Source organism: Coregonus clupeaformis, chromosome 31, assembly GCF_020615455.1.
Source record: "Coregonus clupeaformis isolate EN_2021a chromosome 31, ASM2061545v1, whole genome shotgun sequence".
In the NCBI taxonomy this organism is placed as follows: Eukaryota; Metazoa; Chordata; class Actinopteri; order Salmoniformes; family Salmonidae; genus Coregonus; species Coregonus clupeaformis.
Genome location: NC_059222.1, coordinates 17,243,516 through 17,387,694, shown reverse-complemented (window position 1 = coordinate 17,387,694; position 144,179 = coordinate 17,243,516). Strand labels below are relative to the sequence as shown.

Below are 144,179 nucleotides of genomic sequence, written 5' to 3'. Positions count from 1 at the left end.
CCAATGTTTTCCTTTCCTGCCTGTGTTTGGTTCAAGGATAAATACAAACTATGAAGTGGCTTGTTCTCATCAAACTGTTTTTGGCCCACTTCCTAAATTGTATGCCTGGCTATGTCATCCTGAAGTACTCAACCCAAAGACGTCTTTTCTAGACGTTGAAAACAGTTTTATTTTTGGTTCTGAACGAAAGCTGAAAAGTTGTCTTTACGGACATTGAAAATACGTTTTTTCCGGACGTTGAAAATACGTTTTTTGTCATTGTCTCTATGGACGAATTTCAACCGTACATTAATTCACTTGTATATACACATGTCAATGAAGGAAACATTATATCACTTTTTTATATTTTTTATTACAATTAAAATAGAAAAATGGAACCAACTGAACATTGCAGTGTTTAACATTTATTGTAGCTCCCACCTGTCACATGTAAACTTTTACAAAAGCTTTAAACTGGCAGTGATCATGTTCACAGTTTTCTGACAACAGGAAAAAACAATAGAACACTTCAACTACAATAACATTCTCAGTAATGGTTACATAAAGCATTTTCTTGCTTTGACTGTGATAGGTAGTTGCTTATCTACCTGATATTTGAGTCTGCTAAATGACCTGTGCAGTGCAGTGCTGTACAGTAGAGTAGAGTAGAGTAGAGTAGAGTTTAGTAAAGTACAATAGGGTACAAAAGGGTACAGTACAGTACAATACAGAACATTATATTGTACTCTACTCTATTGTGCTCTACTGTACTGTACTCTCCTGTGCTTTACTGTACTGTCCAAACTTGGACGAAATCTGAACCAATCATGAACTACTTTTGTGGGGTCAAATCAAGGCCGTTCCAGAACGGACTAAATCTGAACCAAACATAGACGTCTATATTTGGGCCAAATCAGGTCTGGATCGGAGGTCTGTGGACGTTGAAATCAATGTATTTTCAATGTCCATGGTTGTCAGCGTCAGACGGTGCTCACTGGGAATGGAGGACTAAAGTCAATGATGAATTAGAAACGTTCTTGTTGATGAAAATGCTGACATTTCCCTGAACATAAAAGACGATTAGTTACCGGAGTGTAACTCCAGTTCTATGAGTGGAGCGGAGCCCCATAGGGGAGCTCTGCTCCTAATGGTTTACCCTCTGCCCTAAGGCAGCAGCAGCTTGAGACAAAATTATGCACACACCTACAGCCAATAGGAGTACAGGTGTCCCTATAAGAGGGGGTGCCTCCCCTCAATCAGCCTCCCGAGATATTTTTCTTCAGTGAGACTAGAGAGGGTCGGCAGGGCCTTAAGTCCTATGGGGCTCCGCTCCACTCATAGAACTGGAGTTACACTCCGGTAACTAATCGTTCTATATCGTGGAGCTCCGCCCCATAGGGGAGCTCTGCTCCTAATGGTTTAAGGCGGAGCGTAGCGCTCCAAAATGTACTCCCTGCCGAGCCTAACACTTCCCATCGAAACGAGAAAGTCAAGCCTAGCAATGGCTGCAACCGAGTCCCGCAGTACTGCAACTAAAAACCCCTACGGGCATCACAATATACCGCGTCATCGGTTAAAAACCCCGCCCCACCTAGTCCAATGGCAATGCCAATGACTAGTGGGCAGATCACCAGAATAGAATCCATACTAATCTGTACTAGCAGATAGATGTGCCTCAATATCCTGTGAAAACACTACCGACCACTAATGGAATGACATCAAGTGTCACTCTACATTATGAACGCGGTAGACCGCCTCACTCACTCAATGGAATCCCAGAGATTAGTGGGCAGGAACAAAAACATGAGTCATACTAACTGAACAAGCAGATAGATGACCTCATATTCTGTTAATCAACGCATGCCTCTACTGTACTGATCCTGTCAGTCAGGATTCATGTCACAAAATATGTTTTCTTATCCAAAGCGGACCTGATGGAAACCCAGTCCATAGTCCTGCTTTTCCCTCTCTTCCTAGCTCCAGATCTCCCTTCAGCTATGCTGAGTACAGACCGAGCCAAAGAGTTAGAAAACACATCTGTCAAAAACACGTCTTCCTAACCAAAGCGGACCTGATGGAAACCTGAGTCCACAGTCCTGCTTCTCCTCTCTTTCTTGCTCAAGATCTCCCTTCAGCCACGCTGAGTACAGATCGAGCCAGAGAATTAGAAGACATATCTAAGAGATAGAAACGGATAAATGGACACGGCGTCGACCAGGATGCTGCTCTACAGATATCCTCTACTCCTGTTCTTCTAAAAAGGGCAGTAGAAGCCGCTACTCCACGAGTGGAGTGAGCTCTGATACCCTGAGGCAATTGCCGCCCTGCTACCTCATAAGCTGTCTCAATGCCTTCACAAAGCCAGTGAGACAGCCTCTGTTTTGAAAGTGGTCTACCTAGTGCAGCCGCACCGTGACACACAAACAACTGAGGCGATGACCTAATCGCTGCTGTGCGCCGACGTAACACGCCAAAGCGCGTACCGGGCACAGGCGATGGAGCTTCTCCTCACTCCTCTCTCTATGAGGAGGAGGAGAAAAAGCCCACAGCTCCACGGTCTGTGACCTATATGAACTCTTAATAACCTTCGGCACAAATGCCGGGTTAGGACGTAACACTGCTCTGCTCAGGTCACCATTGATGGCCAGGCAGTCAGGTCTCGTCGAAAGAGCACACAAATCACTGACCCGCTTAGCTGTAGTCAAAGCGAGCAACAGTGCTGTCTTGATAGACAGCATCTTGAGGGGTATTTGATTCAATGGCTCGAACGGCGACTTACATAGCGCCGAGTACCAAAGCCAAATCCCACTGAGGAAGCGTGACTCTAGGTGTTGGCCTAAGTCGCGCGTTCCTAATAGGAAGCGTTTCACTAGAGGGTGACTAAAGACATTGTCTCTGCCAAAACCCTCATGACAAGCTGAAATCACTGCTGCAAACACTCTAATCGTGGCAGGCGATTTTTGCTTATCAAACATGAGCTGCAGAAAAGAGAGAATACTCTCCACCTGACAGCTCATGGGGTCCACACCTTGTGTGACACACCATCGTGAAAACACGTTCCATCTACTGGCATACATCTTAGAAGTGGAACTGGCACGTGAACCCTGTATGGTCCTGATCACTGCATCAGATAACCCACGGCGCTCTAGCCTGTCCCTCTCAGCAGCCAGGCCTTCAGTGGTTGGCCGATTATGGGCAATTTCCCTATCGTGCCAGCCGCCTGAGACAACGTCCCCGCCGATGTGGAATTGGCCAAGGTGGCGCAATCAACATCGGACTCATCTCCGCAAACCACAGAGCCCCCGGGCGATCGGGCGCTATCAGTATCACTGACAGCCCCCTGACCTCACCCTGGCTAGCAGTGGGAGAATGCAGGACAGCGGAGGGAATGCATACAGGAGAACTCTCGGCCACGGTTGGTGCGCAAGGCGTCCCTTCCCAGTGGCGGTTCGTCCTGTTCCCTCAGAGAGAACCACAGAGGACATTGCGCGCTCACGCGTGATGCGAATAGGTCCACCTCGGCTCTCCCGAATTGTTCCCAAATCTGGAGAACAATGTCTGGATGCAGACACCACTCGTCGTCTCGAGGACCCCCTCTTGACATGAGGTCTGCTCCTACGTTCAAGTAGCCCGGAATGTGTGCTGCTCTCAATGAGCGAAGGTGCTCGTGAGCCCACAGCCACAATTCCTCTGCCGCCCGATGGAGAGCAGGCGACCTGACTCCACCCTGGCGATTTATGTGGGCTACTGTGGTCCGGTTGTCTGACCAGACCAGCACATCGCGACCCCGAAGGGTAGACGCGTGGGTCAGAACCAGTCGAACCGTTTCCAACTCCAGGAGGTTGATGTGACGACCTGATTGAGGCCACACACCTCCTATCGCTTGTGTCTGACATGTCCCTCCCCATCCCGTCAGGGACGCATCCGTGAATACTGGGATGTGAGAGGACACCTTTCCTATCGGGACTCCGTGCGTGAGAACGCGCGAGTTTCTCCAATAGTTTAGGTCTGCACTGAGCGAGAGGGGAACCACCACCAACCGATGACGTTGACGCAATGGGTCTAGTCTTAGTTGGGCGAACCATCGCTGCGTCCTGCGCATGTGCAGGAGTCCCAGCGGAACCACAGAGTGGGCTGACGACATGAGACCCAAAAGTGACATGATCGACAGCGCCGTCACCGTGTGATTCGGACGACACTTCCTTAGGGCTAGCAACAAGGCTACCCCTTCGGGGGTCCGAGATTCGAGCCCTCATCCTCACAGTGTCTAGCTGTATCCCCAGGTAGACAATCTGATGAGTGGGCCAGGGCGCGCTCTTTTCCAATTCACAGCGAACCCCAGACTTGTGAGATGCATCACTGTCTGTGTTGTGTGAGTGATCGCCAGCTTTGCTGACGGGGCGAGAACCAGTAGGTCGTCCAGGTAGGCTAGTAGCCGTATTCCCTGACGACGCAACGGTTCCAATGCCGCCTCCACACACTTGGAAAATGTGCGAGGTGCCAGGGCGTACCCAAATGGCATCCTCGTGTATTCGTACGCCACCCCCTTGAAAGGCGAACCGCAGAAACTTCCTGTGACGCGGCTGAACCGGCACATGAAAGTATGCGTCCCTTTAGGTCTATGCTCGTACAAAAGTCCCCTCTCTGGACACATTCCAGCAGACGTTTTGTCGTTAGCATTCGGAAGGGCCGTTTGGTTATGCTCTCGTTGAGAATGCGTAAATCCAAAATCGGCCTCACTCCCCCGTCTTTTTGGGCACTAGGAAATAAGGCGAATATAGCCCTTTGTTCCTTTGCTCCCGGGAACTACTGTCACCGCCTCCTTCGCCAAAAGTTCCGTAATCTCTGTCATCAGAGCGGCCACTTTGTCTGGCGTTTTCATCACCGTCTCCACCACTCCCTGAACGGGGGTGGGGTCCGTGGAATTGGAGAGCATAACCCTTCTGCAACGTCTGTTCTAGCCAGCGTGAGAGGGTGCAGCTTCTTCGCCACTGCCAGCAATGCTGAGAAAGTGGCTGGGCGCGAAGCTGTGGTGCATCCAGTAGGAAGGACCTGTATTCCTCTATGGCCCTTACCGCCACTGTTCCCAACATTGAAGTGGTGGAACAGCCCAAGGTGGGCCTCCCGTGAAAGGGAGAGGAAATGCGTTCTGAGAAAGAAAGAGGAGTAGGGACGTCGGTTAAACCCGTAACCGTCGTATTCCTGCCCTCCTTGAACGCGATCGCGGGTCTGAATTGCACTGACCGAGGCCACAGCCTGCGGCAGGGCACCATCCCAGCAAGCGATTGCGCCATCTTAGGTGACTGCAATTCGCTATCAGAGCCCCTTCACTACAGTACTCCTAGAAGTCTGTAGTATGAGGTCTCTATGAGGTAAAACAAGGCGGCGCCTTGATACCTTCTTAACTTTCACCTTCTGTGTGTGTTCAACTCTGCACCCCTGGTGGGTTGATTCACGCTCAGTGTGGTGAGTACTGGCTCGTTCTGTCAGGGGAGCTGATACTTTGGTTATACCCATAACGCTAGTAATCCTGCCCTCCGTGAACGTAGCATGGGTCTGAATCGCATTAACCGAGACCTTGGTCTGCGATAATGTGCCGTCCCCAGATAGCTGCTGTGTTACAATGCCTGGGGGCGCCGATACTCTGGGCACCTTGGTGACCGCGGTAATCGGGCCCTCCGTGAACGCAGCATGGGTCTGGCTCGTACTAGTGGAGACCTTAGTCTGTACTAGTGCGCCATCCCCAAATAGCAGCTGCGTCCTCATGTCAGAATCTGACCGGGACTGCTGCCTTCTATGTAAAGCACTTCTTATACGTGAAGTGTGATGTGACGACCTGATTGAGGTCTTCTGGATACCTACTCTTAGTGCCTGTTCAGCAACGCACCCTCGGTGGGCTGAACGGCTCTTAGAGTGGTAAGGAAGAGAGGGTGAGATTTGAACGCTCTCGGACGTATTATGGAAAATAGGCTCTTTTTTGACAAAGTCAGGTGGAGCCAACTCTTTATTAAACACATCAACAAAAGCATTTACATCAGCACCCGTCCCTTCAACCGAAGGGTGGGGGGGAACAGTGGGCGCGTTCGACACCATCGATGCGTCCTCCATCCTCTCCCCGCGTCCCGTCACGTACGCCTCTCTTGCCTCCCTTGGAGGGCCAGGTCGGCGTCCTCGTCACCTCCCTCGCCGGCTGTAGTGGGGCTACCGTAGCTGCTGGGAGGGCCGAGCCCGCTCCCTTGCTGCTCGTGGCCGCCGGATGACGCCGATCACGCCGCCTCGTCGTAGATCCCGGTCTACTTAGAGGGGCGGAGGTAGATGGCCTTTGGGGAGGAGGGGGTCCGAGTTGTCCTGCCAACGGCAGGTGCCCGGCCAACTGCTTCTTCTCCTCCTCCAACTTCGAAAAACGCTCCCGTCGCCTCTTTGACTGCGACCCCAAAGAGGCCGCTGCCAGAGAGGGGGGCGTTCAAAGAGACGTCCTGTCTGCCTCTTTCATGGAAGTCAAAGACAACCAGAGGTGTCGTTCCCCGACCACCGAAGTGGCCATGGATCTCCCGCGCAGACTGCGGAAGCCTGTGTCAGGTGGAGTATGGCGCCAGAAATTCTGGACGCTCCTCCACCTCCTCCGGTGCCATCTCTGTCTTACCCGTGGTTAAACGGGACAGAGAGGCCACCAAGAGGGCAATGTTGTTAGCTGCTGCTACAGCTTGGGCTCCCAACCCAAAAGACTTCTCTAACAGCGACGCTGTGAGTCGGTCCTTCTGGGATGGCAACGTGGCCTTCTTGGAAGAGGGCCAAGGGCTCGAACCCGGTACGAGATACGCCGCCATGGCGCTCTCTAACCTGGGGATTCCCTGACCCTGAAGCCTTCCTTCCACTCTCGTGAATGGGAGATACGCTTTACAGGCGAACGCGCCGCTAAAGGTGCCTCCCACGAGCCTCCAACGTACCTAGCCAAAGAAGGCATGGCAGGAGCCACTGGCTCTGCCGCCTTCCTTGGCCTGGAATAAGGACCGCCCTCCATCATATCAACCTCCGGTGCGGAGGGAAGAGGGGGCAGCTCTATTGCCAGCCGTTGAGCAGCTCTCTCAATGAGACCCGGAAAATCCGCTCTCAGAGAGGCTGCAGCGAAAGAGAGAGCTTCTGATCTCTCAGAGCTCGTATCCCCTTTGCTATAGGGACTACAAGCCCTTTCGCTCTCCAAAGGAAAGGGGGGCTTGAAAGTATGAGGGACGGAGTCCGACTGTTCCATTGGAATGCCAGACCCTTCCTCAAAATCCCCATCTTCCCCCGAGTCTGCGCCGTCGGACGACGCCTCTGAAGCAGAGGCTAGTATCGACAACACATCCTCAAGGGGGATGTCCTCCCTGAAAAACGCCCAACGCTGCTTCCTCTCCTTTAAAGAAAGGAGGGCGCAGGAGGCGCAATTCGGGGGACTGCAGACGCCTTCCTTGGCATGCTGGGATCCCAAACACACTAAACATAAGTCGTGGTGGTCACCGGCCGCCATGGAAGTGCATCTGCACTGAGCTCTGAAAATAGCTTTTGGGGGTGGAAAATCTCCCGGTGTGCTCATTTAGACGACGTTGATGACTGGAATATCAACGGCGTTTTCATCCTGAGTCTTCGTGCCTCGTCTCTTCTTGGCTCTTCAGTCTAGTCATCCAGTCGCTGAAGAAAAAGGGAGGCTGATTGAGGGGAGGCACCCCCTCTTATAGGGACACCTGTACTCCTATTGGCTGTAGGTGTGTGCATAATTTTGTCTCAGGCTGCTGCTGCCTTAGGGCAGAGGGTAAACCATTAGGAGCAGAGCTCCCCTATGGGGCGGAGCTCCACGATATAGAACTGCCTCATTTTAACCCCATAATAAAAGAGTACATTAAGCTAAATTGAGATGTCCATTCTTCCCAATGGCTTCAATACCATTCAATGGCATTCTCTCACTGTCACGCCCTGGCTCTGGGGACTCTTTAATGTTGAGCCAGGGTGTTAGTTTCTAGGTTTAGTTTTCTAGGTTTATGTTCTAGATCGTGTGGATCTATGTTGGCCAGGGTGGTTCCCAATCAGAGGCAGCTGATTCTCGTTGTCTCTGATTGGGAACCATACTTAGGCAGCCTGTTTGGCACAGTTAATTGTGGGATCTTGTTCTTTATAGGTTTGTGTTTGTGAACCTTTAGACTTCACGTATCATTTTGTTGTTTTTGTGATTGTATTAAGTACTCATTAAAAGATGTACGCCTATCACGCTGCGCCTTGGTCCGGTTCCTGTAACGATCGTGACACTCACATATCTCTCTAAAATGAGTAATAGATCCTGTAAAGAAACTGCGCAAATAAAGTTGCCGTTACAAAGTTGTCGAAAAATAGGAGAGTGATGTACAGTGCCTTCAGAAAGTATTCACACCCCTTGACCTTTCCACATTTTGTTGTGTAACAGCCTGAATTTAAAATGGATTAAATTGAGATTTTGTGTCATTGGCCTACACTCAATACCCCATAATGTCAAAGTGGAATTATGTTTTTAGAATATTTTAGAAATGTATTAATAATGAAATGCTGGAATGTCTTGAGTTCAGGAGTAATAACTTGCATGGACTCTGTGTAATAATAGTCTTTAACCTGATTTTTGACTGACTACCTCATTTCTGTACCCTACACATACAGATCATTGTAAGGTTCCTCAGTTGAGCAGTGAATATCAAACTCAGATTCAACCACAAAGACCAGGGAGGTTTCTAATGCCTCGCAAAGAAGGGCACCTATTGGTAAAAAAGCAGACATTGAATATCCCTTTGAGCATGGTGAAGTTATTAATTACACTTTGGGTGGTGCGTCAATACGCCCAGTCACTACAAAGATACAGGCATCCTTCCTAACTCAGTTGCCGGAGAGGAAGGAAACCGCTCAGGGATTTCACCATGAGGCCAATGGTGACTTTAAAACAGTTACAGAGTTTAATGGCTGTGATAGGAGAAAACTGAGGATGGATCAACAACATTGTAGTTACTCCACAATACTAACCTAAATAACAGCGTGAAAGAAAGGAAGCCTGTACAGAATAAAAATATTCCAAAACATGCATTCTGTTTGCAATAAGGCACTAAAGTAAAACTGCAAAAAAGGTGGCAAAGAAATTACTTTTATGTCCTGAATACGAAGCGTTATGTTTGGGGCAAATCGAACACAACACATCACTGAGTACCACTTATCATATTTTCAAGCATGGTGGTGGCTGCATCATGTTTTGGGTATTCTTGTCATCTGCAAGGAATAGGGAGTTTTTAAAGATAAAAATAAATGGAATAGAGCTAAGCACAGGAAAAATCCTAGAGGAAAACCTGGTTCAGTCTGCTTTCCAACACAAACTGGGAGGCAAATTTACCTTTCAGCAGGACAATAACCTACACTGGAATTGCTTACCAAGACAACATTGAATGTTCCTGAGTGGCCTAGTTACAGTTTCAACTTAAATTGGCTTGAAAATCTATGGCAAGACTTGAAAATGGCTGTCTAGCAATTATCAACAACCAACTTGGTAGAGTTTGAAGAATAAAAATAAAAAATGTTGTGCAAATATTGTTCAATCCAGGTGTGCAAAGCTCTTAGAGACTTAACCAGAAAGACTCACAGCTGTAATCGATGCCAAAAGTGATTCTAACATGTATTGACCCAGGGGTGTGAATACTTATTTAACTGAAATATTTCTGTATTTAATTTGCAATAAATTAGCAAACATAAAAAAACATGTTTTCACTTTGTCATTATGGGATATTATGTGTAAATCAATTTAATCAATTTTGAATTCAGGCTGTAACACACCAAAATGTGTAATAGATAAAGGGGTATGACATTTTCTGCGGGCACTGTAGATAATGTCAGCGGTAGGATCAGGGGCACACAGATCAGACGATTGAGATGGTGTCCCTGAAGTGACGTGACGTCTCGCTGATCGTAACTTTATTTTTACATAATGTCTCCGCCATTGTTTCCTACGACCGAAAACAGCTTCTGGACATCAGAACAGCGATCACTATCCTCAATTTGGATGAACATTTATACTTCAACGAGTTGGCAGCTCTGGACGTTCTGCTTATTTTGGACCAGGCCCTAATCCCCGGGACTCAAAAGAGGAAGCAGGTGCGAAAGAAAGGCAGGTGAAGCAGCATCCTGACGAGACTACATCGTAGATCAAATAGACCGCCATTGCCCTCTGTTCTATTAGTGAATGTGCAGTCACTGGATGAGCTCCATTCGAGACTATCCTATCAACGGGACGTCGTGGCTGAACGAGGACATGGATATACATGTCGCTAGTTTTTCTATGCATCGTCAAGACCGGACGGCAGGGAGGAGGGGTGTGTCTCTTTGTTAACAACAACGCAATCTCTAATGTTAAGGAAGTCTCAAGTTTTTGCTTGCCCCTTGTTACAATACCTCATGATAATCTCATGATAAGCTACAGACCATACTATTTACCAAGAGAGTTTTCATCTATATTTTTCATAGCTGTTTATTTGCCACGACAAACCGATGCTGGCACTAAGACCACACTCAGTGAGCTGCATAGGGCCATAAGTAAACAAGAAAATGCACATTCAGTGGCGGCGTTTCTCGTGGCCAGTGATTTTAATGCAGGGAAATCTGTTTTACCTCTGTGGCAGAACAGGGGGTTTGGTCAAGACGTTTACACAGACCTCGTCCGGGATACCGTCTTCTGGGCTCCAGGGTTTTGCTGTAGCCTGTGGGGAACAAAACCGAGCTCCCTCCGTTATCTCTGGTACTGAGCATGACTATACGGGAGTAACCTCTCTTCCCCAGTCCCCACTCCCCTGTGCTGCCCTTCTGGCAGCTTTATGGGACTCGACCAGTTGGTGAGCAATCAGCCCCTTGATTACTCACCAACCACAATCAGCCCCAATTAGTCCTGGCCAGAGAGCCTGTCGAAACCTGGCACGTCCAGCAGAGGGAGCCATCGCCGTGTGATGTAGACTGTCTGTCACCAGGCCTCAACGAGTCTCCCCCTGGTGGCTAACCTGCGGTATGCCACACTGCCCCCCCATCCGCGTTCCCATGCTTCGCCCCTGACCTGTGCACAACAGAAAAACAGAAGCATTCAAGGGACAAGAACCACCTGGTGACCCGATCGATTGTGTCCCTTCCCCTGGCCATCCAGACCAGGGAGCATGGTCTGTGACCAGGGTGAAGTGGGTCCCCAACAGGTAATATTTGAGAGTGTCTAGCGCCCACTTCACTGCTAGACACTCTTTCTCGACAATCAAGTACTTTTTTTCTCTGGGTATCAGCTTTCGGCTTATGTACATGATGGGGTGCTCCTCCCCATCGTGTACCTGGGACAGGACGGCCCCTAGTCCTGTGTCACATGCGTCCGTCTGGACCAACATTGGTACCTGGAAATTGGGCATTGGTAAGGGGGGAGGCTGTAGCCGCAAAGTTGGGGATAAACCGGCTGTAGTATCCTGCCAGTCCCAGGAAGGACTTGACCTGTGTCTTGGTGCGTGGAACGGGCCAGTCACGTACCGCGTGGACCTTCCTCTCCTGGGGCTTGACGTTCTCCCGTCCGATCAAATACCCCAGGTACTCCACCTCCTCGAATGCTAGCTTGCATTTCTTGGGGTTCGCTATCAACCCGGGTTGCCTGAGCGAGTCCAGCACCGCCTGGAGGCGCATCAGGTGCTCTTCCCAACCTTGGCTGTGGATGATGATATCATCCAAATAGGCCGCTGCGTACTGTTGGTGGGGTCGGAGGACTCGGTCCATCAAGCGCTGGAACGTGGGCAGGGCTCCGTGGAGACCGAATGGGAGCACACGGTACTGATATGAGCCATCCGGTGTCGAAAACATGTCTTCTCCCGGGAGGAGGCTGTCAACAGTACCTGCCAATATCCTTTGGTCAGGTTGAGGGTGCTGATGTACCGGGCCTTTCCTAATCGGTTGATGAGCTCGTCCACCCTCGGCATGGGGTAGGCGTCGAACAAGCTGATGTCGTTCACACCCCGGAAGTCATTACAGAAGCGCAGGCTACCATACGGTTTGGGCACCAACACGATGGGGCTGCACCATGCGCTGTGGGACTCTTCGATGACCCCCATCCTCAGCATAGCCTCCACTTCCTGCTTCACGGCCTTCCTTCGGGCCTCTGGGATCCGGTATGTCCTCTTTCATACTGTTTCCCCGGGCCGGGTGCAGACGTGGTGTTCAATGAGGGTCGTGCGGCTCGGCTTCTCGGAGAACACCGCCGTGTTCCGATCAACATTAACACGGCCTAGGCTGTCCTCTCGTGCCACCTCTTCAATAGGTTCACGTGGTAAATCTGTTGGGGTTTCCGTCTCCCTTGCTGCCGTATGCGGTAATTGACGGGTCCCAGCTTCTCTATCGCCTCGTATGGCCCGTGCCATGTTGCCAGAAACTTACTTTCTGCCTGGAATTCTCGGGGCTGGGTTCCCTGATTGTAGACCTGGGCTTGGGCGCGTTGGGCCTTCTCCATATGTTCCCTTATCACTGGCCATATGGCTGTCATCCGCTCCCTCATCGTCTCCACATGTTCTACCACGCTGCGTAAGGGGGTCGGCTGGGCTTCCCACAACCCCTTGGGGAGGTCCAGTAGGCCGCTTGGCCTCCTCCCGTAGAGGAGTTCGAAAGGGGAAAACCCGGTGGATGACTGGGGCACTTCTCAGACCCAGAACATTAGGTGGGGTAGTAGCTGGTCCCAGTTCTTCCCGTCCTGCTCGATGACCTTCCGCAGCATTTGTTTGAGTGTTTTATTGAACCGCTCGACGAGTCCATCCGTCTGCAGGTGAAAGACGACGATCCGGATCTGCTTGATCTGCAGGAGAGCACACAAATCTTTTATTAGGCGGGACATGAACTCTGTACCTTGGTCGATCAGAATCTCAGTTTGTCACCAGGCCTCAGCGAGTCTCTCCCTTGTTGGCTAACCTGCAGTACGCCACACCTCATTTTTACCAACATGTCACCTGTGCAAATAGAGGTGACAAAACTCTAGATTACGTTTACTCCACACACAGAAACACATACAAGGCCCTCCCTCGCCCTCCCTTTGGCAAATCAGACCATAACTCTATCCTCCTGCTTCCTGCTTACAAGCAAAAACTCAAACAGGAAGTACCAGTGACGCGCTCAATATGTGAGTGGTCCAATGAACTGGATGCTAAGCTACAGGACTGTTTCGCTAGCACAGACTGGAATATGTTCTGGGATTCATCCTATTACAGTGAGGAGTTTACCACATCAGTCACATCAACGACGTTGTCCGCACAGTGACCGTACGTACATACCCCAACCAGAAGCCATGGATTACAGGAAACATCAGCATTGAGCTAAAGGCTAGAGCTGCCGATTTCAAGGAGCGGGACACTATTCCGGAAGCTCATAAGAAATCCCACTACGACTTCCGACGAGCCATCAAACAGGCAAATCGTCAATACAGGACTAAGCTCGAATCCTACTACGTCGGCTTTGATGCTCAACGGATTTTGACGCTCGACGGATGTGCCCAAGAACGCCAAGGTAACCTACCCCCAAGCCAAAAGACCACTAAACAAGACTGCTAAATAGCTAATCAAATGGCTACCCGGACTACCTGCATTTACCCTTTTTTGCACTAACTCTCTTGCACTGACTCTATGCACACACATACTGGACTCTACCCATACACTCACACATACTTACACTGACACTCCAACACACACATACTGGACTCTACCCATACACTCACACATACTTACACTGACACCCCAACACACACATACTGGACTCTACCCATACACTCACACATACTTACACTGACACCCCAACACACACATACTGGACTCTACCCATACACTCACACATACTTACACTGACACCCCAACACACACATACTGGACTCTACCCAACACTCACACATACTTACACTGACACCCCAACACACACATACTGGACTCTACCCATACACTCACACATACCTACACTGACACCCCAACACACACATACTGGACTCTACCCATACACTCACACATACTTACACTGACACCCCCAACACACACATACTGGACTCTACCCATACACTCACACATACTGGACTCTACCCATACACTCACACATACTTACACTGACACCCCAACACACACATACTGGACTCTACCCATACACTCACACATACTGGACTCTACCCATACACTCACACATACTTACACTGACACCCCAACACACACATACTGGACTCTACCCATACACTCACACATACTTACACTGACACCCCAACACACACATACTGGACTCTACCCATACACTCACACATACTTACACTGACACCCCAACACACACATACTGGACTCTACCCATACACTCACACATACTGGACTCTACCCATACACTCACACATACGTACACTGACACCCCAACACACACATACTGGACTCTACCCATACACTCACACATACTTACACTGACACCCCAACACACACATACTGGACTCTACCCATACACTCACACATACTTACACTGACACCCCAACACACACATACTGGACTCTACCCATACACTCACACATACTTACACTGACACCCCAACACACACATACTGGACTCTACACCATACACTCACACATACTTACACTGACACCCCAACACACACATACTGGACTCTACCCATACACTCACACATACTTACACTGACACCCCCCAACACACACATACTGGACTCTACCCATACACTCACACATACTTACACTGACACCCCAACACACACATACTGGACTCTACCCATACACTCACACATACTTACACTGACACCCCAACACACACATACTGGACTCTACCCATACACTCACACATACTTACACTGACACCCCAACACACACATACTGGACTCTACCCATACACTCACACATACTTACACTGACACCCCAACACACACATACTGGACTCTACCCATACACTCACACATACTTACACTGACACCCCAACACACACATACTGGACTCTACCCATACACTCACACATACTTACACTGACACCCCAACACACACATACTGGACTCTACCCATACACTCACACATACTTACACTGACACCCCAACACACACATACTGGACTCTACCCATACACTCACACATACTTACACTGACACCCCAACACACACATACTGGACTCTACCCATACACTCACACATACTTACACTGACACCCCAACACACACATACTGGACTCTACCCATACACTCACACATACTTACACTGACACCCCAACACACACATACTGGACTCTACCCATACACTCACACATACTGGACTCTACCCATACACTCACACATACTGGACTCTACCCATACACTCACACATACTTACACTGACACCCCAACACACACATACTGGACTCTACCCATACACTCACACATACTGGACTCTACCCATACACTCACACATACTGGACTCTACCCATACACTCACACATACTTACACTGACACCCCAACACACACATACTGGACTCTACCCATACACTCACACATACTGGACTCTACCCATACACTCACACATACTTACACTGACACCCCAACACACACACATACTGGACTCTACCCATACACTCACACATACTTACACTGACACCCCCAACACACACATACTGGACTCTACCCATACACTCACACATACTTACACTGACACCCCAACACACACATACTGGACTCTACCCATACACTCACACATACTTACACTGACACCCCAACACACACATACTGGACTCTACCCATACACTCACACATACTACACTGACACCCCAACACACACATACTGGACTCTACCCATACACTCACACATACTTACACTGACACCCCAACACACACATACTGGACTCTACCCATACACTCACACATACTTACACTGACACCCCAACACACACATACTGGACTCTACCCATACACTCACACATACTGGACTCTACCCATACACTCACACATACTTACACTGACACCCCAACACACACATACTGGACTCTACCCATACACTCACACATACTGGACTCTACCCATACACTCACACATACTTACACTGACACCCCAACACACACATACTGGACTCTACCCATACACTCACACATACTGGACTCTACCCATACACTCACACATACTTACACTGACACCCCAACACGTGGTCCTCTGTAGCTCAGCTGGTAGAGCACGGCGTTTGTAACGCCAAGGTAGTGGGTTCGATCCCCGGGACCACCCATACACAAAAATGTATGCACGCATGACTGTAAGTCGCTTTGGATAAAAGCGTCTGCTAAATGGCATATTATTATTATTATTATTAACACACACATGCACACACACGTGTTATTCCTCTTGTCACTATTTACATTTTTAGTAGATTTTTTATCTTTATCTTTAACTCTGCATTGTTGGAAAAGGACCCGTAAGTAAGCATTTCACTGTTAGTCTACACCTGTGTTTACGAAGCATGTGATTTGTTCAGGGGGTGATTTGATTTGATTTAAAAGAAGCAAACAAAATTACCTAGGTAAATAAAGTGGGATCATGAGATCTAGTTCCAGTCTGTCTGCCCCTGTCTGTCGAGGGCGGAAGAGGAAGTGCGTCATAACCCCAACTAAAATAATAGGGACAATAACAAAGGTGGGGTGGCAGGGGTGGGGGAGTGTGGCGGTGTTGGTAGGCCTTTAGCCAGCGGCACAACTGGAGGAAATCAATGGGAGGGACTCATGGTCTTCTGGACTTCTGGAAAGAGTTTGGATTGAGAACGTTTGATGTGTCATCTTGCCTCGGGTCAGATAGGGACAAAGGTGGTTCTTCGCAGACCTGTCCTATAAACTGTTCTATTCAAGAGATCCCTGATGCAAAATGTTGTACCTCACATAGCACAGACAGAACACAAACAGACTGTGGACTGACTGTCCTGATAAACTTCAGTCCGCCTAAACATTCACCAAAGATGTCCACTGATCTCTCTGACCTTTCTGCTCAGCTACCTCCACCGAGAGGGGAATTCACATTGTCACTTCACCTGGGGTCTAAAATAGACATTATTGAATGAATTAGTTCCTGGGCATCATACTAATCACATTTGCCAGATATCCTGCTTCCATCCTAGTTGAAGGATGCGGGTTGGGACAGGTTTTCCTCCTTTTATGGCTGTTTTGTGGTTATTGGCACCGAAGGCCTCTCTCACACAATCCCAGAGAGAGATAGAGAGAGAGAAATGATGAGAGAAAGAGAGAGAAACTCAGAGAGAGAGAGGGGGGGTTGATCGAGAGGAGGGAAGGATCGAGAGAGACAGCAGGGGACCCAGAGAGAGAGAGAGACAGCAGGGGACCCAGAGAGAGAGAGAGAGACAGCAGGGGACCCAGAGAGAGAGAGAGACAGCAGGGGACCCAGAGAGAGAGAGAGAGACAGCAGGGGACCCAGAGAGAGAGAGAGAGAGTGCAGGGCTGGAATGTTCCTTTAATTAACATGGCTGAAACGGCCCAATGTTCTGGAGCTGCTCTCTCCTCTCCTTTGGCATGCTTCAGTGCTGGCAGCCCTGAGGGGGCAGGAGTGAGCGCACTATCAAGAGGAGCTACCAAACCAGATGGGCCCGTCATCTCCCTCGCCCTAGGAACCCCACACTGATGATCAAATCAAATGTTATTTGTCACATGCGCCAAATACAACAGGTGAAATACATTACCGTGAAATGCTTACTTATGAGCCCTTAACCAACAATGCAGAGTTTTAAAAAAGTAAGTAAGAAGAATTTGCTCAACTAAAGGAAAAATAGTAACACAATAAAATAACAATCACAAGGCTGTACATTCTGGGTGGAATTTTTGTATTTTATTAGGTTCCCAATTAGCTGTTACGAAAGCAGCAGCTACTCTTCCTGGGGTCCACACAAAACATAAAACATGACATAATACAGAACATGAATAGACAAGAACAGCTCAAGGACAGAATGACATACATTTACAGCACACACATTCACACTCACCACATACGCTGCTGCTACTGTCTACTATCTATCCTGTTGCCTAGTCACTTTACCCCTACCTATATGTACAGTACATAGCTACCTCGTACCCCTGCACATCGACACAGTACTGGTACTCCCTGTATATAGCCATGTTATTTTCTACTTCCTATATACTGTATAGCCATGTTATCTTTACTCGTTATTTGTATTCGTTATTCACTGTGTATTTATTCCTCATGTCACTATTTCAATTTGTAATTTTTTGTAAAATATTATCTTTAACTCTGCATTGTTGGAAATGAACCCGTAAGTAAGCATTTCACTGTTAGTCTACGAAGCATGTGACAAATAAAATTAGATTTGGTTTGTGAGGAGAGGAGGCAAGACCTGGACCTACTCACTCAATCCCTGCATGGAGGGAGGGAGGGATAGAGGGAGGAAGGGAGGGATAGATGGATGGATGGTGCACTGGTTGTCTACGTGATAAAGAGTGAAGCAATAGAGTGTCATGACAGAGTATTTAGAAAATCTCCCCCAAATTGGTTCTGGTCCCAGAACCAAATGTAGTAGCTGGCCAGACCAGCACGCACACAAGACTTGGTTCTGGTTGCCGAGATTAATTCTGTACCAACCACACGCAGTGCAGAATGAGACATGATGTGGAAATGTTTTCAAAATGAGTTTCTAGATGTTTTGAAATGCTTTTGTCTCAAAGGAAACTTTAGGTGTCAGAAAGTTCATGTGACTGGGAGCAGTGTTGTTGTTATTCCCGAGGAGCGAACTCACGCTAACCCTGCCACAGCAGGTACTTGTCAGAGTTGACTGCGATGTGTGTTTGTCTAGGACAAAAGTAAGAACCACTGTATGAGAGTGGCACTTTTAATATGACTGAATTATATGGGATTTAAAAGCTGCAGATAAACCCGACTAAAGAAAACAGAAGACAGCTGGCTTGCAGGAAGCATAACTTACAGCAGAACAGGTGATATATATGAATATAGATATAAAAAGCTAGTTAATAGCCCATGTCAACTGTGAGGGAGTGTCTTTGGAATGTTCTTTCGCAGTTTTGTAAGACACTGCTCAAATATCAATGCATCTACATATCCATATAGAAGGGAGAGTGTTTTCATAAAGCACTGGATGACAGTCATTATGAAGTTCCTGTCTTTTGTGAATAGGAATTCCATTTTAGAATGTCGGCGGGTCCAATGGAAGATGTTGGCATTATAATGCATTAGGCATACAGTATCTCATAAGGCATTGTAAATGTGCTTATAATGCGTTATGAAGGCTATATAGGAAGTGTTGATATTTTACTCACAGACACACACACACATTTAATTTGCTCACACATGACACACACATTCATATTGACTCTATACACACACATCATATACGCTGCTGTTACTCTGTTTATCATATACCCTGATGCCTAGTCACCTTACCCCTATACATATCTACCTCTATCACCCCAGTATCCCTGCACATTGTAAATATAGTACTAGAACTGACCTGGGACAATAAAACAATGAAACTTGAAACATGTATCACATCACAAATGGCAGGTAAGATCAGTACGCTTTAATAAGATATCAGTGCAGAAATACATCTTCTTATTGGGTTAAGTTCCCCATACGGTAATAACAAAAATAACAATATAATTATGTCAATATGAATTCAATATAAATCATAGGATCATCTAAAAACAGTGGTTCCCAACCAGGGGTACTAGGACTCCTGTGGGTACTTGGCTTATCCACAGGGGTACTTGAGAAGAATCATGAGACCATAGGCTTACTGGTAAAATGCACATGAGGGGGTACTCCGGGCAGGGCAAAATTCAGTACAGTAAGTGAAAGAGTTTGGAAACCACTGATCTAAAATAACTATAAGACATCCAAAAATGTAATGGATAAAAGCAGAACATATCCCAAGGAAAAAACAACCCTCATTATATTTAGTAGCCTAGAATGCTGACATTGTCTTTAAAAAGGATGAAAACTGAGATTGTTCAATTATTCATATTTGTATGTTTACATTTTGGGCCCTTCAAGTGTCACAGTAGCTAAAGCTAGGACTGGTGGATAGCCTTCCTTCTGCAGTTACCATTTTGGGACTTCCCTTTAGCCTACTCTTCTCACATACAGGAGCACAATTTAGGCCAAATCCCATCTGTAGTTCCATCTGACATCCAAGCCTTGCCTCCTCTCTGTCAGGAACAGGAGTATGGCCTGCGAGGCAGAGAACTTCATCTTACTTTGGTTTTCTAATGCTTAGAATTCAAGTAATAACGAGACATGTAATCTCATAGAAGTTTAATATCACAAATGCAAAGCATGGGACTTTTGCTTGCTTTTACATGTTAAATACTGCATATCTGGATGTTTTAGACAGCGCATATAGGGACCAAAACCAGATACTTGTCAGCTAACGGAGTGGTCTGATCTAACGATCTGTCACACACAGAGAAACTGTCTTATGTACTTCTCATTGTTCCCACATAATAAATAAACACATACAATTATACATCCTAACATTTTATCCTTGTGTTTAATTTATCTGGGACGTGGGTAATTTAAGGAAACGTCCCACATTCCATTCACTTTGGCTCAACGAAAACAAGGAGCACATTTTCTCATGTCTTTGGAGGAACTCACAGTGTCGATATATTTCCATTAACAGTGGAAGCAATGTTTTGTCTTTGTTAGAATGTGCTAGGGTTGACAAGGTGGCTAAACTTGGCAAGGATGTTCCTAACATTTTACGTGGGAGGGAAAGAAAAAGAGAGAGAGAGAGAGAGAGAGAGAGATGAGCTGACTACTGAGTGAAGTAGCGTGTGAAGAGATCAGTGCATCAGTTGGCAAGCTGAGCAGGATGTATCTCTCTATCTGTCAGTCACAGTTCAGCACCACAATCCCTCTCTATCTGTCCCTCAGTTCTCCATCTCACTTCTATCTCTGTCTCTGTCTCATAGCTCTATCACCATCTGCATCTGTTTCAACAGGTTTCAACAGGTATCTGCCAGCCATTGCTCTGAGTCTATATTTAACTATTACGCCGTCCAACCCAGAAATAATCTTAGATTCAACAGTTTAATTTTGAGATTTGTGTATCGACAAAACATGTTCTACCAAGCTGTCAAGGGAAGTGCCTGAGTATTTGATATTGAAGATTGGTCTTTAAAGTTTTTAGTGTATCACCCTCACTGATATAACACCATCTACACCACATTACAGCCTCTTGTTCTTTAACAACCTAAACCCGCATTAAATCAACACAGTCCCAGACACATAGGTCGATGTGCTGAATCTGATTCTTCATCCTTCTAGAATTCTCTCATCTAGAACGTCTCTCTGTTTGTAATCACCACCAGGGGAGGTCTACACCGGACTTCTAATTACTTCTACTCAACATACTGGATCTGAATCTAGAGCTCTCCAAGCTAAACATCTGGATTTGTATAGGCTAGTGTAGTTTTATTGGACAATCTACTGTACGTCTACAGAGACAATCTGTGCATTTGAAGGGCATAACACTGGGCTGATTCAACATTGAGACAACCTTAAGGCAATGTTAAGGCACATTATGTCTGTTATGAATCACCTTTAAAGACAATCTCAGCAAGAAAAATAAACAATAACATCAAAATACAGTGTTAATGAAAATGGATCCAAGAAACACATAAAGTTGCCTCTACAAATGCAAGATATCTATAAAGCACCATCACCTGTGTAGATACTGTTGAAAGATATTACTTTTGTGTCAATTTAGTTTGTTTACAATATTCAAAATGCTACATGTCAAAAGTGGAACTTAGAAAATTGATATCTTCTATATTTTTTTCCTCTCCATTTTCTTTTTTCTTTAAAGCGCAACAACAGTACTGGCCTGCTAACAAATTCATTATACTTGAGCACTTAAAAACAAAACAAAACAGACACCAGCACTATGGAGTAACATCTAAAACAAAGGAATACAATCTGCATCTACTGGGTAGATAAAACAAAGTACCAAGGCACATCAACACTAAAACACTATTTTGACATTATAGTAGAAACTTTAGAGCTTCTGTCTTTAAATATATATGTGTGTACAAAGCTAAATTCAAACTTTAAAGTGGTCACCACACAAAGACAAATACCTAAAAAAGAGAAAGTAAAAGGAAGAAAGAGAAGGAATACAGAAAAAGAGTCTCAATGTCAATAGCGAGTTGCCATCTCTTAAACTAAGGGCTAGCCGACACCCACATAGCAGTTGTTTTGGCATGTCGGAGGTGGAACTGTGTTAGAGCTGTCAAATCCACAAGCGGCTGCCGGCATTATACCTAAGGAGGCCATTGGCTACACGGAGTTCAAACACTGGAATGTGAGATTTAATTTACACCTCGATTAGGCTAATAGAAATCCTAATTATTTAATTTAATGCTTCTCTATTTGAGTGTCATGTAATTTCTATATAGCCTACACTTATTCATTCTGAACTTGTAATGCGAGTGGGACGGGTGTGGCATCGTGACAATGACCACACGAGCAACCTCTCTGATTTGACAGCTGTAATGCAGTTAAACCTCCGACACGCCAAAACACCAGCTATGCGGGTGTCGGCTATCACCGGTTAATGCTTGATCTGATTGAATTTAGGCCACAGGTGGCTGGTGGCACCTTAATTGGGGAGGACGGGCTCATAGTAATGGCCGGAATGGAATAAATGGAATGGTATTGACACATCAAACACATGATTTTGATGTGTTTGATACCATTCCATTCACTTCATTCCAGTCATTATTATGAGCCATCCTCCCCTCACCAGCCTCCTGTGATCTAGGCCAAAGTCTCTCTGATTTTGATATGACTTCTAATGCCATTAAAAAGGCACCAAAAGTAGCACTATCCTCCCTATGTTGGGGCACGCTCTGATTTTACCAATCAACTTCATGGCCTGACAAGCACTGTAACTTTCCAGTAAGCTTACACTGAGGGAACAAGAGAAACATGCAAACAGACACCAGTAAAAGTGACTGAAGGAAGGTAGATGGTAAGGAATGGGAAAGGGTAGTAAAAAAAAAAAAAAAAACGTTTATATAAAAAAAAAAAATTGATAATATGCTTACATTCGGTGAAGTTTAATCTGTATTTCAGACTGTTTTGTTTGTTAGTGTGTCTGTGACAGCGTCGTATTGTCAGACAGACAGACAAAGGGGGAGAGATGGTGAAAGAGGAAAAGTATGACAGATTACACAATTGTGGGGGACAGAATAGAGCTTGAGAACACTGAAACAGATCAAATATTTTAACAGAAATAGACTAATAACTCAAATTGATACATGTATATAATTTATAGTGATAACGACAACAAAAATAGAACAGAAGCCACACGTTTTTCTAATGATACATAGGGGCAGTAGTGTGGATGGATGAGGAGGAGGCAGGGTATGTGTGGCTTTGACCATGAAACAGGTTTGTATGGGGCTTGGTATGGTAGGGTGGGTGGGGTGGGGTGTGGTGTGGTGTGGTGGAGTAGTACTATGTTAATGTGCCAGGACTTTGGGGCTGAGGCGTCAGTCAGTGTTGTAGAGAGGTGTTAGTCTAGGGTGTATTGGCTTAGACTATTGGAGGGTAAGGATGGGTAGAGGTGAGGTTGGTGAGGGCTATATCTAGGTAGGGTAAGGTAAAGTACGGGTGGGGGAGTAGGGGGTGTAGGGCTGGGTCTAGATAGCATGGTCCAGGGGAGGGTAGGGTAGGGTGGGGGAGTAGGGGGTGTAGGGCTGGGTCTAGATAGCATGGTCCAGGGGAGGGTAGGGTAGGGTGGGGGGAGTAGGGGGTGTAGGGGCTGGGTCTAGATAACATGGTCCAGGGGAGGGTAGGTTAGGGTGGGGGAGTAGGGGGGTGTAGGGCTGGGTCTAGGTAGCATGGTCCAGGGGAGGGTAGGGTAGGGTGGGGGGAGTAGGGGGGTGTAGGGCTGGGTCTAGATAGCATGGTCCAGGGGAGGGTAGGGTAGGGTGGGGGAGTAGGGGGTGTAGGGCTGGGTCTAGATAGCATGGTCCAGGGGAGGGTAGGGTAGGGTGGGGGAGTAGGGGGTGTAGGGCTGGGTCTAGGTAGCATGGTCCAGGGGAGGGTAGGGTAGGGTGGGGGAGTAGGGGGTGTAGGGCTGGGTCTAGGTAGCATGGTCCAGGGGAGGGTAGGGTAGGGTGGGGGGAGTAGGGGGTGTAGGGCTGGGTCTAGATAGCATGGTCCAGGGGAGGGTAGGGTAGGGTGGGGGGAGTAGGGGGTGTAGGGCTGGGTCTAGATAGCATGGTCCAGGGGAGGGTAGGGTAGGGTGGGGGAGTAGGGTGGTAGGGCTGGGTCTAGGTAGCATGGTCCAGGGGAGGGTAGGGTAGGGTGGGGGAGTAGGGGGTGTAGGGCTGGGTCTAGATAGCATGGTCCAGGGGAGGGTAGGGTAGGGTGGGGGAGTAGGGGGTGTAGGGCTGGGTCTAGGTAGCATGGTCCAGGGGAGGGTAGGGTAGGGTGGGGGAGTAGGGGGTGTAGGGCTGGGTCTAGATAGCATGGTCCAGGGGAGGGTAGGGTAGGGTGGGGGAGTAGGGGGTGTAGGGCTGGGTCTAGATAGCATGGTCCAGGGGAGGGTAGGGTAGGGTGGGGGAGTAGGGGGTGTAGGGCTGGGTCTAGATAGCATGGTCCAGGGGAGGGTAGGGTAGGGTGGGGGAGTAGGGGGTGTAGGGCTGGGTCTAGATAGCATGGTCCAGGGGAGGGTAGGGTAGGGTGGGGGAGTAGGGGGTGTAGGGCTGGGTCTAGGTAGCATGGTCCAGGGGAGGGTAGGGTAGGGTGGGGGAGTAGGGGGTGTAGGGCTGGGTCTAGATAGCATGGTCCAGGGGAGGGTAGGGTAGGGTGGGGGGAGTAGGGGGTGTAGGGCTGGGTCTAGGTAGCATGGTCCAGGGGAGGGTAGGGTAGGGTGGGGTGGGGGAGTAGAGGGTGTAGGGCTGGGTCTAGATAGCATGGTCCAGGGGAGGGTAGGGTAGGGTGGGGGAGTAGGGGGTGTAGGGCTGGGTCTAGATAGCATGGTCCAGGGGAGGGTAGGGTAGGGTGGGGGAGTAGGGGGTGTAGGGCTGGGTCTAGGTAGCATGGTCCAGGGGAGGGTAGGGTAGGGTGGGGGAGTAGGGGGTGTAGGGCTGGGTCTAGATAGCATGGTCCAGGGGAGGGTAGGGTAGGGTGGGGGAGTAGGGGGTGTAGGGCTGGGTCTAGATAGCATGGTCCAGGGCTCTCAGTAGGTCACTGCCCTGCAGCAGGTGCAGGTTGCCTTGGAGAGGGACATTGACCTCGCAGTCGTAGCGGGTGAGCTCTGGCAGACAATAGGTCTCAAAGGACGGGCCCAACAGCCGACTGGCAACCCCTACACACACAACAAACATGTAGACAGTCCGTTAGTAGGGAGGAAATGGCTTTGAGGCAACAGCCAATCAACCTTCATCTGAGGAGGACAGTTAATTGACTATGGTGCGAAGTCATGGAAAAGGACTGTGATTACAAAACAAAGGATATCATTTGTCCAAATCAATTGTGGGCCTGTCTAAAAATAGATTTGAACATGTTGTTTCATCATTGCCAAAATCCCCACGTGAACGTTAATGTATTTTCTTTGCCTGGTCACAACCTGGCCAACTGGTTGCTACTGGTTTGACCAGTCAATCTTTTTGAATGACAAACGACACATGGGAGTGGCATTAGAATGGAAATAAAAAAGCCAGACTTACCCTCTGTTTTGGGAGAGGGCAGCATACGGTATTCTCTGTAGTTGCACCACTGTTCGGGGAAGTGTTTTTGGGGTGCACCGTTTCCACATCCTGGATACTGGGACTTCCTGTGCCGCTGAAGGGGGCTGAGACATTGGTCAACATCCCCAGGTATGCACATACCTTTATCTGTAAAAGAAAGAGGAAGAGAGATATTAAGATTAGTTCAATATTGCTATATTTTCTCTACTATTCCTTTTAATATAAGTGATATTTGGTATTTTTGTCCAAAGTGGTCCACCATACGGTACCTGCCAGTGAGCTGGTGCTGAGAGATCTGTCCAGGACGCCACAGCTTTCATTCCTCATCCTCTTCCACATAATCTCTGATGGCGTACTGAGGGTGGCGTCACCCTGATAAACACAAAAACAGACACACATTACAGTCGACAACTTAGTCAAAACCAGTCTGTAGTTTCAGCATCTAATACAACTCTCATGGAATATTTAACAGTGAGCACACACAAATTGAATACACACACCATAGCCTACGGTCATAAAGCAGTGAGAGGGTAAACGTACCACTGCCATTTGTGTGAAGGAGCGCTTGAAGTTGTTGGCTATGGCGATTCTGGCAGGACTCATGTCTCTGTAGGCCTGGACAAAGTTCTCCATAGACCTGCAGAAGAGCATCACATTACTTAACCATCTCTGTACACAAACTCTAGCTCTAACAACCATCAGTACAGGAACTGAATTCAATCAGTAGGACAGACACACTGAAGGCCCTCTATAGTACCTCTGCTTGTGCATCCTGTTGACCGGCATGTTCTGACATGAGTGGCTTCCGCCCATGGCGTCCACCTGTTGTTGGTAGTGTAACGGGGGATCGGGGGGCCACTGCAGGTTCTGACGTCCACCCATGGAGGACAAAGGGGTGCTGGCTGGGGTGTGGTAGGGGGGGATCTGTGTGGGGCCTGTGTAGGGCAGAGTAGGCCTGGAGTCCATGGGGCTCATTTCGCTGTGGTTGGGGCCTCTCTTGTCTCCTGGGGCCCACTTGGCGGGCTGGTAGTGGGCAGACTGTGGGGATCCCAGGGGCTGGAAGAGGCTGGCGATGTTGCTGAAGCCGTTCTGTGTGGTGCGGTGGCCCAGTGGGTCAGCGGCCCCCTCGGGGCCTCCAGGGGTCTCTTCAGTAATGATGGGGTGGAGTTGGAAGTCCTCTCCATCCATGGGGATGTAGGGAGCCAGGGTCTCCAGGTCCAGATCACTCAGGGCCGACTGAGAGGGTCACATCAAATCAAATCAAACTTCTGAAGTGCATTAGGACATTGCAAATCAAAAAGTGTCCAAAATATAGTCAGACTAGAACGCAACCCTACCGCACACTTTGGCAAACATGACCAATTGTGTTAAAGGGCAACTCCACCACTTTTCAACCTTATTTTCATTATCTCCAGCACAATATCAGTGTCTACATATGTTAAAACGATGCATTTCTACGTTTTGTAGAAAAAATATAAAGTTAAAAAGTTAAAAACAAAAAGAACAGTGATTTTCGAACACTATGAGATTCGCGGTGACATGGGGAGAAAGAAAATACCCTCCCCCCTGTCACAGAGATTTTTTAGGACCTTATGTTATCTTTTTTATGTGGTGATGGAGATAATGCATATGAGGTTGAAAAGTGGCAGAATTACCCTTTAAATAAATGTCAATCTAGTATAATGTCTACCCTCCATCTCATGCACACTGGTTGAGTAGTGGGTCTGTGAAGTGCCAATGAGACTGACCTGGGTGCTGCCGGGGCTCTTGGGCCCCTCTGTGTCCAGAGCAAAGAGCTTCTCAGTCAGCTCTACCTTCAGGTCGCTCTCTCTCTCGCTATAGTAATCCCCTGGGCTGCTGGGCTGTACACATAGAGAGGAGGGAGAGAGAGACCAAAACAGAGAGAGAGAGTGAGAGGACATGACATGACAAAAGCTCCATTGAGGCCTGAGTAACTAGTGACCACTGCTTATTCCAACCATCCACCCCCTCCATTCTCACCACACTCTGCCCCCTGTACCAAACACCCAGGATCCGTGCCCACTCCATCACACATGCACACACACACACACACAAACAAACGCACACACACAAACAAGCGCACACATCGTGACAAACACACACACACATCGTGAAACACACACGCACGCGCATACACACGTAGGCTACACACACAAACACGAACACACACAAGCATACCAAAACACAATACATAAACCGTAAGTCACATTCATTTGCAGCGGAAGGAAAACTAGTAACAAAGGATTGTGGTAGCGGACGTGGTATTGGTGAATAAAATAGTAGATGACAGAAGAATGATAGAAGAATGAAAAAGGGACAGGGGACGACGGACACCAGGGACAGTAGTAGCTACATACCGTGGAACAACTGCTCAGGCTAGGGGGAGAGGTGCTGGGGGTGGCGCTGCCTGGTGTGGGGTTCGGGGGCACTGAGAAGGTGGCAGCCATGTGGTTGGACATGTCTCCTGCTGGGCAGGGCTTGTGGGCATCACTGCCCCAGCCCTGGGGGGCCGGAGGGGGCATGGGAGACATCTTGGGGTAGAGAGGAGGATGAGGCTCCTCAAACGGTGGCCTTCCTGTAGGACACAATCATATAAACAGTACATGGTTAGTTTTCCTGTTTTCATAGAACTTAGGCCATTACCTTAAATGAAAGATGGTGTAATCTCGTCTACCAGCCGGCTGTCTCTCTGTAGAACCGTCTGGTTTCACAGCGCCTCAGAATGGGACTTGACTGGAAGTCTATGACAGGAGCGGACGAAACAACCGCTGTTTGTAATTGTCTGATCCCTTAGTCCATCACCATCTAGCATAACCCATAGAACCTCCCTCCTACATTGTGGACTTAAAAGCGTGAGCAGCGCAAGTGATTTAAACAAGGAAGTGAGTTCGGAAAATCTGAAAGTATGCATCTTAGAAATAGTTTTCACATAGATGTACTTTATGCGCCAGCAATTGGAGCCTGGGGACGACTTTAGAGATGGCGTAACTATAAGTACATGCTTAACTTCTACCATATCCTGTGACATGTAGCATGGCTTTGGGGAGATGTATTGTAGTAATGGGATGATTTGGGTATGGTTAGGGGGAAATGGACAGTAGAATGGAAGATATTGATATGGTTAGGGAGACATCTAAAGTAGAATGGGAGATATTGGGGAGTTTTCTGACCAAAGTCAAGGGCGATGATGGCATCTCCAGGTGTGGGGGCCAGCTGAGCAAGGTCCTCTGGCTCCTCTTTGAGTTTGGTGAACAGGGTCTTGATGGGCTCCACGGCACCACTCTGTATGAAGAAGCTGTTCATGTGGTGGGGCTTGAACAGAGACTCAGTCTGGTCCATGGAGAAGATCATGGACTTGTTCTCCACGTCACTAAAAAAACACACAAAGAGACAGAGGGATACCTCAGGAATGTGTTATGTTACCGCCAGATTTTACGACTAAAATTAAACTACTGTCCTACTGTAATCTCACATTTGAACCAGCAGCCTTCCACAATCATTTCCTCCCCCCAATGTTGTACACTATGGGCCAGTTTCCTGAACACAGGTTAAGCCTAGTCCTGGACTAAAAACTACTTTCAATAGAGGATCTCTAGTGAACAAACATCTATTTCATCCAGGAGTAGGCTTAATAAGAGTCTGGGAAACTCAGATTAATGGGCCCTATGTTCTGTTTCTGCTTGTTGCTTGACCTGTGACCCTACCTGAGGACGTAGTTGACACAAACGATGCACTGCGGCTGGGAGTTCCGGCTGTTGTAGATGACTGTGCCCTGGGTCTCAACCCACACGTAGCCTCCATGTTTGGCCAGCATACGATACTGTCCACTCACTGCCTGACCTTTACTGCACACTGTACAGAGAGAGAGCAAGAGAGAGAGAGAGAGAGAGAGAGAGAGAGAGAAAGAGAGTCAGTATAAAACTAATAAAATTAGCTGGATGGAGGTAAAAAGAGGAGAGCAAATAGCAGAGTAAAGAGGATAGAGATTCAGGCCAGGGTAACACTAAGAAAGAGGGTGAAGAGGAGAGAGATTCAGGCCAGGGTAACACTAAGAAAGAGGGTGAAGAGGAGAGAGATTCAGGCCAGGGTAACACTAAGAAAGAGGGTGAAGAGGAGAGAGATTCAGGCCAGGGTAACACTAAGAAAGAGGGTGAAGAGGAGAGAGATTCAGGCCAGGGTAACACTAAGAAAGAGGGTGAAGAGGAGAGAAATGTAGGGGTGAGGAGAGAGAGATAGAGAGATAGAGAAGTATCAGTGGAAGGGGTGAGGAGAGATAGAGAGATAGAGCAGGGGAGAGGAGAGGAGGGGATGGCCTAGCTGCTGTCCTCAGTGTGGGTTGGCCCAGGCCCAGGACTGGCGTGGGAAAGGAGCAGGCCCGGGGTCGTAGGGTTCATCCTAGGGCAGGATTAGAGCGAGTAAATACAGACCAGAGCATTTGCTGCTCTATTGGCCAGTCACGTTGCCGCAGAGACCCGGCCCAGCCTGGCCGTCTGTGTCTCTGGGCCGGAAAGGGGGCCACATAGAGAGGCTATTCTCTGGAGGAGGAGGCTGGCTGCCCAGTTTATTCAGTCTGCTGGGGCTAAGCACACCACTGATAGATGGATGCGGTTTCATAGACTGCAACAAGGAGCTTGGAGCTCACTTGATGTGTTGAGAGTAGAGCTACCACTACTAGGACGTAAACAAACACACACAAACACAGAGGGGTATATACACACACACACACCCACCACCACCACCACACAAGCCCACAGAACTGTCCCTGCTCCAGGTAGATTTGCTTTCAGCGAACAACACAATCCAGACCCTGACTTGTTTTTCTCTATTTTTCCCCTCTCTCCTGTTACAGAGAGAGGCTTTTAATGATGTGTAAATGTCACTAGGGGACAGAAGCCATCCCACTGGAGGGCCTCATTACAGGGGCAATGTGGGACACCTGGTCCCCTGTCACCACAGACGCCCTGCGCTCCTCTTATCTCCCTCGTCACAGGTCAGCCCTAATGGGATTGAAGACATCTTAATACCGGCCCAGGTCCACAGAGCCTCACTAATGTAATAAGGCCTGTTTTGAATTATAGTCATAACTCACACATGCATCTGAAATGTAATTTGGCTGAGAGAGAGAGGGGCCTAGTGGGGTTTAGATGTGATGTGAGGGTGTTGTGTGTGAGGAGGGCTGTGGGTTGATCTCTGTGTTAGAGAAGCTGCTGGACGTCGACATGGATTGGGTTTCATCTCTGGGCTGGTAAAATCAATACATGTACAGTTGAAGTCGGAAGTTTACATACACCTTAGCCAAATACATTTAAACTCAGTTTTTCACAATTCCTGACATTTAATCCTAGTAAAAATTCCCTGTCTTAGGTCAGTTAGGATCACCACTTTATTTTAAGAATGTGAAATGTCAGAATAATAGTAGAGATAATTATTTATTTCAGCTTTTATTTCTTTCATCACATTCCCAGTGAGTCAGAAGTTTACATACACTCAATTAGTATTTGGTAGCATTGCCTTTAAATTGTTTAACTTGGGTCAAATGTTTCGGGTAGCCTTCCACAAGCTTCCCACAATAAGTTGGGTGAACTTTGGCCCATTCCTCCTGACAGAGCTGGTATAACTGAGTCAGGTTTGTAGGCCTCCTTGCTCGCACACGCTTTTTCAGTTCTGCCCACACATTTTCTATAGGATTGAGGTCAGGGCTTTGTGATGGCCACTCTAATACCTTGACTTTGTTGTCCTTAAGCCATTTTGCCACAACTTTGGAAGTATGCTTGGGGTCATTGTCCATTTGGAAGACCCATTTGCGACCAAGCTTTAACTTCCTGACTGATGTCTTGAGATGTTGCTTCAGTATATCCACATAATTTTCCTTCCTCATGATGCCATCTATTTTGTGAAGTGCACCAGTCCCTCCTGCAGCAAAGCACCCCCACAGCATGATGCTGCCACCCCTGTGCTTCATGGTTGGGATGGTGTTCTTCGGCTTGACCCCCTTTTTCCTCCAAACATAACGATGGTCATTATGGCCAAGCAGTTCTATTTTTGTTTCATCAGACCAGAAGACATTTCTCCAAAAAGTACGATCTTTGTCTCCATGTGTAGTTTGGCTTTTTAATGGCGGTTTTGGAGCAGTGGCTTCTTCCTTGCTGAGCGGCCTTTCAGGTTATGTCGATATAGGACTTGTTTTACTGTGGATATAGATACTTTTGTACCTGTTTCCTCCACCATCTTCACAAGGTCCTTTGCTGTTGTTCTGGGATCGATTTGCACTTTTCACACCAAAGTACGTTCATCTCTAGGAGACAGAACACATCTCCTTCCTGAGCGGTTTGACGGCTGTGTGGTCCCATGGTGTTTATACTTGCGTACTATTGTTTGTACAGATGAACGTGGTACCTTCAGGCGTTTGGAAATTGCTCCCAAGGATGAACCAGACTTGTGGAGGTCTTGGCTGATTTCTTTTGATTTTCCCATGATGTCAAGCAAAGAGGCCCTGAGTTTGAAGGTAGGCCTTGAAATACATCCACAGGTACACCTCCAATTGACTCAAATGATGTCAATTAGCCTATCAGAAGCTTCTAAAGCCATGACATCATTTTCTGTAATTTTCCAAGCTGTTTAAAGGCATAGTCAACTTAGTGTATGTAAACTTCTGACCCACTGGAATTGTAATACAGTGAATTATAAGTGAAATAATCTGTCTGTAAACAATTATTGGAAAAATTACTTGTGTCATGCACAAAGTAGATGTCCTAACTAACTTGCCAAAACTATAGTTTGTTAACAAGACATTTGTGGAGTGGTTGAAAAACAAGTTTTAATGACTCCAACCTAAGTATATGTAAATTTTCGACTTCAACTGTACACTAAACAGAGAAGGAGAAAAGGGCCAGAGGGAGGGTGAGGTGGACAGAAAGGAAGTGCACTGTTACTGTAAAGCCTTGTGTCTTGTTCCCTCCCACACCAGTGACATCGGAGAGCTTGGGAACCAGGCCGCAGCATCTAAGACTCGACCCTCCAGCCCAGTTCTCTAAGAACCAGTTCTGCTAGATTCTCTCTCTCTCTCTCTCTCTCTCTCTCTCTCTCTCTCTCTCTCTCTCTCTCTCTCTCTCTACACTCTCACCTCTCTCTCACTCTCTCACTCTCTCACTCTCTCCTCACTCTCTCACTCTCTCACTCTCTCACTCTCTCACTCTCTCACTCTCTCACTCTCTCACTCTCTCACTCTCTCACTCACTCACTCACTCACTCACTCTCACTCTCTCTCACTCTCTCTCACTCTCTCTCACTCTCTCTCACTCTCTCTCACTCTCTCTCACTCTCTCTCACTCTCTCTCACTCACTCTCACTCTCACTCTCACTCTCACTCTCACTCTCACTCTCACTCTCTCTCACTCTCACTCTCTCACTATTTTTTAGCAGGCTCACATGTTGTGGCTATTAGAGTCCCTATGTAGGAGTAATTCATTGAGTATGGGCCTAGGGCTAAGAGACTGCTTTTTCACAACAGAACAGGGGGTATAATGTGTGTGTGTGTGTATGCGTGCATGTGCACGTGTGTACGTGTGTGTTAATATGTGTGTGTGTGTGTGTGTGTTAATGTGTGTGTTGCTAGCTGAGGTTCATACAGAGCTTTACCATGGAGTGAAGAGGACATATAAGGTCATCAACAGGTGGATGAGACATTCCCCAACATTTCTAAATCTTTCTATCTGTTGTCAGGCTTTGAGTCAAGAGGAACAAGTCCCTTTGCCATCCCTGAGTTAAGGAGTCAGCACGCTTCAGTTCGGCTGGCGGCTAACCTAACGACTGTGCTCGCATACTCCCTTAATAAAAGGCCTTTGCTTGATAAACGAGAAAAAAGCGCAATAGTACTGTTTGTCGATTTTGAGAAGACGTAGCCAGTATACACTTCCTCAAAATAGTCAGAATTAATCTAAGATAAATCAAGAAATCGTTCATTAATTTTGACGTTTTTTTTGCAGAGGAGATCTTAGTCGCATAATTTTACATCTAACTAAGATGTTTGGTGCAGTATTTCTCTATAAAAAAATGTGCATGAAAACGAATCGTCTCACGTTGAATGGCGACAAAGACTTTATTTAAGAATCCCTACAGTTGACCAATTACGGCGAAGGGGCGTAGACTTCGGCTCCAGAACTTCGGCTGGCCTTGAAAAAAATAAGTGTGTGCCCAACAGCCGAAAAAACCCTTACCGAAGTCCAAAACTAACAAAAACATCACGAAATGTCATCATAATATATGCACAAACTCAAAATGTTTCAGCTGGGAAGCATGTGGATGCCTTTTCAGTGTAGTCAGTTTTAGTGTGGACACTCACGGTTCTGGTGGCTCTTGGTGACACTGTCAGAGTCCAGAGCGTGGTAGAACTCATAGACAGAGCGGCCCAGCAGATCTTCAGGACTGTAGCCCATCAGCTCAGTGACTCTGCAACACACAGAAATACAGCCACCCGTTAACACTGTTCTGTCTCTCTTTATCCTCCTCTATTTGTCTCTCTCTGCCTCTTGCACACATTCACACACACATGCACGCATACACAGTGTTGGAGAAACTACTCTGAAAATACAGTTATGCTACAGTAAAGCTACCCTTTACTTAACTAAAGTTACTTTGAAAAAGTAGTTATCTACATCACAACTACTTAGTGATAAATTATAATGTATTTTATCTGAAATGTCAGACTAAAAATTGCAAGAACAGATCACTCTGGAGTCAGATGTTAACAGAATGTGTAATTTAGCCTATTAAACACAAAAACAATGTTTAAGTGAGAATTAGGTATATCTGATGCCGAAAAAGAAAGAAAATGATTGCCTACTTTATTTTATTTTTGCAAATAAAGTAGTGTGTATTTCCAGTAGTTACCTACCGTATTTGAATTTAGTTCAACTACCATCAAGCTACTGCAAAATGTAGTTAAATTACTCACACACATATACATCACTGGAGGTTGGTGACACCTTAATTGGGGAGGACGGGCTCGTGGTAAGGGCTGGAGCAGAATAAGTTTGATGCCATTCCATTCACGCAGCTCCAGCCATTATTATGAGCCGTCCTCCCCCCAGCAGCCAGCTGATATACATTCACACACATCACGACTTCTGCTACTTGACTTGTACTATTGCTAATACTGCACAATTTAAACAGTTGCTCTCCAATTCCCCCTTCCCCGACACACGTATAAATATTTAACTTCTCACCCTCAAACACATTGAGAGCATCATGTGCAATTGATTAACCTCTGATTAAAATATATATTTAGTAAAGTCCCGAAAGAGCATGGCATATTTCTACTCTTACAGGCCTTTTGGCAGCAGATAAGACCTCCTTGATTTTGTGAAATAGGAGAGAAACCTTCTCTCTCTCTCCAGGCAGAGCTCTGGTGGAAAAACCCTCTCTTTCATACACAACTGAACTCTCACCTCTGACATAAAGTCTCTCTACTCTCTTGTGACCTGATCTGTTAAGCGCTAATTGTTATACCCATAATCCTTTTAATTTGAGCTGTCTGGGCCAAACGTGATGTTCTGTTCGAGCCAAACTGTCTCACTCTCTTTTTCTCACTCTCTATTTCCCATGTTCTACTGTCCTCTGTCTCCTCTACCACAGCAGGAGTAAGGATCCGATAAGTGGGGAATGGTCAATGTGCATGGGAATACTAGATCGTTATGGCCCATTGATTGCTGTGGGGCAGGGGACGTTCCATTCCATTAATATTTTGGGAAATGGAGTTTAAGCATTGGGAATTCTGATATCGGATTCCAAGAGCTCGATTGTGGAGGTTATAGGTCATCGACATGGTGGTTCCACCAAACTTCAGTATTTCCCTGTACTGTAGGAGAACTGTACCTCCTTGTCTAATCTAGTGGTTTTGAGTCACTGCACTCAGGTTACTTATCTACAAGGTCCTACAGCTTGGTAGAACATGGCGCTTGCAACGTCAGGATAGTGGGTTAGATTCCCGGGACCACCCATACGCAAAATGTATGCACAGATGACTGTAAGTTGATTTGGATAAAAGTGTCAGCTAAATGGCATATATTACAAGGCTTGTGGGGATTACACTGAGTGTACAAAACATTAGGAACACCTGCTCTTTCCATGACATAGACTGACCAGGTGAATCTAGGTGAAAGCTATGATCCCTTGTTGATGTCACCTGTTAAATCCACTTCAATCAGTGTAGATGAAGGGGAGGAGACAGGTTAAAGAAGGATTTTTAAGCCTCGAGACATGGATTGTGTATGTATGTATGCCATTCAGAGGGTGAATGGGCAATACAAAATATTTAAGTGCCTTTGAACGGGGTATGATAGTAGATGCCAGGCGCACAGGTTTGAGTGTGTCAAGACCAGCAACGCTGCTGGGTTTTTCACACTCAACAGTTTCCCGTGTGTATCAAGAATGGTCCACCACCCAAAGGACATCCAGCCAACTTGACACAACCGTGGGAAGCATTGGAGTCAACATGGGCCAGAATCCCTGTGGAATGCTTTCGACACCTTGTAGAGTCTGTTCTGAGGGCAAAAGGGGGTGCAACTCAATATTAGGAAGGTGTTCCTAATGTTTTGTACACTCAGTGTGTTAGACAAAGGCCCTCTCTTAGTGGTCCTGGGCTCTTGTCCTGTTGTTATGTAACCCCTGACAGCTGCACCCGGAGGGTTTGTGATGGAGGGAGGAGGGGGGAGGAGGAGGGAGGAGGAGGGAGGAAGGGGTAGGGGAGGGGTAGGGGGAGGGGGAGGAGGGATCTTTGAAGGCCTCTCTATTCTAAACCCATTTCACTAATCACTTCCTGTGGATGAGTCGCAACCAGAGGGGCGTCAGTCAGCCAGCCAGCCAACCAGTCAGCGAGACAGCTAGCCAGTCAGTCAGCCAGCCAGTCCGCCAGCCAGCCAGCCAGCCAGCCAGCCAACCAGTCAGCCAACCAGTCAGCCAAGCAGAAGCACAGATAAGTGTCCATCCTCACTGCCTCACACCCACACATAGGTTGTGTTGTTTATGTGATTGAGTGATTAGTGTTTTTATCTGAGTGATGTGGGTTTGGGTGTTAAGTACAGTAGAGCTCTAAACTCTCCCAATGATGCCTGCATAATCTTCAGACAGATGATGGGGGATTGGTTTGTGTTTTTACAGGTCAAGACTCTGAGAATCTGGGCTGTTAGTCAATCCCAATGAAAGCACCAATGCTGAAATGCATTTAGGTAACTGAGTAAGCAAAACAGCTGGTGGACCTCAATCATAGGTACTTATTATATGATGCAGACCCTGGATTAATACGTAGTTTCCATGTTGAAATAGGCACAATGATGATTGCAAACTTATGGGCCAAGTAGCCTCAATCATGAAGCTTTTCTCTTAGCCTTGCAGGTGCAACGGGTCAAAATATGCTGAGACCCAAGCAAGACGGAAAGTTTTGAATGTTGAAGTTCTTTCTCTTCTTTCCAGCCCTCCTCCTCGCCATCCAAAAGCAACTCGTGGCGTGCCAGGTGGGAGCACCGACCAGGACCACTAATGAGCATAATGACGTGCGCCAGGCATCATGGGCCCTCACCTCATTTGCGTAATTGGAGACGATTTGTGCAATGATTACATTTAACAAAATGCTAGAAAAGTAAAACGGGCCTCTTGTTCGCAGGAAGGTACCCACTGTTCTCAAAATGAATATTTTGTCTTTGCACGAGCGCTTGATCAGATTACTGCCGAACCTGACCGGTGTGGTTTCAAGCAGCGAGGAGGATGGAATGTTTTTCTCTGCCGATGAGACCAGTTTTGGCTCTAAGATGGCTGCTCTGTCCGTGACGCAGTTGGCCCAGAGGGAACAGCAGACACTCCTAAATGGGACATTGATCATCACAGCAACATGACGGTAGGACTTGGACTTGTCACAGGTGACATGCTGCCGTGGTTGGCGTGGTGATAGGCGCATAGCGCTCTCTTTGTGTGAAACGCCCTGAGAACATGTTGTGGGTAACCTCTGGCGCTTATTGACGAGGCAGTGCGAGAGGCGTATTTACATGTCATTCTTAATGGTTTTTCCTCTCTGGTCCTGCCAAATCAAACTCCTTCAGTCAGCAGATCATTATCACCAGCCTGTTTGCATGCTTGTGTGTGTTTGTGTATGTTTGCATAATTTGTCGTTCAGTGACAGCACTTGATTTTGAGTTTTACCAGTCACTGCAGCTGCTGCTTCTCTTGCCCAGCATCTACACTTGAAATGTGTGTGTATGTGTGAGTTTGTACTGTATGTATGAGAATGAAATGCGTACATACTTTATGTATGATTATGTATACGAGTCTGTGACTATATATATAGAGAGAGTGAGTGTATGCCTGTGTGTGAGTATGTGAGATGGTTTGTGTGTGTGTTCCCTGTTGTTATAGTACTGGAAGTGAACTTTGTGTCCCTGCTGGGAGTGTGTGTGAGTGTGTATCTGATAGTGTGTGAGTGAGTGTGTATCTGATAGTGTGTGAGTGTGTGTATCTGACAGTGTGTGAGTGTGTGTATCTGACAGTGTGTGAGTGTGTGTATCTGACAGTGTGTGAGTGTATGTATCTGACAGTGTGTGAGTGTGTGTATCTGACAGTGTGTGAGTGTATGTATCTGACAGTGTGTGTTACCTGTCGTCGCAGTAGGTGAACTTCATGTCCATACTGTGGCGACTCAGGAAAGTCTTGCTGTCCAGGGGCGTGTCAATGTTGGAGGGGTGGGGGATGGGTTCACACATCATCACCAGGCAGGTGAGAGGAGGCTCCTTGAACCCACACAGCACATGAGGGGCACAGCTGTTGTACACCTTCAGGTGGCCAGTGCAATGCAGAACCTAGGAAAGCAGATGAGACACACATATATCAATAATATTCTATACAAAAACGATTAGATGCAACATCTGATGTCACGCCTCAGGATATCATCTCAATTATACAGTACGGTCCTATTCTTAATAAACAACACAAAAAATGGTTTACAATAAAAAATAAACAACATGTGTTGTTCATGAGTAGTGATGGCAGTGATCTTGGCATCTTCTGTTAGTTCCATGTACTCACCTTCCAGCTAGCTGATTTCAGGTTGACAGTGCGTCCACGGTTTGTCACTGTGCACTTCATCCTCATGAAGAAGTCTCTCTCAGTGCTCAAGGCTTTTCCCTTCTTCCCAGTGCCTGTGAAGAAACATACACAGATAGATATTGAGGGTTAGCATTCAAGAATGTATCATTTTCACCTTAATTTTCCAATCACATGCTTGTGAGATTAAAGTTTTTGTGTGAGGTCAAGGTTTCGGTTTCTTTACACTCCTCTCTATACCACCAACGTGCACACAAGCACACACACAAAGGACTCTGTCCTGTGTTTCTAGAATATTCCCCTGCATACCTGGAGCAGAAACTTAGTCCAAAAGAGCTGATCGTGAAGGCTGTTAGTGGTGACATCATCACTACATTGTAGCACATTCGCCACAGTGTGGCTGCAGCCAAGCTGTTACACCACAAGGTCAGAGTTCAGCCCTGGGTGACGTTCCTCAGACACTGGCCGGTAGCCGTGGTGCAAGGCAGAGATTTGTGGATATAGCTGATAAGGACTGTTAAAGGGGGGCGCCATGAGGGGCGGTGGTGCCAGGGAAAGGCCTGGCATGGCTTGCAGTGCGTGTGGACACAACAGCAGCGCCCGCTCATCCACCAACCTTTCCACCCTTATCTGGCCCCCTGTAGCCCCCCCCCTCTGTCAACAGTCCCAGGAAGGGGCCCTAGGAGTCGGCCTACTAGGCCTCTGGTCTGATCACCATGGTGTGGCCCACCCCAGAGCGAGAGTAAATGGATTCAATAACAACAAAAACAGAACAGCCGAACACTGGAGAGATTAGAGGAGAACTGGGGAGAGAGACGCAGGGAAAGAGCCAGTGTGTCCAGAATATTATTTCTACCATCATTACAGTATTTTCTCTAGGCATAGCACACAAGCCATGGCCGAGATAGCTGTTATTTTAGTGTTATTACGTAATTATATAGCTGTTTATTGTCCAACAGCAAGTGTTCATAGGGTAGTGGAGTAGTGTTTATAGCCTGGAACCTGAAGTTATGTTAACTATTCATTGTGTGCAATTTTACAACTTCTTCTTAACACAATAGGCTACTATAGAGAACAGTGTGTGCGTGTGTGTGTCCACCCAGAGACAGTATGGCATTCCATCCTGCCTCTCTTCTTCTTCTCCTCCTCTCGTATTGACGCACATTGACTCTGTACCGGTACCCCCTGTATATAGCCTCCCTACTGCTATTTTATTTTACTGCTGCTCTTTAATTATTATAATCTATTTTTGACTTAAAAACCGCATTGTTGTTTAAGGGCTTGTAAGTAAGCATTTCATTGTAATGTCTACACCTCTTGTATTCGGCGCATGTGGCAAATACAATTTTATTTTATTTTATTTTATCAGTCTATGTCCCAGCACACATTCACCATGCACATGCACACTTTTCTATCTCTCTGTTGGCAAACTATAGATTCCATGTACTCTACACTATGTGCAGACATGTGGTCTCTGCATGTTTCCGTATGTTCACGTGTTAGTTAAACGACAGTTACGACACACTTGAACAGAGTGAACGCGTACCATTTTTCAGACTCAGGTTCTCGCGAATCTCGTCGTGGTCGCAGGGGTGGGTGAAGTCAAAGATGCTTTGTCCAGTCAACTCTACCTGTAGAGACACACATATGGTATCACGTCAGCAAGGGCACAGACAGTGACAACCCTTTGTTACATTGTGATAACACCACTTCAGCTGAGCCAAAGAGACTAGTAACACCTGCATTCAGCATTCAGTCACGGTAAAGAGGTTATGAAGACTCTTGCTCTCTGAGAGCATTGGTTATAAGAGAGACATGCAGTAAGTAATATAGTAGGTGAAACTGATAGTGTGAGAAGTGATTGAGGGTTGGCCTTCTGACCTACATAGCTAGGTAGTGCCAAACAAGCCTCTGACAGGGCTAACATTTCACACAGCTATGAGAGACATCACCAGCTACAGCCTGTCTCTGTCTGTCTGCCTTCCTGTCTGTGTCTGTCTGTCTGTCTGTCTGTCTGCCTTCCTGTCTGTCTGTGTCTTTCTGCTTGTCTGTTTGTCTGTCTGTGTCTTTCTGCTTGTCTGTCTGTCTGTCTGTCTGTCTGTCTGTCTGTCTTTCTGTCTGTCTTTCTGTCTGTCTTTCTGCCTGTCTTTCTGCCTGTCTTTCTGCCTGTCTGCCTGTCTGTCTGCCTGTCTCCAGGGAGAGAGTACTGGATGTATTGTACATAACAAACAACCAGATTATGTATGATTACATGTTTCAATCATGTAATGTTTCTGCTCACCTGTGTTAAGCCCATGAACTTGTTGATGTTTTCTGAGAGGAAGATCATGTCGCCGTCTGATGTAACCACGGTGACAAACCCCTCCAGTGACTTCAAATACATACTGTCCATCTGTCTGTCCTCCTCTGTCTCTGCACTGTTTGGGCAGCCTTTGGGAAAAACACACACGTCAGATGTGCAACATTATATAACTGTGTGTGTGTGTGTGTGTGTGTGTGCGGCACAAGTTTGTCTTGTGAATGGCGACAGCTAGTCTTACTGGGGTCCGACACATAACAGAAAATACATTACAGACAAAATACTTTATATGTTTAATGAGCTGAAATAAAAGATCCCTGAAATGTTCCATATGCACAAAAAGCTTATTACATTTACATTTTACATTTTAGTCATTTAGCAGACGCTCTTATCCAGAGCGACTTACAGGAACAATTAGGGTTAAGTGCCTTGCTCAAGGGCACATTTACGTCATTTAGCAGACGCTCTTATCCAGAGCGACTTACAAATTGGTGCATTCACCCTATAGCCAGTGGGATAACCACTTTACAATTTTTTTTTTATTTTTATTATTATTATTTTTTTTTGGGGGGGGGGGTAGAAGGATTACTTTATCCTATCCCAGGTATTCTTTAAAGAGGTGGGGTTTCAAATGTCTCCGGAAGGTGGTGAGTGACTCCGCTGTCCTGGCGTCGTGAGGGAGCTTGTTCCACCATTGGGGTGCCAGAGCAGCGAACAGTTTTGACTGGGCTGAGCGGGAACTATGCTTCCGCAGAGGAAGGGGAGCCAGCAGGCCAGAGGTGGATGAACGCAATGCCCTCGTTTAATTTTGTACACAAATTTGTTTACATCCCTGTTAGTGAGCATTTATCATTTGCCAAGATAATCCATCCACCTGACAGGTGTGGCATATCAAGAAGCTGATTAAACAGCATGATCATTACACAGGTGCACCTTGTGCTGGGGCCAATAAAAGGCCACTCTAAAATGTGCAGTTTTGTCACACAACACAAATCCACAGATGTCTCAAGTTTTGAGGGAGTGTGCAATTGGCATGCTGACTGCAGGAGTGTCAACCAGAGCTGTTGCCAGATAATTGAATGTTAATTTCTCTTCCATATGTCACGATCGTCTGAAGAAGCGGACCAATACGCCGCGCGTGGAGTGAACATGATGACTTTATTTAATAAAGCAACCACGAAAACAACAAATGACGATAGTGAAGTCCTCTGTAACACTGACAGAAACATGGAACAAAAACCCACAAACACACAGTGAAACACAACAGTTTAAATATGGCTCCCAATCAGAGATAACGAGCCGACAGCTGACACTCGTTACCTCCGATTGGGAGTCAATGACCAAACATAGAAACCAACCCAACAGAAAAGCAAACATAGAAATACACCCAACAGAAAAATAACAACCCTGGCTCAAAATAAAAGTCCATAGAGCCAGAGTGTCACAGTACCCCCTAAAGGTGCGAACTCCGGGCGCACCAGCATACAGTCTAGGGGAGGGTCTGGGTGGGCGTCTGTCCATGGTGGCGGCTCTGGCACTGGTCGTGGTCCCCACCCCACCATAGTCACTACCTGCTTACGTAGCCTCCTCCAACTGACCACCCCCCCAACTAAACCCCCACAGGATTAAGGGGCAGCACTGGACTAAGAGGCAGCACCGGACTCAGGGGCAGCACCGGACTAAGGGGCAGCACCGGGCTAAGGGGCAGTACCGGACTCAGGGGCAGCACCGGACTAAGGGGCAGCACCGGACTAAGGGGCAGCACCGGACTAAGGGGCAGCACCAGGATAAGGGACAGCACCAGGATAAGGGGCAGCACCAGGATAAGGGACAGCACCGGGCTAAGGGGCAGTACCGGACTAAATGGCGGATCCTGGCTGGCTGGCTCTGGCGGATCCTGGCTGGCTGGCGGATCCCGGCTGGACGGCTCTGGCGGATCCTGGCTGGCGGAAGGCTCTGGCTGATCCCTGTCTGGCGGAAGGCTCTGGCTGATCCTGTCTGGCGGAAGGCTCTGGCTGATCCTGTCTGGCGGACGGCTCTGGCTCCTGTCTGGCGGAAGGCTCTGGCTGATCCTGTCTGGCGGAAGGCTCTGGCTGATCCTGTCTGGCGGAAGGCTCTGGCTGATCCTGTCCGGCGGAGAGCTCTAGCGCTCCGGTCTGGCGGGCGGCTCTGAAGGCTCATGGCAGACGGGCGGCTTTGCAGGCTCAGTACAGACGGGCAGTTCAGACGGCGTTGGGCAGACGGACAGTTCAGACGGCGTTGGGCAGACGGGCAGTTCAGGCGCCCGTTGGGCAGACGGGCAGTTCAGACGGCGTTGGGCAGACGGACAGTTCAGGCGCCGTTGGGCAGACGGGCAGTTCAGACGGCGTTGGGCAGACGGACAGTTCAGGCCCGTTAGGCAGACGGCAGACTCTGGCCGTCTGAGGCGCACCGTAGGCCTGGTGCGTGGTGCCGGAACTGGAGGTACCGGGCTGAGGACACGCATCTCAGGGCTAGTGCGGGGAGAAGCAACAGGGCATGCTTGGCCCTGGGGGACGCACCGTAGGCCTGATGCGTGGTGCCGGAACTGGAGGTACCGGGCTGAGGACACGCATCTCAGGGCTAGTGCGGGAAGCAGCAACAGGGCATGCTTGGCCCTGGGGACGCACATAAGGCCTAGTGCGGAGAGCAGGAACAGGCCGGGCTGGGCTGGCGACGCGCACCGTCTCCCTGGTGCGGGTGGCGGAACAGGCCGGGCCGGGCTGGCGGCGCACCGTATCCCTGGTGCGTGGAGCAGGAACAGGCCGGGCTGGGCTGGCGACGCGCACCGTATCCCTGGTGCGGGTGGCCGGAACAGGCCGTGCCGGGCTGGCGAAGCGCACCGTATCCCTGGTGCGTGGAGCAGGAACAGGCCGGGCTGGGCTGGCGACGCGCACCGTATCCCTGGTGCGAGTGGCGGAACAGGCCGGGCCGGGCTGGCGGGCGCACCGTATCCCTGGTGCGGGTGGCGGAACAGGCCGGGCCGGGCTGGCGAGCGCACCGTATCCCTGGTGCGTGGAGCAGGAACAGGCCGGGCTGGGCTGGCGACGCGCACCGTATCCCTGGTGCGAGTGGCCGGAACAGGCCGGGCCGGCTGGCGAAGCGCACCGTATCCCTGGTGCGTGGAGTAGGAACAGGCCGGGCTGGGCTGGCGACGCGCACCGTATCCCTGGTGCGAGTGGCCGGAACAGGCCGGGCCGGGCTGGCGAAGCGCACCGTATCCCTGGTGCGTGGAGTAGGAACAGGCCGGGCTGAGCTGGCGACGCGCACCGTATCCCTGGTGCGAGTGGCCGGAACAGGCCGGGCCGGGCTGGCGGCGCACCCTATCCCTGGTGCGTGGAGCAGGAACAGGCCGGGCCGGGCTGGCGTAGCACACCGTGGACCTGGTGCTTGGAGTAGGAACAGACCGGTCCGTACCGGGAACACACACCACTGGCCTCAACCGAGGATCAGGAACGGGCCGGACCGGACTGGCAACACACATCAGTCTTTCACGCCGTGCCACAAACACTTCCCTCCCTCTACTGGCCAATGGCTCCCGTACTCCGTTAGCCTTCTCTCCTTTTTCTCCCTGTGGCAGCCTCCTGCTGCCCAGCCGCCAGCCATGTGCCCCCCAAAAATTTTTTTTGGGGTTGCCTCCCGTCCTTCCGACGATGGCCCTGCCGATGCCGTTGCTCCTCTCGCCGTCGCCTCTCCACCGTCTCGCTCCATGGTCGGCGATCCATACCATCCAGGATCTCCTCCCAAGTCCAGGACCCTTTACCGTCCAACAGTTCCTCCCATGTCCAGACCCTTTGCTCCTGGACGCGCTGCTTGGTCCTTTTGTGGTGGGTTTTTCTGTCACGAACGTCTGAGGAAGCGGACCAATACGCAGCGCGTTGAGTGAACATGATGACTTTATTTAATAAAGCAACCACGAAAACAACAAATTACGATAGTGAAGTCCTCTGTAACACTGACAGAAACATGGAACAAAAACCCACAAACACACAGTGAAACACAACAGTTTAAATATGGCTCCCAATCAGAGATAACGAGCCGACAGCTGACACTCGTTACCTCCGATTGGGAGTCAATGACCAAACATAGAAACCAACCCAACAGAAAAGCAAACATAGAAATACACCCAACAGAAAAATAACAACCCTGGCTCAAAATAAAAGTCCATAGAGCCAGAGTGTCACACCATAAGCCGCCTCCAACATCGTTTTAGAGAATTTGGCGGTACGTCCAACCGGCCTCACAACCACAGACCATGTGTATGGCGTCATGTGGGTGAGCGGTTTGCTGATGTCAACATTGTGAACAGAGTACCCAATGGTGGCAGTGGGGTTATGGTATGGGCAGGCATAAGATACGGACAACAAACACAATTGCATTTTATCGATAGAAATTTAAAGGCACAGAAATACAGTGATGAGATCCTGAGGCCCATTGTGAGGCCCATTTCTTTTAAGGTATCTGTGACCAACAGATGCATATCTGTATTCCCAGTCATGTGAAATCCATAGATTAGGGCCCAATGAATTTATTTCATTTGACTGATTTCCTCATATGAAATTGTTGCATGTTGCGTTTTTATTTTTGTTCAGTATATATACATTTAAAAACATTAACATGTAGTGTGTGTGTGTGCGTGTGTGTATCTATCAGTTACACATTCATGTCAGTACATACACACAAAAAGTAGGTCACATGGGGGAGAGGATTTGTGTCGTGAGGTGTTGCTTTATTTGTTTTTTGAAACCAGGTTTGCTGTTCACTTGCGCTATATGAGATGGAATGGAGTTCCATGCAATCATGGCTCTGTATAATACTGTACGTTTTCTTGAATTTGTTCTGTGTGTGTGTGTATGCACTCACGCACAAGTTTGTCTCCTTGTGCATGTGTGTGTGTGTGTGTGTGTGTGTGTGTGTGTGTGTGTTGTCAAGCTTGTTTTCCTTCTTGAAGCCCTGGCCAATGTCCAAAACAAACCAGAACAACTTCATCCTGCATCTCTGAACACTCCCAAATCCCCTGACCTTCCCTTGGTCGCTTCCCTCACACACACACGCAAACACACACGCAGACAAACACGTAAACATACACACAGACACACACGCAGACACACACACACACACAGACACACACACACACACACACACTTGAGAAAGGCTGTTGCTTTAACAGTGTCCGTCTTAAGGCACACACTAATGAGTTAGCCTTAACCTTGAGACAAACATTCCAAGCACACTGAAAGTCACTGTGTAACATACAATACATCCTGCCCAGTATTTGTATTTATTTATTTAACCCTTTTTTTACCAGGTAAATTGACTGAGAACACATTCTCATTTACAGCAACGACCTGGGGAATAGTTACAGGGGAGAGGAGAGGGGTTGAATGAGCCAATTGGAAGCTCAGTATCCAAGATGCTGTAGCTAAATCTAATGAAACCTACACAACCCCAAAAATACTCTGCAGTCTGCACCACGTTACTTGAAGCCAAGTGAGAAAATTGAGATAAAGTTAATCTGGCATGGGCTCAAAAGGGAGGCAGTAGAGCGACTACAGAGTCCCAGTGAACAAAACGTGGCTCCATGCTGGGGGGTCGGAAGCCTGCGATTCCTCCAGTGTGCTTCCCTTAGATAAGAGCTGTTCTCAAGGCCTACGGGGGGCCGAGGAGGCCTGGGCCTGGATTTTGGAGTTTGGCCCAGCCCAGAGAATGTGGCCCCAGGGGAGCAGCGACTTTCTCATGGGTCCTCGGCTGATGGGAGATTCAACTCTACAGGACCACCTTTGGCCTGAACACTTAGCAGTGATTTTTGCGTCTGTAGTTTTCTTCTCTACGATTTTGAGTAGAACGTTTGGGATTGTAATAACTCCCATTTGAGCTGAGACATGGTTAAATTAGGTAATATGAACAGTATGTTAACATCAAACTACTACAGGACTACAAAAGCTTCAACAAAAGCATAGATTATAAAACAGGTCACAGGATGCCATTTCTTGCATCATTTCCTGTAGTGTCTGTACTGTATCCTACTGATCTGAACTCAGAGGACTTTCCTGTTGAACGTTACATTTGACCCCATATCAGGAACACTACAGCTCAGCGCAAACGCAACAAATTGAACCGTTGTAGGGGATGGTGGTGGTGGGACAATGTCATGTCAGCTACATAGTTTAAAAGGCGGCCTGCTGCTGTTCTCAGATGGAATTAAACAAGCTTCACAGCAACCGTAAGATTAATTGAATCTTTATCCCTGTGAATAGCTGTAATTGACTCAATCAGTCAATCATTCATTCAGTGTCATAGTGGCTATCTGAGGGGCCAGTGTGTCAGTGTCCCAGAACCACATGAGCTGCTCTTATACACTGAGTATGCAAAACATGACATAGACTGACCAGGTGAATCCAGGTGAAAGCTATGATCCCTTATTGATGTCACCTGTTAAATCCACTTCAATCAGTGTAGATGAAGGGGAGGAGACAGGAGAAATAATGATTTTTAAGCCTTGAGACAATTGAGACATGGATTGTGTATGTGTGCCATGCAGAGGGTGAATGGGCAAGACAAAATATTTTAGTGCCTTTGAATGGGGTATGATAGTAGGTGCCAGGTGTCAAGAACTGCAACGCTGCAGGTTTTTCACGCTCAACAGTTTCCTGTGTGTATCAAGAATGGTCCACCACCTAAAGGATGTCCAGCCAACTTGATACAAGTCAACATAGGCCAGCATCCCCATGCCCCGACGAATTGAGGCTGTTCCGAGGGAAAAAGGGGGTGCAACTAAATATTAGGAAGGTGTTCTTAATGTTTGGTATACTTAGAGGTGTTTCTGCTGCTGCGGCATTGTGTGTGCGTGTGGCTGTTATACAACTGTTCTGTTTCAGAGAGGCCTAAAAAAGAATCTGCACGATTCTCCTTGGGAGTGACATGTGGTAGGTGTGTGTGTGTGTGTGTAGGTGTAGGGGGGTGTTGCATAGCGCCAAGGCAGGTCTGTGTTATGGCTGAGTAGAGAGAAGGAGCGCCAGCCTCACAGTGGCAGAGCCAGGTCTTCCTCTGAGCGCCTTCCAATCACTCCAGCCTGTTCTGAACCCATACATCCCATCTCCTTTTCCTATGCTCGATATCACTCACCTTCTCACTGGCCCTAAACTACCTATAGGTAGAACACTGCAAAAAGTGAAATCCAAGCAAGCCTAACTATCTTATATTGAGTGATAATTCACTTAAAATGTGTGTTTTTTGTTTGTTTGTTTTTTTACCAAGCTAAATTAGCTAATGTCATTGGCTGATAACGTTGCTTATTTAACCTTCAAAAAAGTCTTAATACAAGTTGTTTATCTTATTTCAAGATATTTTACCTTAATCGTCATATAAGATATTTAGGCTTTCATAGATTTCACTTGTTGCAGTGAAGTTGCACTGTTTGACCAGGAGAGATGGCAAAGAGACGCAGGAGATGACCAGGGTGCCATGGAAAGAACCAGAAACTATTGTAAATACTATAGATACATTTTGCATTTGGAGTTGCTTCAGTAGTGTTTTCATGCAATCAAGTCTGATGTCTCCTTATTCCAAAACACAGACATGGTGGAATGCCAGAACAATAAAGAGGTTCCTTTGTCTGTCTTCCGGAGATTCTAATTTTATAAAAGCACGGGAAGGAGGACAAGTGTAATGACCTCCCCCACCCTCCTTCCCAACACACATATCTCCCTCCCAATGCACACACATCCGCCCTGCATCCAAGAAACTTCCAGAGACATGCTTGCCAGATTCTTCTTTCCTCCATGTCTGTCCCCTCTCACCAAGGTTTTACATCATCTGTCCCAGTGCTGTTTCCTTTGTTTACTTCACTGTCACAATTATAGTAGAGGAGGAGGCAGATCAGTGATTCATAATCTTCATCCCATATATCAGTGACTAAATGGGACAATGATCTCCTTATAGTAACCAAGTGCGGCAATAATGATTCTACTATGACTAGATAACAACCCACCACCCAGTGGTTATATATTTGATAATCTTGTCAGACAGGTGACATAAGTATATCTTCATAAAACATATATATTTAGTAATAAGCATAAGCTTTATCAGGAGAAGGGTGATGAAAGCATATGTGTGTGTGCCTGCCTACGTGTGTATGTGTGTCTGTGCATGTGTGTGCGCCTGCTGTGCATGTGTGTTTGTTTGTGTGTGAATGCGTGCATGGTATAGCTCTGACCTGGGCCAACGACCTTGCGGGTGCGCAGGAAGCTGATGGCCAGTCTCATGATGGAGGCTTTGTCCAAGTGGGAGCTGACGCTGTGTGGTAGGGGCAGCTGATGGGCCAGCTCGTAAAACCCCTCTGTCTCCTTACTTCGACGACAGCGTGCAGCGTCACGAGACTTCTCCTTCCGCCGCTCCGAACTGTTCCTTGACAGGAAGAGAAGTCAGGTCAGGTGAGGAGGTCAATTGTCAGATGATCGAGAGGCTACAGGTAGAATGTTTAAATCAACCACGGTTGGGGTCCATTTACATTCCAGTCAATTCAGAAGGTAAACCAAATTCGAATTCCAAATGTTCCTCATTGAAAATCATAGAAGTGGATTTTAATTTTAATTTCAATGTACTTCCTGAATTGACTGGAATTTAAATGGAATTGACCCCAACCCTGAACCCAACTCTTAAATAATGTATTGTTTCTTTGTGTTCTTTCTCTCAGGACCAGCACCAATCCCCTGCATTGTATACAGTGAGTGGACAAACTGGCAAACCATATTGGATATACTCATTGTGCTCAGCAACAAAGAGACCCAAATCTCAAGAGAGTCTATGGCTCAACTTCTTTGAAAGATAAATAGAACTACACAGAGAATGATTTAGCACGCAAGTGTAGGGACTTACAATGGTAACAGACTGCAGATGCGATCATTGGGAATATTGATGCTTACCTGTTACTCACAATGCTGTGAGACAGAGTGAAACAGAGGCAGTGAGGGGAGAGAGAGAGAGAGAGAGAGAGAGAGAGAGAGAGAGAGAGAGAGATGGAGAGAGAGAGAGAGAGAGAGAGATAGAGAGAGAGGTAGAGAGAGAGAGTAGAGGGGTAGAGAGAGAGAGAGAGAGAGAGGTAGAGAGAGAGAGAGAGAGAGAGAGAGAGAGAGAGAGAGAGAGAGAGAGAGAGAGAGAGAGAGAGAGATGGAGAGAAAAAACGCTTGCGAAAGATGCACCCAATTGCTGAACCCACGTCCTCTGTCTCCGAAAGCAGGTCAGTGCCCAAGCCTTGTCACCACAAGCTTCTTAGCTTCTCAAACACACACATACACACACGTATAGAGACAACCGATTATTAAAGCCATTGTGCAAACCATAACCACAAACAAAGGGCTCTGAAGGAAAAAATCAAAGTTTTTCTAACATCCCAGCAAAGACATAACTCTCTTCTCACACACTCGTAGACGGGTGGGGTTGAGATATTTCTGAGAGGTTTTTGGGGAGCGGAGCAGAGAGCACAGACAGGCTCTTTAGCAGTCAGTCATATGATAGGATTAGTGTCTTACACCTAAATAGAGCTTAGACTGAGTCCAACTCTCAGAGCGGGGGGGGGGTGGTGAGAGTCAGAGTGCACAGCAAACTAAGAGAGCGACGGGGAATCCTGTGGTAGACCGACACAAAGGCATACAGAGTTGCAAAAACTGAGAGACACAGACAAAACATTTTGTGTGCTATAGGCTTTGCCTACATCAACATATTCCAACACAAAAACAGCTTAGGGATGGGGCTGGAGAAATGGAACCACTCTAAAATTAATAGACGGAGCTATGGATGTAGCAAACGCAGAAAAAAAAAAACATTTAAAGAAAGCTCCTTTGTACAAACTGTGTTTAAAAAACATAAACATACACAGAGTTAATATATCCCCATTCCAGTGAGCACAGGCGCAGTGCCAAGAAAATAATTACTGATATAATAGTACTGGAATGTACTTCCTCCATTTTTATAAACTGCTATAAACTCTAAGCCCTGACCCCTGACCTCTTCTGAATTCACAATAGAATTCAAAACTAGCTCAGAACCACATACTAGAATAGCAGTGTGTATTAAAGCACATCAAAAAGACTATGGAGAACCAAAGCCTTGGTGTAACCCTTTCCGAAAATCCGGTGTTTCTATGTCAAACAGTTTTGTTATATTTCAGTCTTCTGTGATGTATATAAAGTGTAATATTGGAATGTAAATTCAATGTAATAAATTTCAACTCTATATCTGACATGGTACAGGTGTCTTTTTTAAGCCCATAACCATTTGTGTGAGGAGTATACTTTTGTTTCAAAGTAGATTTGTTTAAGACTACCAAGGTAAACTCTGTGTGACCCAAATTTAGCCCACTGCAGTAAAAGGTTAAACAAGAAAAAGGGGTTGAGTCTGACAAAAGGAGAGGAGAGGAGAGGCTGCCAAAACAGCTACAATTACACTTAACCACAAAAGAAAGGATGAGGTAAGATGGGGTGGTTATACAAGATGGGGTGAAAGAACGGAGGGTTGAAGAAAGAGTAAAAGACTTGTAAGGGATGGTAATAGGGTGTAATGAGCTTTGTTTCCTTGGTGTGTTGTCTGCCCAGGGATGCGGTTTGCGGGCGGTTTTATTGGGGCATGGCACGTGGCACAAGGAGGGTGAACTCTGTGTGCCCTGTGCCCTGGCACACCACAGCTACTGTAGTCACATGCCACACACGCACGCACGCACACACACCCCCACAGTAAAATATAGTGTATGTTCAGTGGTGTGACTGTTAAAAGTCACAAGATAAGAGGACGAATAAACTGCCAAGGCAAACAATGAATAAAATAGCAAACTAGTTGAAAACTAAGCAAAGCAAAAGAATCCTTTACTTTGATATCAAGTTTTCTAAAATCAGTGTATTATTTATTTGGTTTTCACAGAGATTTATTTAGGTCTTGGCAAAGGTCCCAAAAAAATCATATCTTCAAGTTCTGACGGGACTTGGCAGGAACTCACTCGATAAGTGGCAAGACTGAGCTGAGGTGGACTTGAACTGAGAGTGGTGGCACCAATTCGTTGTTGTCCAGGCCTAGATCTTGTTCTGTTTCCTCCCTCAGTATTGGATAAACAGGACTGTGATGTTCTGAAGAGTTGGTGCTTGGGTCCACGCCAGGGTAAGGAGCTCAGACGTCCAAGTCGTTCCCCACAATAGGGTTCCATATTTGCCAACATTAAATGAAACAACACCCCACCACCTCCTTCCTCCCTCCTCCGTCTCTTGTCCTATTTGTACCAGAGAATAAATCGACATTAAGCTGGTTTCCACAGAGACCGCCTTGTACGGAACGGTGTCACAGAGGCCATGTTCTAAAAATGGGCCGTGGCAGGCAGACATTTTCCTTTCCTGTGTTGTATCCCATTGGCCAAAGGAAGATGGCGGAGCAGACTTCCCTCAGGCTCTGGAGGGATTCCGCAATAGCATACTGTTATCTTGCTACACACCATGTCCTACTATCTGTAATTTTAGCCCTCAAACAGACAAGGAATTGATTTATTGCAAAGTCATCATTGTCTTATCTATGGTTGGGAGCAAGAGTGATCAGTTAGGAATCTTGCCATGGCTATGCACTCTGACCTGTGTAGTGCAGTGGAGGCTGCTGAGGGGAGGACGGTTCATAATAATGGTTGGAACGGAGCTTCACCAATTCCGCTCCAGCCCGTCCTCCCCAATTAAGGTGCCACCAACCTCCTGTGGTGTAGTGAAGGGCTACTGAAGGTCAATATCTTATCAAGGTGTTTTTACACTGACCCTTGTCACGTTAAAGTATCCCAGAGGCCTGACCTCATTAACCCTGGTCATGTGATTTAGCCAGTGTCCACTCCTCACTGTCTGGCTAGTATCTCTCTCTGTGTGTGTGTGTGTGTGTGTGTGTGTGTGTGTGTGTGTGTGTGTGTGTGTGTGTGTGTGTATGTGTATGTGTGTGTGTGTGCTCACAGCTAGTGGTGCCCTTTTTGATAGTCTGCCCTATTGTACTGCTCAGTCCCAGTGGAAGATCCAGGATATGAAACAATGGAGTCCCAGCACTGTTCGGGCACTGAGCCTCCCAATGTACTCAGCGACCCCTCTCACTCACAACCAGGAGACAGTAGCCAATACAGATCCATCTGCCGAAAAGTTCAAACAGTCTAAACACCAATCATCAGACGACCCTTTAATCCAACTACATACCCAACAGCCCATGAAGTCTACAGTCTGAACCCAAGTTGGTCAATGCGTCAACCAAGTTCACAGTGAGCCCCGCTTCAACCCTGACATCCAGGGCTAAGCCAACTGGCCATTACTTACAATCCCCAAGAGTCTATCAGGTCTACAACAGGCTCGTGTTTCACTCTAGCTGTCAAGTGGCATAATTAACTCTTGTCAAAAGTGAGGCACACCTGCTCTAAAGGCTTGTTTAATGGTTATTTGGTTAAAAAAAGAAAAAGGGAGAGTTTTGACAGAGTGATCATCAGGCTTCAACGGTCTGGCCACCAAGTCTACAGGTAATCTACTACTAAACTGCCACTCTGCTAGAGGTGGTTGTTGTGTGTGAGAGAGAATGTGTGTGCTTGTGGACAAGAGAGAACGATAATGAACAGAGGGAACGAGAGAGAGAAAATAACGTGTACAGTATGCAGAGAGATTCAACAAGACAAGTGAGAAAGAGAGAACGGAAGAGAACAACAGAATTTCAACACTAACAGAAGAAAATAAACATCTAGATGAAGAGAGAGACTCAACAAGCTTGTTCAAGTTGAAACATGGAAACCGCTTGCTGAGGTTTCCTCATTCTTTGTCTCCTGAAATCCATCTGTATATCATAGTTATCTACAGAACACATCAGAAGCCCGGGGACTAGGCAGAGATTACAGGGCCTTAAAATGTATTTCTTTGGAGGTACCATGTCAACACAGACCCCTATCACAGAACCACACATCTCTCTCATCTCTTTGAGCAGCAATGGAAAAACATGATGTTTTTTTTACATTCAGAGTCAGAACAGGCTAGTGGTAATCATCTTAGATTTGCCAGCATGTAAACACAATTCAAGTGTAGCACTAAATGGGCATAGCGTAGCTGATATACAGTGCATTCGGAAAGTATTCGGACCCCTTGACTTTTTTCACATTTTGTTACGTTACAGCCTTATTCTAAAATGTATTAAATTACTTTTTTTCCTCATCAATCTACCCACAACACCCCATAATGACAAAGCAAAAACAGGTTTTTAGAATTTTTGCAAATGTATTAAAAATCAAAAACAGAAATACCTTACTTACCTAAGTATTCAGACCCTTTGCTATGAGTCTCGAAATTGAGCTCAGGTGCATCCTGTTTCCATTTATCATCCTTGAGATGTTTCTACAACTTGATTGGAGTTCACCCGTGGTAAATTCAATTGATTGGACATGATTTGGAAAAGCACAAACCTGTCTATATAAGGTCTCACTGTTGACAGTGCAAGTCATAGCAGAAACCAAGCCATGTGGTCGAAGACAGGATTGTGTCGAGGCACAGATCTGGGGAAGGGTACCAAAACATTTCTGCAGCATTGAAGGTCCCCAAGAACACAGTGGCCTCCATCATTCTTAAATGGAAGAAGTTTGGAACCACCAAGATTCTTCCTTGAGCTGGCCGCCGGGCGACACTGAGCAATCGGGGGAGAAGGGCCTTGGTCAGGGATGTGACCAAGAACCCGATGGTCACTCTGACAGAGCTCCAGAGTTCCTCTGTGGAGATGAGAGAACCTCCCAGAAGGACAACCATCTCTGCAGCACTCCACCAATCAGGCCTTTATGGTAGAGTGGCCAGATGGAAGCCACTCCTCAGTAAAAGGCACATGACAGCCCGCTTGGAGTTTGCCAAAAGGCACCTAAAGGACTTTCAAACCATGAGAAACAAGATTCTCTGGTCTGATGAAACCAAAATTGAACACTTTGGCCTGAATGCCAAGCATCACGTCTGGAGGAAACCTGGCACCATCCCTACGGTGAAGCATGGTGGTGGCAGCATCATGCTGTGGGGATGTTTGTCAGCGGCAGGGACTGGGAGACTAGTCAGGATCGAGGGAAAGATGAACGGAGCAAAGTACCGAGAGATCCTTGATGAAAACCTGCTCCAGAGCGCTCAGGACCTCAGACTGGGGCGAAGGTTCACCTTCCAACAAGACAACGACCCTAAGCACACAGCCAAGACAACGCAGGAGTGGCTTCGGGCCAAGTCTCTGAATGTCCTTGAGTGGCCGAGCCAGAGCCCGGACTTGTTCCCAATCTAACATCTTTGGAGAGACCTGAAAATAGCTGTGCAGCGACGCTCCCCATCCAACCTGACAGAGCTTGAGAGGATCTGCAGAAAATAATGGAAGAAACTCCCAAATACAGATGTGCCAAGCTTGTAGTATCATACCCAAGAAGACTCGAGGCTGTAATCGCTGCCAAAGGTGCTTCAACAAAGTACTGATTAAAGGGTCTGAATACTTAGGTAACTACACATCTGCCACACTGATCCTCAACACAGGGGCCCCTCAGGGGTGCATGCTCAGTCCCCTCCTGTACTACGCATGACTGCATGGCCAGGCACGACTCCAACACCATCATTAAGTTAGCCAACGACACAACAGTGGTAGGCCTGATCACCGACAACGATGAGACAGCCTATAGGGAGGAGGTCAGAGACCTGGCCGTGTGGTGCCAGGATAACAACCTCTCCCTCAACGTGACCAAGACAAAGGAGATGATTGTGGACTACAGGAAAAAAAAGAGGACTGAGCACGCCCCCCTTCTCATCGACGGGGCTGTAGTGGAACAGGTTGAGAGCTTCAAGTTCCTTGGTGTCCACATCACCAACAAACTATCATGGTCCAAACACACCAAGACAGTCGTGAAGAGGGCACGACAAAGCCTATTCCCCCTCAGGAGACTGAAAAGATTTGGCATGGGTCCTCAGATCCTCAAAAAATTCTACAGCTGCACCATCGAGAGCATCCTGACTGGTTGCATCACCGCCTGGTATGGCAACTGCTTGGCCTCCGACCGCAAGGCACTACAGAGGGTAGTGCGTACGGCCCAGTACATCACTGGAGCCAAGCTTCCTGCCATCCAGGACCTCTATACCAGGCGGTGTCAGAGGAAGGCCCTCAAAATTGTCAAAGACTCCAGCCATCCTAGTCATAGACTGTTCTCTCTGCTACCGCACGGCAAGTGGTACCGGAGTGCCAAGTCTAGGTCCAAAAGACTTCTCAACAGCTTCTACCACCAAGCCATAAGACTCCTGAACAGCTAATCATGGCTACCCGGACTATTTGCACTGCCCCCCACCCCCACCCCCCACCCCATCTTTTTACGCTGCTGCTACTCTGTTAATTATTTATGCATAATCACTTTAACTCTACCCACATGTACATATTACTTCAACTACCTCAACTAGCCGGTGCCCCCGCACATTGACTCTGCACCGGTACCCCCCTGTATATATAGCCTCCCTACTGTTATTTTATTTTACTTCTGCTCTTTTTTTCTCAACACGTTTTTGTTGTTTTATTCTACTTTTTTATTAAAAATAAATGCACTGTTGGTTAAGGGCTGTAAGTAAGCATTTCACTGTAATGTCTGCACCTGTTGTATTCGGCGCATGTGGCCAATAAAATGTGATTTGATTTGATTTGATATTTACGTTTTTTATTTTTAATACATTTGCAAAAACCTGATTTTGCTTTGTCATTATTGTGTGTAGATTTGAAGAGGATTTTTAAAATATATTTTAGAATAAAGCTGTAACGTAACTAAATGTGGAAAAAGTAAAGGGGTCTGAATACTTTCCAAATGCACTGTACGCATTAGCTCAGCACCAGGATTAAACTGTTTAAACTCTGCACTGTTTTGAGAGAAAAGTTGTGCTGTTCACTTCAGCTGCATCCAAGCACTAGTTCTAAAGCCAGCCAGCCAGGCAAATAGCCTTCCCGCCTGCTCTGAGACGTCTGCATGGTCTTAAAGCCAGCCCCCTAATACAGCTAAACTGTATTGGCCTTTTAATCGGAATTAGAATGATTTTAGTAGCCTATTTTAAACACCTATGTTGGTGTTGAGCTAAGATATGGTGACTGACATATTCTGCCATACCCAATTGATGCCCATGTTGTAGGTTCCTAGTGAACACTAACCAGGTTGCCAGCGTCACCAAAGTTCAAATGCATCTTCTAACTCTTTCAGATCTGTCTAAGAATCTCAACTATTTTGCAAGACAGTAAAGAATGTCAACATGTCAAGTTGAAATGCCAGCTATCTGGTTTTGACAAATGAGCTACGGGGCTCTTGATGGTATGGCAGAATATGATGGTATGGCAGTAGGCCTCGAGGACAACTATCTTTATTTTATCTGTATTAATTTGTCAGTGAGGTAACCTTTGACCCAGAGATCAACTAGAAGGACTACAGAGAACTAGCTACATACAGTATGTCATTATGTCACAATCAGTGGAGGCTGCTGAGGGGAAGACGGCTCATAATAATGGCTGGAACGGAGCTAAAACCATTCCATTGATTCCGCTCCAGCCATTACCACGAGCCCATTCTCCCCAATTAAGGTGCCACCAATCTCCTCACCAATCTCCTGTGGTCACTATACACACAAATAACACAGCAGTCAATCAATCTAGTATTATGACCTTACACTAACTAACATCCAAGTAAAACGTTGTGAAACAAATACACTGACAGAACATCAATAAATGTCAGATCCCACTTTGAATACACATTTAAATGCAAACTCTTAACCCTTGCGCACGACTCACACACACACACAAACAAACAAATGTCAGGCTTTTGACTCAGCAGTCCAGCTGCAGTCAGGTGTACTCGCTGCGACCAACACCTTGTGACATCTTGAAAGGTCAGTGAACGTCTATAAAATAAGCTGTGTGCCTTTGCTGCCATCCCAGTCCTGTGCTGGCTGGAATCCCCCTGGATCAACCCCCTGTCCTTGGCTAGGGCCACACGCACGCGCACACACACACACACACACACACACACTCTCTCTTTCTAGGAGTAAACTAGCACCCCTTGTACCTTGTACCTTCATGACCACACAAGCAATGTCATCATTCAATTCAAATTTGTTGATACGTTTGTCCATTTCAGAATGTTCAGTGCACAGACAGACACCATATTAAATGTCATTAACTGGATACAGTTTTCTTTGGGGGAAAAAGTGTTGAAGTGATTTAATCTTGTTTTAACTGCTCTCAGTATCACTTGATGTTTCATGAGAAGCCTACCTAACCTTACTTAACAAGTTTCAAGTTTTAAGTTTTAATGTCAAATGCACAGTGAAATGCCTTTCTTGCAAACTCAAAACCCAACAATGCAATAATACATTTTAAAAAACACGAGAAATAAGAATATAAAATATGAAATACACAATAAAGTAAGTAAGTAAGCATACTAAATACAGGAAATATTTAAAAAGTAAGTTCCAATACCATATTTACATATGCAGGGATACTGGAGTGATGAAGGTAGATATGTATAGGGGTAAGGTGACTAGGCAACAGGATATAAGATAAACAGAGTAGCAGCAGCTTGTATGTGAGTGGGTGTGCGGGTGTAGAGTCCGAATAAATGTACACTACCGGTCAAAAGTTTTAGAACACCTACTCATACAAAAGGTTTATCTATATTTTTACTATTTTCTACATTGTAGAATAATAGTGAAGACATCAAAACTATGAAATAACACATATAGAATCATGTAGTAACCATAAAAGTGTTAAACAAATCAAAATATATTTTATATTTGAGATTCTTCAAAAAGCCACCCTTTGCCTTGATGACAGCTTTTCACACTCTTGGCATTCTCTCAACCAGCTTCACCTGGAATGCTTTTCCAACAGTCTTGAAGGAGTTCCCATATTTGCTGAGCACTTGTTGGCTGCTTTTCCTTCACTCTGCGGTCCGACTCATCCCAAACCAGCTCAATTTGGTTGAGGTCGGGGGATTGTGGAGGCCAGGTCATCTGATGCAGCACTCCATCACTCTCCCTCTTTTTTTTTTTTTTCTTTTTTTTTTGGGGGCGGGAATGGATCAGCTTAATATTGCAGATAGATTGTATCTTCTATCAATGTAATTGTCTGCATCACTTCCAATCCCCCATGTTTTTTTTTTTTTATATATATACTCCCCTTTATTACTTTTCAACCCCACCATCCTTTCCCTACTTGGAGTAAATTAGTGAACAACAATGCCCAGGCCTCTACTTCCGGTCTATACTTACTATCTACACCTTATGGACAGAGTTAATTTTACAATAATTATATTATATATATATATATATATATATATATATATATATATATATATATATATATATATATATATATATATATATATATATTCTTTTTATTTTTTTTGCTCCTGAACTTCTACTCTCAACCTCTCCGATCATTTTCATGATGTCCATCCGGTTTGCTTCTATATGCCATATCTTTCTAACTGTGCTCTTTCCCAAAAGCTCCCAACATACAACCTATATACTTATTATGGACACAGTATGCTTACATTATTAGCTATCTTTGTTATTATTATTTGTTGTTATTTGTTATTAGTCCCATCCTTCAACTCTATTCAATACCTCCCATCTATCTCTTAACACCATCCATATAGGATTTCTATTTGCCATATATATTTCAACCGTACTGTGATGTTTTACAAAAGTTCTGAACCTTTCTATTCTCATTGCTTCTACAGATTGTGAATTAAAAATAAACATTTTTGCTAAAAGTATTATTATATTATTGATTGATTGACTATGACTTTTCAGATCACCCAGTAATGCTATCTGCAAGGTTAGCTCCAGGTAAATATTGCAATCCTTTAGCCATTCCTGGACCTGTGTCCAAAAACAAGCTACAAATGGACAGAACCAAAACAAATGATCTAATGATTCTGTCTCTTCACAGCAAAATCTGCAGAGCTGGGAAGATTGTATCCCCCATATAAATAACATTCTATTGGTAGCAAGAATTTTATATAATAATTTAAATTGAAAGATTCTAATTTTTGAATCCGGTGTCGTTTTGCGTGTCAGTTCATAAACACTATGCCATGGGATTGGTACGTCAAAGATCTCTTCCCAACTATTTTGCAATCTATATAATAATAAGCCATTTAGCAGACGCTTTTATCCAAAGCGACTTACAGTCATGCGTGCATACATTTTTGTGTATGGGTGGTCCCGGGGATCGAACCCACTACCTTGGCGTTACAAGCGCCGTGCTCTACCAGCTGAGCTACAGAGGACCACATATATATATATGGGACGGCTGTCAATCCTTTGGTCCTTAAGTGAAACTGATATACTTTTTTATTTATCACAGTTTTCCTTAACCAATTATGTTCTTTAATGCAAGGCCGACAGACAAGTTCCTTACTTTCTCCCCCTTCCACTTTCCTCTTCCACTTTTGCGGTAAGGCTGCAATTATTTGGTTGTAATTTTGGGTAGAGCAGACATTTCCATATGTTTTTGTTAGCTGCATGTGCGACATCACTCCTCCAGTCCTATCGATGATATCATTTACGAAGATTATACCTTTTTTAAACATTCTGTCAAAAAATAAAGTTTTTTTGTCAATTCATATATTTGAATTTAACCACAATATTTGTTGCATTATTTGTTCTGTCGTTTCTGGAGGATTAAATTGAAATTGCAACCAACTTTCTATGGCTTGTTTTAGAAATAGTGATATTTGGGAGATTATTTCCTTTTCAAATAACTGAAAGTGAGAGGTTGTAATCTGAATAAAGGGAAAAAGGCCTTTCTTGAACATTGGGTGAGACAATCTTACTAATTTGCTTGAGAACCAGTTCGGATTTAAGTATAACTTTTGTATGACTGAAGCTTTTAGTGATAGGTCTAATGCTTTAATATTTAATAATTTCTGTCCTCCGAATTCATATTCATTATATAAATATGCCCTTTTAATTTTGTCTGGCTTGCAATTCCAAATAAAATTGAATATTTTTTTCTCATATAATTTAAAAAACTGTTCGCTAGGTGTAGGCAAGACCATAAGCAAATAGGTAAACTGGGATAATACTAAAGAGTTAATCAGGGTGATTTTTCCACAAATTGACAGGTATATTTCTTTCCATGGTAGTAAGATCTTATCTATTTTTGCTAACTTTCTATTAACATTTATTGAAGTGAGATCATTTATTTCCTTTGGGATATGTATTCCGAGTATATCCACATCACCATCAGACCATTTTATTGGTAAACTACATGGTAATGTAAAAACATTTTTTTTTTGTGATCCAATATGTAATATAGTACATTTGTCATAATTTGGTTGTAATCCAGAGGGGTTAGAAAATGTATCTAGATCCTCTATGAGGCTGTGGAGGGATTCTAGTTGTGGATTTAAAAGAAAACATGAATCATCAGCGTACAATGACACCTTTGTTTTTAAGCCCTGTATTTCTAATCCTCTGATATTATTATTGGATCTGATTTTAATAGCTAACATCTCGATGGCCACAATAAATAGAAATGCCGATAGTGGACAACCTTGTTTCACTCCTCTTGACAGTTTAAAACTTTCTGAGAAATAGCCATTATTTACTATTTTACACCTAGGGTTACTATACATGATTTTGACCCATTTTATAAGAGATTCTCCAAAATTGAAATGCTCCAGGCATTTATATATAAACCCCAGTTGAACTTTATCAAATGCCTTTTCGAAGTCTGCTATGAATAGCAGGCCTGGTTTCCCATATTTTCCATAGTGTTCTATTGTTTCCAATACTTGCCTTATATTATATCCAATGTATCTTCCATGTAAAAAACCTGTCTGATTAGAATGAATAATATCCGACAATACCTTTTTTATTCTATGCGCTATACATTTTGCATCACAACACTGAAGTGTAAGGGGCCTCCAATTTTGTAAATGGACTGGATTTTTATATTTTCCACTTGTATCCTGTTTCAGTAATAATGAGATCTTCTTCTTGAGTGTCAGATAATCTACCATTTACATAGGAGTGGTTAAAACATGCTAATAATGGTCCTCTTAGTATATCAAAAAAGATTTGGTATACCTCGACTGGTATGCCATCCAACCCTGGAGTTTTCCCGGACTTAAAGTCTTTAATTGCATCCAGAAGTTCCTCCTCTGTAATTTCACCTTCACATGAGTCTTTCTGTGTGGCTGTTAATTTGACATTATCAATAGAAAAAAAATCTCTACAATTAGCTTCAGTTAGAGGAGATGGAGGCGACTGAAAATAAAACATATGCTTAAAGTACTTTGTTTCTTCCTTCAAAATATCATTTGGTGAATTATGGGTGACTCCATCAATTGTAACCAGTTTCATTAAGTTCTTTTTGGTAGCATTCCTATGTTGAAGATTAAAAAATAATTTTGTGCATTTTTCCCCATATTCCATCCAATTTGCTTTATTTTAAAAATATATTACACTTGATCTTTCTTGAATAAGTTTTTCAATTTCTTTTAGTTTTTCCTCTAATTTATTCTGAGCCTCTATGTTACAGTTTTTATTGCCATCTATCTGTTCTGTTAGACTTTCTATTTCCTTTCTTAGTATAAACTCTTTTGACCTAAATTGCTTTTGTTTTCGAGATGAGTACTGAATTGCATGGCCTCTAAAGGCACATTCAAAGGTGTCCCATACAATAAGGGGATTCGCTGTACCTATGTTATGTTGGAAAAAGTCAGTTATAAATTCCTTTGTTCTAATTATAAATAAATTATCATCCAATAGGCTTTGATTAAATTTCCAATATCCTCGCCCACGTGGAAATTCAGTAAGAGTAATGTATATGCCTATTATATGATGGTCCGACCGCATTCTGTCCCCTATCAACACTTTTTTTACTTTTGGTGCCAAAGAGAATGAGATAAGAAAGAAGTCAAGACGACTAGCTTGATTCAGTCTCCGCCATGTACATCTCACTAGATCAGTATATTTAAGCCTCCATATATCTACTAGTTCTAATGTATCCATGACATTCACAATTTCCTTAAGAGCATGTGGGTGATTGTTTGTGGTGTGATTTCCTTTACGGTCCATTGAGCTATTTAAAACAGTATTATAATCCCCCACCATAATAATATTGTCTTTAGTTGCTTGCAGGCTTGATAATTTATTATATATATTGTCAAAGAATTGTGGATCATCATTATTTGGTCCGTAAAGGTTAATGAGCCATATCTGTTTATGGTCCAATAACATATTTAAAATAATCCATCTACCTTGCGTATCTATTTGGACAATTTGCACATTTGGATCGAAATTACTATTAATTAATATCATCACCCCTTTTGAATTTCTTTGTCCATGGGAGAAGTATTTTTCCACGCTACTTCATCTCGAATTGTTGAATGAGTTTCCTGTATACAATAGATATTATATTCCTTCTCTTTGAGCCATGTAAATATTGTTATTCTTTTGTTATTATCAGCTAAGCCATTACAATTATAACTGGCTATACTTATTTCACCATACACCATAATGAGATACAAGTTTCAAGTCTATTTATCATTATATATGTTTGTAAATTTACCAATAAAAAATAGCGTAATGATTGAGTGTCCATATAGCTGTACCGTGATATTTGCATTGCTACGGAGTAACCCTTCAATTGTTCTCCACTAATTCCCCCGCTAAAGCCCCTCCCCATCCCAAGTTGAGCCGTCATCCCAGTGATCAGCATCCCACCCACGTCCCTCCGTATCCCTAAGGCCCCGAGAGGCCAGGACCCATCCATCGAAAACAGCACACAGTGCCACCCACAAAACAGAAGCAGATTAACCGCCAAAAGCATTTCCAATGTTTTCACCTATATATATATATCTATATAACTATTTTTTTTCAAATTATGCATATCCTATTTTCCATCATTATCAATTAATATGCGTAATAATGTCGGCAGTTCACGCGTAGGATTCTAACATATAACCCGGATTGCCATTGTATTACATTTAATTCATTGACAAGCAATTATTATCCTAGCAAATACAGTGGGGAAAAAAAGTATTTAGTCAGCCACCAATTGTGCAAGTTCTCCCACTTAAAAAGATGAGAGAGGCCTGTAATTTTCATCATAGGTACACGTCAACTATGACAGACAAAATGAGAAAAAAAATCCAGAAAAATCACATTGTAGGATTTTTAATGAATTTATTTGCAATTTATGGTGGAAAATAAGTATTTGGTCAATAACAAACGTTTCTCAATACTTTGTTATATACCCTTTGTTGGCAATGACACAGGTCAAACGTTTTCTGTAAGTCTTCACAAGGTTTTCACACACTGTTGCTGGTATTTTGGCCCATTCCTCCATGCAGATCTCCTCTAGAGCAGTGATGTTTTGGGGCTGTCGCTGGGCAACAAAGACTTTCAACTCCCCTCCAAAGATTTTCTATGGGGTTGAGATCTGGAGACTGGCTAGGCCACTCCAGGACCTTGAAATGCTTCTTACGAAGCCACTCCTTCGTTGCCCGGGCGGTGTGTTTGGGATCATTGTCATGCTGAAAGACCCAGCCACGTTTCATCTTCAATGCCCTTGCTGATGGAAGGAGGTTTTCACTCAAAATCTCACGATACATGGCCCCATTCATTCTTTCCTTTACACGGATCAGTCATCCTGGTCCCTTTGCAGAAAAACAGCTCCAAAGCATGATGTTTCCACCCCCATGCTTCACAGTAGGTATGGTGTTCTTTGGATGCAACTCAGCATTCTTTGTCCTCCAAACACAACGAGTTGAGTTTTTACCAAAAAAGTTATATTTTGGTTTCATCTGACATTCTCCCAATCCTCTTCTGGATCATCCAAATGCATTTTAGCAAACTTCAGATGGGCCTGGACATGTACTGGCTTAAGCAGGGGGACACGTCTGTCACTGCAGGATTTGAGTCCCTGGCGGCGTAGTGTGTTACTGATGGTAGGCTTTGTTACTTTGGTCCCAGCTCTCTGCAGGTCATTCACTAGGTCCCCCCGTGTGGTTCTGGGATTTTGCTCACCATTCTTGTGATCATTTTGACCCCACGGGGTGAGATCTTGCGTGGAGCCCCAGATCGAGGGAGATTATCAGTGGTCTTGTATGTCTTCCATTTCCTAATAATTGCTCCCACAGTTGATTTCTTCAAACCAAGCTGCTTACCAATTGCAGATTCAGTCTTCCCAGCCTGGTGCAGGTCTACAATTTTGTTTCTGGTGTCCTTTGACAGCTCTTTGGTCTTGGCCATAGTGGAGTTTGGAGTGTGACTGTTTGAGGTTGTGGACAGGTGTCTTTTATACTGATAACAAGTTCAAACAGGTGCCATTAATACAGGTAACGAGTGGAGGACAGAGGAGCCTCTTAAAGAAAAAGTTACAGGTCTGTGAGAGCCAGAAATCTTGCTTGTTTGTAGGTGACCAAATACTTATTTTCCACCATAATTTGCAAATAAATTAATAAAAAATCCTACAATGTGATTTTCTGGATTTTTTTTCTCAATTTGTCTGTCATAGTTGACGTGTACCTATGATGAAAATTACAGGCCTCTCTCATCTTTTTAAGTGGGAGAACTTGCACAATTGGTGGCTGACTAAATACTTTTTTTCCCCACTGTAATTCCCGTGGTCCATCCCATACCCCCCCTCCCCCCCAACATCCCCGCCCCCCCACAGCAGATGCCAGACAAGCACACACGCACATACTCAAATACTCCAACACACTCAACCCCCCTCCTCCACAATCCACCATAAAATCAGATACTCAACGGCTGTTATATCCCAGAGCCCAACTCGAGAAATAACTTGATTTACGAGTGCACATACAGTTAAAACTGATTGAGAAAGCATGCAGATTGAGCAGAAATTGATAACAATGTGAGATTTGATTAATCTACTTAATCTATGTCAAGTCCTAGGTGATGGAGATCAGATCCACCCTCTTCACCTGAGACACAAACACTCTGATCCCCTGTTGTAACCATTTTCCCAAGCATCTCCATGCGGTCAGACCTTTGATTATTTTGTGCCACCTGGGCCACAATGATAAACCCCCTCTCTGATTGTCCGAGTGTGACCCCCTCCCCATGGGTTACTGCAGCCAGTTTTGCCAGCACTGCCACTACCTGGGGGGGCGTACCCCACCGGAATCCCCACCGGCTAGGTAAAAGGTCGTCAAGGTTCTCATTAGCAGCTTTGAGAATTTCCTTGTATATTATGCTCTCCCATCAGGGGGCTCTGGCTTTGTAGGACCAACCCTGCCAGACAGGCTCAGAATCTTGAGGGGGCGGTGCTGCTCAAGTAGGTCTCTGACCGCATTTATTTCTCTGTTTAGGCTGCATATTCACAGCAGGTCCATAAAAGAGATGGGAACTTCTCTTTGGTGTATGGGTCGCTCAGGTGGGTGTCCAGGTTATAGGGTTAGGGATCTTTCCATCATGATAGGACAATGAAAAATTAGATTAGACGTATACTATATTTAAAAATGTATATCCCTCATCTACACAAAATTGAAAGCTCTCTCTCACTACCCCTGCTCATAGACCCCCGGTCGGCTCTGGGATATGCAACCATTTCACCTCTCACTCACTTAACGCCGCACCTTTTCAAACACAAAAATGCACACCACATGGTTGACTGCGGAAGAAATGGGCCAAGCGTGCAAACGCACCCGCATCCACATCTGCCGCAAGGGGGAAAGGACGCCAGAGAGAACACAGGACCAACCACAACAACCATCCGCCAAAACAACAACCCCCCGCCAAAAAAGCCATGTTCTAATTATTTGTATTTAAAGATGTATTATTCTGCTTGTTATATTGTTTTATCCTTTTATAAAATACTATACTTACTATAAATGTTATTTAATATCACAATCCCTATCATTGCTAGTATCAGGTGCTCCAATATTTGACTCCTCTATTACAACTTTTAGAATAGCCATGGAGTAGTCTTTGTGTCTCTGAACATTTGGTTGTCAATATATAATTTATCCACCACGAGTGCAACACGTTTCCCTTTTAATCTGTTTTCCTTGAAGATTGGATACAGAACTTTGCGCCTTTCTACAATCTTCCTCGGGAACTGATCATTCATGCCTATTCTCGTGCCAGCAAGTCTTTTTCCTAGGCTTTTCACCATAGCTTTATCCTTAAAAAAAGCAAATTTGGCAACGATTGGGCGCTCATATTTCTGTCCTCTTTTTCCGAAACGATGTACACGTTCGAGTTGGATTTTATCGACAGCCTCGAGTGGGATTTGTAGTGCTGTATGCAGGAAGTCCTTCATAATATTCTCTGTTATTTCTCCCTCCTTTTCCTGAATACCCGTAAGTACTAGATTTTCCCTCATCGATCTAGTTTGGATGTCTAGTAAGGCTTCTCTCAGAAGGTTGTTCTCCTTTTTTAGTTCCCTAACGTCCGTTTCCATTTTAGAGACTGTCACTTTAATTCTATGGTTTCTTTCTCCATTACCAAAGCTTTTTCGTCACTCATTTGAAGACTCGCTTTCAACTCTTTTACGTCTTTACTGACCAATTCTAGTATGCCCAATTTGTCATTTATCGACTTCAACAGGTCGCTTTCCACACTTACCATACCCAGTGGTGAAAAGCATATATCATCTGTATCAGTCGATGAGTCGCGTTTCCTTTTGGGGATCGGCTCTCCACGCTTGTCTTCAGTCATGTTTGGGTGTTGCGTGTTGTTGTAATATTTGTCGATATATTTATCTAGCCTTATGATCTGTTTTGTGTTATTATCCAGATTGAATTATATTAACTGCGAATATATGAAATGCTAATATTTAGTCTAACTTACTGATTTTGAATATTATGTTTTTATCTTGAGGTGTTTTGTACCGATTTCTATTCAATACGCCATCTTGTCTATGCGTGCCCTGCCCCGTCTGAGTACCAAGTACCAATTCTCATTGTTGAATTTTTCATCACTCTCCTTCTTGGTAAAATAGCTTTTAGACAGCCTGGAGGTGTGTCCATTGTCCAGTTGAAAAACAAATGATAGTCCCACTAAGCCCAAACCAGATGGGATGGCGTATCGCTGCAGAATGCTGTGGTAGCAATGCTGGTTAAGTGTGCTTGAATTCTAAATAAATCACAGACAGTGTCACCAGCAAAGCACCCCCACACCATAACACCTCCTCCTCCATGCTTTACGGTGAGAAATACACATGCGGAGATCATCCGTTCACCCATACCGCGTCTCACAAAGACATGGCGGTTGGAACAAAAAATCACCAATTTGGACTCCAGACCAAAGGACAAATTTCCACCTGTCTAATGTCCATTGCTCGTGTTTCTTGACCCAAGCAGGTCTCTTCTTATTATTGGTGTCCTTTAGTAGTGGTTTCTTTGCAGCAATTCGACCATGAAGGCCTGATTCACACAGTCTCCTCTGAACAGTTGATGTTGAGATGTGTCTGTTACTTGAACTCTGTGAAGCATTTATTTGGGCTGCAATTTCTGAGGCTGGTAACTCTAATGAACTTATCCTCTGCAGCAGAGGTAACTCTGGGTCTTCCATTCCGGTGGCGGTGAGATCCAGTTTCATCATTGCGCTTGATGGTTTTTGCGACTGCACTTGAAGAAACGTTCAAAGTTCTTGAAATTTTCCGGATTGACTGACCTTCATGTCTTAAAGTAATGATGGACTGTTGTTTCTCTTTGCTTATTTGAGCTGTTCTTGACATAATATGGACTTGGTCTTTTACCAAATCGGGCTATCTTCTGTATACCCCCTACCTTGTCACAACGCAACTGATTGAATCAAACGCATTAAGAAGGAAAGAAATTCCACAAATTAACTTTTAAGGAGGCACACCTGTTAATTGAAATGCATTCCAGGAGACTACCTCATGAAGCAGGTTGAGATAATGCCAAGAGTGTGCAAAGCTGTCATCAAGGCAAAGGGTGGCTATTTGAAGAATCTCAAATATAAAATATATTTTGATATGTTTAACACTTTTTTGGTTACTACATGATTCCATATGTGTTATTTCATAGTTTTGATGACTTCACTATTATTCTACAACGTAAAAAATAGTAAAAATAAAGAAAAACTCTTGAATGATTAGGTGTTCTAAAACTTTTGACTCGTAGTGTATGTGCATATTATGTGTGAGTGAGAAAATGATGGAGTGAGTGTTTGTGTGTGTGATTGTGTAGGGCCCTGTGAGTGTGCATAGAGACATTACAAATACTGAAATGAAAGGTAAATAAAGATACAAGGTAAAGTCGGTCCATGTAGCTATTTTGTTAGCTATTTATCAGTCGTTTTGCTCGGGGTTAGAAGCTGTTCAAGAGCCTTGTTTGTGTCAGACACCGGTACCTCTTGCCGTGCGGCAGCAGAGAAAATAGTCTATGGTTTGTGTGGTTGGGGTCTTTGACGATCTTCCGGGGCTTCTTTTTCTTTTAACAGGCTTACAAAGACACATGACTGTTCAACGAGACTGTGAGAAGTCTGTCCAGGAAAACACATATACAGATGCCATATCTTAATTTGATCATCCTGTTGTTGCAGGAAATGCAAACTTGTAGTGTATTCAAGGTTTAAAAAGCTTCTAAAGTTTGTAATTTCCACTTTAAAATGTCAGAATTGATTTGCCCCCCCCCCAAAAAAAATGCATCAAACCCTACAAAAAATGTAGATTAATTATAATTCACATAATAACTCACATTTCCTGTTGCTGCAGGATTATTTTCCTGCTGTAGCAAACTGGCTCAAATTAAGATCCTACATCTGTAGGAAAACAGTGGGCTTTTAAGCTCTGCCAGATCATGATGTAACAGTCCAATGACAGAGCTGCCTTTGATATTGTCTGTTTCATTTACACATATTCACCCCTAGCTTACGCATTTTACCTGATATAGCACCTGGCTAAGAGATGCAGGGCCGCTACACTTTCTCTATTCCCGCACATTCCTGTAACGTGAGTCAGTATGAATAGATCTGCAGTTCAGAACTTGTGGATCTCCGTACAGCCCATCTAGTCGGCCATTGTTTCTCTATTCACTTTCCCTGCTAGCGTGCGTCTGTGTCGTAAACCTGCACATGATTTATAGGAAGCTGGTAAAAAGAAAATGATGTTGCATGTCCTGAGGCATCATCCTTCTATAGACTGTAGAGACATGGGACCAAGATCTGTCCCTTTAGTATTTCAGTGTGAGACGAGGACAGGGCGTACTGAGCCAGTAGAGGAGAAAGCAGCAGGGTCATTCCACCTCAAAAAGCACAAGAAATAGGATTTCAACACCCACCATCTCAGATTGTTCTGAAATTATTTATGTTCTTTAGAAACAGATAAGTTGAGCATCCCTGCAACATTATTTTGTTTAAATATAATTTGATCTCTGAGAAATTGAGCTAATTTATTGCACCCAAATTGGCCATTTTAATATATAGGATTCATATAATATTAAATAAATATAGTACCTAACATCCGATTTGGACCAAACGTTTTTCTAACAATGAGAAACATGAGGAATCAAAAGCAACCCACGGACCCCCCACACCCTACGCCAATCCCACCCCAACAACAAGTATACCGTTCTGGTTTTGACCAGTAGATGGTGCTGTTACAGGTGTTGATGTTTTTTAAGATATCCAATGATGTTCCTTATAGATGATTTGGATATGAAGCACGAAAATGCTAATATAGGTACCATTGACTTGCATTGGATTTGTGCCACAATTGCTAATAAGTTAGCATTTCAAACAGTGACCAGGTAAACAACACCAAAGCATGGGTTGGTCTCATACCTTATCCATAAACTGCTTACAGGGTAAGGAAACCAATATGTCAATTTTGATTTGGTTGAACTATCCCTTTAACGTTGAAGGGAACAGCACTAGCTAGTGGTCAGAACCTGGTAATATCAGGATGTAGGATGGGACATAAAACAAACAACTTCAATGACTAATTTCTCTGAACAGGGGGAAAAAACACAACATTCACTGAGAATACATGGGATGAAGAAATAATACTCTGAGCTGCAGCTCAATAGTACTTGTCAGACATAGAGAACTGATACCGTATACTCGTTGTTGGGGTGGGATTGGCGTAGGGTGTGGGGGGTCCGTGGGTTGCTTTTGACAATTTGTTGGGGTCCCTCATGTCTCACTCGTTGTTAGAAAAAGGTTTGGTCCAAATCGGATGTTAGGTATTATATTTATTGAATATTATTTAAATCCTATAAATTAAAATGGCCATTTTTGGTGCAATCAATTAGCTTAATTTCTTAGAGATCAAATTATATTTTAATAAAATAATGTTGCAGGAATGCTAATCTTATCTGTTTCTAACTACAGAAATGGTTTCAGAACAATCTGAGATGGTGGGTGTCATGGCTTGCTGAAATGACATGGAACGACCCAGCAGGCATTCGAACAAGTTCAGGGCCCATTGGCAGAGAATGCATACCTGACATTCTCTACTGTTCTCTACATCACCTGACATTAATGCTGATGGTACTTAAACTCCTAGCCGTGGCAAGTCACAAGGCCTCCGGGGCCCGGGCACATTGTTAAGGAGGATTAAAATGGCAGAACAAGTCTGACATATTGACATGAAGCTATGATTGAAGAGCTATGAAGAGTTTAGTGTGATACAAGAGTGTGATATATAGATGTAGAATACTAATTTGAGCCAGTTTGCAACAGCAGGAAAATAATCCTGCAGCAAGAGGAAATGTTAATTATTACGTGGAATATAAATAATATACATTTTTGTATGGGTTGATACATTTTCACGAGGGAAAATCTGAAATTTCAAAGTGGAAATGATAAACTTCAGAATCCCTTTTTAAACCTCAAATACACTACAAGTTTTAAATTTCCTGCATTGCAGGAAAGTTCTCCTGCAACAGGGAGATCAAATTAAGACCCTACACCTGTAAGCATGTTGAACTCAGTGCACTGTAGCTCCAGAGTCATGAGATTGCGTAGTACCAGAGTGATCCTCATCCAGTAGGGGGGTTACCTAATGAGGACCAGTCTGGTTGACACATTGTCTGCTGGTGAACGTCTAGGCAACAAATACACTTGGGAGTAGCAATATCGAGTTTCCCTTCTTTTCTTTGGGAATTTTTTATTTTCCATCAACCTTTTTGGAGATATGGGCAATTCCACTGTAACGGAATTGCGCTGAGACTCCGATCTTTCACTTTAAAATGTATGCCAAACAAAAGCCATTGCTTCTAAGTTTAACAAACCATACAACTCTGTGCACAAGGACTACTTTCACCAACTGACACAGACCATTTTACAAAAACACAATTACGGATGCAAAATTTGGTAACAGAATTTCAGTAAAATCTCCCTCTGATTTTTATGTGAGCATGTTTTCCAAAAACTCTTAAATATCTGCTCCGAATTAAGATTCAAAGATGGGGTGTCAGCTATGACATGACACCTTGACTTTGAAAAAATCTATTTTGGTTATTGAACTACAATAAGTGAATGGATTTACACCCGGTAACAGAATTGCGGTAACGGAATTTCATCATGGGTCCCTGAACTGTACTACACAGAAATGCATAATTATAGATATAAATGCCATTCTCTTCATGGTGATGTATCCTAAATACATACACACAGTTAGACATATGCAATATCCTCATTTGCATATCTGAGTATTATTCCACACACTGGCTATTATTTTAATGAGCTCCACCTCCAAACAAGACCAAATCTGAACCTATCATAGACGTCTATGTTTCACAAATTTGGACATCAAAGTACAGCACAGTAGTGCTCAGTCAAGTACAGTACAGCTCAGCACAGTAGTGCTGCAGTACAGTACAGCTCAGCACAGCAGAGAACAGTAGAGTTCAGTACAGTACAGCACAGTAGAGTACAGTAGAGTACAGTAGAGTATAGAAGAGTACAGTAGAGTATAGTTCAGTACAGTGCAGTAGAGTTCAGTACAGCACAGCACAGTACAGTACAGTAAAGTAGAGTATAGTTCAGTACAATGCAGTACATTATAATGTACTCAACTCAACTGTGCTCTACTGTGTACTGTATTGAACTCTACTCTATGTTACTCTACTGTACAGTACAGTACTATAGTCAACTACTCTACTGTGCTGTACTGTACTGTACTGTACTGTGCTCTCCAAAATTGTGAAACATAGACCTCTATGATTGGTTCAGATTTGGTCTGGTCCGGACTGGACCAAATCTGACCCAATCATGGACATCTATGTTTGGGCCAAATAAAGGTAGGTCCGGATGTGACCAAAATTCAACATCTGTGGATGTTGAAATTAGTCGGTCCTCAGTGGGTAAGGATGCTGGTTACAGTAAATGGAAAGAGAGGGGGGCTCATGTGTGGGTGTCAGAAAGAGCAGGGAGAGGTGACAATAACTGGAAATAGGAGCGAGAGAGAGAGAGAGAGAGAGAGAGAGAGAGAGAGAGGCAGAGAGAGAGAGAAAGAGGGAGAGAGAGAAAGAGGGAGGGGCTTTCCAGACTGTTTTCACACTTGCTTTGACCACCAGATGACAGAAAGAGAAAGAGAACATTTTGATCTGGAAGGGTGACCCAACTGTGGTTTGTGACTACTATGATTTCCCATTGTAGGCAATTCAATTGCATTAATTAGTTACAGATTTTCCGGAAATTCTGTTACCAATTTGGTAACACAATTTCGAGTTTTAATCACAAATAGATATGAGTAAAATCACTATAACTAATTGGTAGTTATATATTTACTTGTTACTTCTGTGATCTTTCATTAACTTCCCTCATTAGAGAGAGAAATTAGAAAATATCTTAAAGATATGTGGGTTTTTGAAGGGACAGGGTTCTTAAACTTACACAAGGCAGTGTTTATATTATTTGGCAGAGGTCTTTACGCCAAAATTATTCTGTTAAGACCCCTTTTGCATCTGTTTGACCAGAAATCAAAACCTTTGCCTATTCCTAATATTTAGGATAGAAAATGATTGAATAATGTATATACAGTATGCCATAATTTTTCAAAAAAAAAGCTTTCATTTGACACCAGATTTGACATACTCCTATGAACTTCACATGTTGGAAATGCCCATACTGTATGCTTTTTAATGTTATGTACATCACAGACGATGTCCTTCTTGGTACCCCCAAGGTCAACACACACCCAAGGGAGGTGTGTAGGATCACAGTCAAGATCGAACACGAGGGTAGTAACTACTTTAGGTTTTTCTTAGGAAGTCCACATAGTCACACAGCAAATTGGCCAGTGTTAAATAGTGTTGATTTTTCAGTGTAATATTTCTAGTGTTGATTCAGGTGTTAAAGTAACTCTGTAAGTGTTACATTAAAACTCACTGGTGTAAAAGAACTCCAGTGTTGGTGTTAATAACCAGTGTTAAACCAAAACCACACCCATCATTATCATATTTCCCAGCATGCTCTATTGCAGGTTGATTTTTTGAATTGTTTGATTCAATGTGTATGTTTTTGTATGTACATTGATTAATATCATACTCAAATATAAATGACATCCATTTTTCTAAACTAAACCAATCTGTTACTTGGACTTATTGCACCCGTTACTGAAATGGTTGTTCCAGTTCAGATGCATTAGATATCTTAGTCTTCCCAACCTGGCAGTTATTCTGAATGCAGGTTGCAGGTGAATACAAATTCCAAATGCTGGATTCCAATAGGAATTACACATCATTTTGCAAGCTGGCATAATGTGACTTGCAGGCCTGATTTTGCCTGTAAACCATGAGTTTCAGGCCACTGTTTTATGGTAAAACAAGGCCCTTCTGAAATGTGTTATATTGTGCTAAAGAATTTGATTTGAATGATAACATATTCACTTAGGATCTCACATGGTGACGGCCACAGGACTGAAAATGGATGAATGCAACAACCATGTCATTTTCATTAACAAATGCAGTCATGGGTGGTAACTCCATAATTCACTTAAAAGGCAAGGCACTCTGGGAAATATGCAAATAAGGCTAAACACTAAACAGTAAGTTAATTGAACACTGAAAAGTGTGGACCCATATAGACACTGGACCAGTGTTAAATTTAACACTCTCAGTGTTGATTTAACACTGGAGAATTGGCTGTGCAGAAAAACCCCAAAGGCCTTTCTTTCCCACCTATTTAAACCAAAACCTACATAAAAAAATGTCCCCATTGCCACTTAAACCAAAACCTACATAAAAAATGTCCCCATTGCCACTGTGTGTGACAGCCTACGTTAAAATGAGGCTGCCACACCTCCACTTTTTCCTGTTTTTGATTAACATATCAGTCAAAGACATTGCTCCAACCTACCTAACCTAACACTCCAACCTACCTTTTTTCATCCCTCCCCACATCTCCTCTTCTGTCAGAGGGTTAATGTCATAACAAACAGAGTAATGCTTAGGAAACTCAGAACATATACATACATACACTCCCTCCCAGAACTGCCCTGAAGGACCTACAAGGTCTGGGCAGTAGGTGAAGTAGGGGTGGTAGAGAACCAGGTGGCTGGATACAAGCCACTACAGGGATGTTACATGGACGTTACAGGGAAGTTACAGGGATGCTAAAGGGACGCTACAGGGAAGTTACAGGGATGCTACAGGGATGTTACAGGGACATTACAGGGAAGTTACAGGGATGTTACAGGGACGTTACAGGGAAGTTACAGGGATGCTACAGGGATGTTACAGGAGTATTACAGGGACATTCTAGGTATGTTCATCCAAAATCCACAAACAGGAGTTTTGCTCTCATCAGGAATCACTGTCTCTCTCTTCACCAGCCCTTCCTCTCTCCCTCCCCCTCTTACATAAGTAGCAAATAATTTATCATTAAACATCTATGCACTAGCTACATTCCTCTCGCCTGTACAGGCAGTGGCGGACTTACCATTAGGCAACTCAGGCAATTGCCTGGGGTCTCACATCATCAGAGGCCTCGTGAACTTCGAAATTTTGTTTAATAATACATCATTTTTGTTATCTTGCCTTCATCCTTCGCTTGAGGTCCTCCTCCGCTCATAAGTAACCTCCGATGTGCGCTACTTAGCAGTAGTGACAAACAGAGCGGTTTTCTTCCTCTGAATTTGGTTCTAGCTTTTGAACAGTTGGGGCTATTAGCTAGTATCATTGCATAACTGGAACAAAAAATTATATATCTCAACATTTCTTTCCCACCTATTTCAATCAACACCTACATCAAAAAAACATGTCCATGGCCCCAGTGAGTGACAGCCTACATGTGAGTGACCTTTCATGAGGGACCAAAACAAAGTATTGCTCTCTTCAGGAAACATTGTCACTCTCTCTCTCTCTTCACCAGCCCTCTCTCCCTCCCCCTCTTGCATAAGTAGCAAATAATTTATCATTAAACATCTATGCACTAGCTACATTCCTCTTGCCTGTACAGGTTTTTGGTATTTTCATGCACTATTTGTTGTGACTGGAGTACAACAGCAACACAATTAGACTTAGGAAGAGCTAAGGGGACAGCTTTTAATTTTAAGCACCAAAAGAAGGTTACTCACATCGCTTCCATTTTTGCCATTTGTATTCAATAAAAAGACATGCAATGTACTTTCCATAAAGGTGGTTTCGGGTCACATAAATGGAACAGACCATACGCCTCCCTCCCAAATACACACACACACACACACACACACACACACACACACACACACACACACACACGTACACATGCATGCAGGCACACACACACACACCTTCCTTGCTTACAGTCTGTCTTCCTGTGGTAGTGGCGTCTTGCTAAACACAAACAGCGAACAATACGGCCCTGGCTAATCTCTGATCCTCTGGAACATAGTGTTCCTGCACACAGTCAAACAAACAGCGCCCGCCAGCTAGCCACCAGCCGCCAGCCCAACCAAGTGCAGCGCAGCCCAATGAGCTGCTCTCAATCAGGGGAAGGGAGAGAAGAGGAGATGGCTGATCCATCTGATACACTCACTGAAAGGCATGATGGGATCACGATGGCGGCCCCCTGCTCCCCCCTTCCCACGCCATAATGGCCACCCACCTCTTCAAGTACATAACTTGATGTGCCACACCACACATCTGTCCATCATTCTCCCCTCGTTCCACTTCAACATCTTAATGAGATTGTCAACAAATATTTGACATCTTAATGGGCAAGACCACCTGCATAGTGGCCATAGGCACATTTTTCTGGAGGATAAACATTCTTCTGTGATTTGCTGACTGTGATGGGCTAATATTCCAAAACACAGGTGGCGGACCACAGTTGCCTAGTGCCGCTCTGCCACTGCATACAAACTAGGCAACCGCTGCCTTGGCACAATAAGGATTTAAGTGAGAGTGAGAGAAGGAGGGAGGGAGGGAGTGGCCTGAGTTGTTTCATCGCCTTTCATCTTTCGCAACAGATAACAGCTGAAACTGGTGTAATTTAAGTGTAATCTCAAGATTAGGATTTAGTAAGAAGGAAATGCATCTCTGATCCATGCTTTTACTGTCTCCCTGCCTTCCTCCAATGCAAAATTACTCAATTCAAATGACGTTGGTTGATTAACTACTATACCATAAACGTTAGAAATGTTGTAACTTTTGCAGTCGCTGTCCAGTGGATAACATTTTTAAATCAATGTTTTGGCACATTCTAATAGTAACTTCCAAGCCACAACAACATGGGCAGACACAGGCTTTATAAAGCCTGCAGTCTGGGCCAAGGAGCTTCCTATCTTATATGATTACCATCAGCTCAATACAATAGTGCATCATAAGGGCCCAAGACGTGTGTAAAAACCTTATGAATCATAGCTTCAAAGACATAGGGGCGATGGTGGGTGACGTTACGGTCTATACAGACATACTAATTTCTCAGGTAAAAAGGGAGTATTGGTGGGAATGGGCCTGGGACTGAGGGCTGGACTGCGGCCAGCTGACGTGAGGAAGGGCATTATGGTAAAGCTGGCTGGAGGAAGAGGAAGCTGGGGGTCTGGAAGGACCAGGTGACAGTGTACTGAAGAAGGTCTACAACAACAACTTGCAGAGAAAGAGTTTAAGTTGAATGGATAGAGAGAGAGAGAGAGAGAGAGAGAGAGGGGGGGAGAGGAGTATATAATTCTGGAGAATACCAATAATTCTGCCCCTCCCCCATGCTGTTTCTCCAGCGGGGTTGGGGCTGAGATTTCAGAAGCCTGCGTTCATGACCCCTCCTGAGAACTTGTCACAATAAACAGCATGTTTCAGTTTAGAGACATCATACAGCTGGGAAATACTGTTTCCCTCTCGATTTCTTTAAAACCCTCACATTAAAAACTCTAAAAGAGCCCTAAAACCTCACACATGCACAGTGGTCTTACACAAAGGTAGTTTCTGTGCTACTAGCCTGCCATTTAAAACTCCAGCAAATGAATGTGAAAGAGAAACCAAACTGAGACCTTACTCAGTGAAGTGGCTCATTATATGGGAGAGTATAAGGCCTGTACTTTGACTGGCCTGAACAGTGTGTGTTTGTGTGTGTGTGTGTGTGTGTGTGTGTGTGTGTGTGTGTGTGTGTGTGTGTGTGTGTGTGTGGTGTGGTGTGTGTGTGTGTGTGCATGTGTAAAGTTCTGGATTAGAGAGCAAAAATCTTTAGTGCTAAGTCAGCCATCTACTCAATGTCAAGTCATATTCAATACTGCTTATCCGTCACACTGATGGAAAGAACGAAACCACTACAATTCCCCATTCGCTTGACTAATTTGAAAAGGATCCAAGAAAAATCGAGGTAAGACAGCTAGAGACCTTCCAGAGGTGTGGGACCAGCAACCACATACTGTCTCTCAGTGTGAATTTTATTTATGTTTCTCAGTGTGAATTTGGTTTATGTCTCTCAGTGTGAATTTGGCGTATGTCTCTTAATCCCATGGCCAACCTGTAATCATGGCCTAGAGGAGAAACGTTGAGTGGGGTATGTCAGTGTTTGGGTAATGTTTGGATAGCGCTGTGGCAAGGCAGTGGGCATGGTGCCAGCTCTGTCTGCACAGGCCAATGGGCTGAATGGCTGAGTTGACAGGGGCTCTGGCCAGGGAAGGTCCTTTCTTCTCCCTAACAGGCCACTGGCTCCTTTAGAGGACCCGGCACAGAACAAGCCACAGAGAGCGAGAGCGAGAGCGAGAGCGAGAGCGAGAGAGAGAGAGAGAGAGAGAGCGAGAGAGAGAGAGAGAGCACCCCATAATAAAGGTGACGTAACCTCACCAAAGCCACAAACCAAAACAGACCAGCACAAAGTGACTGGTGTAGAAAGCCAGAATGCTCTATTAGTACACAGTGCTAGCTATGAGAATAAACATTGTGGTGACAGTACGTGAAAAACAGGGGAATAGATAGATCCTTTACTTATGAAATGTATGAGAAATTAATGGGGGGAAAAAGTGGATACTTACATTTGTCATGCTGCTTGTACAGTGTTATTGTATAGCCATATGAGAACAGTATGTAAATAAACACATCAAATAATCCCATAAGTGGATCCTTTCACAATAACACATGGTCTATAAAACAAAGTATGCAATATCACCACTCAAATAAACATTGCTGTACAAGCCAGGCCAGAAGCAATGATTCACCCAATTGACAATGCCATAAAGACTAGACATTTCAACTTGCAATAAATGGCAAGGCCTAACACACACACGCACACACACACCCTTAGGGCCTTCTCTTTTTAATCTCTACCCTCATTGAACCAGTGAGCTGGTAGTCTTCTCTAAGATGGCCGCCGACATGTCTCTTGTGTTGTATAAGTTGTTATGGCTAACGGGAAACCCTTCTCTGCCCAAAGGAAATGTCACTACATTCTCTACAGCCCCATTTCCTGATCATAAAGATTTAGTGTCCCTGTTCGATTCTTAATACCTGTCTTGTTTATGTTCTGTATGTTTGGGGTTGATTCGATAGTGTGTATTTGAGAAAGCTCTTCAGTGCAGTCATGAGGCTGGGGCAGACTGAGAGGCGCTCATCTCGTTACTAGACTCTCTCACACTGCTCTCCTCAGGGGGATATGGTGTATCTATCTAACCATTTTACTCAAACAATACAGAAAACACTCCAAAACTAAAGGACGCACAAATCCACTGTCTTCTCCTAGGGAGTCGGAGGGGAGCTAAGGAGCTAAGAATTTGAAGATGTTAAACATATTTTTCATGATTTGGCTCGCACATGGGATAGACCATTACTAAGCTGTCGGCAGAGAAAACTGATTCCATTAAATAAGTTAATAAGTGAAACAAACACATGACTTCACCAGTCACCACCACTGGTGAACAATTATTACCATTTTTTTTTTTTTTGCTGTAGGAGCCATAGGCTGAAGTACAGTACGCTGTGGGTTCTGTAAACCTCAGAACTACAGGCTCACCATCAGGCGACACTCAATGCATACAGTACATACTATACATTAGTTTGTGGCAATCTTTGTCGTTCTCAGAATGTTTTCGTCTATTTTCTTCATATAAAAAGGTCACAAGGTCAATATTTAGTTTTGCTCTGAGGTCTGAGATTAAAGTCAAAGTTACAGGTGTTAAGTGTTTCTATGAGTCTTCTGAAAACCTTTCTTATAGATGAAGTAGGCTACAGCCACTGAAATTCACTGTCCCCTTCATCACTCTCTCTCCTTACCTGTTCACCACTCCAGTTACTGTATAGACTGAATCTTTATTACTACTTTGAGTTTTTGAGAAGTTCTGTTAAGCAGATAATGTGTGCTATGTCTGTTTAACAGATTCTGTTGTTTTAACTCTTCATTAGCTTAATGAGCCCTACATAGCCTACTAGTGATGCGTGGGTTGACTCATAACCCGCAGTCTCCGCGGTTATATCCATGGGCTGTATAAAGAGAAATAGAGAAAACAATACCTTAAAAAATCCATATATGTATAATTCTTGTGCAATTTATAGCCTATCTATAGGCTACATTGAGGTTTTTCTTTCATTATTTTAGGCTATCTGGCATTAGTGTGTAAGCCTAAGCTTTAGGGCCTAAAGGTACGTGAGGCTAGTAGCCTACGGGCCAATCGCCAAATGCTTTTGGGAACGGGCAAAAAACCTTGAGGGTTCTATCACTGCCCGAGAGTGTAGGCCAGGTCCTAATGGGGATTTTAGAACACAACAGCAGCTCACAAAAGCTAACCCAGTCACATCAAACTTTGAAATTACAGCTAACATTCCCTTTAATTAGTTTGAGCTGTTTTCCATTGACATTTGTATCCATATTAATGATGTTGCTGCATGATTTCTCCATCTCCTGAGTGGCGCAGTGGTCTAAGGCGCCGCATCGCAGTGCTAACTGTGCCACTAGAGATCCTGGTTCGAATCCAGGCTCTGTCGCAGCCGGCCGCGACCGGGAGACTCATGGGCGACGCACAATTGGCCCAGCGTCGTCCAGGGTAGGGGAGGGAATGGCCGGCAGGGATGTAGCTCAGTTGATAGAGCATGGGGTTGTGTGTTCGATTCCCATGGGGGGCCAGTATTACAAAAAAAATACAAAAATATGTATTCACTAACTGTAAGTCGCTCTGGATAAGAGCGTCTGCTAAATATGTAAAATGTAATGATTTTGCCTGGTCAGAAAAATGGCTAGCTGACACCCTACACGTTAGCTCTCTATGGCAAGGGGAAGATCTAATTCATATTTTGTAACGCTGTTGCCAAGGTCTGAGCGGCAAACAGCAAGGTTCATACAAAACTGTTGCAAACTAAATGCTAGCTAGAAGCAAGAGGAAATAGACCTAATGTGCTTAATAAAAGCATACAAAAGCATAGATTAAAAAAGGGGTTCTATATAGAACCTTTTGGTCAATTCAAAATGTAATTCCCATTACGATTCAAAAACCAACTGCCAATCCATTCCAGCATGACAAGGCAAGAGGATGGTGGTTGAAACAATTTGCAAGTAGCCTAAAATTAGCCTACCAATAAGTGCGTTATTTTTCAACGTATTAAGGTAAGCAACGTTGATTATTTAATTCAAATATATGAAGCCAAAGTCATATGATAAACCATAGGCTAGATAAATAAAGTTTAAATGTTATTAGAATTTGAGCAAGTTTGTAAGCTAACTTAGCTAGCTAGCTAAACAGAAAAAGCTAGGCTACTATAATTTGCCACTTTACAAGCTAGCCAGCTAACTCTTTCAAATAAACATTATTTTTATTAAATTATGTATAATACGTCTTGGTGATTCAATAGCCTAGTTAATCATTACATGGCTTTTAACACACTTTCGATGTTTTGCTCCGTCTGGCAGTAACCCAGAACTATCAGAGGCTGAGGATCTCTCTTTCAGCTGCTGCTGACAACTGCATGTAAATTGTTCTTCTAGATCATAATAATGATATGTCTGTATAGCATTTTGTCTTAATTTTGGCAGATTAACTCATGCTTATTTCTGAAGATTAACTAATGTTTTTACTCAGTTTTTCTTCTTCTCTGGAACCAGTCAAGCAGGTATCCCAGTGGCTAAGGAGATGGACCTGTGGCAGGAGTTGGACCCGTGGCCGAAAGGTGGCCGGTTTGAATCCCGGGCCGGGCGCCGTAAAAAAAATTGCGGAATTGATCTGATAACATTCCCCTACAGTTGGGACCTTGAGCAAAGCCCTTAACCACACAGAATACTAGGGGTGCTGCATGCAGCTTGAACCTGTGCTCCCCTCAACTGTTTTGGGGTTTGAGAACAAAGTATATTGTATTGTATTCATACCCGGTTCCACGAGGGGGCTAAAGGGAGCCCCCTCAGTTCAAACTTGTGCAGCCTCAGTTTTAGTTTTATGTCCCTGTATAAAAATAGCAAAGAAGTTGAGTGACAGGTTGGCGCAATAAACATTCTGTATCTCCGCTGCGCTGTCAGCACAATGGATAGAGCACGCCACGCTGTGTGTACTGGGACTATGGAAAGCCAATGGGGTGGTTAGGTATGACTCCATTGTGTTTCCATAAAAAGCAGGGATATACTTGTCATCTCTGTGGTAGGCTCAGTGAATAATGTGATACACCTCTGACTTTAATATTAGATTTGGATTTTTAAGGGCAAGTTTACCAGTCAGCCCTGGTGAGGACGCCATGTTGGAGGCCGAACTGTCTCCTTCCTGCTCCTCTGCTGTTCCTATAGGGGGCGCTCTGCAGGAGTGTCCTGCCCTATGATGGGGTGTGTGAGGTTTTCATCCCGACATTGACTGACACTGAATTGATTATGACCGCTCTCTCCGGAGCCTGGAGAGGAGAGGGTGTGCTCTGACCCTTTCCCCCGGGCTTGGAGAGAAAATTATTGCACCTCTAAAATGTTCCTGGGTGTGGCACGGAAGTTGTGTAACTGCTGGGGGGTCTGGAGACAACCCCAGTGTCCACTGTGCATCATTTGGGAGAGAATGCTCCTTTACCTGCTTCAACAAAGGCCCATGCAGGGAAGTTTGTGCCCCGGTATCACCAAAAGGTTAGTGGACAGTGTTTAGGGCCTGGGCAAAGTGTTCATCTGCCTCGGGGCAACTGCTATGATGTTCCTTTATTTGCTCCACCAATCTACATCCATGTACCCAGTGCTTGTTTGGAATGTGCCATTCTGCCTTGCTGTCATATGTCCATTCGTTTGGGGAGTGTGTGTGTTTAAGGGGGGTGGTTAGAAATACTGAACCATAATGATTTCAGTTGAAGGGAAAATGACCACTGCTATCTCCTGACAATGTTAATAAGGTTACTGCTTATGTGTTAGGAACGTGTCTCGAGCATAATTTAAAATGTGGAGACTAGGTGTGTGGTGAAGACGGCTATAGACCTGTCTCTCTCCACTATTGCGCATTGACTCCTGCCAATTCCTGCACAATTTTTGTTTCATTGTGCCAGTTGTTTGTCAATGTTTATCAATGCACCATTAAATATATATTGATCAGTGAAGTTACTTTTAATCCCAACATATTCCCCCATTAATTTAGAATGTTTGGTTATGGAAATGTTGATAATTCATTAAATAACATACCATTCATACCATTTGTCAGGAGGCTGAAGAAATTTGGCTTGGAACCTAAAACCCTCAAAAACTTTTACAGATGCACAATTGAAAGCGTTCTGTTGGGCTGTATCATCGCCTGGTACGGCAACTACACCGCCCGCAACCGCAGGGCTCTCCAGAGGGTGGTGCGGTCTGCCCAACGCATCACCGGGGGCAAACTACCAGTCCTCCAGGACACCTACAGCACCCGATGTCACAGGAAGGCCAAAAAGATAATCAAGGACAACAACCACCCGAGCCACTGCCTGTTTACCCCGCTATCATCCAGAAGGCGAGGTTAGTACAGGTGCATCAAAGCTGGGACTGAGAGACTGAAAAACAGCTTCTATCTCAAGGCCAGACTGTTAAATAGCTTTCACTAGCACATTAGAGGCTGCTGTCTATATACATAGATTAGAAATCACTGGCCACTTTAATAAATGGAACACTAGTCACTTTAATAATGTTTACATATCTTGCATTACTCATCTCATATGTATATACTGTATTCTATACTATTCTACTGTATCTTAGTCTATGCCGCTCTGACATTGCTCATCCATATATTTATTTATATATTCTTAATTCCATTGCTTTACTTAGGTTTGGGTGTATTGGGTATATGTTGTGAAATTGTTAGATATTACTTGTTAGATATTACTGCACTGTCGGAGCTAGAAACCCAAGCATTTCGCTTCACCCGCAATAACATCTGCTAAACACGTGTATGTGACCAAATATTTGATTTGATTTGATTTGATTCTCATTATCCAAGTGGAAAAGTTGTTTGGAGAGCTCACAAACTGCGCAACACTTGTGGATAAAGAACGTGTAGTTTCTTTAATTGCATTTACCAGTTTACTGTCAATTTCTTCATTATCATTGTTTGGAGAGCATGTGTCCGGTTTTTCTGTCATGTTTAATGTTGTGTGAACACGCGCGCTTTAGCCATCTATAGATATACCTGGCCTGCTCGCCAAGAATAGGTGATGCTAAATGTATTTAATTGCCTTTGGGTATGTTCTAGTTAGTTCACTTTTGGGTAACTCAACGGGAGGCTGTATCTGAGCCTGGTAGACCCCACCTGTGCTTTATTGGTTAAGACAGATTTTTCCTGATGAGAGGTTTTTTCTTTTGAATGCTGACATTTTGAAGTCAGAACTTTGTATATATATTTGTAAATATCACCGTAATCTTTTAAACATCAGCGCTGTGTAAATAAATCCGACACTCATTTGCACCTTTATCTGCCTGCCTCCTGCTGAATCTTTGTCCTTACGACTGCTAGAAGGCCCCTATTTTACGCTGATACAGCGCAGCAGAGATAGGCTACAGATTTCGCGCCAACCTGTCACTTCAAAAGCACTCAATGATCTCGAGTCTCTGCAGTTGAACTATATGTTTATTGTGGTATAGCGTGATATAAGCATAATTCAATATCATTCCAATGCAAGAACCCAACCAAAATGTTGCCCCCTCGGCAATTTCTACTGCCACTTTAGTCACTTTATCCTGGCGCCGGGTCTGATTATAGTGTTGTAAAGAAATCAGCCAGTGTTAACGTGGGCCATCATTCAAACAAAGAGATGCCTCCCTGGCCATCAGTGCATATTTCAAAACGATGTTTGCATATAATGACAATACATTCTAAAAACTATGCTGTTATTCTTCTGACCATTATCTAATTGTTTATTAAATTAAATTATTAGCTCAAAATATTACCATTTAATATTAGTATAATTAATAAATGGCACCATGCAGGGTTCTATACAGAACCATTTTGGTTCAGTAAAATAGAACCTCCAGGGTTGCGATCAATGAACCCTATAAAAGGGTTCTATATATAACTTTTTGGAGTTCCATATAGCCTATGAATCAAGCGATAGAACCCTTTTTGGTTCTATAAGGAACATTTTATTCTAATAGTATACCCTATAACTCACAGTGCGCTTTTTATTAAAGCGCAACAGGTCTCGGAGATGCGAATTTTCTGCGAAATGTCACTCATAGATTGCGAGGACAATAGCTTACTAGGCCTACCATTTAACGTGTTGATTGCTGGTTTAACATTATAATTTCTTATCAAATGTATACATCTAAGAACAAATAGCCCAAACAATAAATACCTAAAAATCTACGTTACCTTTTCTTGTCCTTATCCGCGGTCATGTTTTCTTTTGCAAAGTTCAGTGACAAATGGAATTTCCCCGAAAGTCCGAGTCAGTCCACTTTCGCAACAATTTTAAAGCAACAGATGACACACACAATGAAAAATATTGAAAGTCAAATCGAGATTATGTAATTTCTCTGCTCTTTACGCACAGTCCATTTCATATGCAAGTTGTCTTTCAGAAGCAGTTGGCAGCTGTACAGTCTCAGAACACTGCCAAGGATTGTACAGCCTATTCACCGATTCACGAAAGGTAGGCCTACAATCCACAGGCTTTAGCCTACAAATGCTTTAGAAGTTGGATAAAATCAGGTCCGCTGTCAAAGATTCCTTCGTTGCGTTGGTTGTTGCTGGTCTGCTGAACTTCTAGCCCAGTTCGCTGTACACTCTTCTGCGCTCAGCTGGCCCGTTGACAGCCGCTCACGCGTCAATCTGACCGCCGTGATTGGTGAAAATGCTGTGTAGAACCGCCTTAAATATCCCCACCCACTACCCTGATGGTTTCGCCGTTTTATGCTGTCATTCAGAGTACGGATAGGCCTACATACGGTAGGCCTACATACGGTAGCCTACACCTGTGAGTTGACTTGCCCTTGTATGTTGTGTAGGTACATGTAAGTAGGTAGATTAAGTCAAGGCCTTGCATTGAGCAACCATCCTAACCTTTCATCTGTTAATGTGCTTGAATGGTGATAGCAACAGAAAAACACACACCTGTCATTCATGCTAGCCAATTGGGGCATTCAGAGTTCACATGAGTCTTTGCTATCTTTAAAGATGGTTCTACTAAAAATGCCTTTTCTGAAGAAATAACAGTTTTAGTCTATCCTCAGATAACTATTGCTTGTTTAGCCATTCCGAAATGTTGAGAAAGATGTTTCACACATTTTTGTTGTTGACATTTTACATGTGATGTACAGTCAAGTCCATCATTTTTGACACTTTAATAAAGATGAGCAAAAAAGACTGTATAAAATAAATAATACAAATCCTGAGCTGTATTGTATGCAAAAAAAGGGGTAATTATATTTTATACTAATACAATTGCTCAGAGAAAGAGATTTTGTTTAAAAACTAATAAATCACATCTCAAAAAGATAGGGGTCAAAATTATTGGCACCCCTCTTTTCAATACTCCAGAACCCTCCCATTGTGAGGATAATGACACTGAGCCTTTTTCTAAAATGTTTTATGAGATTAGAGAACACGTTGGGAGGGAGCTGAGACCATTCCTCCATACAGAATCTTTACAGATCCTTGATATCCTTCGTCTGCTCTTATGGACTGCCCTCTTCAATTCAAACCACAGGTTTTCAATGTGGTTCAAGTCTGGAGACTGAGATGACCGTTGCAAGTTGATTTTGTGGCAATTAACCATTTCTTTGTGGATTTTGATTAGTGCTTGGGGTCATTGTCTTGCTGGAAGATCCACTTGCAGCCAAGTGTCAGCCCCCTGGCAGAGGCAAGCAGGTTTTTGGCTAAAATGTCCTGGTACTTGGTAAAGTTAATGATGCCATTGACCTTAACAAGGGCCCCAGGACCAGTGGAAGCAAAATAGCCCCATAACATCGAAGATCCACCACCAAGTTGATTTTGTGGCAATTAACCATTTCTTTGTGGATTTTGATTAGTGCTTGAGGTACTTTTCTGCTTCTGTTTTTCAACGCCAAACCCACCACTGGTATGCGTGGCCAAATAGCTTTATTTTCATGTCTTCTGACCATAGCACTGGTTCCAATCCAAGTGCCAATGACGTTTATCAAACTCCAGGCACATCTTGTCACATTTATTTCACATTTTGGACATTTCACATGATCATAAGGTCACTTATTAAATGCAATATGTTCTGCATTATCTCCTCATTGGCCAAATGAATGGATTGGATGGGCTGCAGTGAATCTGACATTCTGACATAAACATTACCATGAAACTCACATCATTTTCCCTTAAAGTGTTTAATTATTGGTGGATGAACCACACTGAGCATGTGTGTTTACAGTTATTCCAAGAAGGCTGTGTTTACACAGGCATTTTAATTAAGATCTTTTGCCCAATAATAAAAAATAATAAAAAATTGGGGGGTAGATCAGCTTTAATATTGCAGATAGATTGTAACTTCCATCAATGTAATTGTCTGAATCACTTCCAATCCCACATGTTTTTTTTCTTGCCAATATATATGTGCATATATATATAAACATACATACATATATATATATATACACACATACACATATACTGTGGGGAGAACAAGTATTTGATACACTGCCGATTTTGCAGGTTTTCCTACTTACAAAGCATGTAGAGGTCTGTAATTTTTTATCATAGGTACACTTCAACTGTGAGAGACGGAATCTAAAACAAAAATCCAGAAAATCACATTGTATGATTTTTAAGTAATTCATTTGCATTTTATTGCATGACATAAGTATTTGATACTTCAGAAAAGCAGAACTTAATATTTGGTACAGAAACCTTTGTTTGCAATTACAGAGATCATACGTTTCCTGTAGGTCTTGAACAGGTTTGCACACACTGCAGCAGGGATTTGGCCCACTCCTCCATAAAGACCTTCTCCAGATCCTTCAGGTTTCGGGGCTGTCGCTGGGCAATACAGACTTTCAGCTCCCTCCAAATATGTTCTATTGGGTTCAGGTCTGGAGACTGGCTAGGCCACTCCAGGACCTTGAGATGCTTCTTACGGAGCCACTCCTTAGTTGCCCTGGCTGTGTGTTTCGGGTCGTTGTCATGCTGGAAGACCCAGCCACGACCCATCTTCAATGCTCTTACTGAGGGAAGGAGGTTGTTGGCCAAGATCTCGCGATACATGGCCCCATCCATCCTCTCCTCAATACGGTGCAGTCGTCCTGTCCCCTTTGCAGAAAAGCATCCCCAAAGAATGATGTTTCCACCTCCATGCTCCACGGTTGGGATGGTGTTCTTGGGGTTGTACTCATCCTTCTTCTTCCTCCAAACACGGCGAGTGGAGTTTAGACCAAAAAGCTCTATTTTTGTCTCATCAGACCACATGACCTTCTCCCATTCCTCCTCTGGATCATCCAGATGGTCATTGGCAAACTTCAGACAGGCCTGGACATGCGCTGGCTTGAGCAGGGGGACCTTGCGTGCGCTGCAGGATTTTAATCCATGACGGCTTAGTGTGTTACTAATGGTTTTCTTTGAGACTGTGGTCCCAGCTCTCTTCAGGTCATTGACCAGGTCCTGCCGTGTAGTTCTGGGCTGATCCCTCACCTTCCTCATGATCATTGATGCCCCACGAGGTGAGATCTTGCATGCTTGCCTATTGTCCTGTAGCCCATCCCAGCCTTGTGCAGGTCTACAATTTTATGTCCTTACACAGCTCTCTGGTCTTGGCCATTGTGGAGAGGTTGGAGTCTGTTTGATTGAGTGTGTGGACAGGTGTCTTTTATACAGGTAACGAGTTCAAACAGGTGCAGTTAATACAGGTAATGAGTGGAGAACAGGAGGGCTTCTTAAAGAAAAACTAACAGGTCTGTTAGAGCCGGAATTCTTACTGGTTGGTAGGTGATCAAATACTTATGTCATGCAATAAAATGCAAATTAATTACTTAAAAATCATACAATGTGATTTTCTGGATTTTTGTTTTAGATTCCGTCTCTCACAGTTGAAGTGTACCTATGATAAAAAATTACAGACCTCTACATGCTTTGTAAGTAGGAAAACCTGCAAAATCGGCAGTGTATCAAATACCACTGTACATATCCTTAAAAAATATATATTTCCCTTTATTACTTTACAACCCCACCACCCCTTCCCTAATTGGAGTAAACTAGTGAACAACAATGCTTAGGCCTCTACTTCCAGCTTATACATACTATATAAATTTTATGGACACAGTCAATCTTACAATAATTCTATTTTGTTTGTTTTTACTCCTGAACTTCCTCTACCCTCAACCTCTCCGGTTTGCTTCTATATGCCATATCTTTCTAACTGTGCTCTTTCACAAAAGCTCACAACCTATAACCTATATACTTATTATGGACACAGTATGCTGTACACTAGTTATCTTGTTTTTATTAGTTATTGTTAGTTATTGTTAGTTGTTATTAGTCCCATCCTTCAGCTCCATTCAACACCTCCCATCTATCTCTTAACACCATCCATATAGGATTTCTATTTGCCATATATTTTTCAACTGTACTGTGATGTTTCACAGATGTTCTGAACCCTTCTATTCTCATTGTTTCTACAGATTGTAAATTGAAAATAAACATTTTTGTTAAAAGTATTATTATATTATTGATCGATTGACTTTGACTTTTCAGATCACCCAGTAGTGCTATCTGCAGGGTTAGCTCCAGGTAAATATTGTAATCCTTCAGCCATTCCTGGACCTGTGTCCAAAAACAAGCTACAAATGGACAGTACCAAAACAAATAATCTAATAATTCTGCCTCTTCACAGAAAAATCTGCAGAGCTGGGAAGATTGTATCCCCCATATAAATAACATTCTATTGGTAGCAAGAATTTTGTATAATAATTTAAATTGAAAAATTCTAAGTTTTGAATCCGGCGTCGTTTTGCGTATCAGTTCATAAACACTGTGCGATGGAATCGGTACGTCAAAAATCTCTTCCCAACTATTTTGCAATCTATATGGGACGGCTGTCAATCCTTTGGTCCTTAAATGAAACTCGTATACTTTTTTATTTATCACAGTTTTCTTTAACCAATTATGTTCTTTAATGCAAGGCCGACAGACAAGTTCCTTACTTTTTCCCCCTTCCACTTTCCTTTTAAATTTTTGCGGTAATGCTGCAATTATTTGGTTGTAATTTTGGGTAGAGCAGACATTTCCATATGTTTTTGTTAGCTGCATGTGCGACATAACTCCACCAGTCCTATCGATGATTATACCTTTTTTAAACATTTTTAATATATATATATATTTTTAATCAATTAGTATATTTGAGTTTAACCACAATATTTGTTGCATTATTTGTTCTGTCGTTTCTAGAGGATTAAATTGAAATTGCAACCAACTTTCTATGGCTTGTTTTAGAAATTGTCACGACCGTTGACTGATGACTCGTGGAACCAAGGTGCAGCGTGATAAGCGTACATTTTATTTAGTACACAACACACGAACAAAACAACAAAACGAACGATACGTGAAGTCCTGAGGTTACAACAACACAAACCTTTACGGAACAAGATCCCACAAACTAACTGGTGCCAACAGGCTACCTAAGTATGGTCCCCAATTAGAGACAACGAGCTACAGCTGTCTCTGATTGGGAACCACCCTGGCCAACATAGATCAACACGATCTAGAACAAAAAACATAGAAAACTAAACATAGAAAAATCCACACCCTGGCTCAACATTTAAGAGTCCCCAGAGCCAGGGCGTGACAGTACCCCCCCCCCAAAGGCGCGGACTGCGACCGCGCCACACAAACACAAGAGGGTAGGGGCCGGGTGGGCATTCCGTCTCGGAGGCGGATCCGGCTCCGGGCGTGACCACCACCTTTTCTCCACCTCCCCGTTGCGCCCCTGGTCTGGTCCCGCTGACTGGAGCTGGACCCGACGACGGTGGACCAAACCTTACCGGCTCCGGACTGGAGCCGCTGGCCGGAGCTGGACTGGACACCGGTGGAGCGGATTGCTCTGGCTCCAGAGTGGATCCGCTGACTGGAGTTGGACTGGACCCCGGTGGAGCGGATTGCTCTGACTCCGGAGTGGAGCAGCTGACCGGTGCCGGACCAGGCACCGGTGGAACAGGCACGGGCCGTGCCGGACTGGACACACGCACCACTGGCTTGGCGCGGGAGCAGGAACGGGCCGGACCGGGCTGGCAACGCGCACCACTGGCGTGGTGCGGGGAGCAGAAACGGGCCGGACCGGGCTGACGACGCGCACCACAGGCTTGGTGCGGGGAACAGGAACAGGCCGGACCGGGCTGGCGACGCACACCACTGGCTTGGTGCGGGGAGCAGGAACAGGCCGGACCGGGCTGGCGACGCGCACCACTGGCTTGGTGCGGGGAGCAGGAACAGGCCGGACCGGGCTGACGACGCGCACCACAGGCTTGGTGCGGGGAGTAGGAACAGGCCGGACCGGGCTGGCGACGCGCACCACTGGCTTGGTGCGGGGAGCAGGAACAGGCCGGACCGGGCTGGCGACGCGCACCACTGGCTTGGTGCGGGGAGCAGGAACAGGCCGGACCGGGCTGGCGACGCGCACCACTGGATTGGTGCGAGGAACAGGCCGTACCGGGCTGGCGACGCGCACCACTGGCTTGGTGCGATGGACAGGAACAGACCGGACCGGGCTGGCGACGCGCACCACTGGCTTGGTGCGGGGGACAGGAACAGGCCGGACCGGGCTGGCGACGCGCACCACTGGCTTGGTGCGAGGCACAGGAACAGGCCGGGCTGGACTGGGAACACGCACCACTGGCTTGGTGCGGGGAGCAGGAACGGGCCGGGCCGGACTGTGGACACGCACCACTGGCTTGGTGCGGGGAGCAGGAACAGGCCGGGCTGGACTGGGAACACGCACCACTGGCTTGGTGCGGGGAGAAGGAACAGGCCGGGCTGGACTGGGAACACGCACCACTGGCTTGGTGCGGGGAGCCGGAACGGGCCGGGCCGGACTGTGGACACGCACCACTGTCTTGGTGCGGGGAGAAGGAACAGGCCGGGCTGGACTGGGAACACGCACCACTGGCTTGGTGCGGGGAGCCGGAACGGGCCGGGCCGGACTGTGGAGGCGGACTGGACGTCTGGAGCGGAGAGCTGACACAACCCGTCCTGGCTGAATGCCTATTTCTACACAATATGTGTGAGGCATCAGCACAGGACGTACAGGGCTGTGCACTCGTACTGGCGCTACAGCACGTGGCACTGGCGCAGGATATACGGGACCGAGGAGGCGTACTGGAGGCCACGAGCGTTGAGCCGGCACACCCCGTCCTGGCTGCATGCCCATCTTAGCACAACACGTGCGTGGTGCTAGCACCGGACATACAGGATTGTGCCGGAACACTCGCGGCACAGTACGTGGCTCCACATAACACGGAGCCTGCCCAGTCTCACGCTTCCTAGCCTGAGTACGGGGAGTTGTCTCTGCTCTAACTCTAGGCTCCGCCAACCACCCTTTTAGCCCTCCCCCCCAAGAAAAAAATGTCTCTCGGGCTTCCTCCTCGGCCGGTACCCTCTGCGTTGCCGCTGCTCCTCTCTGTAGCGCGCCTCCACAGTCTCCTCCCAAGGACGGCGATCCATTCCGGCCTGAATCTCTTCCCAAGTCCAGGATCCCTTCCCGTCCAGGATCTCCTCCCAAGTTCAGGCTGTCTGTTCCTGGACACGCTGCTTGGTCCTCTTTAGGTGGGATCTTCTGTCACGACCGTTGACTGATGACTCGTGGAACCAAGGTGCAGCGTGATAAGCGTACATTTAATTTAGTACACAACACACGAACAAAACAACAAAACGAACGATACGTGAAGTCCTGAGGTTACAACAACACAAACCTTTACGGAACAAGATCCCAAAAAACTAACTGGTGCCAACAGGCTGCCTAAGTATGGTCCCCAATCAGAGACAACGAGCTACAGCTGTCTCTGATTGGGAACCACCCTGGCCAACATAGATCAACGCGATCTAGAACAAAAAACATAGAAAACTAAACAAAGAAAAATCCACACCCTGGCTCAACATTTAAGAGTCCCCAGAGCCAGGGCGTGACAGAAATAGTGATATTTGGGAGATATAACTGAAAGTGAGAGATTGTAATCTGAATAAAGGGAAAAAGGTCATTCTTGAACATTGGGTGAGACAATCTTACTAATTTGCTAGAGAACCAGTTCGGATTTAAGTATAACTTTTGTATGACTGAAGCTTTTAATGATAGGTCTAATGCTTTAATATTTAATAATTTCTGTCCTCCGAATTCATATTCATTATATAAATAGGCCCGTTTGATTTTGTCTGGCTTGCCGTTCCAAATATATACAGTGGGGGAAAAAAGTATTTAGTCAGCCACCAATTGTGCAAGTTCTCCCACTTAAAAAGATGAGAGAGGCCTGTCATTTTCATCATAGGTACACGTCAACTATGACAGACAAATTGAGAAAAAAAAATCCAGAAAATCACATTGTAGGATTTTTAATGAATTTATTTGCAAATTATGGTGGAAAATAAGTATTTGGTCACCTACAAACAAGCAAGATTTCTGGCTCTCACAGACCTGTAACTTCTTCTTTAAGAGGCTCCTCTGTCCTCCACTCGTTACCTGTATTAATGGCCCCTGTTTGAACTTGTTATCAGTATAAAAGACACCTGTCCACAACCTCAAACAGTCACACTCCAAACTCCACTATGGTCAAGACCAAAGAGCTGTCAAAGGACACCAGAAACAAAATTGTAGACCTGCACCAGGCTGGGAAGACTGAATCTGCAATAGGTAAGCAGCTTGGTTTGAAGAAATCAACTGTGGGAGCAATTATTAGGAAATGGAAGACATACAAGACCACTGATAATCTCCCTCGATCTGGGGCTCCACGCAAGATCTCACCCGTGGGTCAAAATGATCACAAGAACGGTGAGCAAAAATCCCAGAACCACACGGGGGGACCTAGTGAATGACCTGCAGAGAGCTGGGACCAAAGTAACAAAGCCTACCATCAGTAACACACTACTCCGCCAGGGACTCAAATCCTGCATTGCCAGACGTGTCCCCCTGCTTAAGCCAGTACATGTCCAGGCCCGTCTGAAGTTTGCTAGAGTGCATTTGGATGATCCAGAAGAGGATTGGGAGAATGTCATATGGTCAGATGAAACCAAAATATAACTTTTTGGTAAAAACTCAACTCATCGTGTTTGGAGGACAAAGAATGCTGAGTTGCATCCAAAGAACACCATACCTACTGTGAAGCATGGGGGTGGAAACTTCATGCTTTGGGGCTGTTTTTCTGCAAAGGGACCAGGACGACTGATCCGTGTAAAGGAAAGAGTGAATGGGGCCATGTATCGTGAGATTTTGAGTGAAAACCTCCTTCCATCAGCAAGGGCATTGAAGATGAAACGTGGCTGGGTCTTTTAGCATGACAATGATCCCAAACACACCTCCCGGGCAACCAAGGAGTGGCTTCGTAAGAAGCATTTCAAGGTCCTGGAGTGGCCTAGCCAGTCTCCAGATCTCAACCCCATAGAAAATCTTTGGAGGGAGTTGAAAGTCCGTGTTGCCCAGTGACAGCCCCAAAACATCACTGCTCTAGAGGAGATCTGCATGGAGGAATGGGCCAAAATACCAGCAACAGTGTGTGAAAACCTTGTGAAGACGTACAGAAAACGTTTGACCTGTGTCATTGCCAACAAGGGGTATATAACAAAGTATTGAGAAACTTTTGTTATTGACCAAATACTTATTTTCCACCATCATTTGCAAATAAATTCATAAAAAATCCTACAATGTGATTTTCTGGATTTTTTTTTCTCATTTTGTCTGTCATAGTTGACATGTACCTATGATGAAAATTACAGGCCTCTCTCATCTTTTTAAGTGGGATAACTTGCACAATTGGTGGCTGACTAAATACTTTTTTCCCCCACTGTGTATATATATATATTTTTTCTCATATCATTTAAAAAACTGTTCGCTAGGCGTAGGCAAGACCATAAGCAAATAGGTAAACTGGGATAATACTAAAGAGTTAATCAGGGTGATTTTTCCACAAATTGACAGGTATTTACATTTCCATGGTAGCAAGATCTTATCTATTTTTGCTAACTTTCTATTAAAATGTATTGGAGTGAGATCATTTATTTCATTTGGTATATGTATTCCGAGTATATCCACATCACCATCATACCATTTTATTGGTAAACTACATGGTAATGTAAAACATTTATTTTTTAGTGATCCAATATGTAATATAGTACATTTATCATAATTTGGTTGTAATCCAGAGAGGTTAGAAAAATGTATCTAGATCCTCTATGAGGCTGTGGAGGGATTCAAGTTGTGGATTTAAAAGAAAACATGAATCATCAGCGTACAATGACACCTTTGTTTTTAAGCCCTGGATTTCTAATCCCTTGATATTATTGTTGGATCTGATTTTAATAGCTAACATCTCGATGGCCATAATAAATAGATATGCCGATAGTGGACAACCTTGTTTCACTCCTCTTGACAGTTTAAAACTTTCTGAGAAATAGCCATTATTTACTATTTTACACCTAGGTTACTATACATGATTTTATCCCAATTTATAAGCGATTCTCCAAAATTGAAATGCTCCAGGCATTTATATATAAACCCCAGTCGTACTTTATCAAATGCCTTTTCGAAGTCTGCTATGAATAGCAGGCCTGGTTTTCCAGATTTTTCATAGTGTTCTATTGTTTCCAGTACTTGCCTTATATTATCTCCAATGTATCTTCCATGTAAAAAACTTGTCTGATTAGAATTAATAATGTCCGACAATACCTTTTTAATTCTATGCGCTATACATTTTGCTAGGATTTTTGCATCACAACACTGAAGTGTAAGGGGCCTCCAATTTTTAAAATGGACTGGATCTTTATATTTTCCACTTGTATCCTGTTTCCTCTGTAGCTCAGCTGGTAGAGCACGGCGCTTGTAACGCCAAGGTAGTAGGTTCGATCCCCGGGACCACCCATACACAAAAATGTATGCACGCATGACTGTAAGTCGCTTTGGATAAAAGCGTCTGCTAAATGGCATATTATTATTATTATATTATTATAATGAAATCAGACCTTCTTCTTGAGTGTCTGATAATCTACCATTTACATAGGAGTGGTTAAAACATGCTAATAACGGTCCTCTGAGTATATAAAAAAGGTTTGGTATACCTCGACTAGTATGCCATCCAACCTTGGAGTTTTCCCGGACTTAAAGTCTTTAATTGCATCCAGAAGTTCCTCCTCTGTAATTTCACCTTCACATGAGTCTTTCTGTATGGCTATTAATTTTACATTATCAATAGAAAAAAAAATACAATTAGCTTCAGTTGAAACGAAAACATATGCTTAAAGTACTTTGTTTCCTCCTTCAAAATATAATTTGGTGAATCATGGGTGACTCCGTCATTTGTAACCAGTTTCAGTAAATTCTTTTTGGTAGCATTCCTATGTTGAAGATTAAAAAAGAATTTGGTGTATTTTTCCCCATATTCCATCCAGTTTGCTTTATTTTTATAATATATTACACTTGATCTTTCTTGAATAAGTTTCTGAATTTCTTTTAGTTTTTCCTCTAATTTATTCTGAGCCTCTATGTTACAGTTTTTATTGCTATCTATCTGTTCTATTTATTTTGTTAGTATGGACTCTTTTGACCTAAATTGCTTTTGTTCTCGAGATGAGTACTGAATTGCATGGTCTCTAAAGGCATATTTAAAGGTGTCCCATACAATAAGGGGATTTGCTGTACCTATGTTATGTCGGAAAAAATCAGTTATAAATTCCTCTGTCCTAGTTAAAAACAAGTTATCATCCAATAGGCTTTGATTACATTTCCAATATCCTCGCCCACGTGGAAATTCAGTAAGAGTAATGTATATGCCAATTATATGATGGTCCGACCGCATTCTGTCCCCTATCAACACTTTTTAAACTTTTGGTGCCAACGAGAATGACATAAGAAAGAAGTCAAGACGACTAGCTTGATTGAGTCTCCAATTATTGGCAAAAGTGCTGATCTGATTAGTCAAAAGAACAATTAGTGAAAAAAAGATCAGAATTGGACTGCCTGTGTAAAAGCTTTGTGATTAAAATTATTAATCTCAAGGATTAAACAAGTAAACTAAAGGTTCCCTGACTGCTTTCAGTAAGTCATCTGTTGAGTTAGACCCCACTGGGTCACAGTGACCCATAATAACTAATATTCAAGCTGCCATCCTTCTACAATACTGTATTTGATGAATCATGCAGAAAAGGAAGGGAAGCGATGCTAGCATATAAAACAGTAGATCTTGGTAGATAGAAGGTGCTCTTTGGTAAAGATGTTAATTGGTCATTAAAAATACAAGGAGGACCAAGGGACTCTTCAAATAATTAAAATGCCTTAATTTTTATGGCATGTAAAATGGAACAAAGATTTTAAAACTCTGATGCGTTTCGGCCTCAGTCAGGGGCTCAAACTAGTATGAATTTGTAATATAAATAAATGTTTTCTTGTCCCAATTAGGGGATATGATTATAATAGTATGATTATGGGATAGTATGATTATGATCAAAATATAGCTGCTTAAAATGCACTCTTCTCCTCTCCATTGTGAGGGGGAGAGGAGGCTGTCAGTGTGTTCAATGGGTTCGACACAACTGAAATGTGAATAGCATTGTAGTGACCTACACTACATGACCAAAAGTATGTGGACACCTGCTAGCCGAACATCTCATTCCAAAATCATGGGCATTAATATGGAGTTGGTCCCTCCTTTACTGCTATAACAGCCTCCACTCTTCTGGGAAGGCTTTCCACTAGATGTTGGAACATTGCTGCGGGGACTTGCTTCTATTCAGCCACAACAGCATTAGTGAGGTCGGCACTGATGTTGGGCGATTAGGCCTGGCTCACAGTCAGCGTTCCAATTCATCGATGGGGTTGAGGTCAGGGCTCTGTGCAGGCCAGTCATGTTCTTACATACCGATCTTGACAAACCATTTCTGTATGGACCTCGTGTCACGTTGTAGGATTTGAAGACAGGTGCAGGAATACGAAATAGGGGTTTTATTTTCTCCACCCAACACCAGGTACATCACGAGACGAAGCCCAAAACAAACACGTATATATATATTACACAGGGATGTAACCCAAACAAAAGAGCGAGGTGTAAACCTCTAAACAATACACGGGACGAGACCCGTAATACCAAGAGAACAATCTCTAAACAATACACAGGACGAGACCCGTAATACCAAGAGCACAATACATGGTACTCACGAGACCAACGGATATGGGACAATAATCAACAATGGGGAACAGAGGGCACATATATACACATACTAATCAGGGGGAATGGGAACCAGGTGTGGTAATGAGACAAGACAGTCTGGGGTTGGTGGTAATGATCCAGGTCAGTGACGCCTAGAAAGCCAGTGAAGTAGACCTCCGGAACTGGTGAACGGAATGAGCAGCAGTACCGGGGGCATTGTCGTGCTCAAACAGGAAAGGGCCTTCCCCAAACTGTTGTCACAAAGCCCAAACCATGAAAAACAGCCCCAGGCAATTATTCCTCCTCCACCAAACTTTACAGTTGGCACTATGCATTGGGGAAGGTAGCATTCTCTTGGCATAAACCAAACCCAGCCGAAATTTGACGAACTGACTTGTTGGGAAGGTGGCATCCTATGACAGTGAGCTCTTCAGTAAGGTCATTCTACTGTCAACGTTTGTCTATGGCGATTGCATGGCTCTGTGCTCAATTTTATACACTTGGCAGCAACAGGTGTGGCTGAAATAGCCAAATCCACTAATTTTAAGGTGTGTCCACATACTTTTGTATACAGTGCATTCGGAAAGTATTCAGACCCCTTGACTTTTTCCACATTTTGTTACATTACAGCCTTACTCTAAAATTGATTAAATAAAACATTTTCCTCTTCAATCTACACACAACACCCCATAATGACAAAGCGAAAACAGGTTTTTAAAATGTTTTGCAAATGTATTACAAATAAAAAAACTGAAATACTTTATTTACATATGTATTCAGACCCTTTGCTATGAGACTCAAAATTGAGCTCAGGTGGATCCTGTTTCCATTGATCATCCTTGAGATGTTTCTACAACTTGATTGGAGTCCACCTGTGGTAAATTCAATTGATTGGACATGATTTGGAAAGGCACACACCTGTCTATATAAGGTCCCACAGTTGACAGTGCATGTCAGAGCAAAAACCAAGCCATGAGGTCGAAGGAATTGTCCGTAGAGCTCAGAGACAGGATTGTGTCGAGCCACAGATCTGTTGAAGGGTACCAAAAAATGTCTGCAACATTGAAGGTCCCCAAGAGCACTGTGGTCTCCGTCATTCTTAAATGGAAGAAGTTTGGAGCCACCAAGACTCTTCCTAGAGCTGGCCGTCTGGCCAAACTGAGCAATCGGGGGAGAAGGGCCTTGGTCAGGGAGGTGACCAAGAACCTGATGGTCACACTGACAGAGCTCCAGAGTTCCTCTGTGGAGATGGGAGAACCTTCCAAAAGGACAACCATCTCTGCAGCACTCCACCAATCAGGCCTTTATGGTAGAGTGGCCAGACGGAAGCCACTCCTCAGTAAGAGGCACATGACAGCACGCTTGGAGTTTGCCAAAAGGCACCTAAAGGACATGAGAAACAAGATTCTCTGGTCTGATGAAACCAAGATTGAATTATTTGTCCTGAATGCCAAGCGTCACGTCTGGAGGAAACCTGGCACCATCCCTACGGTGAAGCATGGTGGTGGCAGCATCATGCTGTGGGGATGTTTTTCAGTGGCAGGGACTGGGAGACTAGTCAGGATAGAGGGAAATATGAACAGAGCAAAGTACAGAGAGATCCTTGATGAAAACCTGCTCCAGAGCGCTCAGGACCTCAGACTGGGGCGAAGGTTCACCTTCAGGACAACAGCCCTAAGCACACAGCCAAGACAACGCAGGAGTGGCTTCGGGCCAAGTCTCTGAATGTCCTTGAGTGGCCCAGCCAGAGCCCTTGAACGCGATCTAACATCTCTGGAGAGACCTGAAAATAGCTGTGCAGCGACGCTCCCCATCCAACCTGACAGAGCTTGAGAGGATCTGCAGAGAAGAATGGGAGAAACTCCCCAAATACAGGTGTGCCAAACTTGTAGGTCCCCTGTAGTTCAGTTGGTAGAGCATGGCGCTTGCAACGCCAGGGTTGTGGGTTCGTTTCCCACGGGGGGCCAGTATGAAAAATGTATGCACTCACTAACTGTAAGTCGCTCTGGATACGAGCGTCTGCTAAATGACTAAAATGTAAAATGTAAAATACCCAAGAAGACTCGAGGCTGTAATCGCTTCCAAAGGTGCTTCAACAAAGTACTGAGTAAAGGGTCTGAATACTTATGTAAATGTGATATTTCCATGTTTTATTTTTTATAAATTCTAAAAACCTGTTTTTGCTTTGTCATTTTGGAGCATTGTGTGTAGATTGAGGGGAAAAAATAATGTAATCTATTTTAGAGTAAGGCTGTAACGTAACAAAATGTGGAAAAAGTCAAGGGGTCTGAATACTTTCCGAATGCATATAGTGTATATCTGTACCTTACCCTTCTGTGATTTAGAGCTAATAGGGTGATTATGGAAAATGTAGCTATGGTGATTATGGATGATGTATCACCTGTGGGACATCGATCAGAGATCGAGCCATAATCGAGTAGCTGAACTGTGTTTGACTTCAACATTTGCTGTACATTGTCATTGATAACAATAACAGCAATGTCAAAGTTATGGCCCAATACTCTAACACTGGTATTTATAGTCCATAATGTGTGATAATAGGTATCTTCTGTTGTTTTTTCCCTCTAGATATTGTCTAGATATTTTATCAGTTTCCATGACACTAGCGGGGAATGCAATGTTTGCTTTGAAAGGGAAGAATACCCAAATGTGGCAACATCAGTCAATGATTAATGGCACATCGTGGTATCATTTTAGCGGTGCCTATCTCAGTGTACATTCCAACAGTGGTCACTTATGGACACTGGACAGTACTCTATATGCATTCAACCCAATCTGGCAATGTAAACAGTGTTGCATAGAGAGCTTTTTTTAAACCTTTATTTTATCAGGGAGTCCCATTGGGACCAAGGTCTCTTTTGCAAGGGAGCCCTTCATATATAAACATTGATTAACACTGAACAGAAATTAGCCCTAAAACAAGCAAACTCACTATTTGTTTTGACATCATCATATTTAATAGGTTCCAAAAACAAACAATACACATTCACATCCTTTAGAATACAGTACATTTGGCACACAGCAAAATGCTAACAATGACATAACACTAATAAATGGCAAAGGAATTCAAAATAAAACATCAGTCAGGTGACAAATTGTACATATAAAGCTTCACAATACAGAAACCGAAAATGAAATCCGGTTTCCCAGACCCAGAATAAGCCTTGACCTGGTTTAAAAAGCAATTTAAATAGATATTCTTTATTGAACATGCTTTTTAGTCCAGAAGTAGTCATAATTTGGGTCCGGGAAACCGAGCCTAAATGTATAGAGATACATACAGTAATATAATGCATACGTCTGTATGTTTTATTCTACTGTATGTAAAAAAAATACATAATACTTAGCCAGACATATTCATACACACAATTTAAGAGGTACTTCTCCAGCCATGTACAGTATATTATACTTATTGAGCGTTACTTCTTCAATGACTTTACAACAGACCAAATGGGTTTCCTTTGTGCTGTTTTTTTCTTCTTCCTTTTACAAACAGTTTAAAAAGTCTAAATAAAAGCAGGATGGAGTTAGGATTTGGCATGGAGGATTTTGGACATCTAGGGCCACCGTCCTTATGGGTCAGAGTAGGACAGGGATCCGCCATCTTACAAAACACAAACACAAACATAAGAGGCCTAACATCCAGAAGCACAGACAAAACACAGAGACTGTAAACCGAAGAGACAGGTAAATTAAATTAAAGGACACGATACAGACAGAGAGACAAGAGCGTAGATATGAGCTATATGAGGGGAGACAAGTACTGTAACGGTTAAATCATAAAAAACTGGCATAAGGAAACAGCATTGTGCCAGTCTGAATGGTGAAGTCTGTCAAATGTCCTCTTCACCTTCAGATCCTTTAACACTGTTCTCATGTTGCTATGCACTAACTGGGTAACAGAGGGGATCATGTGATTAATTGACACAGGTGCCTACATGTCAAATGCATGGGCACTTTAGGTGTATGAAAGGCCTACATGCAGTGGTGTGTGTGTGTGTGTGTGGGGGCATTAAGCATTTTCATGATCTAGTATGAGAGGCATGTTTAAAGCCATTAGAATACTGCTTGAGATCAGTATTGCTTTGACAGTTGATGCCATGATACTGTCCACTATTACTGCTGTTCCTACCACTGTTGCTACAGTTACCCCTGCTCCCCATACCAGAACTGCTACTGCTAGTGGGGCTAGCACTATTATACATGCTACTAATAATACAACAACTACACTACTTAAACTACTACTACTAAAACTACTACTACTACTCCAATAACAACTGCTACTGCTACTTCTACAGTATTGCTACTTTCACTACCACAGTGCCACCCCTGCCTCTTCAATTGCAAAAAGTCCTACTATTATGAATCCAAATTTCGAACGCTACTTTAAAGTTACTACTCCAAAATGGAATGTACTACTTGCAGTATTGTAACAAACCAACATTGTTATTTTTGTGGTCTACTGACAGAATATGACAGTAGATTTGACTTTACCTTGATTTGGTGTAGGCTTACAATAAACCCTATATTGGCCAGAGAGTTATTAGGCATGAGTGCATTAAGAAGGTCAATGGTTTCCATAACATTAATTAATCCAATAGCTTTGCTACCATTGGTTACATTGATGTTTTAAAGAGATATGCTATAGGAAATGAAGACCTTTTCAAAGAGAGTTAAGGAGAGAGGGCAGGGAGAGGGTTGGTGAGGTGGTTTGATAGAGCATTCTGAAGGAAGCACATAGACATGGCTATCAACTGAGTTGAGGACAGGCAAATGAAAACAGCCATGCATATACTCCAAAAACCAAACGGACCGCAATAGCAAAGAGTATGTGGGAGGAAGAACAGGGAAGACACCCGGCAAGAAAGAAAAGGAAACTTAAAACAGACAGAAACATACACAGAATATTGCACATGGACATTGTAACTTTTTCATATTCTAATAATACACAATAATATCATATGCATGACCATGCAATGTATGATACCTCTATTTCTCCAAGAAGTCCACAGGCTTCTATATACAAGGTGGTCTGTACAGCGGGAAAGACACGGCTATCTGGTGATGCCTTCACCCACATGATTGTGAGTCTTGTTGCATAGCAGGGAAATCCAGGATTTCAAACTCTGAGCAACAAGACAATCCAGTAAAATCACGGCAAATCAAACATAATGAAATAAAACAGACACAATGAAATAAAACTGACCCAATGAAATAAAACTGACCCAATGAAATGTAAAAGCTTCAAGAGGGCCCTTCTCATGAACCCACTGCCTATATCGCACACGCACAAACAGACTCGCACAAACTAGCATACGTACAGTATCCTAACTGACACAGACACACACACGCAAACAGACGCCATACATGCAGTTGCATCCCAACGATCACACTCATGCATACAAGCACATTCTTCCACATTGAAACCCATGACATTCATTTGGAATATATGAAGCTAGACTACCATAACACTGTGGGCATATCTACAATACATAACTGGTTTGCAGTTACACACAAAAGGCATTTTATGTACTATACATGGACTCATTCTAATTCTGCCGTCGTTTTGATCTTGAGGAAACTTTTAAACAGTATCAATAGTTACAGGCTTCTCTTTTTTATTGATACTGTGAACCAATCAGTTTTTAGCTTTTTTTTAAATACAATCATTGGTTCTATGGATTTGGTTATTCGCATTCAAACACGACAGAGGAGGAGATTCTAGTACATCGAGAGACTTACAGGACAGCTTGAGAAATTACAGATTAATATAATAATATCATAGTTTCAGTGTCATATACTCACTGAAGAACTAGGATAGTTGACGAAACAGTTGAAAGTATGACCTATCATACAGAGACCATGTCGAACAAGACCCCTGCCCAAAGCACACATAACCCCTGACCTTGAAATCTTTATATACACATAAAGTTGACACCGTCACGCAAACATTCCCTGTTCATTTAATAGTCCACTGGAAAGGGCCTTGTGACATAATCTGGGGCTGGACTGTGAGGAGCTTTCATCACTGTTATCAACCTGGGCCAAGGGCCAGGCTATATTCAGTCTCAGGAGACCAATCCAAGGGCCACCCTCCACCACAAGGAGTTTTTTTTTTCACCACTCTGATTGGATCAGGAGTGATCTGGACCAGCCAATAGGAACTTGATAATAAAGCAGATGGGCTTCCTATATGACCTACTCTTGAATTACATTGTTTTTTAACATAGAAAACATGCACTGATGGACAGACAGACAAATATACTGGTACAGCGCTGTAGATGGTCAGGTTTAAGTTTTGGAGTTGGTACTAATCTTAGGCCCTAATGGCCGGAGTGTTGTATGAGTATGTGAATGCAATAATTGACTCTGTGTGTATTGTACAGTATATTTCTGGATGTCTGTATGTGAGAAAATATGTATGTGTGTGTGTTTGTGAATGGGAGTGTGTATGTCAGTGTTCCTGCATATACATGCATGTGTGTGTGTTGGTGTGTGTGCATAAGCACAAGGATGCGGCGGAGAGCATCTGTGTTTGTGTGTGTGTGTGTGTGTGTGTGTGTGTGTGTGTGTGTGTGTGTGCAGGCCTTAGGACAGAGTCTCCTCTCCTCCAAAGTAGGAGAAACCCTTGAACTCGTCTTGGTTGATCTGCTTAATAATGGCGTCTTCTACAGGGGTGAGGACAGGCTCCTCACGAGTGAAGTCCTGGTCAAAGTTGTTCACGTCCCTTTTGGTTTTCTGTACAGGAGCAGGAAGGAAGGGAAGTAGAAGGGTCAGATAGTAAGGAAAAACAGGATGATGACTGCCAAATAATTAGACCTCTGAAAACATTTATAAAGACAGTCATAGTGTTATTACTAGTGAATTAGTGTCACATATGGATTGACTGTTGTTTGTGTTTCCTTGATAAAGTCATTCTAAAACAAGGCTGATTGACATTTAGACTTGGATGGAGTGATCACAGAACCTCTCTTTCATGCCCCCAATTCTCTCATTCACGTTGTGTGATTCTTGAGGCGCTTGTCGTCCCCTCTCTGTGTACATGGGAACAGGACGGACCCTTCCCCTCACACCCCTTCAGGCATTTCATAATACCTCATACCCAGCCCATTCCGCAGCACTCTATCTTTACACTATACACACACAGGAATACTGATGTAGGATCATCATTTAAGCCTGTTTTCTACAGCAGGAAAATATTGCTGCAGCCACAGGAAATGTGAATTATTATGTGGATTGAAATTAATGGACATTTTTGTAGGAGTAAAAAAAAAAAATCTTAAGCAAAAATCAAGTCTGACATTTCTAAGTGGAAATTACAAACTTCAGAAGCCTTTTAAAACCTCAAATACACTACAAGTAAAAAATTTCCTGCATTGCAGGAAAGTTCTCCTGCAACAAGATGATCAAATTAAGATCCTACATCTGTACGGCAGTGTAAGTTCATGTTTGTATGGCACAGACACAGGCCTCCCCTACAGAGGCTGATTGTTGCACAAACATGCAAAGGAGCATGGTAAAAGAGAGGCAACTACTGTAGTAACACAGATAAACACACAATGGTGGCCTAGCGCTATAGTTGGGGCATACTAAAGTTAGGACCCAGAGTTCCAAACGCGCTGTCGAGATTGGAACTTTGGAGATATTTACGATCTTAGTTTAGTTTATTTGATCAATTAAAAACAAGGTACAAATACTAAACTATACACTTGGTTAAGTGTAACAGAGGATAAACATATAAAAGTCTACGACTTATTTCCATGTTGAAGGTTAGGGGTTAATAATGGTGAGGGTGGAACAGTAGGGGCCCTAAAACATACAGTAAGGTATGTTCCCTAAGAGCTCAGACACACTCCGTGGTAAGGTTTACCCTTGGTGCAGATCTAGGATCAGCTTCCTCTTCCCCAATCCTAACCTTAAAATGCTAAACTGACCCCAGATCAGCATCTACGGGCAACTTCACCCTACATGGTCTGAGCTATAAGTGTGGTGCTACTCACAATGCGAGGTTTGAAGGGTGGTTTGACCCTCTTCTGCTCCAGCAAAACCCAGTCGATCTCCTTGAAGAAGGGATGAACCTTGATGGCTTCCTCCAAGCCCTGGGTGATCACACAACCCAGACGCTTGTTTGGACTCTTTGTCATGAACTACAGGACAGGAAAACAGGCAGATGAATAAAGGGGGAAGGAAAATAAATGTACTTGACTTAATCCTCTTGGCCCCCTTGGGAGCATGGGGCGAGGAAGTAAATGTTAGGAAGAGAGAAATGGAGGTGCAAGAGTGAGGGGTTGAGATGGTCAAGTGGTGCAGAGTGGTCTTAGTGATCTGCTCTGTGGTCATCGTTAAGAGGCCAGTGGTCATTTGGAGAATCTAGCGGCCAGATATGACCATTAGGACCACTGGGCCGGGTAATGTGACCAAAGTGCCAGTGAGACTGATCACAGAGTGACACGTGCCAGTCCAAGACAAGCATGCCTGCTTTCCCACAAGGCTTTGCAAACAGGCAGGGGACAGCCAAAGTAAACGCAGGACTTGTGATGGAAAAAAGATCACACAGGAACTAGGGACACACACAAACTCACACACTCACAGGAATATCCTGCAACACTAAAACACAAATATAGAATTACACAATGTCCATACACACCAGCAAACAGGACACAAACGAAAAAGCACGTAATTCACATCCACACTCAAGCACACTAACAAATATTATGCCCCCCCATCCCCCCCACCACACACACACACACACACACAGAAAGCCGGCCGCGTTCTTGGAAGAGGAGGACCCTCTGAATTCTGGGGCAGCCCACCCCGCCTCCCCGAGTGTGCGATTACACAAGCCCAGAAACCACCAGAGAACACAAACAGGCTGTTCTTTTCCCACATGAAGTGTAATGTCTCCCAGGCCTCTCTCCCCAGCCCACACAGCACTGCACAGCCACTGTGGCTCTCTGAACTCAGCCTGAACTAACTCCACCCAGCCTTGCTCATCCTTGCTCCTCACTCTGCTAATCGCTGAACACCACTTTACTACCTCACCAGAGACAGACAGAGAGAGAGAGAGTGAGAGACAGCGGGAGGAGGAGGAAGAGGAGGAGGAGACGACAATAAGGTAAGGTGTGGGGAGGAAAGGGGGGCTGATAAAGAACAAGTCAAAGAATGAGTGGGAGAGAGAGGAAGATCGAAAGAGGAGGTGGTATAGGATTTTTTTTAAAGAGGGATAGTGAGAGATACAGGCAGACTAGGACAGGTAGGTATACTGTAGGTCACTGACCGCTTTGAGGATGGAGACTGCCTCCTTGCTTAGCCACACTGGGTAGAGGACATCATCGTGGAGAATGGACTCAAACAGGTCATCCTCATTGTCGGCTTCGAAGGGAGGCTGGCCAGCCATCATCTCGTACATAAGCACCCCCAGAGCCCACCAGTCCACAGAGGGGCCATATTCTAGCTCCTGTAGGATCTAAACACACAGGGGGACAGGAAACAATGTAACACCATCTCATTCAAAAGCTCCTATAGGATCTAAAACACACAGGGGGACAGGAAACACTAACACCAGCTACACTACAGCAGGATTAATATGGTAGTAAGGGGGAACAGAATACTTGTGACACCAGCTCATTAGGGATGATATAGTGAGAGAAGGAGTAGAACAAATGTTTGATTGATTGATTGATTGAGTGAGTGAGTGAGTGAGTGAGTGACTGATTGAGTGAGTGAGTGAGTGAGTGAGTGAGTGAGTGAGTGAGTGAGTGAGTGGGTGAGTGAGTCATTGACTGAGTGATTGATTGAGTGAGTGAATTAATGATTGATTGATTGATTGATTGATTGATTGATTGATTGATTGATTGATTGATTGATTGAGTGAGTGATTGAGTGAGTGAGTGAGTGATTGATTGATTGAGTGATTGAGGGATTGAGTGAAAAAATGTTTGAATGAAACGGTGAGAGAGAAGCAGAGTAGAGGGTAAAGAGTCGAGTCAATGAAAGAGTACAGCATGTGAGAGAGTAACTTATGTACTGTGAGACTGTCCAAGATGAATGGGTGGTTGAATACTGTCAGACTGTCCCAGATAAGTGAGTGGGTGGTTTACTGTCAGACTGTCCCAGATAAGTGAGTGGGTGGTTTACTGTCAGACTGTCCCAGATAAGTGACTGGGTGGTTTACTGTCAGACTGTCCAAGATGAAAGGGCGGTTTACTGTCAGACTGTAGAGGGTAGAGGGTAGTGGGTAGAGGATGAAGGGTAGAGGGTGGAGGGTAGAGGTTTACCTCTGGAGCGATGTAGTCAGGGGTCCCACAGAAGGTGGTGGTGGTGACTCCGTTGAGGATCCCCTCCTTACACATGCCAAAGTCAGCCAGCTTACAGTGGCCATGTGCATCCAGCAGGATGTTATCCAATTTCAGATCTCTGGAGAGACAGAGACAACATGAGGGCTGAGGGGTCAGAGGGAAGCAGTTACAAAGGTCAGAGGTCAGAGGTCAGGGATAGAAGAGTATAAATCTGTCAGAGAGAGAGGAGTGAAAGATAGTTCAAAAGTCACTGTGTCGTCAATCTATTGGGTAAAGAGTACAATAAAATCTACTGAAAAGGACATGGCTACTCTCAGTGTTTTTACTCAGTGAACAGACACAATGCCAAATATACTCTCAGTGTTTTTACTCAGTGAACAGACACAATGCCAAATATACTCTCAGTGTTTTTACTCAGTGAACAGACACAATGCCAAATATACTCTGTGTTCATACTCAGTGAACAGACACAACGCCAAATATACTCTTAGTGTTCATACTCAGTGAACAGACACAATGCCAAAGGACTTTCCCAGTATGGAGGCCAAGAGCACTGTGAGGAGCTATCTGCACTACGGAGGCTACTCTTGGCACACATACAGTATGCGCTCTCACACGCATACGCACACACACACATACACACACACACTGTTCCACAGACACAGAGTCGTGTGTCTCTCTATCGCTCCTCTCCTTTATCGTGGGCAGTGAGCGAGGGATGGAGGGTGCTGTTCGAAATGGTGGGAGGAGAGGAACAGGAGAGAAGATAAGAGGTCTCTGATGAAAGATGCCAGGGAGAGGCATGAAACCAGTTGGGTCAGGGTTTGATGGTTGATTGCTGAAAATATGTCAACATCTTTTAACAGATGCCATTCAGCCCAAGGTGTTTTCACAAAACAGCCTCCCCGACCTGGGAGTGTGTGTGTGTGAGTGTGTGGCCGTTATACAACTGTTCTGTTTCAGAGAGGCCTAAAAAGGACACATCAATAATCTGCATGATTCTCCTTGGGAGTGACATGTGGTAGGTTTAGTCGGGTTCATTCATTCTTATAAAACATTGATTTAGTACAGGTAATATCACTATAGAGTTTCCTGCCAAGGAGCTATGTATGAATATGGCATCTCAACTATGCTGTGAAAGTCGGGGCTGATGTAATAACATCTGGTATCTAGTGTACATTGCAAGAATTCAAAGAAGTGTCATTCAAAAGCATTATAAAGCATATAAATAGGCCTATGTCAGGATTTGATTCGAGCTTTGATAAAACATTATATCCTGATGCTACCTGAGCATGAGCCATACATAAAATGTATTTAATGAGCCCTACATTAAAGACATTTAATGAGCCCAAGCCCAAAAAAGCCCAAATGATTGTGCCGTTATCCAATACATAATGATATAGGCTACTGCACATTACCCACGACAGAAAAACATAAAAGCCCATAGATGCAGCTAGCTATTTGCTCTCTTGGGTAAATAAATGAAACTAGCTCCAGTAGGCTAATCTTTTTGAGTGTGAACTGTATTACTGTACAGTATTGTACACTGAGTATACAAAACATTAAGGACACCCAGTGGTGGAAAAAGTACCCAATTGTCATACATGAGTAAAAGTAAAGATACCTTAATAGAAAATGACTCAAGTAAAAGTAAAAGTCACCCAGAAAAATTCTACTTGAGTAAAAGTCTAAAAGTATTTGGTTTAAAATATACTTAAGTATCAAAAGCAAATGTAATTGCTAAAATATACTTAAGTATCAAAAGTAAAAGTAAAGTTATAAATAATTTCAAATTCCTTATATTAAGCAAACCAGACTGCACCATTTTCTTGTTTTTAAATTTAAGGATAGCCAGGGGCACACTCCAACATTCAGACATAATTTACAAACGAAGCATGTGTGTTTAGTGAGTCCGCCAGATCAGAGGCAGTAGGGATGACCAGGGATGTTCTGTTGATAAAGTGCGTGAATTTGACAATTTCCTGTCCTGCTAAGCATTAAAAATGTAACAAGTACTTTTGGGTGTCAAGGAAAATGTTTGGAGTAAAAAGTACAATATTTTCTTAAGGAATGTAGTGAAGTAAAAGTAAAAAATATAAATAGTAAAGTAAAGTACAGATACACCAAAAAACTACTTAAGTAGTACTTCAAAGTATTTTTACTTGCAGTACCAGTCAAAAGTTTGGACACACCTTCTCATATTTTAGATTTTAGATTCTTCAAAGTAGCCACCCTTTACCTTGATGACAGCTTTGCACACTCTTGGCATTCTCTCAACCAGCTTCATGAGGAATGGTTTGCTGAGCACTTGTTGGCTGCTTTTCCTTCACTCTGCGGTCCAGCTCATCCCAAACCATCTCAATTGGGTTGAGGTTAGGTGATTGTGGAGACCAGGTCATATGATGCAGCACTCCATCGCTCTCCTTGGTCAAATAGCCCTTACACAGCCTGGAGGTGTGTTTTGGGTCATTGTCCTGTTGAAAAACAAATGATAGTCCCACTAAGCGCAAACCAGATGGGATGGTGTATCGCTGCAGAATGCTGTGGTAGCCATGCTTGTTAAGTGTGCCTTGAATTCTCAATAAATCACAGACAGTGTCACCAGCAAAGCACCCCCACACCATCACACCTCCTCCTCCATGCTTCACGGTGAGAACCACACATGCAGAGATCATCCGTTCACCTACTCTGCGTCTCACAAAGACACAGTGGTTGGAACCAAAAATCTCAAATTTGGACTCATCAGGCCAAAGGACAGATTTCCACTGGTCTAATGTCCATTGCTTGTGTTTCTTAGACCAAGCAAGTCTCTTCTTCTTATTGGTGTCCTTTAGTAGTGGTTTCTTTGCAGCAATTCTTGTCGACAGGGCTGTAGTGGAGCAGGTTGAGAGCTTCAAGTTCCTTGGCATACACATCACCAACAAACTATCATGGTCCAAACACACCAAGACAGTCGTGAAGAGGGCACGACAATGCCTATTCCCCCTCAGGAGACTGAAAAGATTTGGCATGGGTCCTCAGATCCTCAAAAAGTTCTACAGCTGCACCATCGAGAGCAACCTGAATGGTTGCATCACCGCCTGGTATGGCAACTGCTCGGCCTCCGACCGCAAGGCACTACAGAGGGTAGTGTGTACGGCCCAGTACATCACTGGGGCCAAGCTTCCTGCCATCCAGGACCTCTATACCAGGCGGTGACAGAGGAAGGCCCTAAAAATTGTGAAAGACTCCAGCCACACTAGTCATAGACTGTTCTCTCTGCTACCGCACGACAAGCGGTACCGGCACGCCAAGTCTAGGTCCAAAAGGCTTCTTAACAGCTTCTACCCCCAAGCCATAAGACTCCTGAACAGCTAATCAAATGGCTACCTGGACTATTTGCATTGTCGTCGTCCCCCCCCCTCCCCCACCCCCTCTTTTACGCTGCTGCTACTCTCTGTTTATTATCTATGCATAGTCACTTTAACTACATGTACATATTAACTCAATTACCTCGACTAACCTGTGCCCCCGCACATTGACTCTGTATTTTTTACTTATCTATTATTTACTTAACACTTATTTTTCTTAAAACTGCATTGTTGGTTAAGGGCTTGTAAGTAAGCATTTCATTGTAAGATCTACAGCTGTTGTATTCGGCGCATGTGACAAATACAATTTGATTTGATTTGATTCGACCATGAAGGCCTGATTCACGCAGTCTCCTCTGAACAGTTGATGTTGAGATGTGTCTGTTACTTGAACTTTGTGAAGCATTTATTTGGGCTGCAATCTGAGATGCAGTTAACTTTAATGAACTTATCCTCTGCTGCAGAGGTAACTCTGGGTCTTCTTTTCCTGTGGCGGTCCTCATGAGTGCCAGTTTCATCATAGCGCTTAATGTTTTTTGCGACTGTACTTGAAGAAACGTTGAAAGTTCTTGAAATCTTCCGGATTGACTGACCTTCATGTCTTAAAGTAATAATGGACTGTTGTTTCTCTTTGCTTATTTGAGCTGTTCTTAACCATAATATGGACTTGGTCTTTTACCAAATAGGGCTATCTTCTGTATGCCACCTCTACCTTGTTACAACACAACTGATTGGCTCAAACACACAAATTAACTTTTAACAAGGCACACCTGTTAATTGAAATGCATTCCAGGTGACTACCTCATGAAGCTGGTTGAGAGAATGCCAAGCGTGTGCAAAGCTGTCATCAAGGTAAAGGGTGGCTATTTGAAGAATCTCAAATATAAAATATATTTTGATTTGTTTAACACTTTTTTAGTTACTAAATGATCCCATATGTGTTATTTCATAGTTTTGATGTCTTCACTATTATTCTACAATGTAGAAAATAGTGAAAATAAAGAAAAACCCTGGAATGAGTAGGTGTGTCCAAACTTTTGACTGGTACTGTAAGTACTTTACACCAGTGAGGACACCTTCCTAATATTGAGTTGCACCCCACCTTTTGCCCTCAAAACAGCCTCAATTCGTTGGGGAATAGACTCTACAAGGTGTCGAAAGCGTTCCACAGGGATGCTGGCCCATGTTGACTCCAATGCTTCCCACTACCATACCCTTGCCCATTCAATACCTTCTGAATGGCACACACAATCCATGTCTCAAGGCTTAAAAATCCTACTTTAACCTGTCTCCTCCCATTCATCTACACTGATTGAAGTGGATTTAACAAGTGAAACCAATAAGGGATCAAAGCTTTCACCTGGATTCACCTGGTCAGTCTATGTCATGGAAAGAGCAGGTGTCCTTAATGTTTTGTAAACTCAGTGTATTATACTGTATTATATGGACTGGAATTACACACATCGTTCTAACCATGATAAAGCAGGGAGAGAACATGTGATTCTGGTGCAGCATATGCTGCCAACAAAGTTACAAGTATAGGCTAGTGAATTAGATTTTAATGTTGAAATATAATAGGGCCTATTTGTATACCTTTCATAATGTTATTAGCCTACCTCCTCTTTCTCTCTCTGTTGTTGCTCGTTCCATCCTCGCTTTCAACAGTTAAATGAAATTGGTTTCATTGTCCTTATCTTCATCATTGTAATGACATCCTTGAATAATATAGGACTAGAATTAGATGCAGAAGGCGTTCTCTTCTCTTAACGAAGATTGAATGGTTATGGGTCTGAATAAATAACTGCTATAGCCTACTGCCATCGCGCGTTCGCTTTTCTTTCAGTTCTAATGGCCGCTGTACTTAACATTCAGCAAACAAGAGCTTTCATCCCTCTTCGAATAGTCTATTGGTATAAGAAATGCTAAATAAAATAATGTCCAGCAAGCTATTCTAGTCTAGCTTTTCCTGCATGGGACTCCAAGAGCTAAGGAGTAATTTTTGAAGGAGTGGCCAGCGGAGACAGGTGCTTGCTTATTGCGCATGAGACAGAGGGTAGTTGGAAGCTTATTATGCATAACCCATCATTAATTAGCTAAATATAAGGCTAATACAGCATTGAATGTGTTACCTGAAATAGGTAGGCTAGGACATCTATATATAGGGCTATATATCAATCTAGAACAGGATTATCTATTTAGGATGCAATTTGAATGGAGATGATGGAGAGAGAGAAAGACTGCAGAGCGCTCGCGCGTTCACTGATTTAAAGCAATGATATTTGAGTGATTTTAAAACTCTGCAGCCGCAATTTAATTTTTAAAAAATCTTTACAATAAAATAATAACGTGACCCCCGAAAGCCAGATGGAGATGGTTAAATTAGACGCGCATTCGGTCTTTATATTACTGTAGCATAGACTATGATGAGATGATAGGTCTACATGCGTTGTGAACTGCTCCATACTGAGATGGGCTGTCTGTCCCCACCCTGAGCGTTGATTCATCATGCAGAGGCCGTAGAGAAGCCAGATTTAGACATTGCATATAATTCAACAGTTCCATTTCACGCCTTGCTGTTCATATAAATAATTTATTATAATTTACTGGTTTCTCGCAGTTATTTATCCTCGGAAAAGGGAGTGGTTTTGGGCGGTAAATCCCAGTAAATCTCGGTAACCGGGTTCCAGCCAAGTTTTATAGTATGTAAAAAATAAATGTAAAAAAAGACTTTTCATCTAGTAGAATTTGCTGCACACTATTGAGGAAGAGAATCGTCTTTTGAGATCCAGGTGTGTCTGACGACAGCTGATAATCAGCTGAGGAGTCGCGCTGTACCAAAATGAACCAATGGCGGGAATCAATGCAATTGAGCATTAGATGAGGCATTATGAGTAGGATGAGCCTAGTATGCTGATATTTGTTGCTTACTGCATTCGTTTTTATTAAACAGTACATTCTAAATAGTACAATATGTGGTTTAGTACACAGGCCAGATTTTGGACACAGCCATGGTTTCAAATTGACATTTTAGTACAAAGGCACGTATAGCTTTAAGGTCAAGCTAACCATGAAAACAATTTCCTTTTCAATTTCCTTTTCCAATAATTTCAGTTCTATAAATGACCTACCTGCGGCAAGGAAAATGAATACAACCCAATAACCCAGCAAGTCATAAATGAGCTATTTGATGTAGTCTGCACAATAGATGATGACGATGATCAATGATTTTATTGCACAGCACTGTGTACCAGTGCTCTCTCCATGTGTAGCAGCAGGTGTTCAAGAGGGCTAATGGAATGATAGTAATTTGAAGAAGTTCATTGAGTATACCCTGTGACGGTTACACTTAGATAACCTGGGTGCCAATGCCAATGTTGCTGCTTTAACTGGTTTTGTTGTTGTCGTTGTTGAATAATATCATATATAATATGCCATTTAGCACACTATTTTATCCAAAGCGACTAACAGTAGTGCACTCTTAGAAAAAACGGTGCTATCTACAACCAAAAAGGCTTGGAAATTATCTTAAGAGTCTTAAGCGGGTTGGTGAGGAGTTAAAATAGATGATTACTTCAATATATTTCTATGTCGACATTACTACTGATAACATATCATACCATGTACCAACACGGGCCACATCTAACATGAATAAAAACATGAATGAGACAAATTAAGTTCAATAAAATCTGACAAAACTCCAAAAACAAACTTTTGTTCAAGTGTGCTTCAAACCAACAAACTCCAACTGAGATTATTTCTGGCAAAACAGAAAAACATGGATGTTAAGAGAGGAAGGAATCCTTTCTTGATAGGAGTATACATATGGTAAATAAACAGTAACTACTGTCACCACTGTCAGGACCTTTACTCAGGATGTTGGCATAGACATGTTATATTACACACGCACGCATCATTGCACGCACGCTCGCACGCCGCACACACACATACACACACACCAATCAGGCTCAATTGAGAGCATTTCCTGTGTTTCATGTTAATCTTGTGGAGTGATTTTTCCATTACGTAAACAGCAACCCTCTCTGCTCTGACAGTTAACCTCCCTCCCTCCGCTTCAAATGAGCTCCCCATTCAGCCCAAAAGACACAAACACACAGGCATATGCACACACACATATGCACGTACGTACGCATTCACGTATGCACACGCACACACACACAGGTTAGCGTTTTTCAACACCAATCTTGTTCTGGAGGCAGCTCTGTAGAGTGGTCACTAGCTGGCACAGCCACAAAGTCTTTAAACTTAACCCTAACCACACTGCTAACCCTAACCTTAAATTAAGACCAAAAAGCAAATTTTTGTTTTCATGAATTTTTACAATATAGCACATTTTGACTTTGCAGCTGGCCTATCTAAGGGGAAATCGCTCAGTTCTGCCTCCAGGACTCCAACAATAAACGTCAACCCGCACGCGCACACGCACACGCACACACACACACACACACGCACACACACACACAAATGATCCACTAGGACCCATGTACCAGCCCATGATCAATAGTGAGTAAGTACATTTCCTAGAAGTTCTAAAAAGATACATAATCAAATAAAATCAAATGTATTGGTCACATACAGATGGTTAGCTGACACTGGTTCAAATACTTAGAAGAACAAACTGCCCTTAATATCTACTTCTATCTATTTCTATCTGGAAATATTGTTGTCTGTCCACACTAAAGTACACAACTAAAACTTAACTATATTAACTAAGTAGTTTTAAGTACATGCCCAATTACAACGAGAGTTATCTGAGACCTGAGCATTAAGATGTCATGTTATTATTTTTCCAGATTACTACACCTAAGTTCCCGAGCTAACACACACAGATCCCCAATGGTGTCCATATAGAGAATGTGGGCTATTTTACTTCAGATAATTATTGGAGTTGGTGCAAAATGAACAATCGTTTTTTTTCTTCAGAAAATCACATATTAACATAGCAATACATGTTGTATGTTCATGTTCAAAATGCATAAATATGGAAATAGGGTGGGTGAATGAGGGAGAGAAAGGGAGAGAAAGAGGGAGAAAGAGGGAGAGAAAGAGGGAGAGAAAGTAGGAGAGAAAGGGAGAGAAAGAGGGAGAGAAAGGGAGAGAAAGAGGGAGAGAAATTGGGAGAGAAAGAGGGAGAGAAAGTAGGAGAGAAAGGGAGAGAAAGAGGGAGAGAAAGAGGGAGAGAAAGGGAGAGAAAGAGGGAGAGAAAGAGGGAGAGAAATTGGGAGAGAAAGGGGGAGAGAAAGGGGGAGAGAAAGGGAGAGAAAGAGGGAGAGAAAGAGGGAGAGAAATTGGGAGAGAAAGAGGGAGAGAAAGTAGGAGAGAAAGGGAGAGAAAGTAGGAGAGAAAGGGAGAGAAAGGGAGAGAAAGAGGGAGAGAAAGAGGGAGAGAAAGAGGGAGAGAAAGGGAGAGAAAGAGGGAGAGAAAGTAGGAGAGAAAGGGAGAGAAAGAGGGAGAGAAAGGGAGAGAAAGAGGGAGAGAAATTGGGAGAGAAAGAGGGAGAGAAAGTAGGAGAGAAAGGGAGAGAAAGAGGGAGAGAAAGAGGGAGAGAAAGAGGGAGAGAAAGGGAGAGAAAGAGGGAGAGAAAGAGGGAGAGAAATTGGGAGAGAAAGGGGGAGGGAAAGGAAGAGAAAGAGGGAGAGAAAACTGGTATACATGAGGACAATCTGAGGAAGTGTCTGAATAAAGGTCAAATAGAAGTAATGGAGACGAGGCATTATGTGGGACAGTCTTCAATGGTATGATATTTGGGGTAGCTATAAATGCCTGTTTATTTTGAGTGTACAGTATGCATGTCACATGCACACATAGGCGGTATATTTGTATGCATGCATAGTATGTTTTAAGCCAGGTTCATGAGTTTATAGCTGTATGAGTGTGGGTGTGAACTGAGCATGTACACAGTATGTGGTTGTATACATGCCTTGGTGGTGCATGTGAGTATGATTGTGTGTGTCTTGTGCCATTGTGAATGCCGCCCATAGGGGCTCCAGTCTCACGTAAGCTTGTGCAGAGCGAGGAGGATGGACAGAAAGCCTGGTGATAGACTCCTCTATAAACTCCTCCCATCTCTTCTCCCCTCCCCTCCCCTCACCGTCTATAGTGGCATACAGGCTTCTACCAGCCGACTGCATGCCAGTCCAGACTCGTCCCACATCACTAACAGATCAAACTGCTACTGTCTCAAACAAAACCTAGCCACTGTTTTCTTTTCTCTCTTAGAGGTGGGGCGTGGGGGTGAGGGGGAGTCATGTACCTACTTCACAGAGTATTCCCAAAAGAGTTGTTTGTATTCTTGGTCAGTGTGTTCAACAGCTCACAGAGAGGCAAGCCTGAGTCAACTCAGGTGAAGTGTGTGGCGTTACATTAAACGTCGTAGACCTCACACACAAAGGTGGGTGCATCACATTCGTCAATCCTGGCTCTCACTGATTTCATTGATTTGCCAAATCCGAACAAAGAAGTCATTAACAAAGCTGACACTTGCAGAGCTCTACAGTGAATGTGCTTGAATATCAAATGGACATTCACATACAAAATTGAGTTTCATTAAAGGTAGACTCAGTGTTATGACGTTGCAACGAGTAGCACCGCAGATATTGCGATGAGCCCGATGCAAGACTTTGCTCTCACACAGTCACACAGGGTATCTGTGCATGTGCGTGGGTTCACTTCACGCTGCTACAATGTGGTAGCTACGGGACCAAAACAGCTAAGTTTAGCCTTGCGCTTCAATACTTTCAGTTGCCGTGGAAATTGACCCACTACTGCTGTTTATTACTTTGTGAGTCTACCTTTCAAGCTAAAACTTGCTCCCTGACATTATTAATGAACACTGAAATACATAGTCATTCAGACAATACATCAAATCAGAAAGGCACCAAGGAGGCTGGCTATGGCTATTCTCTGCGCTGCTAAAATCACGTAGCCAGAACCCTTTGATTAGGAACAGGGACAATGAGTCCAGACTAGAGTCTCACCCACTTTCCTGTCTTGAACACAAGCTCACTGCACAGCCCAGAGAGAGAGAGAGAGAATAAACGACAGAGAGAGAGAGGGAGAGAGAGTGAACGCCAGAGAGAGAGAGAGAGAGCCAGAGTGAGAGAGAGAAAGAGAGAGAGCGAAAGAAAGAGAGAGAGGGGGAGAGAGAGACAGTGAGAGTGAGGGAGAGAAAGGAAGAGAGAGAAAGAGAACCTTCAAGCTACAGTACATAGCCAGACTTTTATTCCATTCCATTAACTATTATTCTTCTGATTTTACACAACACACAATTCACACCGGTTGATCACTTCCTAGCCTGCTTCCTACCTAGCTCACGGTTCATACACATTTTGACAGACGGAATTTCATGACTTTTCCATGACTTTTAAACAACTTTTCATTACCAACAATTGGCGGCGTCTATGTATGTACACAGTTTATTAGGTACATCCATCTAGTACTGCGTTGGACCCCCATGGCCTCCAGAACAGCCTGAATTCTTCAGGGAATGGAAATGTTGCTAAATTGGTATCAAGCGACCTAACATGTGCCAGGAAAACATTGCCCACACCGTTACATCACCACCAGCAGCCTGTACCATTGTCACCGGGCAGGATGGGGCCATGGATTCATGCTGCTTACACCAAATTCTGACTCTGTCATCAGCATGACGCAACAGGAACCGGGATTCGTCCACTCCTCAATTGTCCAGTGTTGGTGATTGTGTGCCCACTGGAGCCGCTTCTTCTTGTTTTTAGCTGATAGGAGTGGAACCCGGGGTGGTCGTCTTCTGCAATAATAGCCCATATGTGACAAGGACCGACAAGTTGTGCGTTCCGAGATGCCGTTCTGCACACCACTGTTGTACTGCGCCATTATTTGCCTGTTTGTGGCCCGCCTGTTAGCTTGCACGATTCTTGCTATTCTCCTTTGACCTCTCATCAACGTGCTGTTTTCGGCCACAGGACTGCCGCTGACTGGATGTTTTTTGTTTGTCACACCATTCTCTGTAAACCCTAGACACTGTCGTGCTTGAAAATCCCAGAAGGACGGCCGTTTCTGAGATACTGGAACCGGTGTGCCTGGCACCAATGATCATACCACGCTCAAAGTAGCTTAGGTCACTCGTTTTGCCCATTGTAACGTTCAATCGAACAGTAACTGAATGCCTCAATGCATGTCTGCCTGCTTTATATTGCAAGTCATGGCCACGTGACTCACTGTCTGTAGGAGCGAAACATTTTAATCGAATGTGTCAGCCAGACAGCCACTCACAAAGTAGACTACCAATCGCTGTCCATGGTGCTGAAATTGCAACATGTCTATGCGGTTGCATGCCTATCGAATCGATGATAGGCTTTCTATGGTGCCAGGGCTTAGCTTTGCTTTAAATAATGGATACATGTTTATTGGTAGGCCTACATAAGAAGCATTAGGCTCTCGTCTGATACAAGCTTTTGAACACCTGAGTAAGCTCCACTCATTGCACTGGCACCGTCGTAGCCTTGACCACAGCATTTGTTTGCCGATATTCCCCTTACACAACCAGTTAAATATTTTATTTTTCAAGACCTGGGGCACTTTTTCAGTCACATTCCTGAAGCCCAAGAAACAAATACTTAGCTTCCTAGTACATATGGAAATTAAAAAGGTTTATAAATGAATTACTTTTTGGAGGGTTACTGTGAAAATGATTTATTACATAAAAAAAAAATAGACATTAATGACAGGAGCATGGGCCCCCAGAGCTCGTGGGCCCCCCCGCCTTTTGGGGGCTGCGGGGGTGTCCGATATGCCAGTGCATGGGGTCAACCCTCAGTCTGGAGAGCAACTGGGTGTGCAGGCTTTTCATCAAGCCCTGCTCAAACACATCAGAGACAGTTTATCAAGGTCCGGTTGAGCAGCTAATTTCTAAAATGTGGTTTGTTAGAATGGGACTGGAATAAAAACCTGCACACCCATTAGCTCTCCTGGAGGATGGCTGACCAGCCTTGATGTATAACATTGCAACATTACAACCAAATACGTTTTATGCCTTTTGAAATAATCCGCTCATTCAATATATCAAAGATCAAATGGCTATGGTAGGCTACACATTTTTTTATTCAGCTGAAGCAAGCCCACAAATTTTCTTCAGGAAACGTACCTTTTTCAGTTTAGTCATATTTATCTTAGCTACCTTAGACGTTTACTTTGCAGGCGGACTAGCATCTATTGAGTTGCAATGTCCCATACATTGGATGCCCAAATCAACTGGAAGTATCTACAAAACAATTTTTGAAGCCACATAATGCAAAAGAAAGGCTACATCAAATATTTTTTACTAAAATTATTGTTCGCGATTCAGAAATTATTATTTTGATTTACATGATTCGATTCACCACGATTGACCCGAATCCCAACTAATACAATGTTGAAGTGAATCATTCATTTTGTCAAAAATAATCATCTAAATGAATCATATGAATCATTCAAAAAAGTAAATCAACTTTGTATGGCCTTATTCGCTAGTGTCAGTGGAAAGGTTTTTGGGAAATGACTAGCGGACTAAACTCCACTGGAGTTTAGTCTGCTAGGACATGCCAAAAACATTAATACATGCTAATAATAGCTAAACAGTTATTTAGAGTACAAGATATGTTTTGAATTGGCTACCTAGTTATTAGTCTGTTCTCTATCATATTTTAAAAGCTTACCTGCCTCTCTCTCCTTGAGCAACGGCCCACTCGTCTTGCACACATGCAGGTGATGCACGCAAACACAGACGCTCTAAAGTGTAATTCCAATCCTGGCTGATATGTTGATTTTTATTTGATTGATAAAATATTTAAAAACTGTTTCTAAATAAATTACATTAACAGAAATTATGAAATTATTTTCCATGACCTTTCCAAAACTTTAGGATTGTATTAATAAATAAATAAATAATCTGACCGTAGGTGACACAATGACATGAATCTACCCATTAACCAAGGTAGCTTTGGTTGTACAGCATCAGCTACCTCATAGCCAATACTAAATAATACCTGCACTGCACATTCAGTGTAAGGAGACTGATTCATAGCATTGTTTGTTGGTTGGCCTGATGTTATGCAGGTGGCTCATTCTAAGAGGATACTAAACCATGACTCCTGGAGTTGCAGACTAAACATAACACTGTATATTTCCCTCTGAGTGCTTATTGTCTGAATCAGAGAGGGCTAGTATACTGACCAATACCTAGTGGGGGGGGGGCTCCATTGGAGCCTGGCTGTTTCCTTTAGCTCCAGGAAGAGAGGCGTGGACGAAACCTTAATTCAATACAACATTAAGCTCTAAATGGGACTTTTCCTGTTAGGAGGTCATGGTGGTGGAGGTGAAAATGGACTGGGTGGGTTTCAAACTCCCAACTCCCAACCACGGGTGGTAGAGGGGTCCACAGGTCAAGAGGGGCACCAAGAACACTCGGAGGAAGGCAGAGAAACTCCTAGAAAGCCCATGTACTGTAGGTGGTGGCTGTTTAGAGCTGGGTCTACTCAAAGCGTTGGAGATTGATAGCTGCCAGAAGGGAACTACTGTCCATAGGGGCAACATAGTTGTGTAGCCCCGAGGGAGTCTGGGTTTGTGTGTGGTAAACGACAGTGAGATGAGAGGATAAACAGAGCGCCAGAAACAGGATAAATCAGCACTGGCAGTAAACAACCTGGTATAAACACAGGCTCCATGGCCCCAGACAACACACAACACAACACAAACCCATTAGAACTTTGACCCAGTTCAGTTGAAAGTTCAGTCTTCCGCTTTGGACTCCCTAAGACCTGGGGCCGTATGTATCAAGCATCTCAGAGAAGTGCTGGTTTAGGATCAGTTGTACCTTTTAGATCACAATGAATAAGATTGAATGGACAGGGGGGATCTGATGTCAGATCAGTATTCCTCCTCTGAGATGATTGATACATTAGTCCCCTGATCCCAAGTCAGATTCTCCTCACTCAAAGTTTGCGTGAGACCGAAATCTGGACTGTACATTATTATTATTTGGGGAGCAAAATGGGAATAGATTTGGATTGAATCTACTGTCTCGTTACAATGATGTTATGATTTGCCATGGAGATGCATTCTGATAGTCTGTCTGTGTTGTTATTGGTTGACAATGATGCTGTGACTGTCAGGGGTAGAAAATAGTGACTTCTGGGAGGGATGTTGACTGACAGAGGAGAGAGTGAGTTAGTGTTGGCCCAGTCTAACCACAGATGTTCTTCTCCCTCCCACAGGCCTTGGGCTAGGGCCAGACTGGGCTACTGTATCTGGATATCAGCCCATATCAGAATAGTCATCATTGAACAATTACTGTAATAGTGAGGAGAATGAGTTCCAGTTGAGTTCAACTGGGTTGAATATAATGTGATATAATAGAATTGGGATAGCATTGGAATTGGAATGCTGACATAAAGGGATAGCGTTATGGTATACTGTAGGTCTATCATTATAAGCCTGGCCCCAGATCAGTCTGTCATGTTTGGCAAAACAATTACGATCAAGGGAGCTAAAAAATCACAAACTGATCTGTAACCAGTTTAGGGTAGCAAAATTCCAGTAACTTTCCCAAAATCCCCAGGGTTTTTCCAGAATTTCCAGGATTCCAGGATGTTACCAGAATGTTGCAACCCTTAACCAGGCTAGTATGACATGGTGAAGGTTAGAGCCTTAAAGTCGGGTTAAGTCTTTCTGTATACAATGTTATTAGGCGTTACCACTAACAGGCTAGTGTGTGTGTGTGTGTGTGTGTGTGTGTGTGTGTATGTGTGTGTGTATATATATATGTGTGTGTGTATGTGTGTGTGTGTATATGTGTGTATTTGTGTGTGTGTGTGTGTGTGTTACCTGTAGATTACACCATGTTGGTGAAGGAACATGAGGGCAGATGTGACCTCGGCAGCGTAGAAGCGAGAGCGCGCCTCGTCAAACTTCCTGGAACGCTGGATCTGGAACATCAGGTCTCCTCCGTTCACGTACTCCATCACAAAGAACAGACGGTCCTGGAGATGGAGGGAGAGAAAGAGATGGAGGGAGAGAAGGAGATGGAAGGAGAGAAGGAGATGGAAGGAGAGAAGGAGATGGAAGGAGAGAAGGAGATGGAGGGAGAGAAGGAGATGGAAGGAGAGAAGGAGATGGAGGGAGAGAAGGAGATGGAAGGAGAGAAGGAGATGGGGGGAGAGAAGGAGATGGAAGGAGAGAAGGAGATGGAGGGAGAGAAGGAGATGGAAGGAGAGAAGGATATGGAGGGAGAGAAGGAGATGGAAGGAGAGAAGGAGAAAGAGAAGGATATGGAGGGAGAGACATAGAGAAAGACAGTAAGACAAGAAGAAGGGTTCAACCTTTTTCACCCATTGATAAAAAAAACACTATGAAGACCATAGAATAGTTGTTCTTTTTATATGTGTCAGTCTCAAAGAATAAAGAGTTAATGATCAGATCTCATTGTGGAAGTAGATTGTTAACAGTTATCATGTAGCCTCCCATCCCCACCCCACCCACAGCCCCTATCCTCCAGACACAGACAGCTGTCTCTCTGGGAACAACGGTCCCCTTCCTGAATTCCAGCTCCCCATATAGGAAATCAGATTGAGGCGGGCGGGGGGTGGGTATATTAAAAAGCCCTCTATATAAGAAAGGAGTGGCCCCGTCCGAACCATTGTTTAACGCCACAGGGGTCACGAAGCTATAAGAACCATTGACACATATTCCATCATTCCTATTACAATGGCGCTTTACCCAGCAATGGAGAAAAAGACCTTCATTAGATATACAACTTGCCTTCCAAGCAGTGTTTACTCCACAACTGGGAATTTACAGATGGTCCTTGGTAGTATTAAGGCATAAGGAGGATTTGTCAAAAAGTTGACAGCCCACCTACAGTACTGTATTACCGACACCCCACCTACAGTACTGTATTCCTGACACCCCACCTACAGTACTGTATTACTGACACCCCACCTACAGTACTGTATTGCTGACACCCCACCTACAGTACTGTATTACCGACAACCCACCTACAGTACTGTATTACCGACACCCCACCTACAGTACTGTATTACCGACACCCCACCTACAGTACTGTATTACCGACACCCCACCTACAATACTGTATTACCGACACCCCACCTACAGTACTGTATTACTGACACCCCACCTACAGTACTGTATTACCGACACCCCACCTACAGTACTGTATTACCGACAACCCACCTACAGTACTGTATTACCGACAACCCACCTACAGTACTGTATTACCGACAACCCACCTACAGTACTGTATTCCTGACACCCCACCTACAGTACTGTATTACTGACACCCCACCTACAGTACTGTATTACCGACAACCCACCTACAGTACTGTATTACTGACACCCCACCTACAGTACTGTATTACCGACACCCCACCTACAGTACTGTATTACTGCACTCTGTGTAGGAGCAGGTCTAGTACTTGTAAATCAACGGACAAAGAGGAGTCTCAATCTGGTTATTTATTGAAGGTCGTTAAAGGGAATATAATATGTAGTCAATTTCTCAGGAGCATGGATTCTAGTATAGGATATGATGAGCTGGATCTCAAACTTCAGCCCTTTTATACTTCAGCAGTTGTTACACAGTGTTTGAGAGATACTCAGCCGAAACCCCAAAGAGCAAGCAGTGCAAATCTGTGATGAATCACTGAGATCAATGTGGTTTAGTGATTTAAGTGACATGAGGAGACTAGAATGCGTGGCGTTACAATATTAGTGTAATGCTTGGCCTCTGCTTCATTGACTGCAGCCTTGAACTGTACAACCTAACACGGGAGAAAATAGGCTTCCCTCTCACATTGCTAGTGGAAAGGTAGGCTACCCTCTCACACTGCTAGGGGAATGGTAGGCTACCCTCTCACACTGCTAGGGGAATGGTAGGCTACCCTCTCACACTGCTAGTGGAAAGGTAGGCTACCCTCTCACACTGCTAGGGGAATGGTAGGCTACCCTCTCACACTGCTAGGGGAATGGTAGGCTACCCTCTCACACTGCTAGGGGAATGGTAGGCTACCCTCTCACACTGCTAGGGGAATGGTAGGCTACCCTCACTTGGTTGCTAACGCTACATTCAGTAGGAGATGAGGAGAGGGTTAAATGTGGTAAAGAATTGTTACAGTGTAAACTGGGGTGAAATGTGGTAAAGCATTGTTACAGTGTAAACTGGGGTGAAATGTGGTAAAGCATTGTTACAGTGTAAACTGGGGTGAAATGTGGTAAAGCATTGTTACAGTGTAAACTGGGGTGAAATATGGTAAAGCATTGTTACAGTGTAAACTGGGGTGAAATATGGTAAAGCATTGTTACAGTGTAAACTGGGGTGAAATGTCGTAAAGCATTGTTACAGTGTAAACTGGGGTGAAATGTGGTAAAGCATTGTTACAGTGTAAACTGGGGTGAAATGTGGTAAAGCATTGTTACAGTGTAAACTGGGGTGAAATGTGGTAAAGCATTGTTACAGTGTAAACTGGGGTGAAATATGGTAAAGCATTGTTACAGTGTAAACTGGGGTGAAATGTGGTAAAGCATTGTTACAGTGTAAACTGGGGTGAAATGTGGTAAAGCATTGTTACAGTGTAAACTGGGGTGAAATGTGGTAAAGCATTGTTACAGTGTAAACTGGGGTGAAATGTGGTAAAGCATTGTTACAGTGTAAACTGGGGTGAAATATGGTAAAGCATTGTTACAGTGTAAACTGGGGTGAAATATGGTAAAGCATTGTTACAGTGTAAACTGGGGTGAAATGTGGTAAAGCATTGTTACAGTGTAAACTGGGGTGAAATGTGGTAAAGCATTGTTACAGTGTAAACTGGGGTGAAATGTGGTAAAGCATTGTTACAGTGTAAACTGGGGTGAAATGTGGTAAAGCATTGTTACAGTGTAAACTGGGGTGAAATGTGGTAAAGCATTGTTACAGTGTAAACTGGGGTGAAATGTGGTAAAGCATTGTTACAGTGTAAACTGGGGTGAAATGTGGTAAAGCATTGTTACAGTGTAAACTGGGGTGAAATGTGGTAAAGCATTGTTACAGTGTAAACTGGGGTGAAATGTGGTAAAGCATTGTTACAGTGTAAACTGGGGTGAAATGTGGTAAAGCATTGTTACAGTGTAAACTGCTTATGGGCACTGCACTATAGCTGCACTCTGCTACAGCCTCTCCAACCTAATGTGTGTATGTGTGTGTACATCGGAGTGGTTGGATAGAGCAGAAGACACATTTCTGTCTCCTATTCTCCTTCAGGTAAATGCTGTGCTGTAAACGTATGTTCTGTCCAGTAAATTAGTGTTCTGCTTTTTTTCAGGACATTGAGCAATTTAGCAATTTAGTGACTTGTGGTGCTTTCAGTATTTTATCAAAGCTATAAAACTCTCTGAACAGTTATTGGAACAATTTTTCTAGGCTGAAGGAGTCTGCCTTCCATTTCCAGCAGTCCACCTCAGCGTGTTGTTGTCCTTCTGAAAGCTCATTTAAACAGGATACTGAAATAGTGTCCGAGTCACAGCAAGTCCTACCCAATCAAATGTGAATAAACATTTCCTTCTTCTAATTAAAAAAGGTACAGATACTGGCTTCCCAGCGCCGACACAGAGAAAAGCCCCGATGGCCAGATAACTGCCAAGACCCAAAACAATCTGTGTGTGTGTGTGTGTGTGTGTATTGAACAACCAAATCATGCTTTCCTTCAGCTCTTTTCAAGAGATATGTTCCATAACATTTACAAAGAGAAGGTACATGGTGAGGTTGGTATGGTCATTAATGGTTTCATTCCATGTTCTCACAAGCAGTCTCTCAAGAACTGAACACTAATATAGCCCATCAGTAAAATTAAGTACACCAATTTCTTTGAGAATTGGTGTTCTATTTATTTTTTTACCACTGTTTAAGTAATTACTGTAGGAGATTACCACACTGTTCTTTCCCATTAAAAACTAGGATTTAATAGCAGCTTTGTGATGCTGATAGCAGCAGGAAATCATTATAATTTCTGTACAGAGCATATTGTGTGTGGCCCTGGACACAGCTCAAGAATGTTTATCCTGAAGCCCAGAACAGCAGGCTGACCCTACTCAGTGAGACACACACTCACTGGTATACACACACAGACATGCGCACACGCACAGAGACACACACACATAAACCCACACGCACACCACACACGCACAGACCACTTACTGACCTATACTGTTTCACACACACAAGCAAGCAAGTGAGCATGACACACACACACACATAAATCACATACACATTTAGTAATTGTGATACATGACTCATGAGAGACACAAACTGATGTAATTAAAGTCTGTAACATAGTCACCCATACACATGCACATGAGGACAGACACGCACATACTGTACACACACAGAACAATCACTCAACCTCTCACCCGCTCCTACTCATTCTCATTCAGAGATTAAGTGCACACACACACACACACACACACACTGCACACACACACAGTACTCCCATTCCCCCCAGTCTCCCTCCACAGGCGCAGTGTCCCATTACATTATTACAATGTGTTTCACATTAAATGTATCAAGGCAAACTATTCAATTACAGAACAATACTTTTTTCCTGAGCTGTCAAGTCTGACCCACTGCTCTGATGGAAGCTGAGGTTTTGAGAGGAACAAGTAAAGATAATAAATACTGGGAGCCATTTAATCATATTCTCTCTCTGATACTGAAGAGATTGCTGGTGAACTCCATCAGACTGCGGTCCTTCTCTGACTTCTGTCAAAGGACACACACACATTTGTACAGACACAGTCTCACACAAACATGCACTCTAAAAAATGCGGGGTTAAAAACAATCCAATTTGGGTTGTTTGGTAACCCAGCGCTGGGTAAATATTGGACAGAACACACGCTGGGTTGTTTTGACCCAGCCAGTTGGGTTGCGTGAATAACCCACCAAGTTGGGTTGTTGGGATTAGCCAAACATGGGTTAATTTTACCATCAGTTGGGTATTTTTTACTCTCATGCTGGGGTGACCTAGCAGCAGTTATTTTTGTATGTAGTCGTTAGGTTATTTTCAGGATGTGTGGCTTATTAGGGGCGTGGCTTTCAGCTGGATCTTACTGGCCACCCGTGAGAGTAAATGTCATTACTGTTGATCGTCTTAAGTTTACATCCTGCAAATTCAAATGTTCCTTATTATTTTTACACATTCTTCTATTAAATTATGATTATTTATTACATATTTTAATAATTATTGCCTAATAAAGGTACAGTATACCACCTTATTGTATCCCAACAATGGGATTTACATAGGCTTTTAGGGAAAACATACACTTCAGTAAGCATCATTGAAGCTACAAAAATGTTCGACCTTAAAATATGATAACTATACAACAGAACAGATTAACAGAAATTACATTTACTCTCATGGGTGGCTAAAAAGAACTAGCCATGCCCCTACTAAACTACGCCTTCAGTCTTTTGATCCACTGGGTCATATCTCAGTAACCCAGCACCAATAACCCTTTAAAGAAAACAACACAACTAAGTTACCCAACCAAAAACCCCAGCATTTTTTAGAGTGTGCTGTTCATGCACACACACATGCACGCATGCACACACTTTACCAAGAAGCCAAGAAGCTGTCAATCCCCAGCAGGAGAGTGTTCTTTGACCCAACGCTCTATTTGCTAGGCTACCTGCCGCAGCACCAGACATGGTCAGAGTGGGCACAGCTCTGCCGCTACCTGGTTGGTGGGGTGGGTAGTGGCGTGGTAGGGGTGAGACAGGGCATGGTGTGTCCGCTGTAGAGGGTGGACTGTTTCCATGAGAACTGGGAGTTGGAGGACTTCAATTAGATGGAGTCATTAGGTAGTCTGTACCCTGTATTTCCTTAATTCTGAGCCGGGACCAGTTTTTAGTTGTTTCTCTCATCAGGGTTGAAGTTAGGGCTGTCAGTCATGAGTTGACCCTAAGACCAGTAATCACCAAATAAATAGTCTGTTTCATGTCTGTATTATATTTCCATTATGAGCCTATTAGTTATAAGAGATAAAGGCCCCTCTCTTTGTGTGAAACCCCTTGGCAAAAAAAATGTTTGTCGACAAGGATGCACTCAAAGTAAAACACATACATGCTAAACACCCCCACAAAGGCCATAAATAGCAGCAATGTTCCATTTGCTGAAGCAATCGGAAAGTCATTAATCCTGTCTAAACCCAGCTTGGGCCAAAGATCCCTCCAGGATACACACTCACACTGGAACACGGGTATCTCCCACCACAGTTGTATCCGCAACACAAACTACACACACAGATAGCAGTGTGTGTGTGTGTGTGTGTGTGTGTGTGTGTGCATGACTCAAAGACCAACAATCTTGTGGTACACAAAATTAAGTTGGTCAGCCAAACCACTGAAATGCACATTTCAAAATCCTTAATAAGGCCCAAGGTTCAAATAATCAAAAGCTTTATTGTCCATGAGGGCATTTGTCTTCAGAATACATTGTCAAAGTCCCTCTACGACAGGGGGAACGATTTATGTGAACAATACGATAGCTAGACAATTAAAGGGGTGAGACAGAGAGCATAGCTAGATAACAAGAAGAGAGAGAGGTGGAGAGATAGAGAGATTATGTACTGTTTGGACAGACAGATGTCCTCCTCTGCTGTGGCTGAACCCCCCATGGCTCTTCTATTTAAACACACACACACATACACACACACAGAAACATGTTCCCACGTTCCCCGTTGCTGGGGTCAGCCAGGAAGGGCGGAGTCAGGGAGAGGAGCCTAATGAGCAAGAAGAACCACAGCGCCTTATAATGGGACACTTCGAAGATGTGAGCATAACCACTGTGTAATAACTATGTCCCTATATCCCCATTCTAAACCAGGGGTGGGCAAACTTTTTGGCTCAAGGGCCGCATCGCGATTTCAAAGTTCAACGGAGGGCCGCATACATTTTTTGGGGACTGATTTGTTTGTCAAAATCAATTTGTGGGCCAGTAAAAGGACAGTATCTAGGCCCATTATAATTTCTACATACTTTCTATCTAGTTTTAGACATTCAAGTGTGACCAGGAGTGTTTTTCTTACCCAAAATAATAACCCCCCCCCCCACCTCAAACCTCACGTGGGCCAGATTGAATGGGCTCGCTAGCCTCACCCCTGTTCTAACACCATCATTAACAACATGTTCACCTTAGAGTGACCATATGAATACCCAGTAGAACACACATTCAATTCAGTTAATGGAAGGCTCTCCAGTCATGGAACAATCTCAATCACAACAAATGAAGAAAAAGGACCTCTGCCAATGTGTCACTCAGCAAGCATGCTCTGCAGCTTATCTTTCATCATTCCATGAAAGTACATGAACCTCCAAAGTAAATCAATTCCCTGTGAGCAAATTATTTTTCAGGACTAAAGGCAAATAAAATGCACATTAGAAAGCATACACATGCATACTGTGCATATTGTGCCAACTTATTCATTATGGATTCATCTGTATGAGTGTAAACACGTCTTTTTTGATCCACAGATGTCATACATTAATCACTCTATACAGTGATTCATGTGGGGGGTAGAGACACACTCTAAACCCGGCCAAACTGGTGTGTGTGTGTGTGTGTGTGTGTGTGTGTGTGTGTGTGTGTGTGTGTAGCTCGTCCAGCATGCGGGTGTGTTTTGGTTATGGCACGGCTCCTATTTGGCTGTGTGTACAGCTGTCAGGGAGAGGAGAACTACAATCAACCGCCACAATTAATGGAGTAAAAACAGAGAACCAACCTATTGGTGGCTGCCAAGTCACCTCCAACCCAGAGTCAGGCTCCAGGGCCCAGCCAACAGCCTAAAGAAGGCCTATTTACTCACTGATGCCATTAGGAGAGAATGAGGGGAATGGAGCGATAACAGAACGTAGCGTGCAAAGGTGAGGGGAGCTAGGTGGCAGGGCTGCTTTGTCTTTTCATGGGCTCAAATAATGCTCTGAACAGTTGTCCGAATCGGATCTCCCGATGTGTGAATGTGTCTGTTTTCTAGCAGATCTCATGAGCTTGTTATTCACTCTCTCCCGTCTAGATCTTTGCCTCTCTCTCTCTCTCTCTCTCTCTCTCTCTCTCTCTCTCTCTCTTTCTCTGGATAAGAGCGTCTGCTAAATGACTAAAATGTAAAGAAAGGCTATTTTGGATACCTGGCTAAGCTCTGGCTTTCCCCTCTGTTCCAAATGATGTAAGGCACATTAAATCTCAATTAAAGCGATGCACTTTCTCTCTCTTTTCCCCCTCTTTCTCCCAGCCTGGCTTTCTCCAGCCATACCCCCCCTCCTGCATGGAATAGGCTGACTTTGCATGCCTGATAATCCCTTCTCTCTCTCTCTCTCTCTCTCTCTCTCTCTCTCTCTCTCTCTCTCTCTCTCTCTCTCTCTCTCTCTCTCTCTCTCTCTCTCTCTCTCTCTCTCTCTCTCTCTCTCTCTCTCTCTCTCTCTCTCTCTCTCTCTCTCTCTCTCTCTCTCTCTCTCTCTCTCTCTCTCTCTCTCTCTCTCTCTCTCTCTCTCTCTCTCTCTCTCTCTGTCCCTTTCTCTCTGTCCTGCAGCATAAGCAGCTATACGCGGCCTAACCGGTTCTACATGAAACTCTTGTATAACATTACTTCCATTTCAGAGTGGTAATTAGGCCGATAAGGGCTTGGTTGTGATCCTGACAGTGATTAAGACTGGAGGCTGGGGCTCAGTCCACGGGTCGCTAAGAGTTCACGTCGTAGCCCTTTACACTCGTACCTGTATACAGGTTGAAAATGGCAGATTTGGGCACTGATAAGCGCCTAAATTGGGACACAGTGGCTGTACAGTAACATGCTATAAATCACACCAGAGCTCTGGCTCTGCGCTTCACAGCTCTGTATGGGTTTTGACTGACTGACATTCTGAACTTGAGCACCGCATTCGACAAGAAGTTGACCCCATCCCTCCCGCTAATTGGGCAACTTTTCTGTTAGGAATGCTGTACATTAAGATGACTCAATGTATTTGAAAAGATGAGACGTTGAGGATGATAATAAATACTGTTTTGATGTCATACAAGCAAGCCAAACACCCGTTAGTCCAAATGTGAACTTCACATTTCCATATCATAAAACTCATGTCATATACAGTGTCAACATTTATGATCACTATGTTTGATGTACAGTTACAAGATGACATGGAGTCATATCCTGGGTTGTTCTGAATAGAATGGAACTATGTTTGTCTATTGGGAAGAAAATCCGATGCATGCATGAATCCTTTCTATGCACACCAAAATTATGATCTGTTTCTCTGAATTGCCCTGTGAAAGCCTAACACTGTAAGATCTGGATCGTATATGATAACTTAGCTAGTCATGTTGGCAATAGAACAAGCTTTCTAATGATGCCAACCTGACCCAGATTGCGATTTATAATTGGCAGTTTTTGGATTGCGTAAACAACAACAGTAATTGTGTGATGGCGGGGATGCAGGGCTGTGTTCCAAATAAAACAACTACAAGTGTCCTTGCTCTACAGATGTAAGATCTTAATTTGATCACAATTTTGTTGCTGAGGAATTTCCTTCACAGCAGGAAATGCAAACTTGCAGTGTATTTGAGGTTTAAAAAGGCTTCTAAAGTTTATAATTTCCACTTTAAAATGTCAGACTTGATTTGCCCTAATGGAAAATGAATCAACCCTTACAAAAAATATCCATGAATTATAATCCACATAATAATTCACATTTCCTGTTGCTGCAGGATTATTTTCCTGCTGTAGCAGAATGGCTCAAATTAACATTGGTAGTTCCTCAACGGCACAGCTAGAAGAGCAAAAAAAAAAGCACCTTATAGTTGAAGACTCTTCTTTGAGTCATAAAAGTGCATTGAAATTACTTAGGAACTGTGCACACTTTGGAGAGGTGTGTGGCCACTTGGACACATCAGTTAAGGCTTCCGCATGCTTCGGTTCGGCTAGGCGAACCGAACGAGTGTGCTCGCATACTCCCTTAAAAGACCTTCGATAAACTAGAAAAAGCAGAAATAGTACTGTTTGTCCATGTAGGGACGCCGTAGCCAGTATACACTTCCTCAAAATAGTCAGAATTAATCTAAGCTAATTCAAGAAATCTGCCATTCATTTTGACATTTTTGCAGAGGAGATCTTAGTCGCACAATTTTACATCTAACTAAGATGTTTGGTGCAGTATTTCTAGGGTGAAAAAATGTGCATGAAAACAAGTTGTCTGTCGTTGAATGACAACAAACACTTCATAGTAGAATCCCTCATCTTGACCAATAACCGACGAAGGGGCATAGACTTCGGCTCGAACTTCAGCTTGCCTCTAGAAAAAAAATTGTAATGTGTACGAACAGCCGCAAAAACCCTTGCTGAAGACCAAAACGAACAAAAACGTCATAAAATGTTGTCATAATATATGCACAATCTGTTCCGAACTGTTTCGGATGGGAAGCATGCGGATGCCCTAAGTCCTCTCACTCAAACTCTTGTAATTGTTTTGTCTTATGTTGCACCTACCCCACATTTTCCAGGAATAGTCTTATCATGTTACTGAACGTATCCAGAGTATTTTCAAATTTCGTTATCAACAAATGCTGCGGAAAGTAGAGTAAATGTAAAATGCACATAAAATCAACAGTGTAATGAAGAAAACTTGCTTTAAAACTGCCATATTTTCTCTACACCCCATGGCAAAATGTTTACAACTGCAGGAAATGTACTTTTTTATCTGCCGTCAAGAGGGGGGCCACTACCCCAAAAATGGACGAGGCAGGTGGCAGCGGGAGGAGGTAGGGACCTGGTCTGTTTGTCAAATATAAAGGATCACTGGCGGAGGAACAAAAATAGCATAATTAGGAAAGTATACCAGTTTCATTTGAAGACCAGGATGTTAACAACTGTGCCATACAGACTGCAAAATAGCTGGGAAGAGATTTTTAATGTACCGCTTCCATGGCACAGGGTGTATGAGTTGATATATAAAACGACGCAAGATTCAACACTTTGTGCTTTTCAGCAAAAAATATTGTACAGGATTCTTGCCACCAACAAAATATTGAATATTTGGGGCATACAATCATCGCCGCTCTGCAGATTGTGTTTTGCGAGGATACAAAATCACTAGACCATTTGTTCTGGTATTGCCCTCAGGTAGCCTGTTTCTGGTCTCAGGTTCAGGAATGGCTGAAAAAGCATAACATTAATCTAAAATTGACCCTAGAAATAGCATTTTTGGGAGATTTGGACCTGGACAGTCAATCACTAATATTCTAATACACTTAGTAAAAGTATTTATCTTCAACTTTGACAAGATAGATTCAAATTGTATGTCAAATTGTATGTTAAATATCACAGCATAGTTGAAAGATACACTACCGTTCAAAAGAGCTGCTCTTCCTCCCGGGGAAGGACTGCCCGTTCCATGATCTCGCCATCACGGTTGACAACTCCGTTGTGTCCTCCTCCCAGAGTGCGAAGAGCCTTGGCGTGACCCTGGACAACACCCTGTCGTTCTCCGCTAACATCAAGGCGGTGACCCGCTCCTGCAGGTTCATGCTCTACAACATTCGGAGAGTACGACCCTGCCTTACACAGGAAGCGGCACAGGTCCTAATCCAGGCACTTGTCATCTCCCGTCTGGATTACTGCAACTCGCTGTTGGCTGGCCTCCCTGCCTGTGCCATTAAACCTCTACAACTCATCCAGAATGCCGCAGCCCGTCTGGTGTTCAACCTTCCCAAGTTCTCTCACGTCACCCCCTCCTCCGCACACTCCACTGGCTTCCAGTTGAAGCTCGCATCCGTTACAAGACCATGGTGCTTGCCTATGGAGCAGTGAGGGGAACGGCACCTCTGTACCTTCGGGCTCTGATCAGTCCCTACACCCAAACGAGGCCATTGCGTTCATCCACCTCTGGCCTGCTGGCTCCCCTTCCTCTGCGGAAGCATAGTTCCCGCTCAGCCCAGTCAAAACTGTTCGCTGCTCTGGCACCCCAATGGTGGAACAAGCTCCCTCACGACGCCAGGACAGCGGAGTCACTCACCACCTTCCGGAGACATTTGAAACCCCACCTCTTTAAGGAATACCTGGGATAGGATAAAGTAATCCTTCTACCCCCCAAAAAAAAATTGTAAAGTGGTTATCCCACTGGCTATAGGGTGAATGCACCAATTTGTGAGTCGCTCTGGATAAGAGCGTCTGCTAAATGACGTAAATGTGCCCTTTAGCAAGGCACTTAACCCTAATTGCTCCTGTAAGTCGCTCTGGATAAGAGCGTCTGCTAAATGACTAAAATGTAAATGTAAATGTACTTAGAAATGTCCTTGTTTTCCATGAAAACATACATGAAATGAGTTTGAAAAGGAAATATAGCAAAATGCATAGGAAATGTAGTCATTGACAAGGTTAGAAATAATTATTTTTAATTGAAATAATAATTGTGTCCTTCAAACTTTGCTTTCGTCAATGAATCCTCCATTTGCAGCAATTACAGCCTTGCAGACCTTTGGCATTCTAGTTGTCAATTTGTTGAGGTAATCTGAAGAGATTTCACCCCATGCTTCCTGAAGCACCTCCCACAAGTTGGATTGGCTTGATGGGCACTTCTTACGTACGGTCAAGCTGCTCCCACAACAGCTCAATAGGGTTGAGATCCGGTGACTGTGCTGGCCACTCCATTATAGACAGAATACCAGCTGACTGCTTCTTCCCTAAATAGTTATTGCATAGTTTGGAGCTGTGCTTTGGGTCATTGTCCTGTTGTAGGAGGAAATTGGCTCCAATCAAGCGCCGTGGCGTTGCAAAATGGAGTGATAGCCTTCCTTCTTCAAGATCCCTTTTACCCTGTACAAATCTCCCACTTTACCACCACCAAAGCACCCCCAGACCATCACATTGCCTCCACCATGCTTGACAGATGGCATCAAGCACTCCTCCAGCATCTTTTCATTTGGTCTGCGTCTCACAAACGTTCTTCTTTGTGATCCGAACACCTCAAACTTCGATTCGTCTGTCCATAACACTTTTTTCCAATCTTCCTCTGTCCAGTGTCTGTGTTCTTTTGCCCATCTTAATCTTGTATTTTTATTGGCCAGTCTGAGATATGGCTTTTTCTTTGCAACTCTGCCAAGAAGGTCAGCATCCCGGAGTCGCCTCTTCACTGTTGACGTTGAGACTGGTGGTTTGCGGGTACTATTTAATGAAGCTGCCAGTTGAGGACCTGTGAGGTGTCTGTTTCTCAAACTAGACACTCTAATGTACTGTCCTCTTGCTCATTTGTGCACCGGGGCCTCCCACTCCTCTTTCTATTCTGGTTAGAGCCAGTTTGCGCTGTTCTGTGAAGGGAGTAGTACACAGCGTTGTACGAGATCTTCAGTTTCTTTGCAATTTCTCGCATGGAATAGCCTTCATTTCTCAGAACAAGAATAGACTGACGAGTTTCAGAAGAAAGTTATTTGTTTCTGGCCATTTTGAGCCTGTAATCGAACCCACAATTGCTGATGCTCCAGATACTCGTCTGAAGAAGGCCAGTTTTATTGCTTCTTTAAATCAGCACAACAGTTTTCAGCTGTGCTAACATAATTGCAAAAGGGTTTTCTAATGATCAATTAGCCTTTTAAAATGATAAACTTGGATTAGCAAACACAACGTGCCATTGGAACACAGGACTGATGGTTGCTTATAATGGGCCTCTGTACGCCTATGTAGATATTCCATAAAAAATCAGCCGTTTCCAGCTACAATAGCCATTTACAACATTAACAATGTCAAGGAAATTTCTAAGTGACCCCAAACTTTTGAACGGTAGTGTATATGGCACGTAGAAATCCGAAGAGGGTGGCCAGCAGGGATACCCTACATTACCAAAAGTATGTGGACATCTGCTCGTCAAACATCTCACTGATGTTGGGCGATTAGGCCTTGCTCGCAGTCGGCGTTCCAATTCATCCCAAAGGTTTTCGATGGGGTTGAGGTTAGGGCTCTGTGAAGGCAAGTCAAGTTCTTACACACCAATCTCGACAAACCATTTCTGTATGGACCTCGCTTTGTGCACGGGGGCATTATCATGCTGAAATAGGAAAGGGCCTTCCCCAAACTGTTGCCACAAAGTTGGAAGCACAGAATCGTCTCGAATGTAATTGTATGCTGTAGTGTTAAGATTTCCCTTCACTGGAACTAAGGGGCCTAGCCCGAACCATGAAAAACAGCCCCAGACCATTATTCCTCCTCCACCAAACTTTACAGTTGGCACTATGCATTTGGGCAAGTAGCGTTCTCCTGGCATCCGCCAAAGCCAGATTTGTCCGCCAGTTGGTGAAGCGTGATTCATCACTCCAGAGAACGCGTTTCCACTGCTCCAGAGTCCAATAGCGGCGAGCTTTACACCACTCCAGCCGACGCTTGGCATTGCGCATGGTGATCTTAGGCTTGTGTGTGGCTGCTCGGCCATGGAAACCCATTTCATGAAGCTCCCGACGAACAGTTATTGTGCTGACGTTGCTTCCAGAGGCAGTTTGGAACTCGGTAGTGAGTGTTGCAACCGAGGACAGACGATTTTTACGCGCTACGCGGTTCAGCACTCGCGGGTCCCGTTCTGTGAGCTTGGGTCTTGGATGGTTGGGGGCAGCTCTCGGGGGAAAGTGTGGGGGGGTCTTGGATTGTTGGTGACCTGGCTGTTTGGAGCGTTGGGCCGGTGGCCGAGAGGTCGCTGGTTCGGGACCCCGAGTCGACTGGGTGGGGGATCTGTCAATGTGCCACTTGACCCTGGTTGCTCCTGTGAGTCGCTCTGGATGGGAGCGTCTGCTGTTTGATCACGGATTCCCAGGCTCGGTAATTTCAATTTAGCCCTATCCATACAGGCCAATTTCCACGAGTGTAAAGGGTGTGGCATCATCATTTTAGCTTTCCTTGTGTTTGAGGTAATGCTAGGTTTGGGGGTGATAGCACACACGTGTGTGTGTGTGTGTGTGTGTGTGTGTGTGTGTGTGTGTGTGTGTGTGTGTGTGTGTGTGTGTGTGTGTGGTAGTTGGGGGGCATACAGCTGTGTTTTGGCCAGGGTCCAGTGATACTGGTGAAGGTACAGCAGACGGGGTACACACACACACAGACACACACACAGACACACATACTGTACAGTGCCACAAACACCCCATCAGAGGCCTGCTGGTTAATTATCCATTGAGCAGACATGAAATGACTTGAAGGAAGGAAGGAGTGAGAGAGAGAGAGAGAGAGAGAGAGAGAGAGAGAGAGAGAGAGAGAGAGAGAGAGAGAGAGAGAGAGAGAGAGAGAGAGAGAGAGAGAGAGAGAGAGAGAGAGAGAGAGAGAGAGAGAGAGAGAGAGAGAGAGAGAGAGAGAGAGAGAGCGCGAGAGAGCGCGAGAGACTGTGACTGACCCAAACTTAAGGAAAGCTTTGACTATGTACAGACTCAGTGAGCATAGCCTTGCTATTGAGAAAGGCCGCCGTAGGCAGACCTGGCTCTCAAGAGAAGACAGGCTATGTGCACACTGCCCACAAAATGAGGTGGAAACTGAGCTGCACTTCCTAACCTCCTGCCAAATGTATGACCATATTAGAGACACATACAGTGGGGAGAACAAGTATTTGATACACTGCCGATTTTGCAGGTTTTCCTACTTACAAAGCATGTAGCGGTCTGTCATTTTTATCATAGGTACACTTCAACTGTGAGAGACGGAATCTAAAACAAAAATCCAGAAAATCACATTGTATGATTTTTAAGTAATTAATTAGCATTTTATTGCATGACATAAGTATTTGATCACCTACCAACCAGTAAGAATTCCGTCTCTCACAGACCTGTTAGTTTTTCTTTAAGAAGCCCTCCTGTTCTCCACTCATTACCTGTATTAACTGCACCAGTTTGAACTCGTTACCTGTATAAAAGACACCTGTCCACACACTCAATCAAACAGACTCCAACCTCTCCACAATGGCCAAGACCAGAGAGCTGTGTAAGGACATCAGGGATAAAATTGTAGACCTGCACAAGGCTGGGATAAGCTACAGGACAATAGGCAAGCAGCTTGGTGAGAAGGCAACAACTGTTGGCGCAATTATTAGAAAATGGAAGAAGTTCAAGATGACGGTCAATCACCCTCGGTCTGGGGCTCCATGCAAGATCTCACCTCGTGGGGCATCAATGATCATGAGGAAGGTGTGGGATCAGCCCAGAACTACACGGCAGGACCTGGTCAATGACCTGAAGAGAGCTGGGACCACAGTTTCAAAGAAAACCATTAGTAGCACACTACGCCGTCATGGATTAAAATCCTGCAGCGCACGCAAGGTCCCCCTGCTCAAGCCAGCGCATGTCCAGGCCCGTCTGAAGTTTGCCAATGACCATCTGGATGATCCAGAGGAGGAATGGGAGAAGGTCATGTGGTCTGATGAGACAAAAATAGAGCTTTTTGGTCTAAACTCCACTCGCCGTGTTTGGAGGAAGAAGAAGGATGAGTACAACCCCAAGAACACCATCCCAACCGTGAAGCATGGAGGTGAAAACATCATTCTTTGGGGATGCTTTTCTGCAAAGGGGACAGGATGACTGCACCGTATTGAGGGGAGGATGGATGGGGCCATGTATCGCGAGATCTTGGCCAACAACCTCCTTCGCTCAGTAAGAGCATTGAAGATGGGTCGTGGCTGAGTCTTCCAGCATGACAACGACCCGAAACACACAGCCAGGGCAACTAAGGAGTGGCTCCGTAAGAAGCATCTCAAGGTCCTGGAGTGGCCTAGCCAGTCCCAGACCTGAACCCAATAGAAGATCTTTGGAGGGAGCTGAAAGTCCGTATTGCCCAGCGACAGCCCCAAACCTGAAGGATCTGGAGTCTGTATGGAGGAGTGGGCCAAAATCCCTGCTGCAGTGTGTGCAAACCTGGTCAAGACCTACAGGAAACGTATGATCTCTGTAATTGCAAACAAAGGTTTCTGTACCAAATATTAAGTTCTGCTTTTCTGATGTATCAAATACTTATGTCATGCAATAAAATGCAAATTAATTACTTAAAAATCATACAATGTGATTTTCTGGATTTTTGTTTTAGATTCCGTCTCTCACAGTTGAAGTGTACCTATGATACAAATCACAGACCTCTACATGCTTTGTAAGTAGGAAAACCTGCAAAATCAGCAGTGTATCAAATACTTGTTCTCCCCACTGTATTTCCCTCAGATTACAGCGATCCACAAAGAATTCGAAAACAAACCCAATTTTGATAAACTTCCTTATCTACTGGGTGAAAAACCACAGTGTGCCATCACAGCTGCAAGATTTGTGACCTGTTGCCACAAGAAAAGGGCAACCAGTGAAGAACAAACACCATTGTAAATACAACCCATATTTATGTTTATTTATTTTCCCATTTTTACTTTAACTATTTGCAAATACTAATTCTACTTCACTTGCTTTGGCAATGTTAACATACGTTTCCCATGCCAATAAAGCCCTTAAATTGAATTGAATTGAGAGAGAGAGAGAGAGAGAGAGAGAGAGAGAGAGGAGAAGGGAGAGAGAGAGAGAGAGAGAGTTGTGTCACTCAGAGGTCAGACCAGTGTGCTACCTGTGAGGCAACAAAGAGACAAAGAGAATAAATGAGGCAGAGAAAAGATCACACACACATCAGTGCTAACCTGCATTCATTCACTTTGTGACATAGGGTTTGGAGAATCCTCACATGAGAGAGGTGGGGGAAGAGAGAGAGAGAGAGAGAGAGAGAGAGATAGAGAGAGAGAGAAACTGAGACAGAGACGAACACAGAGATAGACAGACAGACAGACAGACAGACAGACAGACAGACAGACAGACAGACAGACAGACAGACAGGGAGAGAGACAGGGAGAGAGACAGGGAGAGAGACAGGGAGAGAGACAGGGAGAGAGGACAGAGAATTCATCTCAGACAGACATAAATCTAGACCTCTCATAATGTTTGAACATTCATCACATGTTCCAACATCTCTCTCAACAGTATTGTTCTGATATCACCTCTCTCTCAATAGTACAGTATTGCTCTGGGATTAATCCCTATTTAACTGAGGCCTTTCCTCTAGTTAGCCTTGCCACATTCTATGCTGTAAACCTGTAGTGTATGGGGCTTTCTGTTTCAATACCCCTATCAGCTCTGCTCACCAAACTCTCTCCAAGGGCCTCATTGCCCTTAAGTAGCCTGTAGACACTGGCTTCATCCCAAATGGCACCCTATTCCCTACATAGTGCAACTCGTCTAAAGCAGTGCATTATATAGGGAATAGGCTGCCACTTGAGACGCAGCCCGTTTGATAGTCTTTAACGGGTGGAAATCCCAATCTATTGACGTATAGGACATCATTCTTCTCAATTGATGTTCAACCAATGTTACATAAGGCAGCAGGAGCTGGGGGCGTGATTAAGCGTGACGGTTCCAAGTGGGCCAATGCGAAGACTCCTGGTCCTCCTGTCCTAATTGTGGGGCAGGTTGGCATTTATTGGGATGACTCATGTACTGGAGGCAGCTCTGCAGAGTAGTCACTATCTGGCACAGCCACAAAGTCATAAAATCTGATTTTAAATCTAACCGTAACCTTAACCACTGTGCTAACCCTAATGACTAACCCCCACCTTAAATTAAGACTAAAAAGCTAATTTTTGTTTATATTAATTTTTATGATATAGTACATTTTGACTTTGCAGTTGGCCCATCTACCGGAAACCGCTCAGTTCTGCCTCCAGGGCAAGCTTCATGACAATAAACATCAACCTGCCATTGTGGGGGAGTGGGGATGGAAGGAGGGGGGCAGAGAAAACAAACAGCATATGGAATACACATCAAGCCTGATAAGAATCAGGACCCTCTTATGTAAAACCTGTAACAATCCACTTGTTTGGGCCAAACACAAACCCCACATCGCCGTCCCTAGACAACTACCTCTTTAAGGTGTGTGTTTGTGTTAGAGAGAGAGAGAGAGAGAGAGAGAGAGAGAGAGAGAGAGAGAGAGAGAGAGAGAGAGAGAGAGAGAGAGAAGAGAGAGAGAGAGAGAGAGAGAGAGAGAGAGAGGAGGAGAGAGGGAGAGAGAGAGAGAAAGGGGGGAGGGAGAGAGAGAGAGAGAGAGAGAGAGAGAGAGAGAGAGAGAGAGAGAGAGAGAGAGAGAGAGAGAGACAGAGAGAGAGAAAGGGGGGGGGG

At 44.2% G+C, this 144,179-nt stretch overlaps 2 protein-coding genes across 3 annotated transcripts in view; both read right to left on the bottom strand.

Moving 5' to 3' along the window:
• Positions 1-24,932: 24,932 nt before the first annotated feature.
• LOC121547664 (endothelial PAS domain-containing protein 1-like) lies at positions 24,933-86,702 on the bottom strand. Of its 2 annotated transcripts, none has more exons than XM_041859035.2 (16): positions 86,313-86,702; positions 49,369-49,559; positions 41,118-41,266; positions 40,383-40,467; positions 38,819-38,931; positions 38,390-38,592; positions 34,089-34,195; positions 29,452-29,599; positions 28,918-29,117; positions 28,105-28,322; positions 27,475-27,588; positions 26,484-26,962; positions 26,267-26,363; positions 25,996-26,098; positions 25,706-25,873; positions 24,933-25,344 (listed from the first exon to the last, which is right to left on the bottom strand). In XM_041859035.2, exons 1-16 carry the CDS (start codon positions 86,336-86,338, stop codon positions 25,193-25,195), a joined length of 2,553 nt encoding a protein of 850 aa, XP_041714969.1. In that variant the 5' UTR covers positions 86,339-86,702; the 3' UTR covers positions 24,933-25,192. The 2 variants fall into 2 exon arrangements, with proteins under 2 accessions (XP_041714969.1, XP_041714970.1); XM_041859036.2 differs by having other exon boundaries at positions 49,369-49,553.
• Positions 86,703-102,735: 16,033 nt separating this feature from the next.
• Positions 102,736-144,179, bottom strand: part of LOC121547663 (protein kinase C epsilon type) — a 157,237-nt gene continuing 115,793 nt past the window's right edge. Inside the window, exons 11-15 of the mRNA XM_041859034.2 lie at positions 124,821-124,975; positions 109,591-109,729; positions 108,591-108,779; positions 107,314-107,460; positions 102,736-106,051 (exon numbers count right to left, since the gene is read on the bottom strand). Coding sequence (XP_041714968.1) covers positions 105,902-106,051; positions 107,314-107,460; positions 108,591-108,779; positions 109,591-109,729; positions 124,821-124,975 — 780 coding nt within the window. The 3' untranslated portion in view covers positions 102,736-105,901. The remainder of the gene's footprint in view (positions 106,052-107,313; positions 107,461-108,590; positions 108,780-109,590; positions 109,730-124,820; positions 124,976-144,179) is intronic.

What these genes read in the sequence shown, in the direction of transcription:
- LOC121547664 (XM_041859035.2), bottom strand. Translation starts at nt 86,338, where the DNA reads ATGACCGCGGATAAGGACAAGAAAAG. An exon ending in TGTGTCAACTACGTCCTCAG is followed by an intron (nt 29,118 to 29,451) that starts GTAGGGTCACAG and finishes GTGTTTTTTTAG; the next exon opens with TGACGTGGAGAACAAGTCCA. An exon ending in GCCTGAGCAGTTGTTCCACG is followed by an intron (nt 27,589 to 28,104) that starts GTATGTAGCTAC and finishes CTATGTGTACAG; the next exon opens with CCCAGCAGCCCAGGGGATTA.